Below are 144,179 nucleotides of genomic sequence, written 5' to 3'. Positions count from 1 at the left end.
ATTTTAAGAAGCACCACCCTTGCAATCGTGTTCTATTCCCTTTATTCCATCTTTAGTGTTCTTTGTAGTTCTTATTATTACATGGTAATATACTAAATAGTTTGCTAAAGTCCATTAAGATAGGTATTTTTCTTTTGTTCACAACTACATCCTCACAATCTAGAAGAGTGACTAGCACATATTTTTCAATGAAGGTTGTTGAATTACTAAATATAATGAAAGAAACATAAGACCTTCATGTAGAAAGTCATAAAGCTTTATGTAAAGATGTTAAAAAGAAAGATGAATCCTATTAGTGGACAGAAAGCCCAAATACCATAAAGAGTTAATGATCCCAAAATTAGTCTGAAAATCAGGTGTAAGTCCAATAAAAATCCTGAGTTTTTCGTAACATTTAACAAGATCTTAAAGTTTGTATGGCAATCCAAAGGACTCAGAATAGCCATGACAATATCAGCAGAGGGTGCGTGTGTGCAGGGACGGAGAGGTTGGTCTACCACGTAATGAGTCTAATTAATGAGAAAATAAAACACGCCAGAATGCCTGCAGGCAACTCACACCCTCCTGCCCCTTCTCCGGTCCCCTCTAACTCACAGGGCTAGATGTCCAGGAGCTACATTTCCACAGACCCTGCCAGGAAGTTTCTGGTTAGATTTGAGATGAAAGGCACTCAGATAAAATTTGAGGGCAGAGGAGAAGTCTATCTAGTTTTGCTCCTTCGTCAAGGATGGGCAAATGCATGATGGACTTTAGCAGATGTGAGATTTTGCAGCATCCTTCAGCTGTTTTCTGTAAACCACCAGCCTAAATATTGGTGACATCAGATTATTTCCATAGATTTTCTGTTGTTTCTGCATCTTCCTGACTCCCTGAAAGTTAGTGGCAAACCTGAGAGGTAGAGGTCAGTCACTTTCTCCATCTTTATTCCTCCAGTCCTGCCACTGTTTTTGTAAACACCCAGGGCTCCATAAGATAAACCCATCTTGTTCGAAATACTTAAGGAGGTTTGTTTTCCTGACTGGACTGTGGCTGAATGAAAAGTTATGGTAAGTAAGACAGTGTGGTCATGATTAGCACAGAAACAGACAACCAGATGAATGAAACAGAAAGCTCAGAATTAGACACACACACACATTATGGAAACGATGTTACAGAAGTGATACTGCAGATCAGTTTCATAGGTAGTTCATAGATCAATAATAGTTCCGAGGTCAGAATATGAGCTATTTAATAATACTGCTGGAACCCATTTCATAAGAAACACCCATTTCAAAAGGGAAAAAAGCAGATCCCTACTTCTAACCATATACAAAAATCAATTCCAGGTGAATTAAAGCCTTAAATGTGACAATAACTTTTATAAGCTTTACAGAAGAATATTTTTATAATTTCAAAGAAAAGATTTCTTAAATAACTAACACAAAAAGACATAGACCAGAAAGGAAATTAACTTCTGCATATCTTAAGCTCACTCCCTCATTTTGCCCTCCCAATACACTCAGAACAAAAGCCTGAGCTGGTTCTGAGCAAGGTACATATCCAAAAGGAGAAGGAACGTTGATGGCCCAGGAAGATAACCATCCAGTCAGTGAGGAGGGCACCCTTGAGGGGTAAAGAAGGAAGTGCACGATGTCAGAGCACGGGCTGGGTGAGGAGGGTGTCCGCATGGAAGAGTGGTGACGATGGCCCCAATGTGGGCTGCTGTGGCCTACGTGGGCAAGGGGACTATCCACCCAGGGCAGCGGTGGTAAAGGCAGTTTGAAGATGTGTTATATACAGTGGGATTGAACGAATACGTAAATATATAAAGGATAATGAGAGTCAGGTTGCTCACTGTTGGAAAAGGAGTTACAAATATAAAAAAGTTGAATCAACCCTATATGATGCTGGGCTAGGATTGGAAGTATTGACATAAACTCATAGCTTACATCTATCGATTTATGGATCAATGATTGATAGATATACAGAGATAGTCCCTACCTCTGGCTGGGAGGGCCTGGCAGCAATGACACCCCAACAGGAATGAAACACCTAACACTAAGATCTTGCCTTCTAAATACTATTCTCCATTAAAAGGAACAAAGACTCCTTGGAAAATGGCTGATTCCAAGGGTGGAACACTCTGTGTATCAACAAGTTGAAAGTATGTAGAGGATGTTTGGGATGTGTCAAAACGGCACAGATGACAACTTAAAGGAGCTCCCACTGGCTAGATTAGGTACAATTTGAATATCAAAATAAATAATGCTAGTAACAAATTACAATGCACTGAACAAAATCATGAGTCCATCTTGATATTAAAAAATAGACTGAAAGTTTGATAAGGAACAAGAGAGTTTCCATCTGTAGAAATTATATTTGGGCTATTGTTCTTTGTTTTGTCTTAAAATTGGCTCATGTTTCTATTTGAATTTTTAAAAAGATTTTCCTTATCATGCTCCAGTTCTATCTTCTGGAACACAAGATGTATACTTATAATTGCTGTTTTCATGTCCTTGTTTCTTTAATTCTATCATCCATGCCATCTCTTGTCAATTTTAAAAGAGTTTTCTACTCATTAAAGGTTATATTTTCCTACTTTCCATCCCTGGTAATTATTGATTAGATGCTCGACATTGTAACTTTTACACTGTAGAGTGTTGGATTTGGGGGGGAGGTGTTCCTTTAATTATTTTTGCATTTTGTTTTGGGACATGGTTCCTTGAAAATAACTTGAGCTTTTCAAGGCTGGCTTTTAATTTTAAGCTTTGTTAGGTTAGGAACAGCCTCTAGACCAAGGGTAATTCAGCTCCACCACCGAGGTGACTGCATTCTGAGAATCCACCCAATGCCTTGCATTATTGTGAGGTTTCTCCACTCTGGCTGCTGGGAGCATAACTATTCCCGCCCCTGTGAGCTCCACACATTGTTCTGTCTGTTTACTTATGGAGAGTCTCCCCACAAACATGCTGACGACTTGAGGAGGATTCTGCAGGTTTCCAGAGCTCTATGCTGCTCTCTCCTGATACTCTTTTCTGTGAATTCTAGCCTTCTTGACCTCCCCAAATCCTCATCCTTGACCTCAACTCAAAGAGGCCATTGGGCTTGTATGAGTTCTCCTTCTCTGTGATGCTGTGATGAGGCCAGGAAACTCTCTGTCCAGGCAATAAGTTGGGGAAATCATGGGGCTCACTTCATTTGAGAGATCAATGTCTAGCATTGCCTAGCATCCAATGCCTTGAAACTACCATTTCCCGTATTCTCTTGAAGTTCTGTTATTGTTTAAGACTGTAGGGGAAGTGTGAACACTGTTGATCTATCATGGCTGGAAGTAGATGTGGAGAATGGGATATTTACATTGTTTCAAAGTGCCTCTCTACAAAACTAACCAATTACAAAAAGAGTAACTTAACATAGAGAAACCTGGCAGATATCATTCTAACAAAGTGACCAAAATTAACATCATCAGAAATGGGACAAATTGTAATCATGTGCCACTTTATAATGAAGGTCCTTACTGGGTACACCGAGAAGATCATAGCATTATTTTTGTGATATTCCTGCTAAAGATGTACGATCTGAGTCTAATCATGAGGAAACATCAGACAAACTCAGACTGGAAGGCATTCTACGACACAACTGACCTGTGAACTGTATAAACATTTTGGGAAGTAATTTGATAACAACTATAAAAGATGTTTATACTTTATGGCTCAGCAATTTAACTCATAAGTACATATGCTAGAGAAACTCATACATGTGTACAAGAGACCTCCTGGAATGACCATATGGTATTATGATACCACAACATTTAAATCAACTTAAATATCCTCTAAGAAGAGAATGATGAAATATACAGCAATGAAAAAGAATGAGCTGGAGCTATACATAGCAACGTGGATAAATCCCATCAACAATGATGAGTAAAAATGATCTATTACAGATATGCATGGGAACTGTAACAGCAAATTTATAGGGAGGAGAGGATACAATCTGGAAGGAATATACCAGCAGTTTCAATTGTATCTACAACGTTTTATTTCTTAGGATAGATGGTAGACATGGGGTTTTCATGATGTTATTCTCTTTACCTTTCTTTACCTCTGAAACTTTTTTACTGAAAAACGTTACTAATTCAAGTTTAAAACATTCCATCTAAAGTGGTTAAAATAAAAACATTGCTAAAATAGTTTTATTTTAGCACACCACAGGTTTTCTGAAAAGTGTACTCATAAGGAAGTTCTATGCAGGTAATATCAGATAAACTTTCACTACATTAAGAAATAATTTCCAAAACTTTTGGCTAATTTTGGCAGTGTAGCAAAGGCTATCAATTTCATCTGGAACTTGACCACTTTGCTAATTTGTTCAGATTTGAAAAACTGATAAAGCTTTAATACAGCTTAAAAGACTGAGTGGGATGGATATTATCAACCATCACTGACTAGTAATAACATGTGGACTATTTGCCACGTAGTTGTAGACAGCTATACGTACTCAACTTCATCAAAAAATTTTTAACTTGCCAACCAAAAGTTGTATTTTTAATTGGGAGTCACGAACACTTATCAGATGAGGTACAGGATAAGAGTCTAAAGTTTCCTGTCAGAAGTAACAGGGTTGAGCTGTTTCTTTGTCTTTGGGCAAAAACAACTGTTTGAAAAATAAAAAACTCATTTAGGTTGGCTATGTGGGCCAAAGAGTGCTTACTTTGATTTTAATGAGAAAATGGATACAAACGGAGTCATTTCAAAATAGAGTTGGAGTTGCCATCCCAGAGAAAAGGCCTTGCGAGTCTTGTTCCTTGTTGAGCCTTTGGAATGTCTGAACTGCAAAAAGCCTTTGGATTGGGTCAAATTAACACTGCACTCCAAACAGCTGTTGGCAAAGCTCACGGGAAAGCAAGGCCACCTGACTATGAGGATAAATTTAAGGACATTCTTTAGAATTAGGACCACCCTGTATAGGTAATAACTTAGCTTATTAGCACCTATAGAAATTCCTTCCTTTTAGTCATAAAATTATTTCCCTTCACTTTCTCATAAAAACCCCTTGCCTTCACCCTATAAGTGGGACATAATTTGAGAGTTTCTATCTGAAGCTATGCCCCCAGATTGCAACTCTTTTTGATATCAAATAAATGTTTGTTGCTGCTCATTTTGGCTTTTTAAACTTTTAGCTTCACAATTTTAATCTTTAAAAAAAAAAAACAGTAAAAGTGTTTATGTGTATAGAGTTCTAGAAATGCCAATGACTTTGCATCTGATTCCCAATTCCCAATCCTCTATACCCCATTCCCACCCAGATCCTGATACATAAAGAATCACATATGGCACTTTCCAAACTTTTAGAATTCACAGAAGGATGCTGTGGTTTCTACAGAAGGATGTGTTTTTGATACATCTTTCTGGCCATACAAGAGCATCTGGCATGTGGCAAATTCTTTTTGAAGAATAAGTTGCAAACGGTGGCTTTTTTCCTTTGAAAATCTGTAATCAAAGAATTCTTTTGAAAGAAAACCCACATGCAATAAGATCTGCATAATGCTTTTTCTATATATTGAGAGAAAACTTTTTTAATATGTATATCAATTTGGATATTCTTATTACAATAATGTATGCATAAATATATATACATATACATTCTTCATCTTTAAAAAGGTTTTGAGGTTTTAAATAAATTGACAGAATGAAACCTATCAAAGCAAAAATGAGTCAAGTAATGAAAAGGGCAAAGGAAGAAAATAAATGAGTTGCTTACACTAGAGGATTTTATGAGATTGTGCTCTGTGATCATTGTTTCTGCCATAGGCTTCTCCCAAGGGCTCCTCCAAGCAGGGATGGTATAGATCAGCAGGCATATAGCATAGTGCTCTTCTAAGAAACTCTGAGTCTACATCAGCATCCACTCTCTGTGCTAAGAGACTTGGCCTGGGGCCTACACCCTGCTCTTTCTGGAGGCTTCCAGCAACCACCCCGGGCATCAAGGAATCATCAGGTGAATCTTCCCACACAAAGGGCCAGAGATCACTTACTCTTTGCTCTGTTAATTTTTTTTAACAACTAAAGCCGCTTTGGGATTACTTCGAGAAAACAAATCTGGGGAGTCCCTGAGTCCTTGAGACCACATACTAGTTACTAAACTACTGAGAGGAAGTCTCACCACAGCCAAGTTCTGCTGGCCCCAGAGCTGCACTAAGCATTAGACATTTGACATAAGGTTGAGGATCAAAAGGTCACTGAACATTTCCCACTTATTATTTTCTGGATTTTCTGTTCTGGCTTTTCCTTCTCTCCCTTGCTGTGCTTTGAACTCCAGGCAGAGGATTTTATGTTCATTGTAGAATGAACTGATGAAGGAGAATGGTAGAACTGTGAGGGCTTCCTGTTAATGTGACTCATAAACCTTAATGGTTTATTGCCCTGAAAGATATCCAATTACCACAGCTCTAATATCTTGCTAATCTTGTATTAAAAAGTTTTTTAAAGGGCAAAATGACAATGAGTATCTCCACTTTCTATTTTCTGAAAATCTGGCTGAACGTTAAAATGATATCATAAAAGTAAATTTGTAATTAATCAGGATTAGAATATATTAACAGATAAACAAATAGTTCCTACTTTTATTTTCCAGATAAGCTTAGACTCTCTCAGAGCATAACAGAATAATTTGCCAACAAGCACATTTAGCATGACTTAAGGAAACATTCAGGATATTCTAAATGTGTTAACTTGAGGATCTGTTAACTCTGAATTCACTGACCATCTCCACAGTTCACATAAAAAGAAATATTAAATTGAGAATATTTCCTCAATTGATAAGAGATAACATTGCCCTTTGAATAATCTACTCCTTTTTGTGAATCAAATTATGTTTATAAATGCATATGTAGTAAGATAAAATATAACCAAATCAAAATAACATTACCTTAATCCTATTTTTATTAACTAATTTCATCCAACTCTAATACTGTAATTATGGCTGAAAATTGACAATGAAAACTATTTCATTTTTCTGTAATACTCCTTTAGCACAATCAAGCATCAAGTAGTGGTTCCTGAGGTTGAATTTATCATGACTAAATGACAGAAATTGGCATTTCTCTCAATATTCCCTACAGGTAAAGAATAATAACCTAAATTTGAAATTATTTCTAGGTTACACTTTTAATACAGTAAAATGGCCCATGGACTTGGCACATCTTACTAACACCTAACAAAAAACCGTTTTTCATTTTGAAGATATTTTTAAAGATTCTAGTTTTGAATTACAAATATCCAGACTCGTTAAAAAGGAAAAACAAAAACATTTTAGGGTGGGAAAAGTTTCACAAGCTTCTTCTGTCTTGTCAGGCTACATGTTGCATACGCTCTCTTAGGATTAACTGTGTAAAATTAGGTATATTTTGTATTTGCAAATAAGATATAAAATTACAGTGAAGAAAGGAAAACTCACCCATAATGCCACTATCACTTAGATAAAACTACTTTTAACATTTCCTGAATATCCTTCCAAACACTTTTTTATCATGTAAAATATATCTAATAAAATTTACCATTTTAATAATTTTTAAGTGTATGATTCAGAGGCATTAAGTACATGTACAATATTATACAACCAGCACTACTACACACTTCCAGAATTTTTTCATCATCCCAAAGAGAAACTCTGTATCCATTTGTTATGAGTTAAATTGTATTCCTCAAAAAAAGAGACGGTGAAGTACTAACCCCAGGACCTCGGAAAGTGACCATGTTTGGAAGCAGATCTTTACAGAGGTTAAGTGAGTTAAGATGAGGTCATTGGGGTAGGATCTAACCCAATATGACTGGTGTCCTTAAAAGGGACATTTGGACACAAAGACATGCACAGGGGGAAGGTGACATGAAGAGACACAGGAAAAATGCCATGTGAAGATGGAGGATTGGAGTGATACATCTAAAGGTCAAGGAACACCAAAGACTGCCAGCAAACTGCCAGGAGGAGGAAAGGCGGGTTCTCTACCAGCTTCAGAGGGAGCACAGTCTTGCTGACATCTTGATTTTGGACTTCTAACCTCCAGAACTGGGAGACAGTAATTTTCTGTTTTTGAAGCCACCCAGTTTGTGGTACTTTGTCATCACAACCCTAGGAAATGAATGCACCATTAAACAATAACTCTCCTCTCCCTGCTCCTGCCCCCTGGTAACCTTTATTCTTTTTTTCACTAAAAATTTGCTATTCTAGGTACCTCATGTATGTAGAATCATATAATATTTGTCCTTATGTGCCTGGCTTATTTTACTTAGAATAATGTTTTCAAGTTTCATCTATGTTGTAGCATGTGTCAGAATTTCAGCCCTTTTAATGGATGAATAATACTTCATCACATGTATATAAATCACATTTTGTTTATCCATTCATCTGTTGATGGACACCTGGGTAATTTCTACCTTTTGGCTATTGTGAATAATGCTGCTATGAATATTAGTGTACAAGTATCTGAGTCCTTTCTTTTTTTGGAGGGGGGGGGGAGGTATAATATATACCTAGAAGTGAAATTGCTAAGTATGAAGTTCAATTTATTACCCTAATGAATTGTGCTCTGGGGTCATATATAAGAATCACTGCGTAACAGAAAATCAAAAAGACTTTCTCTTATGATTTCTTCCAGAAGTTTTACAGTTTTAGGTCTTACAATTAGGCCCACAAATGATTCATTTGGAATTAACTGTGGTGTGTGGTGTTAAGCAAGAGTCTAAGTTCTTTATCCTTTTCTTTTTCTTCTTCCTTTTTTTTTTTTGAATATGAATATCCAATTGTTCCATTACCATATGTTGGAAAGACTAGCTTTTCCCCATTGAATTATCTTGTCAGCTTTGTCAAAATACCATATGCTTCTATTCAACATGAAGTAACAGTGGCTACGTTTACCAGCCTACGTGAAACCAGAAAAATTTATGAAACAGTAATTTTCAAGACACTAGACATTAAACAAAAGGTCAGTGCCCTGAAACAAGTGAAGTGAGCACTCCAACTGCCCTAGCTTACTACCTAGATAGAGCTTCTGAGCTTCCAGGACATGGTACGGTAGGGAAACCTAGTGTGGCTTGGTGGACTCCTTGAATTGAAGAGATGTAGCAGAGGGTATGGAAAGAATAAGGTGACTAGTTTGCAGGAAAGAACACCAGAGAAGAGAGCTGCACACAGAGATCTCTGGAGATCTGGGGACGAAACCCTTGAGTATTCGGTTGCCTCATTTTACATTCCCACCAGCAGTATCTGAGGTTTGATTTCTCCACATCCTCACCACAACTTGTTATGATCTGCAGTTTTGATTACAGCCATCCTAGTAGGTGTAAAGTGGTATTAAGATTTTGATTTGCATTTCCCTGATGGCTAATGATATGGAGCATCTTTTCATATGCTTATGGGTCATTTGTACATTCCTTGGAGAAATGTCTATTGAGATTCTTTGCCCATTTTTTATTTGGGCTTTTTATTACTGAATTGTAGGAGTGCTTTATATATGCTAGTTTCAAATACTTTCTCCAACTATGCCAGTTATATTTCACTTTCTTGATCATGTCTTTTGAAGCACAAAAGTTTTAATTTAGATGAAGTTCAATGTATTTGTTTTTTCCTTTGTTGCTTGTGCTTTTGGTATCAAATCTTGATTATTTGTTCTTTTTTTAGTGTATTCTTTAGGATTTTCCATAGTTGAGACCATGACATCTGGAAACAGACAGTTTTACTTCTTCCTTTCAATCTGGATACCTTCTCATCCCCCCCCACCCCACTCCGCAGCCCCCTCCCCCCATTTGTTCTGGCTAAAATCTCCAGTACAATGTTGCATAGAAGTGGCGAAAGTAGACAATTTTGTTTTGCTCATGATCTTAGGGAGAAATCACTCAGTCTCTCACATTAAGCTTGAAGCTAGATGTGGGTTTTTCTTAGATAACCATTACCACACTGAGAAAGATCCTTTCTGTTCCTAGTTTGTTGAGTGATTTTTATCATCAAGGGTATTGAATTCTGTCAAATGTCTTTTCTGCATCTATTGAAATAATTATGTTATTTGTCCTTTATTCTATTAATATAGACTACTACATTAACTGATTTTTGGATGTTAAATCGACTTTGCATTCCTGTAATAAATCTCATTTGGTCTTGGTGTGTAATTTTTTATATATTGCTGGATTTGGTTAGGATTTTGTTGAGGATTTTTATATCTATATTTATGAAATGCTGATCTGTAGTTTTCTTTTTCTATGATATCTGTCTGAATTTTGTATCACGGTAACAATGGCCTCAAAGAATAAGTCATGAAGTAACTCCTTCTATTTTTTTGAAGAACTTGTGAAGAACATTTAAAGAATTAATTCTTTAAATGTTTGGTAGACTACATCAGTAAAGCCATCAGGACTAGGGCTTTATTTTGTTGTAAGGTACTTAAGTATTAATTCAATTTATTAACTTGATTGATGTATATTCAGAGTTGTAATTTCTTTAGTCATTTTTAGTAATTTGTATCTTCCTAAGAATTTGTCTATTTCATCTAAGTCATCTAAATTCTGATATCTAAGTCGTCTAAAATGTACTATGAACTTAAAGAAGTTCATAATAACCCCTTACAATTCTTTCAACTTATTCAGCACTCATGTCCCCTCTTTTAGTCCTAATTTTGGTAATTTGTGTCTTCTTTTTTTCTTGGCTAGTCTAGCAGACAATAGTTAAAAATCTTTTCAAAGAACCAATTTTTTGTTTCACTGATTTCCTTTTGATTATATGCTTTATACTTTATTGACTTCTGTTTTGCATTTTATTACTTCCTTCTTTTTAGTTATATGAGTTTGATTTGCTCCTCTGTTTCTAACTTCAGGTGGAAGCTTAGACTATTTTGGATCTTCTTTTCTAACATGTGTCTGAAGCTATAACTAAGCACTGCTTTTGCTGTATCCTGTTTTTTTATATTGTAATATTCATTTTAGTTCAGTTCAAGATATTTTATAACACCCCATTGTTATCTCTTGACTCATGAATTATTTATAAGTGTATTCTTTAATATTAAGTATTCAGAGATTCCCTAGGTTTCTTCCTATTATTAATTTCTAATTTAATTCTGTAGTGCCTGAAGAATATAATTTGTTGTTTATTTCTAATTAATTCCTTTACACTGGAGTACATAATTTGAGTAATTTAAATCCTTAATAATTCATTAACAATGCTCCATGTGCACTTAGTGTGTATTCCACCACTGTTGGGTGTAGAAATCTATATATTTCAGTTAGATTAAGTTGGCTGTTAATGCTGCTCAAGATTTCTATATGCTTGCTGAATTTCTCTCTAGTTTTTCTATAACAACTAAGAGAAGAGTATTGAAATCTCCAACTATAATTTTTGAACTGTCTCAGTCTGTTTATGTTTCATATATTTTAGGACTCTGTTGTTAGGTGCATTTATAATTTTTAAATCCTTCTGAATTGTTGGCCCTTCTATTATTATGAAATGTTACTCTTTTGTTTCTAGTAGTATTTTTTGAAGTTTATTTTTGTTTAACAATAAAACTCCTCCAGCTCTTTTATGGTTATTGTTTGCATGGTATGTCATTTTCTACCCTTTTATAGTCAATCCACTTGTGATTCTTTGAATTTGAAGTCTCTTGTAGAGGCTGGGGTCCAAGATGGCAGCAAAAGAGGATGCAGAGCTCACTCTCTCCCATGAACACATGGAATGCACACCTATATTTAGAGAAATTTCTCTTGAGAGACGATTGAGGGCCAACTGAATGTCTTCTGCACAACAAAGAAGAGCGAGAGACCACATAGAGAAGATTGGGGAACGGTGGGAGGTCTCTAGAATCTGAGGGAACTCCCCAGGATCAGAGGAGCTGCTGAGTGCCACTGTTTGCATTCTCTCTACATTTGGATAGCACAGGTGGAGGCTCCACACAGGTGCTCTGGCCAACCTGCAAGGCTGCAACAGGGCATCCCTAGCGACCCTTCCAGGAGCTAGTTCCAGTAGGAAAACAAAACGGTGCCACAATGGGTGCACACAGGCCCCCCCATCCAGAGCTTGATCCAGTGGGTCCAAAAGGGCACTGAGGTTTACACACAATGGGCCACTGCTGCATGCATCCTTTAGGTTGCCCCATCCAGAGCAAAAGCACACATTGTAGCATGCACACTCACCAGGCTTTTCAGCCTAAACTAGGCCCTGGTCACAATCAATCAAATAATAGGGCATGAGCAAGCACACACACAGTGGGAAACCCCACTCAGAATAAGGGAACCAGCAGGACACTGCAGTGCATGTGTTCACAGGGCTCCCCAGCCTAGACCAAATTATGCTCAATTGGCTTCCCAGCCCAGACCAGGCTTAGTCAACAGTCAATCAAAACAACAGGGCAGCCTCCCCCGAGTGAGAGAGAACCAGCAGGGTACTACAGTGAAAGTGCTTACTCCACTCCCACACCAGACAATCAAATCAACAGAGGTCACTGCACATGCTCATGAGGCAGCTCCACCTGGATCAAGAGTGGAACCAGCAGGGCTTTGTAGCCATGCCCATAAGGCTGCCCCACCTGGATCATCGGAGCATGGAAGTCCACAAAAACCAGGCTGCCTTGTCCTAATTCCAGTCTGGCCAGAAACAGCTGGAACAACAGGGAACTACCCTATGTGCATGCACACCAGGAGGTCTCACCCTAAGTCCGCTCCTACTAGGCAGGTGACAACTGAGGCACTGCATATCCCTATGCCAGCTCCAACCAACCTGCCAAAACTACGCATACACAGTCTACACAGAGGCCACTTCTACACAAGTCCACTTTTTCAATATTGAGAGAGACAGTTATTTCATCTAAATCATAGGAACAAACAGAGAAAGTCAAAAAATAAAAATGAGGAGACAGAAAAATATTCCCCAAATGAAAGAACAAGTAAAAACTCCAAATGAAACAAAGATAAGTAATTTGCCCGATAAAGTCAGTCATAAAGATGCTCAAGAATCTTGAGAAGAACTCAAAAGAGTTAAAAAATATAATAAACCAATCAGAGATGAAGAACACAATAACTACAATGAAAATGCACTAGAAGGAATCAAAATCAGATTAGTTAAAATGGAAGAACAGATTAGTGACCTGAAGGACAGAATAGTAGAAATTGCCCAATCAGAATAGAAAAAATAAAGAAATAAAGAGAATAGTATAAGGAACCTCAGGGACAACCTCAAGAACACTAACATTTGCATTACAGAGATCCCATAAGGAGAAAAGAAAAAAGGGCAGAAAATATGTTTGAAAAAATAAAGACAAAATACTTTCCTAATTGAGGGAAAGAAACAAACATCCAGGTCCGGGAAGCACAGAGAGTTCCAAATAAGATGAATCCAAAGAAGCCCACAGCAAGATATATTGTAATTAAAATGGCAAAAGTTAAGGATAAAGAAGCCACCTTGAGGGCAGCAAGCACTAAACAATAAGTCACATACAAGGGAACCCCCTCAGAAGGCTATCAACTGATTTCTCAGCAGAAACTTTACAAACCAGAAGGGAGTGGCAGGAAATATTTAAAGTGCTGAAAGAAAGAAACCTACAACCTAGAATATTATACCTGGCAAGGTTATCATTCAGAATTGAAGGAGAGATAAAGAGTTTCCCCAGACAAACATAAACTAAAGGAGTTCATCACCACTATAGCTTTAAAAGATATATTAAAGGGTCTTCATGCAGGAAAAAAAGGCCATAACCAGAAATAAGAAAATACAGGAAAGAAAAAGTCTCACAGGTAAAGGCAAAACATAGAATTAACACAGTGAATCACACTTACAAAGCTGTATAAAGATTAAAAGACAAAAGTAGCAAAATTAACTATACCCAAATAATCAGGGGTCACACAAACCAAAAAGACAGAAACACAAAGGGTGGAGGGGGAGTGAAAATATAGTGCTTTTAGATTGTATTTAAACTTAAACGTCTACCAGTTTAAAATAGACTACTATAGATGTAGATAGATACATATGAACCTCACGGTAATCACAAACCAAAAAACTACAACAAATAAAGAGTAAAAAACCTGAACAAAACACTAAAGAAAACCAGCAAACCAAAGGAAAGGGATCAAAAGAAAGGAACACAGAAAAACTACAAAAAAAAAAAAAAAAAAACAATTAACAAAATGGCAAATACACACCTATCAACAATTATTTTAAATTTAAGTGTATTAAATGTTCCAATCAAAAGATATAGGACAGCTAAATGGATTTAAAAACAAACAAACATAAAACAAGACCCACCTATATGCTGCCTGTAAGAGATTCACTTCGGATCAAAAGACATGCACAGATTAAAAGTGAAGGAATGAAAACTGCTATTCCATGCAAATAGAAAGGAAAAGAAAGTTGGGGTAGCAATATTTATATCACATGAAATAGACTTTTAAAAAAAGGACTATAAAAAGAGAAAAAGGCATTACATAATAATAAAGGAGCCATTCCAAAAAGAACATATGCCAATAGTAAATATCTATGCACCTAACATAGGAGGACCTAAATATATAAAGAAAATATTAATGGACATAACAGGAAAAATTAACAGCAATACAATAGTAGGGGACTTTAATACTCCACTAACATCTTGGAAAAACCATCCAGACAGAAAATTAGTAAGGAAATAATGGCCTTAAATGTCATATTAGAGCATATCGACTTAACAGATATTTATGAACATTTCATCCAAAACCTTAAGAATATACTTTTTTTTAAGTGCACATGTAATAGTCTCCAAGACTGATTGCATATTAGGCCACAAAACAAGTCTCAATATATCCAGGAAGTCCAAAATCGTATCAAGCACTTTTTTTTCTGACCATAATGGTAAGAAATTAGAAATCAAGTATAAGAAGAAAACTGAAAAACACAAACAGGTGGAGACTAAACAACGTACTATTAAACCACCAATGGATTAAAGAGAAAATCAAACAGGGAATCCAAAAATACCCTGAGACAAATGAAAATGAAAACACAATTTCTCAAAATTTATGGGATGCAGCAAAAGCAGTTCTGAGAGAGAAGTTCATAACTATATAGGCCAACCACAAGAAACCAAAAAATCCTAAATAAACAACTTTAAACTTAAAAGAACTAGAAAAAGAATAACAAACAAAACCTGAAGTAAGTAAGAGGCAGGAAATAATAAATATCAGAGCTGAAATAAACAAAATATAGACAAAAAAAATTAGAAAAGATCAAGGAAACTAAGATCTGGTTTTTTGAAAGCATAAACAAAATTGACATAACTTTAGCCAAATTTAAGTAAAAAAGAGAGGAAGCCCAAATCAGAAATGAAGAGGTTACAACCAACATCGCAGAAACACAAAGGATCATTAAAGAGTACTATGGACAATTATATGCCAACAAAGTAAACAACCTCCAAGAAATGGATAAATTTGTAGAAACATACAACCTTCCAAAAATGAACTAGGAAGAAACAAAATATGAACAGACTGATTACTAGCAACAAAATTGAAGCAATAATCAAAAAACTCCCAATAAACAAAAGTCCAGCACCAGATGGCTTCATAGGTGAATTCTACCAAACATTTAAAGAAGAATACCTATCCTTCTCAAATTATTCCAAAAAATTTGAAGAGAAAGGAATGCTTCCAAACTCATTCTATGAGGCCAGCATTACTCTGATACCAAAACCAGACAAAGATACTACAAAACAAGAAAATTAGAGAGGAATATCCCTGATGAATATATACACAAAATCTTTCAACAGAACACTGGCCAACAAAATTCAGTAATATATTAAAAAGATTACACACCACGATCAACTGGGATTTATCGCAGAGATGTAAGGATGGTTCAATATCTGCAAATCAATTGATGTGATACACTGCATCAATAAAACCAAGGATAAAAACCTTATAATCATCTGAATAGATGCAGAAAAAGCATTTGACAAAATTCAACATCTATTTCTAATAAAAACTCTAAATAAAGTGGTTGTAGAGGGAACTTACCTCAACATAATAAAGGCTGTATGTGATAAACCCACAGCTATCATCATACTCAAAGGTGAAAAGCTAAAGGCTTTTTCTCTAATATCAAGAAGATAAGGGATGCCCACTCTCATTACTCTTATTTGATGTAATATTGGAAGTCATAGTCACAGCAATTAGACCAAAAAAAATCCAAATTAGAAAGAAGTAAAACTGTCACTATCTGCAGATGACACAATACTGTATATAAAAACCCTAAAGACTCCACCAAAATTAGAATAAATGACTTCAGTAAAATAGAGGATACAAAATATAGATATCTATCACATTTCTCTCAGGAGAAATTAAGAAAACAATCCCATTTACAATTATATCAAAAAGAATAAACTATCTAGGAAAAAAGCTAAGGACGTAAAAGACCTATACTCTGAAAACCATAAGACACTGAAGAATAAAACTGAAGAGAGTGCAAATAAATGGAAGGACATACCATACTCATGGTTTGAAAGAATTAATATTATTAAAATGTCCATAATACTCAAAGCGATCTATAGATTCAATGCAATCCCTATCAAAAAACCAATAACATTCTTAGGACTAGAAAAAGTAATCCTAAAACTTAAGTGGAACCTCAAAAGACCACTAATAGCCAAAGCATTTTTGAGGAAGAAGAATTAAGTTGGAGGTATCATACTCCTTTGCTGAACATCTTTTTAGTTTGCTACGGTCCTATTTGTTTATTTTTGCTTTTGTTTCCCTTGCTCAAGAGGAAATATCCAAAAAGACATTACTATGACTGATGTCAAAGAGTTTACTACCTAGTTTTATGGTTTCAGTTCTTATATTTATGGCTTTCAACCATTTTGAGTTTATTTTTGTATATAGTATAAGACAGTGGTCGAGTTTCATTTTTTTTGCATGCTTCTGTCCAGTTTTCCTAGAACTACATATTGAAGAAATTGTCATTTCTCTATTGTATATACTTGCCTTTGTTGTAGATTAACTGATGATGTAAGAAAGGGTTTATTTCTGGGCACTCCATTCTGTTCCATTGATCTAGTTATCTGATTTTGTGCCAATACCATACTGTTTTGATTATTACAACTTTGTAATATATGGTAAAGGTGGTATATCACATCACTAGAAATAAATTCAAACTATTTAAAAATAATAAAATAGAATCTATATTGTACACTATATACCATATAAATTGAAGAGTTAAATGTAAAAAATGAAAAAAAAATACTACAAAGACGTTAGAAGTAAACATGGCAAAGTTATTTAATAACTTTAGACTGGAACAGGACTTTTTAACTGACTCAAAATCCACAAACTGATACAAATAAATGGAAAGACAGCTATGTTCAAGGATTGAAAATAACTAATATTGTTATATTGTCCATACCCAAAACCATCTATAGAATCGATTCAATCCCTATTAAGACTCCAATGCCATTTTTTTACAGAAATAGAAAAAACAATTCTAAACTTTATATGGAACCACAATGACCCCGAATAGCCAAAGAAATCCTGAGAAAGAACAAAGCAGGAGGCATCATACTTCTTGATTTCAAGCTATATTATAAAACTATAGTAATAAAAAAGTATAGTACTGGCATAAAAATAGACACACAGACCAATGGAACATAACTGAAAGCCCAACAATAAACTCATGCATATATAGTGAAGAACCAAGAATAGTCAACAGAGAAAAGACAATCTCTTCAATAAATGGTGCTAGGAAAATGAGATATTCACATGTAAAAGAATAAAACTAGACTTTTATCTTATATTGCTCATAAAAATTATATTGAAATGGATTAAAGACTTAAATGTAAGACTTGAAACCATAAAACTACTAGATAAAGACATAAATGGCAAGCTACCTGACAATGATATTTTTTGGATATGACATCTAAAATACAAGAAACAAAATAAAAAATAAACCAGACTATTTCAAATTAAAAAGCTGTGCAGCAAAAGAAATGATCAACAAAAAGGGAACATATGGAATGGGAGAAAACATCTGCAAACCATATATGTCTGATAAGGGGTTAATACCTGAAATATATAAAGAACTCATGTAACTCAAAAACAGAAAAATAATCCAATTAAAAATGGGCAAAGGATATGAATATTTTTCCGAAGATATTCAAATGGCCAACATATACATTAAAAGATTATCAATATCGCTAATCATTAGGGAAACACAAATAAAAATCGCCATGATATATCACTTTGTATCTGTTAGAATGGCTATTATGAAAAAGAAGAGAGGTAACATGCTGTTAAAGATGTGGAGAAAAAGGGAACTTTAGTGCACTCTTGGTGGGATTGGTACAGCCATTACAGAAAGCAGTATGGCAGTTCTTCGAAAAATTAAAAATAGAACTATCATATGATTCAGCGATTCTACTTCTGGGTATATCTGAAAAAAAATGAAATCATGGTGTCAAAGAGATGTATGCACCCCCATGTTCACTGCGGCATTATTTACAATAGCTACGACATGGAAAAACCTGTGTCCATCAACAAATGAATGGAAAGAGAAAATGAGGTACATATACATGATGGAGCACTATGCAGCCATAAAAAAGGAAATCCTGCCTTTTACAACAACATGGATAGACCTTGAGGGCAATATATTAAGTGAAATAAGTCAGGGAAAGACAAATATCATACGATTTCACATGTGGAATTAAAAACAACAACAACAACAAACAAAAAACCAAACTCATAAAAAAAGAGATCAGATTTGTGGTTACCAGAAGTTGGGGGTAGGGTGTGGGGGTATTGATCAAAAGGTACAAACTTCTAGTTATAAGCTAAATAAGTATTGGAATGTAATATACGACATGATGATATAATTAACACCACTATATATTTGAAAGTTGCTGAGAGTATATCCTAAATGTCTCATTACTTTGAAAAAACATTTTTTCTTTTTTGGGGGGGTGGGGGTATCTATATGAGATGATGGATATTAACTAAACTTGTGATAATCACTTTGTAGTATATGTAAGTCATTACACACAGGACACCTTATACAGTACTGTATGTGAACTATCTCTCAATAAAAAGAAAAGAAAAAATATAAATCAAAGAAAACTAGAAATTTAACCATTTCCTATCCTTAAAAAAAAATAGCATGTAGTCTCTTATTTATGATGAAATTTAACATCATAAAATAAAGTTCTTTATAGGAAGAAAAAACACCCACCAAAAACAAACTCAAAACACAATAGACAAAGTTGGAAAAATATTTCTAACTCATATCACAACACACTAATCTCTCTACTATATAAGACCAGCAACTTAAGGGAAAACCAAAGAACAAATTTTAAATAAAATCATTTAGGTAAAAATCCAAAATTTGGTAACATTTCATTGGTAAGGCTGAGGGGAAATAATCATCTTCAAACATCAGTGGTAACAGTGTAAATTGGTATGATTCCTATTGATGGCAGTTTAACTCTCTTCAAAATTAAACATGTACCTTTCATTTTATCCAGCAATTTGAATGCTTAGAATTTATTCTACAGATATATTGCACACATTGCCTCACAGCACTGTTTGGTAATAGCAAAATATAGTAAAATCTCTTAATGTCCATCATAAGGACAGTACCCTTGAATAACAGGTTTGACCTCTGAACAGGTCCACTGATGCACGGATATTTTTCAATAAATACAGTTGGCCCTTCGTATCCATGGATTTTGTATCTGTGGATTTCCTAAACACAGATTCAACTGAAGATCAAAATCAGTATTTTCACATTCCCAACAGTGATTTCCCAACAGTGGGTAGGCATATCAAAAGTACTGTCGAATCCAAGGATGTGAAGGGCCCACTGCAGAGTCAAAAGTTACAGGTGGATTTCCCACTGCGGAGGGCCACATCCCCCAACCCCCGTGTTGTTCAAGGGTCAACTGTAGTTACATTGTAAATTGTGCACCCAATGGAATATACTCTGGAGTTAATTTTTTTTTTAACTTTCCATTTTTTTCTTATTGCAATAGCGAAATTGTATAGTGTAACATTTATAGTAAAATACTTAAAGCTTTTTTTTTTTTTATGGTGACACTGGTTAACAAAATCCAGTAAGTTTCCAGGGTACAATTCAAGCGTAAGTCATATATATTTTGCATTTTACGTTCACTGCCCACAGATTTTCAAATAACTTTTTAAAACTAATAAAGTCCAAAAATCCTACAAAGAGGCTGCTCTTTATGTGTTGATATGTAAAGATCTATGAAAAATCATACATGAAGAAAATAAAGTATTAAAGTATACAGAGGGGCATAAATGTGTAAAGGGGGAAAGGAGAAAAATGTTCATTTCTACTTGCATGTATATGCATTAAACAAAATCTCCATAGCACATACAAGTGTTTTATCTTGTGGGATGAGGCAGGACTCAGGCAGCAGTAGGTTCCTAGAAATACTACTACTAGGTCAATGGATAAATGCATATGTAATTTGGTTAGATATTGCCAAATTTCCCTACATAAGGGTTGTACCATTTTGCACTACGAGTTATGTATGAGTGCTTATTTCTCCAGCTTATTTCTCCAACATCATCCCCAACATTCTTGTAAAACTGTTTAATTTTTTGCTAACCCAGTAAGAAATGTCATAGTATGTTTTTTATTTGATTGTTTTTAAGTTCAAGTTTGTTAAGGTATAATTTACATACAATAAAATTCCCCCTTTGTTGGTGTACAGTCTGATGGTTTTGTCAAACACATTCATGTAATACCACTACGACCAAAGTAGAGAACATTTTTATCACCCCAAATAATTACCTCACATCCAATCCACCACCCTAGCTCCCTGATCACCACTGATCTGATTTCTGTTCCTACCATTTTGCCTTTTCCAGACTGTCATAAAAATAGAATCATAGTATGTAGCCTTTGTGTCTGGCACCTTTCACTCAGAATATTGGTATTGGTATAGGTCATTCTTCTTCGTTGCCGAGTAGTATTTCATTATATCACATCATAGTGTGGTTTTGAGCTTCACCTACTGTGAGTGAGAGTTAGCATCTTTAAATATGTTCAAATGCCATTTGACTTCCTTTCCTGTGAACTGAATGTTCAAGTTTCTGCCCGTTCTTTTATTGAGTTTCTGATCTTTCTTTCAATATTTGACAGCTCCTTATTATTGAGATTAGCCCTTGTGATACAGGTTGTAAATACCATCTCCCAGTTTGCTATTTTTACTTATAATATTTTTGGTACTCAAATACTCTTTTATGTAGTCACAGTTATCAATCTTTTCTTTATTAGGTAGGTCATGTCAGAGTTAGAAAAGCTTTTGACATTACCAGGTTATAAAGGAATTCATTTTTTTCCTTCGTTTTTTATGATTTCATTTTTTACACTATGTCTCTGAATTTGAATTTATTTTTGTGTGCAATGTGAGGTTTAGATCCAATATTATTTTTATCCAAAGTGCTATCTAATGATCTTAACACTACTTATTAAAAAATCCATCCTTTCCTCAGTGATTTGAGATATTATTCATATACCAAATATCTATAAGTGTGTGGGACTATTTTCGGAGTTTCTATTTTGTTCTACTGATTCGTCTACAGTGTTACCACATCACTTTCTTTTAACTGTAGAAGCTTTATAGTATGTTTCAATAATTGGTAGGGCTAGTCACACTCTGCTCATTGCTCCTCTTTTTCAGGAACTTCCTGACTCTTCTTATTTATTTTTCCATGTGAAGTTAATAATTTAATCTGTTTCCCAGAAAAAAACACGTGTTGGTATTTTTATTGGGATTGTGTTTATTTTTTAATATGGGAGAAAATGATATCTTTGTGACATTGAAACATCCTTTTCAAGAACACAGGATATATTTCCATTTGTTCAAGTGTACATTTGTATACTTCAGGAATATCATAAAGTCTTCATATAACTTTTAAATGTTTACATTAACTTCACACCTATTTTTTTATTGCTATTGAAAATGAGAATTTCTTTTCCAGTATATCTTCCAGGTGGTTACTGTATACACATGAATGTTACATATTTTTGTGTTAATTTAAAGAAAACACACTTTCAACTGTATGACTTACAGTAATTTGATTCCAAACTAGATTAGAAAACGTTGGATTCAAAACGATTTTACATATGCATTCAAAGCAAGTTTAGAGTTTTAGTCTTGTTCTCTGTGAAAAATATTCACGCATCACAAAATTCATCCATCACTGCCTATTTTATTAACAATTTTAGAAAGAAGCAAAGGACAAAATAAATCTAAAAGAACTAGACATCTTTTCTTCAAGGATGGTCTTTTGAGGTTAAAATTAATGCAAAGAGAATGCTTCTATCAGTATATGTTTGGTGAAAAAGCTTTAGAAGAGAGCATGTTAATACTGCCACTTTTAAAAAAACATGGACTTAAAATTAGTGAAAAGATCTCAGTGTTTCTCCTACATGACAGCAATACTAATAAATATAACTGAATTAAGATCTGCCTTAAGATAAGCTAGTACAGGATGCTTAAAGGTAATACTAACATTTAATCTAAAAACAACTTCATCTTATACTAGACTCACTATAGACTAGTCACAGATATGAGGACTTAAAATTCCAATGGAAAAAAATCATAACACATAAAACTATTAAGACATGTCTGCCATATAAGAAGTTCACTGTTCAAAGACACAGGAGCAACAATTTTACTATGTATGAATTTTTATAATGTAGACCATGGTTTTACTGGCTGTGTATAGATTACACTGGGGTTTTTTTTCCTTCTTCCTTTTTGTCCTCTTCCCCTAGCCTGTTTTGTTTTGTTTTTAACTTTACAGGCATGCCATCAAGGTACTCTAGTGTTGCAATACCAGAACAAGGTACTAGTGTTGCAATCAGACTCAATGATTACTTATTGATTGCAGCTTAACCACTTTAATGACAAATGTTTTAAAATTTGACAATTTCAAAATAGTATATATTCTGGAATCTCTCTCCTGCCACTTAACCTTAGGAGAAGTAAATCGCAAGAAAAAGTAGAGAAACAGGAAAATGTTATTTATTACGAACGGCAAGAAAAGGAGAATTCAACAGTTACTGCACTACTCCAGTTTAACAGAATGTTCCCTCTAGCATCAAGTCTCATCCCTAATAGAGAATATATGACAAGATTTTAGCAAGTGAAAACAAAATGCAATTACGTTTTATTGCAAGAAATTTGGAAACGTATTTTTTAACAAAGTTAGCTATTCAGAAGTGTTACCTTAGGCTGTCTCTTAATAGCTCCTTTTCACAAGTGTGAAATTTAATGAAGGCAACAGCATTTATAAGCAATACCAAAATGGTATCTTAATTACTAGCTGCATTTTCTTAGGCAACATGAGATTAAATGGAAAGAGAAATTAGTTTTATAAATGGCATCATACATCTTTATGTTACAACCCCCTCCACCAAGTCACAGATGGTTACGTATCTTAAACTTCCTAATATTGTAGGCAATTTTCTTTTCCTTGGGCACACCCAAATCCATCACTACTCTAAATTACATATTATTTTTGAGTCATTTACAAGGATTGAAGCTGTTTATCATAATGACTTAACATTTACTGCCCACATGAAATGGGCTTTCCCCTCACTGGGCCCTACATGAATATAAAACAAAACTTGTTGAAACTATTGTCCCTATAAGTTTGCTGTGTACTCATTACACACAGTTTGGAGGAAAACCTCCACTGATCTAGCCAACTCTATCTAAAATGGCTAAAGCCTGGGGGTAAAGTCATGGTTAATGTTACTTATGCCTGTCATATAACTCATTTCTTAAAATAGGGACTCCTGAGGGCCATGTAGGACTGCTCTCCTCAGATGAGTGTCTAGAAAACTCATGCATTTAAAAGAGCCCAGAGATTATTCTTCTAATCATGGCCAAGTTACTCGTATTAGAATAACAATTCCACATATAATATCTATAAAATCTGGACAAAATATAAAACACACACACACACACACACACACACACACACACACACACACACACTTTCCCCTACCTAAAAGTTCTGGAAAGCAATCAAACCAGTTAGATTCTGTAATGGAGGACTAAACACTGAATGAGTTTTCCATTTTCTCCTCTGGGAAGGACCCAAGCCATACGATGCCAAGAGGCTAAAACTCAGAAAATCTACAGTCTTATTTTACTGTCTCAGAGATGAATATTTCAGGGCAAATGCAGCAGCTGGTGAGGAAGAAAATACTACAGAGAGCAAAGAGTATCTTCAAATTGTGTTTATAAAGCAAACAAGTAAAGAGCAAATTCCAAGTAGCCCAGATAAGGAATATAACGGGAGCCAAAGTCTTTATGATGATATATCATTCACAATGCCTAGGATATAATCCAAATGTACTCCACATAAATAGAAACAAGAAAACGTACACCATACTTAGTGACATTCAATGGAAACTGATCCTGAGACTACAGATCTTAAAGTTTACAAACAAGGAATTTAAAGCAGCTATTACAACTATGTTTAAGGGCATTAAGGAGAATATACTTCTAGGGAATGAAAAGATAAACTCGGCAGAGAAACAGAAACTATATAAAAGATATACTTAGACATTTTTGATTTGAAAATTACAATATCTGAAATTAAAGAAAACTTCACTGAATGGGCTAATTGCAATTTGAAGAGAATAGGCTATATGAAACTTGAAGAGACATAAATAGAAATCTGACAATATTTAGAGAAAAAAATATCTTTTAAAAAGTGAACAGAGCCTCAGGCACTTGAAGGACAACATGAGGTATAACATGTATATAACTGGATTCCTATAAGGAGAGAAAATGCAAAAGAAAAAATATCTGAAGACACGAATGGTAGCCAACAAATGACTCAATATGGCAAAAGACAAACTTGTAAGAAGCTCAGCAAGTCCCAAGAGTAACACAAAGAAAAATATGCTTAGACACAGCCACAATCAAAATGATAAATGCCAAAATTAAGAGAGAAAAATCTCTCTTAAAGCAGCCAGAAGCACCTCCCACCACACCAAAAAAGCCCACATTATGAATGATTCAAAATGTCTGTTAGATTCTCATTAGAAACAACAATGGCCAGAAGATACAATGGAGCAACATATTTAAAGTTCTAATACAATAACAACTAATAAATCCAGAATTTTATAGCCAGTAAAAATGTCCCTTAACAGTTAAGGTAAAACAAACAGGATCTTAGATTTAAAAAAAAAAAACTAAAAAATTCATTTTCGGCAGGTGTACATTACAAGAAAGGCTAAAGGAATATTAGGAAGGAGGCAAAGATACCAGAACAAAAGAGATCTTTACAAATAAACAAACAGGATCATAAATGGTAAATATGGGGTAAACATAAAAGACTATTCTTTTCTATTAATTTCATTAAAATATATGACCATATAAGTAAAAACTATAACATTGTATGATTTAGTTAATAAATGTGTTATGTATAACTACTGTATCATAACAAACAGGGGAATGGAGTAAATAAATCCATATAGCTGAAAGTTTCTTATATTTTATTTGCTGTGGTACATAAGTTTTAAGTCTAAGCAGATTATGAAAAAATAAGTTAATGCATTTTAATTAGAATAACAGCTTTTAAAAACACCAACAGGAACAGCTAAATAGAAGAAACAGAAGAACAAAAAACAAGAGATAAACAACAACCATATCAATAATTACATTAACTGTTAGTGGCCTAAACATTCCAAAAGGCAGGGGTTGTCAAATTGAATTAAAAAGCAAGACTCGTGCTGTCTGGGAGAGATACTCTTTAAAAAAAGAGACACAAATAGGTAGAAGGGAAATGGATGGAAAGATGTGTCGTTAATAAATACAGAAGTATGAATAAGATGAATGGTTATAGTAATATCAAATAATGTAGATTTCAAGAAAAATATATTACCAGAGATAAAGAGAAACATCTTATAACGGGTTCAATTCACCAGGAAGATGTAACAATCATAATGTGTATGTACCCACATATTAACAATTGAAAATAGAAACTTTGATGAGAGCATCCAAAAACATAAAATGCTTAGGGATAATAAAACATGTTTCAGACCTTTACACTGAAAAGTATAAAAAGCTGCCAAGAGATATTAACAAAACCTAAAAAATTGGGACTTTCATGGATTGGAAACCTCAATATTATTAAAATATCAATTCTCCCCAAATTGATTAATTCAATCCAATCCCACACAAAAGCCCAGCAGGCTTGTTTTTTTAGATACTGGCAAGCTATTTCTGAAATTTATATAGAAATTGATGGCCAAAATAATTTTGATAAAGAACAAAGGTAGAGGACTGATTTCAAGACTTACTATAAACTATTAATAATCAAAGCTGTTATTGTAGCATGAATAAACATAGATAAGACTATAACGATTAAATATGCACATACCAAAAAAAGAACCCAAACCCTTACCTCGCATCACAGATAAATATTTACTTGAAAGTAATTGAAGACCAAAACAAAACAGCAAAAAAACCTCAAAACTTCTAAGAAGAAAATGTAGAGAAAAAAAATATTTGCAACTTTGGTTAAAAAAAAAAATAAAAAAAAAGATTTCACAGATAGGACACCAAAAGCATGAACCATAAGACTTAAAAAACTGACAATGAATTTCATCAAAATGCAAAACTTTTGTTCTTTGAAAAAACACCATTAAGCAGATAATATGTTGCTGTATATGTATCAATGAACTCATATCCAGAATATACATTTTAAAATTCATTCAAGACAAAAATAATCCAGTTAAAAATGGATAAATAATAAAGACTTGAACATAAGACCTGAAACCATAAAACTAGAAGAAAATTGATGGTAAACTCTTTGACACTGGTCTTGGTGACATTTTTGGGTTTGACATGAAAAGCAAAGGCATCTAAAGCAAAAATAAACAAGTGGGACTACACCAAACTAAAATGTTTCTGCACAGAAAACCACCGAAATGGAACCTACCAAATAGGAAAAAATATTTGCAAATCACATATCTGATAGAGGATTAATATAAAAAAAAAACATAAAAAACTCACGCAACTCAATAGCAAAATAACAATCCGATTAAAAAATGGGCAGAGGATCTGAATAGACATTTTTTCAGAAGATGACATACAGATGATGAACAGGTACATGGAGGGGTGCTCAATATCCCTAATCATAAGAGACAAATCAAAACCACTATGAGCTATCGCCTATTAGAATGACTATCATCAAATAGACAAGAAATAGCAAGCATTGGTAAGATGTGGAGAAAATGGAACCCTTGTCCACGGCTGGTGGGATTGTAAATTGGTGCAGCCACTAGGGAAAACAGTATGGAGGTTCCTCAAAATTTTAAATATAGAGGTCTACCTCATGACCCAGCAATTTAATTTCTGGGTATTTATGCAAAAAAACAAAAACTCAAAAAGATATATGCACCACCCCCCCATGTTCACTGCAGCATTATTTATAATAGCCAAGACATGGAAGCAACCTAAACGTTCATCAATAAATGAAAGCATAAAGAAAATGTAGTATATATACACAACGGGATATTATTTAGCCATAAGGAGGTAATCTTGCCATCTGCAATGACATGGATGGACCTTGAAGGCATTATGCTAAGTGCACTGAGTCAGACAGAGAGAGACAAATATTATATGATCTCACTTATACATGGAATCTAAAACAAACAAACAAGCCCACAAACCCCCAAGCTCAAAGATACAGAGAACAGACTGGTGGTTGCTGGAGGTGGGGTGGGATGGAGTGTTAAAATAGATGAAGATTAAAAGGTACAAACTTCCGGTTATAAAGTAAATAAGTCATGGGAATGTAATGTAAAGCTTGGTGGTTTTAATTAATAATACTGTATTGCATATTTGAAAGTTGCTAAGAGTAAATCTTAAAAGTTGTCATCACAAGAAAAACATTGTAACTATGGTGATAGATTTTAACTAGACTTATTGTGAAATATATACAAATACCAAACCATTATGTTTTACACTTAAAACTAATATAATGATATATGTCAATTATATCTCAATTTAAAATTGGTAAAAGATTTGAACAGGTACTTAACAAATAAAAATATATGAATGGCCAACAAGCACATTAGTCATCAGAGAAATTCAAGTTAAAGGCCAGAGAGAACATTATCCTTCTATCAGAATGGCTAAAGTTAAAAAGATTGAGACCACCAAAGTTGATGCATTATCGGAGCAACTAGAACTCTCACATATTTCTACTGAGACCATAACATAACAAAACCACTTGTGAAAACTATTTTTAAGTTTCTTACTACAAGCAATTTCACATCTACATAAATATACAATAGAAATTAGTCCAAATGTCACTAAAAGACTAGTGTCACTATTTATAATAGTCAAAAAACTGGAAACAACTCAAATGACTATTAACAGCAAAACAGCTAAATAGTGTATATTCTTATAATGGAATACGCTACAGCAATGAAAATGAATAAACAATTGTGGATGAATACTAGTGCAGAGCAAAAGCGGTCAGACACAAAAGAATGCTTATTTTATTATTTCATTTATGTAAAAGTTCAAAATAAAGAAAAACCAATCTATCATGACATGAGAGAACGATGACCTATGGATGGCAAATACTGGGAGGGGCTACAGGGGGATGCCTGGGGTTCTGGTAAAGTTCTATTTATTTATTTGTGGTTATGTAAGTGTTTTTATTATTGAAAATTCACCAACCAACATACTTACGATTTTTTACTCCATTCTATATGCATGTTATGTTTTAATAAAAACTTTCCTTAAAAAAATAGAGTGAAAAGGCATATCACCTACAAAGAGCCAGGAATTAGATGACTAACTTCCTTACTACAACTAAGAGAGTTAGAGATAGGTCAACAGCATTTTAAACATGCTGAGGAAAAAAAAAAATCTCAGCCTAGAATTCTATATCAAAGTATTTTTTAAGAAAGAAGACAAACTACAGACATTTTGGGTGAAAATAAATCCCGTAATTTACCACTAAATTTACCTTCATTAAGGTAAATTTTAGAAGACAAATTTCAGGCAAAAGTAAAATTATCTAAGGTGGAAGGGCTGAGATGCAAAAGGGAATAATAAACAAATATCTTGAAAATATGTGGGCAAATCTAAATAAATACTGACTGTATAAAACAGGTACAAAAAGGTTTGATTTGTAAGAGAAAAATCACATGGAACCAATATAAAATGCAGCATATTACTCAACTTCTTATCAAAAATAGACCATACTAAGGTCCTTGTAATATTCATGAGTAAAAATATTGCTTAAGACTTTAAAAATATGTTACAAGAATGAGGATAATAATGGAAAGAACAGACGAGAGCATACAAATTCTAAAGAAGTAGATGAGCAAAACCAAATTTTGAAAGGGGGAAAAACTCTTTCAATCCAAAAGATGACAAGGGGTAATAAAAGGAATACAAACAGTGAGATGCACCTAAAATTGTACAAATAAATCCATAATAAAACGGACAAATGCACCAGTTAAGAGACAGTATCGAGGGGATTCAAGATGGTGTAGAAGATAGTGGCTGTGCATGCCTCCTCTAGCGACCACGCCAAAATTATAACAAAACTACAGAGTAACCAGTATGCAGAGTTGCCAGAGATCTGGCTGAACAGAAGCCGTACAACTAGGTCATCTCAAATAACAGGTCACCTCAAAACGGTAGCGGGGGGGCAAAGATGGGAAATGGCCCAGTCCCACAATTGCGTGTGGCAACTGAGAATCGGGAGGGCTAACCTGGCTGCAGAGCCACCTCTCCCACCTGAGTAGCAAGGGGTTCCGGCTGCAACTGGTCAGCCCGGGGTTCCAGTGCTGGAAAGAGAAGTCCCCACAACCTCCTGCTGTGAAAACTAGCAAAGGTTACAAGGTTGTGGCTGAGTGAGACAGAGGATTGCGGGAAGCTGAGACCTTCTTCTTAAAGGGCCCACTCCTGGCCTTACTCGCTAATGGACTCACTTGCTCTGGGCTCTAGCTCTGGGGCAGCTGCTTGAAAATGGCTGGGGATATACAGGGAGGTGCTGAGCTGTCTGGCTTCAGGGTGAGGGCTGAGGGTCGGCTTGTTACCAAACAGAGGTGCAGGCAGAAGTCACTGTTCCTTTGTTGGGCCCTCCATCAATCTGGATAACACAGGTTGCTTCGCCCAGGAGATTCTCTGAGACTCTGCCTCTCCCAATGTGCGGGCCCACCCAAGCCGCTTCCAGGGATTTATTCCAAATAAATGGGTTGTTTTGGCCTTCTGCTGCAAACTTTCATAAACTCTCTCAAAGGCTCACAAAACCCAAAGAAGCAGCATCTGGCCTTGGTGTGCCCTGTACCTCTTGCTGAGCGACCCCAAGCCCCGTACCAGTGGCAGCCAGCCTAGATTTCTGACTTGGCCCCTTGAGGCACCTGTAATTCTGGCATGGGTGGCAGCCATACGTGAGTTGCTTGGTGACTGTAGGTGGCATCGAAAGTGCACAGGCTGCAGTTGAACTTGGTCTGCTGCTGGACCCCTCCCACGTCTGTCACACGGGGCCACACAGCATACCTGTTACATAAAGTCACTCTATTAACTGGGAGACTTAGGAGCCCTACCTAATACATAGAAATAGAGGCAGCCAAAATGGAGAGATAAGCAAGTCTCACATGAAAGAACAAAGCTCCAGAAAAAGAATGCACCAAAATGGATACAAGCAATATATCAGATGCAGAGTTCAAAACACTGGTTATAAGGATGCTCAAAGAACTTAAGGGAAGAGTAGATGAGTCAATGAGAACTTTAACAAAGAGATAAAAAACATAAAAATGGAGATGGAAAACATAATAGGATGCCAGTAAGAAGTGAAAAATACAATATCTGAGTTGAAAAGTACACGAGAGGGAATCAAGAGTGGATGAAATGGAGAATTAAATCACTGACATAGAGGATGACGTAGCAGAGGACACCCAAACAGAACAGCAACAAGAAAAAAGATTCCAAAAAAGTGAAGACCGTATAAGAATCCTCTGGGACAATGTCAAGAGTAACAACATTTTGCATCATAGAGTAACAGAAGAAGAGAGAGAGCAAGGAATTGAAAATCTATTTGAAGAAATAATGATAGAAAACTTCCCTAATCTGGTGAAGGAAAGAGACATATAACCCCAGGAGTCCAGAGTGTCTCAAACAAGATGAACCTAAAAACGCCCACACCCAGACACATCATAATTAAAACGCCAAAGGTTAAATTCAAAGAAAGAATCTTAAAAGCAGCAAGAGAAAAGCAATTAGTTACGTACCAGGAACACTCATAACAATGTCAGCCAATTTCTCAACAGCAACTTTACAAGCCAGAAGGGCTTGACACAAAATATTCAAAGTGATGAAAACCCAGGATCTACAACCAAGACTTTACTCAGCAAAGTTATCATTTAGAAGCGAAGGATGGATAAAAAGAATTTCCCAGGCAAGAAAAAGCTAAAGGAGTTCATCACTACCAAGCCAGTATTACAAGAATTGTTAGAGGAATTTCTTTAAGAAGAAAAAAAGGAATCAAAAATATGAAATAAAGAATAGCAATAACTGCATACCTATCAATGAGTACTTCAACTAAAAAAAAAAATTAAATGCTCCAATCAAAAGATAAGAGTGGCTAAATGGACAAGAAAACAAGACCCTTACATATGCTGCCTTCAAGAGACTCACTTCAGATTAAAAGACACACAGACTAAAAGTTAGGGGATGGAAAAAAATATTTCATGATGGAGTAATTCAGATAGAGGAAAACAAATGCCCTACGATTGCATGTATATGTGGACTCTAAAGAACAAACAAAAAACAGAAACAAATGCATAGAGAACATTTTGATGGCTGCCAGGTGGGAGTGGGGTGTGGGGGGAATGGGTGAAAAAGGGGAAGGGATTAAGACGTACAAACTGTTAGTTACAAAACAGTCATGGAGATAGAAACTATGGAATAAGGAAAATAGCCAATAATATTGTAATAACTACATATGGTGTCAGAGGGGCACTAGATTAATTGGGCTGATCACTTTGTGAGTCATACAGATGTCTAATCACTATGCTGTACACCTGAAACTAATATAGTATTGTATGCCAACTATAACTGAAAAATATTATTACTTAAAAAAAGTGTTATATTCTTTTAAAAAAAAGACAGTATCAATGGATCTATGGGAAACAAAGAAAAGAAACAATATTCACATTATAGGAACTGCAGGAGAAGATATAGAGAAAGGAACGAAAAAAGTATATTTAAAGCAATAATGGCTGAAAATTTCCCAACCCTGGGGAGAGAAATAAATATCCAGATTCATGAGACCCCATAGGATGAACCCAAATAGAGCTACAGTGAAACATAAAACCAGCAAGAGAAAAGAGAGAAGTAAAATATAAGGGAACTCTCATAAGCCGATACGTGGATTTCTCAACAGAAACTTTTCAGGCCAGGAAAGAATGGGAAAATATATTCAAAATATTAAAAGGAAAAAATTGTCAATCAAGAATTCTATAGCCAGGAAAGCTGTCCTTCGGAAATGAAGGAGGGATAAAGACTTTCCTGAACAAACAAAAGTTGAGGGAGTTCATTATCACTGGACTGCCTTACAAGAAATAAGAGTTGACTGGAAGCAATAGGACACCAATTAACATCATAAACACATAAAAAGGTGGCATAAAACTCACTACTGATAAATATTAGATTTTCTGCAATACAATAATGATGGTGTATAATTCATTTACAATTCTAGTTTAAAAGTTAAAAACAAATGTAGAAAATATAACTATAATAATCAGTTATCAGTTTACTCAATATAAAAATATGTAAGTTATAACATCAATAAACCTAAAATGTGAGAAGTAAAAATGTAAAGTTTAGGAATTCTATTGAATTCTATTAGTTTAAAATAGGATGTCATAATTTTAAGATATTTTATGTAAGCCTCATGGTAACCGTAAGAAAAACCTGTAGGTATTTATTACACTAAAGAATATGATAAAGAAGTCAAAGCATACTAATGCCAAAAGACATCAAAACACACAAAAAAGGAGGAGGATAAAAAACCATTTACAAAATAACCAGAAAACAATTGGCAATAGTAAGTTCTTACCTATGGCAATAGTAAGTTCTTACCTATCAATAACTACTTTAAAAGTAAACAGATTAAATATTAAATCAAAAGACATAGAATGGCTTAATGGATAAATTTTAAAAATCCAATGATATGCTGCTTTCAAGAGACTCACTTTAATCTTATAGACACACATAGACTGAGAGTTAAGAAACAGAAAAATATATTTCAAGCAAATACTAACCAAAAAAAAGCAGAGGTAGCTTTATTTATATCAAAATGGACACGCACATTTTAAACTAAAAATGTTAAAAATAGATAAAAGAGGTCACAATATAATGATAAAGGAGTCAAGCCATCGAGATATAACAATTGTAAATATTTATTCACCAAATATCAAAGCACATAAATAAAGCAAAAACAGCTAAAAGGAGAAATAGACAGCAGTACGATAATAGTTAGAGACTTAAATTTGCACTCTCAACAATGGATAGATCATCCAGAGAATCAGTAAGAAAACAGTGGATTTGAACACTATAGACCACTGATTCCCAGCCTTTTTGGCACCAGGGACTGGTTGGTGCTCCTAAGAGAATCTTAATGCCTGATGATCTGAGGTGGAGCTGAGGTGGTGATGCTAATGCTGGGGAGCAGCTGCAAATATAGATGAAGTTTCATTCACTCTCCCACCGTTCACTTCCTGCTATGCGGCCCGGTTCCTAACATAGTACCATGGCCCAGAGGTTGGGGACCCCTGCTATAGACCTAAGACCTAACAAATATATACAGAACATTCTATCTGACAACTGCAGAATACAATTCTTCTCAAGCATACATGGAACATTTTCTAGGATAGATGATATGGTTAGTCCATAAAACAAGTATTAGCAAATTCGAGAAGAATGAAATAACACCAAGCATCTTCTCTGACCACAATATTATGAAACTAGCAATCAACAAGAGGAAAACTAGAAAATTCTGGAATACATGCAAATTAAACAATACTCTCCTGAACAAAGGATCAAAGAAGAAATTAAAAGAGAAGTTAAAAAGTATCTTCAGACAAACAAAAATGGAAACACAATATACTAAAACTTATGAGATGCAGCAAAAGCAGTTCTAAGAAGGAAGTTCACAGGGATATGACAATTAAGAAAGATTCCAAATAAATGACCTAACTCTATGTCTCTAGGAACTAGATAAAGAACAAACTGAGACCAAAGTTAGCAGAAGGAAAGAAATTAATAAAGATTAGAGCAGAAATAAACAGAACAGAGAACAGGAAAAAAATAGAAAAGGTTAACAAAACTAAGAGTTGGTTCTTGCAAAAGATAAAATTGACAAATCTTTTGCTAGATTAGCCAAGGGAAAAAAAAAGAGAAAACCCAAATCAACAAAAGAATAAATGAAAAAGTAGACAATAGCTACTACAGAAATACAAAAGATAATGAGAGGCTACTATTGAACAATTACATGCCAATAAACTGGACAACCAAACAATTCAGAAAGTCTTATAAACATACAACCTACCATGACTAAATCAGGGAGAAACAAAAAATCTGATCATTACTACTAATTAGGAGATTGAGTCAGTAATAAAAAAAAATCTAATCTCCTAGTGAAGAAAAGCCCACCAGATGGCTTCACTGGTGAATTTTCCAAACATTTAAAAAAGAATTAACAACATACTCCTGAAATTCTTCCAAAAATATCAAAGAGGAGAGAATGTTCTAAAACTCATTTTACAAAACTAGCATTACCTTGATACAAAATCCAAAAGAGGACACTACTAGGAAAAAAAGAACTATAGGCCAATAACCTTGATAAATATAGATGTAAAAATTCTCAACAAAATACTAGCAAACTAATTTAAGGAGCACATTAAAATGATCATTTATGATGATCAAGTGGGATTTATCCACAGGATGCAAGGATGGTTTGACATTCACAAATCAATCAATATGATACATCACATTAATAAAATGAGAAAAATCATACAATCTTAATAGTTGCAGAAAAAGCATTTGACAAAATTCAACATCCATTCATAATAAAAAATCACTTCACAAATTAGATATAAAAAGAACTTATCTGCATATAATAGAGATCACCACAGTTAATATCATACTCAATGGACAAAGGCTAAAAGTGTTTCCTCTAAGATCAGGAACAAGACAAGGGTGCCTACTTTAACCATTCCTGTTCGACATGGTATTGGAAGTCCTGTAAACAGAGCAATCAGGCAAAATAATAAATAAATAAATAAAAGAACAAAAGAAAGAGAAAGCACCAGAATTGGAAAGAAATTGTCTCTATTTGCAGATGACATGATTTTCTATATAGAAAATACTAAAAACTTGCCCAAAAAACAGATAGATCTAATCAACAAACTCAGCAAAGTTGCAGAATACAAAATTAACATATAAAAATTGGTAGCTTTTCCATATACTAATAATGAATTATCTGAGAAATTTTTTAAAAATCCCATTTACAACAGCATCAAAAACAACAAAATACTTGGGAAGAAATTCAATCAAGCAGGTGAAATATCTCTATTCCGAAAACTACAAGGCACTGATGGAAGAAATCAAAGACACATAAAAAATAGAAAGATACCTTGTGTCCACTGATTGGAAGAATATTGTTCAAATGTCAATACTAAAAAAGCCATCTATAGATTCAATGTAATCCCTATCTTAATTCCAATGGCACTTTTTAAAGAAGTAGAAAAGAACCACCCTTAAAAGACTCTCAATAGCCAAGGCAATCTTAAGAAAGAAGAGCAAAGCAGGAAGCATCATACTTCCCGATTTCGAGCTAACCTATAAAGCTATAGTAATCAAAACAGTATGGTACTGGCAAAACAAAACAGACAAATATACTGAATAGAATCCAAGACCCTGAAATAACCAAGTATGCAGTCAACTAATATTTGACAAGGGAGCCAAGAATATTCAATGGAGAAAAGACAGTCTCTTCAATCAACTGTGGTGGAAAAATTGTATATTCACATGAAAAAGAGTGAAACTTGACACCTATCTTCCACCGCTCACAAAAATTAACTCAAATGGATTGAAGACTTAAATGTAAGACTTGAAATCATGAAACTCGGAGAAGAAAATATATGGGAAAAGCTCCTTGACATGGGTCTTGGCAATGAATTTTTGGAAATCACACCTAAAGCATAAGTAACAAAGCCAAAAATAAATGGGATTAAATCAAACTAAAAATCTTCTACAGAACAAAAGAAACAATCAACGAAGTAAAAAGACAACCTATAGAATAGGAAAAAATATTTGCAAACTTTGTATCTGATAATGGGTTAATAAGAACTCATACAACTCAAAAGTTAAAAAAAAATACCAAAAACCAGAAAACCAAAAAAAAACCAACAAATAATCCAATTAAAAAATGGGCAAAAGACTTTTTTCCAAAGACATACAAACGGCCAACAGATGCATGAAAAGATGCTCAATATCACTAGTCATTAGGGAAACTGTATCATCTCATACCTTATATGGCCATTATCAAAAAGACAAGAGATAACAAATGTTGGCAAGGATGCACAGAAAAGGAACCCTTGTGAGGTGCTGGTGAGATTGTAAATTGGTACAGCCACTATGGAAAACGGTATGGCAGTTCTCCAAAAAATTAAAAATAGAACTACCATACAATTCAGCAATTCCACTTCTGGGAATATATCTGAAGGAAACAAAAACATTAACTCAGAAAGCTATCTGCACCCTCGTGTTCACAGTAGCATTATTTACAGCAGCTAAGACATAGAAACAATCTAAGTGTCCATCAACAGATGAATGAACGCCATGTGATATATATACAATGGAATATTACTGAGCCATCAAAAGCGAGGAAATCAGGCCATGTGTGACAACATGAATGTATCTCGAAGGCATTACGCCAAGTGAAATTAGAGAAAGACAAACAGTGTATGTTGTCACTTATATGTGGAATCTTAAAAAGAAAAACTCATAAAAAAAGATTTGATTTGCGGTACCAGAGGTGGGGTGTGGGGGGAAAGGGGATTGGAAGAAGGTGGTCAAAGGTACACATTTCCAGTTATAAGATAAATAAGTACTAGGGATGCGATGCACAATACAATGACTCTAATTACCACTGCTGTATAATGTATAGGAAAGTTAAGGGAGTAAATCCTAACAGTTCTCATTACAAGGAAAAAAATTATTTTCTCTTCTCTATTTCTTTTATATCTATATGAGATGACAAACAGATGTTAAAGTTACTGTGGTAATCATTTCACAATATATTAAGTCGAACCTTTATGCTGTACACTTGAAACCCATATAATGATGTATATCAATTACATCTCAATAAAACTGGAAAAAAATATCATAATGTACTTAAAAATAGAAAATGAATGTTAAAACAATCTGGCTATAATCTGTCAACAAGAGCCACACGTAAAACATTAAATAAGGCTGCAAGTCAGGTGGTAAAAAACAATAACACTTATAGGAGAAATTACACAATGCCTTGCATTTGCTTTAAAATATCCCCCCAAATAAATTGTGGAGGGAGAGTAGATGAAACAAAAATGACAAATTGTTCATTGTTGAAGGTATTTGATAGACACATGAGAATTCACTAGACTCTTCAATTTGCATATGATAAAATAGCTTTTGAAATAATAAACGAGTTTAAAAAGACATATCTCAGGGGAATACTAACCCAAAGTAACTTGATATACCTATATAAATATAGATGAAAGGTGAAACCATTGCTAGAGCAGCATCACATATCATAAGAGTATCAATTCGCCTGAAAGATGTAAAAGTTTTTACATCATTTTATGAACCAAATAGTGTAGCCTCGAAAGTATATGGCAAAAAAATAATAATAATTGAAAGAACTACAAGGAGGAAAAAAAATACATCAATCACTATATTGGGAAATTCTAACACAGCTCTTTCAGTAATTGTTGGAATACACACACACAATCACTATGGAGTTAAGAAATTTGAACAACACAATAAACTTGGTCTAATAGTCCAAAAATTGAAGAAAACAGATTTAAAAAAATAGGACTTTAATACTATGACAATAGTTCAACCATAAAATTAAGCATTAGGATAAAATGGATCAGACAGTAGATGTGAAAAAAGAAAGATGTGCAAAAATTAACAAAGAAATTCCTAGTTAGAAGGCAGAGGAATAGGAGTAATTAAGAACACGTCTTTAGATATGGAGCCTAAGAGAATGTGTAGAAAGCTAGTTTTTGTATAGTGCCCACTATATGTTGTATGCTGTAAATAAATCTTCCTCTTAATCTTAGGAAACTCTTTAAATTATATATTACTATACCACAGATAGGAGTCAGATACTATAAACAATCCAGTCAGCGTTTTCCTGGCTCCAAAGCCAATATTCTTTCCATTATAACATGCTGGCGTTAACAGCCAGATGGGAAGCTAGCACACATGCATATGTATAGTTGATCATCAAATATTCCCTAAAAGATATTTGCCCACAACAAAAATTACATGGTCTTTGAGTACAGTAGTAGTAATTGTCTCACTCAGATCTAGTTACAGAACCAGTCTCAACCAACTATTCATAAGATTATGAAGGTTATTGAACACAGCATAGTTCTGCAGAAAAAAATTAAAACACAAGCTACTATTTTAAGTATCATTTGCCCCTTTTTGTAAAGTACTATCTGAATCTCATGTCTTCTGAAGCCACATTCTGCTATAAAGTATGAAATGGGGAAAATTCAACATCCATTTTGACAATAACAAACATTTCCTTCCATAAAATATTGAGCGATCTAAATCCTTTTCCATGGATGTCTGCCTATTTCATTAAGTATCATCAGCATCTAGTACTACAGATGAGGGCCTCATAAATGTTTTTCTGAGAAGAATTAAAAAGCAAATGAATGCATGTATGCAAAACATTATAACTGGTCTTGCTTTCACTAGCTTGCTAAGATTCACCAGGCGATTCTAAGTGGCACTTCTAAGTTGGGAAAACCTGAAGCAGGTCTCTCTAAAGCCCTCTGAAGCTTTAAATTCTATGATTTTTAAGTCAGCATATCTTAAAACATACACTTAAGTAAAATTTATCAACAAAAATCTGATTTCCTCAAATCACAAAAATAATGAAATTGAAAATTTATAGAATTTGGTGAAAAAGAACTGTAAGCAGGATGGGGATGGAGAAATATAAGATAGTAATTTCTTCAGTGTAAACCAGGATTTCAGTGTTGAGGAAAGGAGATAAAAAAACAAAAGAGGTTAAGTAAAAGAGGTTAGTCCTGGACTTGAAGTAGTAAAAATTAGTAAAAATTCATGAGTACTGTACCTTTAACAAAGCTATTTTTGTATTTATATAATTTATAATTTGTATGCTTGGAAATTCTAATATTGGTGCATAATATTTATAACAAAATGTTAAATTTTATATTTAGATGATAAGTAAACTTTACTCACATAGTTATATAAGTGTTTGTGCCATATTTATATGATTTATATATTTATGCACTATTTAAATATACAAAATATTTTTTAGCTGTAGCTTCTAAAAAGGACTTAGAACAATAACCAACCAACCTATTAGCCATGTCATACCTAGCACAAGATTATGTTCTCAATACCATTTGCTGCTAAAAGAAACCAAGGTTTCTTGGCAAAATAAAAGATTCCAGTCTGAGGCAGCACACAATGCACAAGACCAGTATTTTCATGTTCGATCATGTCATATTATTTACCAAGGAAATTATCAAAGATTACTAGGAACACATCAAAAAGACTCAAGATGCAACTTGAAGAGGCTTGACTGGTCAAAGGTAGAACACTTCGAGCAACAACAATAAGAATAGTAAGTAATATATAAATCAGTACCGCAAATGTGTTTAAAACTACACTAAAAAATAGTAATTGACCACCATTAGAGGTTGATAGAAAACCAATTCTCATTTTGAAAACTGGTTTAAAAAAAAAAGGACAAAAATCAAGGGTTTATTCTGCCTTTCCAATATAAATTGTACCACTAGACATATTGAAGTATTCTAGGCAATAAATCAAGAAATTATTGACTAAGAATATCACTATTTTGCAATCTCCCTAAAATTAATGGATTTAAGCATTTAGCAGTAATGGCTGATATCACTTTAAAAAGACAATGTGTGTCTCCTGATGGAAGAACACACTACCACTATGAAGTAGTTTGCCAAAAATACTGCAACTGAACCTGGTCAAGTCTGTAGATCTTAAGAGGAGCAAAATTCAGAGTGTGGAAATTCTACAGATGAGACAACCCAATTTCCTCAATAAACTGCATGGGAAAAAGAGAGAGGATTACATGTAAATTAAAAGAAGCAAATATTAAACTATAGAGTTTGGGGGATGCATAATAGGGTAATCAAAACTATAAAGAAAGGGAAGGAAGTGATTTCTATAAAAGTCATGGAGGTGATTACTTTTAGGGAAGAGGGAATTGGGACTGGAATAGGGTACATGGAGAACTTATGAAGAGACTGGCAAAGTTCTATTTCTTGATAACAAGTGTCATTATCCTTATAATATTAATTTGTTTTATGTAATTTTCTTTGCATCTGTACTACATTTTACAATAAAAAAGTTTAAAAAAAAAAAGTTTGAAAACATGCCAGAATAGTTTGGGAAAATGGGTAGTCTCATACATAGCTTGGTGGGAGCATACTCTTATACAATCTTTGTGGAAAACAAATGGCCAAAATCTGTAAAAATTACAAATGTACATACCCTTTTAATGACTTGCTTCCATTTTCAGAAATTTATCTTACAGCTACACTTATGCATATGTGAGATGTAAAAGGTTATTTATTGCAGGACACCTTTAATAGCAAACTACTGGATACAACCTAACTGGCTACCAACAGGAGATAATCAATTATAATGCACTATACAATGGAATTATCATGCACCTACAAAAAAAATGAAGCAGCTCAAAGTGATCCACAGATTCAAAACAATCCTTATCAAAATCCCAGTGACTTTTTTTTGCATAAATAGAAAACCTATTCTAAAATTCACATGGAATCTCAAAGAATCTGGAATAGCCAAAACTATCTTGAAAAAGAACAAAGCTGGAGGACTCATACTTCTTAATTTCAAAACTTACTACAAAGTTACAGTAAACAAAACAGTGTGGTACCGACATACAGACAGACATATAGGTCAATGAAATAGAATAAAGAGCCCAGAAATAATCCCTTGCACATATGGTCAAATGATTTTTGACAAGGGTGCCAAGACCATTCAGAAAAACGAGTCTTTTCAACAAATGGTGCTGTGACAACTGGATATCCACATGCAGAAGAATGAAGTTGGACCCTAACATCATATACAACAATTAACTCAAAATGGATCAAAGGCTTAAATGCGAGATAAAACTTTTAAAGAAGAAAACATAGGGCAAAATCTTCATGACCTTGGATTTAGCAATGCTATCTTAGATATGACACCAAAGGCATAGGAAATAAAAAATAAATAAACTAGACTTCATGAAAATTAAAAAATTTTGAGCATCAAAAGACATTATCAACAGAGTAAAAATTCAGCCCCATAGAATGGGAGAAAGTATTTGCAAATCATATATCTGATAAAGGATTTACATCCAGAATATATAAAGCTTCTAAAACTCAACAACAAAACAATGTGAAAATGGGCAAAGGACTTGAATATACATTTCTCCGAAGAAGATACATAAATGGCCAGTAAGCACAAGTAAAGATGCTCAACATCGAAATTACAATGAGATAGTATCTCACAGCCATTAGGATGGCTACTATCAAAACACCAGAACATAACAAGTGCTGATGAGGATGTGGAGAAACTGGAAACCTTGTGTCCTATTGGTGGGAATATAAAATGGTACAACAGCTATGTGATTCAGCAATTACAATCAAGATATGTAACAGCAATTCTATTTCTGGGTTTATATCCAAAAGAACTGAAAACAGGGACTTGAACAGATATTTGTACACTCATGTTCACAGCAGTATTATTTACAATAGTCAAAAAGTAAAAGCAACCCAAGTGTCCATCAACGGATGAATAAATAAGCAAAATGTGGTATATACATACAACGTAATATTATTCAGCCTTAAAAGGGAAGGAAATTCTAACACATACTACAGTATCAACCTTGAGTATATTACTCTAAGTAAAATAAGCTGGGTACAAAAAGACAAATATTGAGTGATTCTACTTATATAATACTTAGTAGTCAAAATCATAGAGACTTTTTTTTGCATGTAGAATGGTGATTGCCAGGGCTGAGAAGAGGCAGGAATAGAGTTACTGCTTAATGGGTGTAGAGTTTCAGTTTTACGAGATAAAAAGAGCTATGGAAATGGATGCACAACATTGTGAATGTATTCAATATTACTAAACTGTATACTTAAAAATGGTTAACATGGTAAATTTCATGTGTATTTTATCTCATTTAAAAAAATGAGGAAAGAAAAATATTTGAAATGAATCATTGATCTAAATGTAAAGGTAAAACTTTAAAACTTCTAGAAGAAAACACAATAAAATAAAATCTCTGTGACTTTGGAGCAGGCAAAGATTCCTTAGGACACAAAAAGCAAGAATCATAAAAAACAAAATTGGCAACAGATTACCTCAGAATTTAAAATGTCTGCTATGTGAAATATACCATCAAGAAAATGAAAAGGCAAGGTGCTCGATGACTGGGAGAAAATATCTGCGACAGACTTCTGAGAAAGAACATACCTAGAATATATAAAGAACTGTTGTGACAATAATAAAAGAACCAATTTAAAAATGGGCAAAACATCTGGACTCTTCACAAAAGATGTACAAATGGCCCATAAACACATAAAAAAGTGCTCACATTATTAGTGTTCAGAAGAATGAAAAATTAAATTACAGTGAGATATCACAGCATATCCACTAGAACGTGTTGATGGGGATGTGGAGTAACTGAACTCCCATCTACACATTGTTGGTGGGAATGTAAAACCATACAACCACTTTACAGATCTATTTGGCAGTTTCTCCTAGAGTTAAGCATGTACTTTCTTTATAATCCAAGAGAAATTTTCCCAAGAGAAATGAAAACCTTTCATTTATAATGGCCAAACACTGGGAAGAACTCAAAAATCCACTAACAAGTAAATGAATAAACAAAATCTGATATAGCCACAATAAAGGAACATCACTCAGCAATGAAAGACTGAACTATACACAACAAAACTGATGAATTTCAAAAGCATTATGCTTAATGAAAGAAGCCTGATACAATAAGTACATACTATATGATTCAATGATATGAATCTAGAGAGAATAAGCATGCCTAACTTACAGTTACGGAAAACAGTTCCCTGCATGCCTGGGGCTGGGAGTGTGATGAGACAAATAGGGAAAGCTCACAAAGAAACCTCTTTAAGTGATGAAACTGTCACATATCTTGACTGTGGTAAGGATTACCAAAAGTATATATTTGACAAAATGGTCAAATATAATGGGTGCACTGAATTGTATGTAAATTATAGCTCGGTAATGTTGATTAACATTTTCTGGACATTAGAAGACATAAACAACATTTCTCCTTTATAAAATAGGGATAATAATAGTACCTACTTTATATGTGCTGTGATGAGTAAATGGGTTAGGGTTAGCATTAATTAGGTCATGTGAAACATTTAGCCATATAACAAAAACTCAAAAAATGTTAATGAGATAAAATTTTCTTAAAGATAAATAACTGCATTACAGAGTCACTATAAACTATCATTCTTAAGTGTGTGGGGGGGGTGGGGGCGGAACTTTACCCCCCAGGGGACACTGGGCAATGTCTGGAGACATTTTTGATTGTCAGGACTAGAGGAGTGCTACTGGCATCTAGTGGATAGAGGCCAGGGATGCTGCTAAACATCCTACAATGCACAGAACAGTCTCCTAAACAAAGAATTATCTGACCCAAAATGACAGTACTGCAGAGACCGAGAAACCCTGGTGTAAACAAAGTGACACAACAATCCATAGAGGGAAAGATATAGCGCACATAATCAACATAAAACTCGAATCCAAAAAGGCTATACCATCTACAAAGAAAGAAAAAAAACAATAGGAAAATGAGCAAAGGCCAGCAAATGTGAAAAGATCCTCGCCGTACAGAGAAATGCAAAGTGAGTATGTGCAATAGCATTTTAAAACCAATATAGTGGCAAAAAATGAAAGATTCTGACAATACCAAAATGTTGATGACAATACAGAAAAACAGAATCTGAAAGTGAAAGGGTAAATCATTATAGCCATATACAAATACATACATAAATGTATGTATACATATATTCACGCATTAGGATGAATAGTGATTAATGATACTATTTACCTCCAGGGATAAAGGGAGTAGGATGGGGAGAAACTTCATTATATCTTAATTTACGTAACTGTTCTGCTCTCTGAAAGCTGTAAGCTTTTAAATGATTGCCATTCACTAAACACCTATTACATATCAGGTAACATGCAAGATAGGTGCTTTATATATATTCATATATTATATTCCTCACAACAAATATATGTTGTAGATATTAGTAGTTCCTTTATAGATGAGTAAATTGTGTCTGAGAGATTAACTTACTCAAGGCGCATAACCAACAAGTGGCAGAGCCAGGATTCAGGCCAAGGGCTTTCTATTGCAAATCCCAATCTTGTTTCTCCCAGTTGTACTATATTATAAAATGCACTAATGTTTGACAGAATTAAAGCATTCCTGGGAATATTTCTAGTTTTCATAGAAATAGTTTCATTCAACATAATTTTCTGATAGAGAGAAGATAAATAAGATGGCAAATGCAGAGTAAGCAAGGCAAATGAAAGCTACAGACCTCTCTCCTGAGAAAAATGTACACACACATGAAATTATATATGTAATTTCAGTGGTTCACAAACTCCCTGTGTGGACCAACCAACCAAAAGACCTTTGGATTTCATGTTAAGAATGTCTCTTTAGGAAAAAAGGGAGAGATTCAATTACAATATTTAAAGGATTGTTCAAATTTCTTCAAAGAGTTGTCCTTTATTGACTAGTACATAAAATAAGTGTTTCAAACATTGCTCGTGTTCAGAAATCTTTTTGGTAGGCCTCAGTGAAATCTACCAATATTTACTTTAATGAGCTCTTTGCTCTAGAACTGTATACAAGGGAAGAAATGAGACGGTAGTTAGTTATAAGAAGCTTGTAGAATTAAACTCAATTGGACATGTTGTGTGCAAAGGTAACCTGTGTCGAGGGTTAAAAGTTAGAACAGGGAACAAGAGACTTAAAGAGGTTGGATCTTTTCTACATTCAGAGACAAAGTACTAATAAGTTATAACCCATCTTATGTCCATATTGGTAAAAATGCACAAGATTCAACATCTTTTAAAGCAAGAAGATACCACACAATCGAACTCTGTAATTTTTTTCAAGTGTAATTGTCTTTTTCTTTACATGTCCCTCTTATTTTGGAGTGATGGTTCATGTCTTTCCTACTCTCTAGTCCTCTTCAATATTCCCACATTCTGCCATTTTTCTCTCAAGCAGTTGTAATGTACAATTCAGTTAGAGATATCATGTTTTCTACCAACCTAGACAATTTTGAATTAGTATGTTTTTTTTCCCCTCAATAAATACATCTAAACTGGTTACTTTCTTAATCTATCCTTGTGGTTTTCAATTGAATGTTTTAGTAAGAATCTTTAGATGAGAAAGGGAGACAATGACCATACTGCACACTAGTTCAGAGTTGTGCTCCATCCAGCACACTATCTCTTCATTTTATAAACATTTTAATACTAAGAGCAGTAACTGTGCTATGCAGGCAATGGAATTAGTGAACATTTGTGGAAAGACAAAGTTACAGATATGCTCTACAACACCCTTATTTTTCTCAATATTTGATAAAGCATGCCAACCATAAATTTATCCTTGTTTTTAAAGCTATTTATATTTTTAGCTTGCATAACATTTGCAGAGAACTGTGATGTAAAATGACTACTTATAAGTTTGGCAATTAATATTACCTTCTTGGATCTTAAATAACATTTCCGAACTCTAAGATACAGGGGTATAATATTCAAATATGTAGTTTCTCTATTCTTACATCTAAGTATCTTCTGGATTTTGACCATAATGTCCTTTCCATAACTGAGAACAATTATGTCATAGGTTGTCTGTATGCCTCGACTTTTTATTTTTATGCAGAAGAAGTCAGTGTAAAGATGAGACTTTGAAGTTTTAAAAACCTGGATTTGAAAACTGATTCTGTTAAAAAACTAGCTGAATGATTTTTGCACAAGTCACTTAACTTGGCTTTTTGAACTGCCACCCCACACCCCTTTCTAAAGCATGCTAAAATACCTACCTCATACTTATGTTCTAAGGGAGAAATGAGATAAAGAATCTTTATTACCTAGTACAGTATTTGGCATATAACAGGTGCCCAAATCAATAGAAGTTATTCCCAGTTTCTAAGCTCCCTTAAAGTAAGAGCATAGTGCTTCTTCACACACCACAGAAACTGAATGAATCCCAGATACTACTTTAGGAGGAAGTTTCTAGCTTTTTGGTAAATATTTTACTATTACTTTTGAGGCAGCCCTAATTCCATAAGGTGTATTCCAGTATCAAATATATCATATAAACTTACATGTGTTTTAATGACATTTTAATTCTATCAATAACCTTTCAACAGCTTCCCATGGTTCTTAAAATACAATTCAAATTCTTTACTATGGTCTAGTGTTGTTTAATACCAGTTTATTGCCCTCCCTGCCCCCACTTAAGATGTTCTAGCCACACCTGCCCTTTAAGTGCTCCTCAAATACCCTCAGGGTCTGTTTTCCTCTAGGGAATGCCTCTCCCTATCTTCATTGGCTGTGCTATTTATAACATTAGACTCAAAACTGGCCTCCTGTAAGTCCTTCTCTTTATTACTCTGTTTCCCCCATTACTCTATCTTATTCATAGCACTTAGCACTATGCCAAATTCTCTAGTTTCCAAGAGAAGACTGGGACCGTGTCAAGTGTTTCCAGATGTTTCCTCAGTGCCTAGAACTGTGCCTGGCACAGTGTAAGCAAGTGAACCCTGGGCTACAAATCTTAAGGTTCACCTTTTGGCTTTCAGGCTTGACCCAGGGTATGGGTAGGAGGGCAGTGTGGGGCCCACACTGTGACTGCACTTCCCAGAACAGGTCTGTTTCCTGAGTCTTACTTATGGGAAACTGGGTCGGGAGTGCCGGACGCACCTCCTGTCTGATCACAGCAAGTGTGGGATTCTGGGTTCTCGGGCAGGGGTGAGTTTGGGCGTTGGGAGAACGCGTGTGGCCCTAGCAAGGTGAGTAATGGTCAGACGGCTGCACTCACGAAGCTTCTGGAATATGCACGTCAGCCCCGAGCCAGGTGAATCTCTTACCGCGGAATCTGATGGGCCCACTGAGGGAAACAGAACCGCGGCCTCGGCCCCGAGAACCCGGGAGAAGTCCTTAATGTGGGCTCTGAAAGTGAGGTGTCCGTCAAGAACGCGGGCCTCCTCTCAAATGCAGTGAGAGTGTAGTACTGGTCACAGAAAACGGCTTCCAAGGAACCGACTCTAACACTCACCAGAAAGCGTAGGCTGCACTTGTGCCCCGAGGGAACCTGACTGTAGGGAGGAGCCTTTGGGAGGAGACCGGCAACCGCTCGCTAAGTTTGCGCAGCCGCAGTAGAGGCCGCACGCCCCACGGCCGACTGCGCAGCCGCAGTGGAGGCCTCGTACGCCCAGGGTAGGGCGCGGAACTGGGGCGGAGCTAGCCCCTCGCGCGCGCTGACGCGACGCGTCTCGGCGGAAGGGTGTGGACGCGCAGGCGCTGCGGAGGCTCGGTGGTCAGAGAGGCGGGGCCACGCAGGCGCAGTAAGTGGCGGTAGCGGCGGCGGCGGCGGCGGCGGTGGCAGCGGCGGCGGCGGCAACGGCGGCAGCTGTGAAGGTGTTCCGGGAAGATGGTGTTGATCAAGGAATTGTGAGTGGATCCGTGGGCGCGAACGCGCCCCCAGGACGGCGGGGCTGGGAAGTTCATTGATTGAGAAACGGTAGCATATTCCTGAAGAGTGAGCCTCGGGCCGGCCGCTCCCTGCGCGCGCCCCCTCCCCCCGGCCCGCGCCCCCAGCCCAGTCGAGGTCCCCTCCCCCCGCGCGTCCCCAGACACTCCCCCCACCATGGTCGTTGCAGTAACACTGCTGCCCTCTCCCCCGAGGCAGAGGTGGCTGTGTCCCGGCAGGAGCGCGTGGCTCGGGAAGGCGCGGCCGAGAGTTTCCGCTGAGTCCCGCCTTCTCCCCAACCCCCCACCACCAGTCCCGCGGGTGAGACCAAGGGTGAGGGACGTGGTGGATCTTACTGTGTTTGTGATTTGTCGTCTGGAGTGGAGCCTGCCTGTAACCCGCGGGAGATGGGCTCGTTGGGTGAAGGCAGCCCCGGTGTCTGAACTCGAGGTGGGACGTAGGCGCCCTGAAGTTCATGCAGGAGCCCCAGGAGTCTGGAAAAGCTGCCCTTCACTGTGCAGCTCAGTTGACTTGACCGCAGAACCCATCTCTCTGCTCTGAGCCTTAGTTTCCACATCTTTAAGGTGGGGTGACAGTCTGGGCTCCACCTCTTACGGAGTTGAGATGATGTGTTTACACGTGGTCTGTCAAATAGAAAGGTTTCCAGGTGCATTAGACCGGCGAAGTGATTTTGTTGAAAAGTTACGGTGTTTTCCACCCCGAAAACTGACTATCACAGGAAATCTGGTTGGCAGTGATTGTTCAGCTGTCACAGCTGGTTCAATTTCGTCATCATCCCTTGGGCAACTAGAGATTTCGAGTATGGCCCGTTCTTTCGTTTTTCAAATGCTGTTTTCATTTTAAATTCTTAAATAAAAATTTTGGCTTAATTTAGCCATTTACGGACACCTTATTTTAGTGTTAGTTCTCAAACTTCTTTTAAAAAAGAAGCGGCAGGAGTCACCTTACAATCCTCGAAAGATTCCCTGTCTCGCTGAGAATAAAAGCCAAAGCCTTTACAAGAGCCTGAGAGGTCTTGCACTATTTTCTTTTCGGCTCTGATCTCACTACCCTTCCCTGCCTATTCCAAACTCACACACTTCCTCACTGTTCTTCCCCTACTCCAGGAAAAACTCAGTTCAGTGCCTTTATGCTTGCTGTTCCTTTTGTCTAAATGCTTTTCCCTCATCTCATTAACGCCCTTCTTTCAGGTCTTAAGTATCATCACCTTCTTAGGTAGTCCTTATCTGAAGACTTCATTGCAACCCCCACCTTTTGGTATCTGCCTTCCCTGCTTTATTGTTCTCCATAGCAATTATCACCATCTACCACGCAGTATAACTATTATTTTTTGTATTTTACTGCATGTATTCTACTACATGTAAACTCTGTGAATTTGTCTACTTTACTCACTTCCATATCTTCAGCTCTTAGAATAGTCCCTGGCACATAGTAAGCGTTCAGTAAGTAAATTAATGAAAAATGATAACTTTAGTCAGTGACAGGGATCCTGAGAAAAGACACATTTTCAGTAAAATCTGATTTATAGTATTGAACTTTGGATTTATGTAAAACTTTTTTCCAGTTTTTACAATGTATCATATGAGTTATCTCATTTGTTACTCTTTGTATAAAGTAGGTAGGCGGCAGATATTAAGACAAATGGAGGCTATAAGACAGAAGGAAATTGGCTTGGTGCAGGTCCCATAGGACCTGAGTTACAGAACTGATTTTAGATCACAGATCGTCATTTTTCATTTATTCTTCCCTCCTAAAATGTGAATTGTTTAGTAGAGTCTGTTGGCAGTTATGTGTAACTCATGGAAAGCAATTTTCATTGGGAATTTGCACACTGTGCTTTTTTGGAACCATTTTTATTACAAAAATTTGAGTGCACTGAGTTCACAAATGTCAAAATGTATCCAAAGTATAATATTTTCTCCTAAAGAGTTACAAATTACATTTCTTGATGTTCACTCCTTAAGTATGTCTTCCCTAGAATTTTTCTTACTCCTAGGCTTTTCGAAAGTAGAGACTTTTTATTTTCTGTTTGAGTATTTCCAATATCCAGCCCAGCTTCTAGTCTAACATTGTAAGTACTCAGTGTTTTTGAATGAAAAAAATGATCCTTCCTACTCACAAGTCAGCTTTCTAAAATTGTTTTTGGTCAAGAGCAATGAATAGATCATTCCTATGTGAAGATGTTGGTATACTGTAAAATACTTTGGCTAATATTTGTTCTTTAAAAATACCATCTATTTTTGAAGTGAATTAAAAGGTTAGAAATGATTTTTCAGGGTGGGGTTTCCTTTCAAGTTGTTACTTAAGCAGTAGATGAAGTTGCCATTAGCATAAAGTCTTGGTTTTAAAAAACTAGTTGCTAGTTCCATTTGGAAAATTATTTTCATGAGGATTTTTAGAGAAGTTTGAAAGTTTTCAAATACAGGCATACCTCAGAGATCTTGTAGATTTGGTTCCACACCAACGCAATAAAGTGAATGTCGCAGTAAAGCAAGTCACACAGATTTTTTTTTGTTTCCCAGTGCGTATAAAAGATTTGTTTACACTGCACTGTAGTCTATTAAGTGTGCAATAGCATTAGGTCTTTAAAAATGTACATACCTTAGTTAAAAAATAATGCTAAAAAATGCTAACTATCATCTCAGCAGATTGGAAAAATGACATCAATAGATTTCTTGAACACAGGGCTGCCAAAAACCTTCATTTTATAAAAAATAAAATAAAATAAAATAAGAAAAAAAGAAAGAAAACACAATATCCGTGAATTGTAGTGAAACAAGGTATGCCTGTTCAGGTTTCTCCCACTATCCAAAAGTAGAGTGTTCCATGAAACCTTTCATTAGCTGAAATGGCATAAAGCAGAAGCTGTTAACATTAATTTACAGCTGACCCTTGGAACAACGCAGTGGGAGGTAGTTAGGGGCACCAACCCCACCTCCACAGTCAAAAATCTGAGTATCTTTTGATTCCCCAAAACTTAGTTATTCCTTGGTACCCACAGGGAGAGAATTGGCTCCAGGACCCCAACGGATACCGAAACCTGTGGATGCTCATGTCCTCTATAAAATCGTGTAGATCAATGCATATGGTTGACCTGCATCTTCAGACTCCCAACAGCAGACTGAAAATAGCACAGACATTTAATGGAAAAAAAATCTGTGTATAAGAGAACCTGCACCGTTCAAAGCCGTGTTCAAGCCATATTGTTCAAGGGTCAGCTCTATATGAAAAAAGTTTTGAGAATTCCCAGACCCAAAAAAATGACCTACAAAATCATACCAAATATGCTTGTGTCCAGTTTTACACTAATGCCTTTGTGAGCTCTCAAGTTTTTCTGATATCTTAAGACACATCTTGCTAACAGATGCACAGAATAAATCGAGATAAAGCAGAGATGCCCACAGTTTAAAAGCTCTGGCAGCTTGATGCTGAGAACCTGAGTGTAGCTCTCAGGGAAGAAGCTTGGCAGGGCCACTCTTGCCGCTCGCAGGTGAGAGCTGCCTTTATGACAACTCCTGTGAAACTTGCTGAACATTATTTTCTCTCTCTGTGTGTGTGTGTGTGTGTGTGTGTGTGTGTGAAAGCAAAAATCCTGTGGCGAACTTTGAAAATGCAGGGGATACTTGTACTGCTTTTAACAGAAAATAAAAACCTGTTTCTTCTCTCTTACTTTTTATTAAACAAATCTTGAAATTATTTGACTCATTCATTCAGAGTATTTTAATCAGTCGTTTTCATTTTGTGTAAAGGTTTCCCTAGAAGTGTTATATAAAAATAGGTATCTTCATGCTAATGAGCAGTTGCTAAAATTACTCAACAGAGATTCTTTGGTTTTATGAACCTTTAGGGAAGTCTCTTTCCTCTGTATTCCTTCCTTCCATTTCCTCTGAAGCCCATCATCTTGGTTCAGGCCTTTGTAAGCCCTTGCCCAACCTCCTCAAAGATGACTTTCCCCCACACTCCTGCTTCTCAACATTTTTAAGCACCTAGAGATGACTTCTTCAGGTTAGCTGTGATTATGTCTCTTACTTTTTGGAACAACTTCCCAGGATTCCTTGTTACCTAATAAATTTAATAGATTTTTTTTTTACCGTTATATTGTTGGCTCTGAAAATATTCTCACAACCTATATCTTTTTCTCTATCTTTATCTAAATCTTTCAAAATATGCTCCCAAACTATATCTTACTCTTCCCCCTGACCACTGCACTCCCTCCACCCCAGTATATTTTCTCTTACTGAGGCAGTGAGCAAGTTATTGTGTACCCTGAGGAGACAATTAAAATTTAGACTAGGTATGAAAGGACTTTGTATATCAACTTTATTCTTGATGAGAATAGAAATTAGTAACCATTGTGATTTTGAGAATGTTCGTTGTCTTTAGATGACCATTATTGGAAAGACAAAGAGTGATGAGTGATCCCCAGTAGTCAAGGAGGAGGGAATTACAGGAGACATATTTTATACATGTTGGAGATTAAGGTGATGTGAGTATTCAAGCACAGATGTTTGAGGAGAATAGGGAGAGAGAAGTAGGTAGAAAACGCAGCTGAATAGCAGTTGGAATGAGAAAAAAACTATTGGGAATTTTCTATAAAATGAAAATCAAGGTGACTGCCTTGAGGTTTTTTTTCCCCATTCCTTATAATAGGAAGAGTTAAAATAAGATTTTAAATGGCTCTGGTGTAGTTTGCTTAATAGGAGGGAAAAGTCTGAGAAGGACCAGGCCAAAAAAAAAGAAGAAAAAAGTTGCTATTTTGGACACCAGCTATTATCATGAGACAATTGATATTTAAGGATAGGTTTAAGAGTTTATGGTGGAAAAAGGTACTTCCCTATAAAAATCTGGAGGTAAAATTCAATATTCTGATATAAAATAATTTGCCATAATATATACATACACACATATACATACATTTTTGGAATTCATCTTCAGGAGCAGTAGCCTTCTTATGGGTCCTTGTGTGTCCAATAACAAACTCTGTTGGACAGAGTCAAACATATAATCAACCTTACATTAAATCTATCTAGGCTTATAGTTATAAGGTTCAGGGTATTTTCCATAGTAAAGTTTTTTCTTATAAAGTCTGAAGGACTGTTTACTTGTTTTTTTCTTAATAAAGTTGAGGAATAATTGGGTAATGGGGATCAATTTTGGGTAGAAATCATTCATAACATTGAATGAGAAGGACCATAAAAACAAAATGCATAGTGTATAGTTAGATAATGAAACCATACTAAAAATTTCATCAGGGCAGCCTGACCAGACAGTGTACAAATAATACATTCTGTACCCTGCAGTTTTCAATTATGAGTTTTTTCTCGTTCTTTACTCCTCACAAGCATCTCCGTAATTTTTGGGGTCCCAGTACAATGAGGACGCTAAATGCCAGTGATCATTGAGAGCCCAGAATGGTAGTTTAATTTTCCATTAAAAAACCCCTATTTAGAGCTATAGGCATTGAAAAAATCCTCTTTCATAGATAACATCCTTGTTCCAAGCTATGGATTTAAAGTAGAAGCTTTTTTAAACATAAGAGATCTGTTTTAAAACTGCCTATTTCATATGTAACACGTTCTTTTTCCTTCCATCTTTTTAGTCGTGTGGTTTTGCCCTGTTCTGTTCAGGAGGTAAGTCTTGTTTGATTCTGTATTTTATTCATACAGTCTATTTTGATATGTTAACCTAAAGTCATGTTTTCATTGTATTCATTTTCTTTACGTTTTAGTTTATGGGACAAAATGAATTAAAGTGTATAACAGGTTCTTACGCAGATAATTGTAAATGAATTTCTGTAACACTGCTTTGTTTTGGAAAGATCTAAAGAATGTAGTTTAACCTCCTGTCCAGTGCAGTTATTCTGTCTACTATATCCCAGAAAAAGGAGATTCTTGCCTCAACCTAAGCATTTTAAAGTTAAGTAACTTTCTGCTTAAAGAAGCAGCCTTCTTTACTTGTTCTTGGCTATTTTAAACATTGTATTTATTTTAAGCCAAAATCTGCTTTCCTGTAATGTTTGACTGTTGTTTAAGTTCCTTCCACTTGAGCAGAGGGAAATAGGCCTGTTGTGTCTTGCATACGATAACCTTTCAGATTTCCTTTTGGCAGTTCTCTCTCCTCCCTCAATCCCTCTTGTTCCATCTTCTCTACATGAGGTTACAAGGTTAAAAATTCCCAGCAAGTTCATTTGGTCTAATATAACATGACCTCTAGACTTCCTCACCAGCTGGTCTCACTACTGCATGTGTTGTAGTTGTTAGTCTCAACTGAAAACAATATTCCAGATGTCTGACTAGCACATAACTGTGAGAGATTATTGTCTCCCTTGATCTGTACATGATACAGAAATATATCACCCATTCAGAAGTTGCATGTTCTGCAGTTGTAGCTATCTGTAGTATGGCCAAGAATGAGGATAAAAGCAGAGATGACTTCTGAGAAATCAAGATATGTTGCAAAACGTGTGAAGCCCTCTGGGTCCCCGTGTAACTTACACAGTTTGCACTTGCTCTGTTATCCGGTTTTCTTAGAGCTGAAAAAGGATTAGAAGCAGTGAATTGGAAGTGGGACAAAACAAACTGATAATCTAAGAAGTGACAGCTGACAGAAGACAGAAAAATAAAATGCAGGAACTAAAAACGAGTAGCTCTCTGGTACTGTTTAGTGTAGACTTGAACAAAGCTGTATATATCTCAGTATTGCCTGAGGTTTCATTGTGTTAAAACACTCAATAAAAGCCAGGCATCCCTATTCTTGTATAATTGATTGTTTGAACTGGAATGTGGAAACTGACATTCGTTTTTGTTAATTTTTTTCTTTTGGTTTCAGCTACTTGAAGCAACTTGAAATCTTTATGAGTCTTGGTGTTGTCACCCAAAATAATCTCAGATCTTTGTTATACTCAGACTTAGTAAACACATCTCTTGTCTTCAATGAAAGCCTAGTGGCATACCACAAAATATTAGTCCATTAAGAATATTTTTTAGATACTGTTGTTTAGTTGTTTATATATAAACTTGTGTTACTCTGTTCCTGACCAAGATCACATTTATCTTTGACTTAGAAACATTTTAATTCTAGTTTTAAAATATGACAGTGTTGAAAGTACATTTTGAAGAACTTAAAGGTTGATTGTAGCATTACTGGACCAACACATTGTATCACAAAAACCAAAAGAAGACACATAGTCATCTGTGCCGTCTAAAATCCTACAGAAACTTATTTTTGATTCATTTATGAAATATGTTTGGTTGCACCTTCCTAAACCCTTCTAAATTGGAGTGAGAGGGGAGGGAAGGAGATGTGTTTGTGTGTTAAAATTAATCTGCAGAATAGCATCATATTTCCAGGGGCTTTTTAGATGTGAATATTTATGGAGCTTACAACTACCCCTACTTTTTGTACCACAAATAAAATAATTGGTTTTGAATTATTAGTTTTTAGAGGTAGCTTTTCTTTGAAAATACACTTAGAAAAACATTTCTTCAGGCTGTCTTCATGGAGAGGGGAAGAAATTTAGCCAGATTTGAAGAGATTAGAGATGGTGCCATGGTTGAGTCACTAGGAGCAAATTAAAACCTAAGAACTTTGCTTTTTATCACATGTCGGAATAGTTAGTGACTCCAGATTGGCATAGAACAATGTTGCCCACCCGCAGGTATTGGCACAGACCACTGCAAATTCTGGTTCACTTTAAAATGAAATAGAAACCACTATTAGCAGTTCCTTGCCTTTTATGGTAATACTTGTGTATTTATAATACTTTAAAAACAGTTTGTTTACTGGAGCACTTCACAGTTCACAGTTCTGGTCCAGGATACCCAATACTGTTTCTGTTTAGGCAGACAAAGGCCAAATTGGGTACCTCATATATAAGTCATGGGAAAAAAGACCCCAGAGGTCTACTAAAATTTAGACTGTAATGGTTCTTTGTATTTGCAGGCTTTTATCATTATACTTTATATCTCTCTTTTTTATTATTGAGAATGGTATTCTGGTTGCTCAGTTTTCTTAACTGGCAAAGTGATAATTATATACATGTTATACCTTTCTCAGAATTTTGTAAAATTAATGAGATACAATAGATGTGAAAATGCTTTGGAAAATACAAATGTATACTTATTATTCAAAAAGTTGAAGTTAATGTTAAGACATTTTTTTGATAAGTGGATAGTATATATTAAAGCACCAGAGTGTTTGTAACTAGCAGTTTTTTGAGTAATGGAAATCTTGTAAAATACTAGAGTTTCTTGAGCTCTGTGATTATGTGTCTTCCTAGACATTAACTTCTAATTTGAGTCACATTTTCACGTTGAACATATGTGCTAAATGGTTTGGAAATGCTTTTCTATATCATTTATAGTAAGATTTTAGCGTAAGAGGTTTCCACAGTTACTACTGACTTATTGAAATTCTGTTCTCTGAAATTTCAGTATCAGGTTGGGCAGCTTTACTCTGTTGCAGAAGCTAGTAAGAATGAGACTGGTGGTGGAGAAGGAATTGAAGTCTTAAAGAATGAACCTTATGAGAAGGATGGAGAAAAGGGACAGTATACACACAAAATCTATCACCTAAAGAGGTAAGAAGGGTAGTCACAATTGATGCTTAGTCATTACATTAAATATTTAGCTTACTTATTAAGCGTGTAGCTATCTAACTTACTAGTAGATATACTGAGGTACTTTTAAAAATTTCTATATGACAATGTGTTGCATTTTAATTTTTTGAACTCCTCCCTCCTTTATTGGTTATTTTTAAATTGTAAAAGTCATATATCTGCTTATAAAAAAATTCAGACAACATAGACAATAAAATAAAAACTTCATCCCCATCTCTTGCCATCCTATATCCATAACTCCAAAGAAAAACACTAGAAGCCATTTAGTTTATACTTCTATATCATTTTCTATTCATATTCAAATAAATTTTTTAAAAAACAGACATATCACTTGTATGATTTTTTTGTTCCGTACAATAAATGGAATTATACCATATATATGGTTCTACAGTTTGCTTTATTTTTCATGCAATAATATATTGTGAACCTCCTTCCATGTTATTTAATGTCCATGTCATTCTTTTTAAAGCTGAGAAAAATTTCTTACTATGGACATAATATAGTTTACTTATCCATTCTCTAAATGATAAGTTGGCAGCGGTTTTTTTTTTTGGTGTTTTATAGTTTTTGTTAAAAATGGTATTTCTATGAACATGGTTGTACATAAATGTCTTTATGCCTTAGGTTACTGTTTCTCTAGGAGAAATTTATAAAAGTAGGATTGCTGAAAGGACATGCTCATTTCAAATTTCGATATTGCTGCCAGATTTCCCTCCAGGAGTTTGATAGTGTTCATTTTTCCATATTTTTCTGTTTTTAATTTTTGCCAATTTGATGCGTAGAAAATAGTCTCTGGTTTAAATTTGCATTTCTTTACTAGTGAGTTTGTCTTTTCATGTTAATTGACCATTTGAATTGTGTGACTTGACTGTTCAAATCCTTTGTTTATTGTTTTTATCTGCTTAGTTTGTAGAAGTTCTTTTGCACATTTTCCTGAGTTTGGCAGTGTAATCTCTTATCTTCGGCATAAATATTTTAAAATAGAAAATACATACCAAATTTATCCAAGGACAAAAGACCAGTAATGGTTTCAAGAGGCTGTTTTGGCAATAGTCTCCCAGTCTATTAAAGGTAGGAGGGAGTCTTTGCTTTTATCTTGTCTTTAGTCTCTTTGTAGTGAAATGAATAACTCTGTTTTGTAGAGCTCCTTAAAAGTTATAGATGAGTTGTGATGATCAGTATTCTTCACATTGTCTCAGTTTAAGGCTACTGCTTGATTTATAGAGACGCATGAATATTAAGCAGGTTGTCATTTTATAGAACCTTAAATTTTATTGTTATTTTCTTTTAGAACACAGCATTTCTTTGTTTCTGATGCAGGTTTTAGTGAAGGCAAAAACTGATCAATCAATTATCCATAGAGACTGTCTTATTCATGGTTTCTATTACTTTGTACCCTAAGTCCATCTACTTTTTTTTTTATCTTTTTGACATTTAATATTTTATATTAGTTTCAGGTGTACAGCATAGTGTTAGACATTTATATAATTTATGAAGTGATCCTCCCAATAAATTCAGTACCCACCTGGCACCATACATAGTTATTACAATATTATTGACTATATTTCCCATGTTGTACTTTATATCCACATGAATATATCTTAAAAATGTGTCAATTAAGAGAAAATTTTAGCATTCTACGTGGTAGAATCTGTGTAATATTTATAGTACTGATTAACTTATGTACCCTCAGAATTCTTTTTATTAGCATTTTACATTCACTCATTAATTGAATTTTACCAATACATAAAACTTCCTTTATTATAAACATTCAGCTCGGGGGGTTCTAAAATAAACCAGAAAGTTATCTATATTAAATTTTCTTTTGGTCTGTGATGTCTTTATGTGAATAAACTTAACATAGATTTAAAATTCGTCATTCGAAAACTAAGATTTGGAAGGTTGGGGAAATGTTTGATATATTATTACATGGAAAAGACCAATTGCTAAATATGTAAATATTCATATGTATACATATGTAATATATATGTTTTTTTAAAGTAATCAGAAAAAAAGGCTAGAAAGAGCATCATTAAAATGTTAAGAATGTGGTTTAAAAATTTCTTTACTCTTCTGTATTTTTGTTTAATGAGAAAAAGCGATAAATACTATTTTTGAAACATTTGATTTAGATGACACTCTAACCATAAATAACGAATCTCTTAAGTTGAAGAGGAGTATGTAAATATAGTTAGTGCAAGAGATATTATTGCTCTGGAGAGTGTATTTGGAGATGAGAACAAGAATTCCTCGCATGTTTTTGGTGGATTAAATAAAGGAAAACTTTGGCTCTCTAGATGCTAGCCTCCTTGTGCACTCAGCCTTCTGGAACAGTTTTTTCATTCCTAAGAGTCGAAATTATTCCATAGTACCCTTTTGTTTTACCCTTTTATGCGCTCATTTACACCTCATTGCAGTCTTGAGAAATAGGCAATGTATACATTGTATGTAAGAAGACACTAAGGTAGATACTTACCCAAAGTCACACAACTGAAAAGTGGTAGGGTGGTGACTGATACCTGCAATCTCTGATTCTAATGCCGTGCTCTTTTGGTCACAAGTAGGCAGTCCCAAGTGCCTGACAATGAGCACTCAACCCAGTGAACACAGGTGTTTCATAAGAAGGGAGGGAGGGGGTCTGACTGGATCATGAGGGCTGTTTGATGCCCATAGAAGGCTGGCCTTATCTCACAAAGATGGCAACTGAATGGAGGCATGGAGAAGCATGAGACAGGAAGGGAAAAAAGGAGACAATAATGGCTCTCAAGAAGTGTGACAGATAATAGCCACCCTGACAGTAATGAAAAACAACCAAAAACCTGTTCATTAATGAAGACAAAACAGAGACAAGTTGTTGCTGTAGTCTGGGAGAGGGAATGGTCATGGGGCAAGGGCAATTAGATGTCTGCACTCAAAATCATCAGTGTCATACCGAAGGCAAATAGCAATAGGATAAGAATATTATTGAAGGGCAAAGATTCATTTAGTAAATCCGGAGGCCTTCACTGTGCCATAGGGAAGACCGCAGTGATGACACAGGGCTGTCAGTGTAGCCCTGTCAGACTTCAGTATCTTATAAGAGCATCAGTATGCTGAAGACATACCCTTAGTTCCTAGAGAGTTTTAGAGCTCTCTCCTTAAGGAATTTAAATATGTGTATAATAATATATGTTCTTTTTTCTAGTGTTTACTCCATTGGGTAAACCTGAAGTGCTCTGTGCACTGTCATTGTATAGCATTGATAGAATTGCAGACTTGGCAAACTTGGATGGCTAAAGGTAAGGTTGGCTAAGGCCACCAACACCTTATTTTACGTTTGAGATACTAGAAATTCTGAGTTCCACTTTACCCGCTGTAATCAGGGTCTCTGGATTCCCCGGCCAGTGTGCCTTCCCATTTCAGCAAAACACTTGTTGGTAAGATATACACATTTAATCTCAACCAGAAGATTGAGGAACAGTCTTGGCAAGGTGTTAAAAAATCCAAAATTTAGTGGCCATCTCAAGGGACATTTCAATCATTTCTGTTTTCTTTCAATCTTTTTTATGGGGTAACGAGATTCTTTCCATATCTTTTGATAACTTTCACTAGTGAGGAGTCACCCATGGTAATTCTAAGCATAGGGTCTAGTACTTAGTATATTCTCACAGTGTGCTGGTCACTGTAAGTGCCCTAAGTGGTAGCTCATTTTATTTCCCACAGCAGCCTTTTCTAGTGAGGAAACTAAGGTCCAGAAAGTTTTAAGTATGTAGCCCCTGTGTCCCTGCTAATTGGTAGCAGAGATGGCATGAATCCAACCAGGTGACTCCAGAACTCGCCCTCTTACTCACTTGGCTCTACTGAAGTCCTGTGCGAGAGTTAGAATATTTTCCATTTGTTGAAGTGAGCTGCAAAGGAGTTTACAGAGAAGTTCTTCCAAAACCATGGATTTTACCATATCCTATTTTCTCATAAATCTTTAAAGTCTCAAGTCTTCTCTCAAAATAAAGTTAAACTCAACAAGGTACTCAAAATTATCCACATATCCCCCATTGTAGTAACCTTTGGCTCTAAGTAAGCTAGTCTCTTCATTGTTTTCCAAAGTGACCTGTTCAGCCCCTTACACTCTTCTGATTTTGGGTCCCTCATAACTTGCTCAGCTTCCTCAGCACAGCTCAGATCTGTTCTGTGCAAAGGCATTCCTTGACTACTTACATTCTTTCCTAAACTCCGTCACTTTTGTCACTCTACTCATTTTGCCACCTAGTCATATATGTCCATATGTGTACATATTTGTCTTGTACCCCATTTACCACAAAAGTTTGAGTACATTTCTTTAAGTTGCTTAATATGCCCTTAATGGTGGATGTTGGAGAGGAAGACATAATTTATTGGGTAAAGAATTTGGAACCAAGGCAAGAAAATGTGTTGCAACCTTGAAGGTGGTTATTTCAGAGAAAAACTTGAAGCTCTCCTGAGACCTCATAGGAACACACTCACCAGACCTTTTGTTGTTTTGTTTTCTCTCCTTTCTTAGGGAAATTTAGATTTACTCTTTTTTTTTTTATTTTTTTTATTCATTATAAGCGTTATGCCTTCACCATCTTCAGTCAGTCCTGGATGGTGGAGAATTCATAAAGCTTTGTCAACTGTAGAATAGCCTTGTTGCCCAAAGGTTAAAACAGCAGAGGTTTTATTGAAAATGGTTTTAAAATTTCATGTGGCTCAAGTTAAGAGCTCAATTTTGTAAGCAAAAAGAATGATCTGCCAGGAAATAAAGTTATGTTCACATTTAAAAATGAGAAGTTTAAATCACCTGAGAATATAAAGATTAATTATAAATTATGTACATTCAGAGAGCATCTCTGAATAAGAAATTAATAAACAGCCTAATACAGTAATTTGTTCTTGAGCTGAGAATTAGCCATCAACACATAATTTTTTGTGTGTGTTTATATAGTTCTGAGTCTTAAATTTTGTACAGTTCAAAGTTTTCTAAATCAAGAGCGATCCTATTCTAGAAGAATATCAGAAATATTACTGAAATACATTGTTTCTTCTGTATGGTATACAGTGACCCTTGAAAAACACAGGTTTGCACTGCATGGTTCCACTTATATGCGGGTGTTTTCAATAAATATGCAGTCAGCCCTCTGTATCACCAGAGTTTGCTTTCATGGATTCAACCAACCACAGAAGGAAAATCGTACTTTAGAGTCGTGGTTGGAAATCCACGGATGCAGAGGGCCAATTGTATGTGGTATCATACGCCATTTTATATTAGGGATTTGAGCATTGCAGATTTTGAGGTCCACCAGGTCCTAGAACCAATCTCCTGCAGATACCGAGGGATAACTGTAGTTAAGCTTTTGGGGAGTCAATTTGTACATTAAGTTTTACTGTGTGGGGTGTTGGCACCCCAGCATCCAGGTTGTTGATGGGTCAACTGACTTCATTTCTCATTGCTATTCCCCATTTTGTCATGTGAAAACTACTTTTTTCTCTTTTTTTTTTTACAATTTCCCAAAACTTTTGTATCCTATCTTTCATGTGTTGAACAGTTTGTATCTGGTTATTTTATTTCTTTCCCACGAATCAGGGAGTTTTAAGTTATAATTTTTCCCCCTGTCGCTCCATTTCTTCCTTCATTCTTCTATCTTCATAGCCACTACAGTAAAGCGAGTTACAATTATCTCTTTCTTGAACTTCTCCAATTATCTGCAGATTGTTCTCTTGCCATCCATTCTTGTGACTGTTGTAAAGAATGCCGCTATGAACATTCTTGTACAGTTTCTGAGTGTATGTTTTTATTTCTCTTCATTTTAAATAAATGTAAATACCTACAACCGGAATTGCTGGGTCATATGCTAACTCCTCACTTTTTGAAGAACTGCCAGGCTGTTTTCCAAAGCGACTGTACCATTTTACATTCCCACCAACAGAGTACGAAGGCTCTGTATCCTTGCCAGTGCTTGTTATTTGCAGGTCTTTGGTTTTTGTTTGTTTTATAGTAGCCATCATAGTTGGTGTGAGGTGATATGATATCTTTTGGTTTTGATTTGCATTCCCCTGCTGATTAATGGTGTTGAGCATCTCTTTATGTGCATTGGTCATTTATAGATCTTTAGGGAAATATCTATTCAAATCTTTTACCCAATTGGATTGTTTTTTGTTGTTTTAAGAGTTCTGTGTATGTTCTGGATCTAGTTCCCTAACAGATAAATGATTTACAAACTTTATTGCCCATTCTTTGAGTTGTTGTTGCCCTTTCTTGGTAGTATCCTTTAGAGCTTAAAAAGTTTCTAATTTTGATGAAGTCCAATTTACCTTTTTTTTGTTGTTATTTATGCTTTTTGTGTCATAATTTTATTGGTTAATCCAAGGTCACAAAGATTTAATCTCTGTTCTAAGAATTTTATGGTTTTAGCTCTTACATTTAGATATTTACCCCGTTTTGAGTTAATTTTTGCCACCATCTATTCTAGCCCACTCCCATTCATTTTCCACACAACACTAGAATGATCTTAAAGCTTAAATCAGGTTGTGTCATTCCCCTTCTTAATGCTGTCAGTTGCTTCCTATCTTAATTCCCATCATACAAAGAATAAAATCCAAACTCTAACTTGTAAGATGGGCCCCTGTGATCTCTCTGCTCACTGTCCTCAGCTTGTGTCTCTCTGTTCTTGTTCACTACAGTCAGCTATGCTGCAGGCCTCAGAGTGGCCCAAGCAGGCCAAGTCTTTTGCTCTTTTAGGACCTTTGTCCCATTTCTTCATGTGGTTGGCCCTCCTCACCCTCAGGTCACCACTGTAATGTCACTTCCTCAGGGAAGCCTTCCTGAGCATCCTTGCCCAGGCGGCCTGTTCCTTACTGTCACTGCATTTCAGGGGAGGTAATTCTCTGCCTTTTGTCATTTACCGCTGTTTTCTGCTCTCTTTTCCAGAAGGTGAGCTCTGGGTGGGGATAGTCCCTGTTTGCACACCATTATTTATACATCCCCTGACACATTGGCACACAGTTAAGTACTTGCTTAAGTAAATGAATGAGGTGCCCTGTGGATTTAAGGTATATTTCAGTTGATTATAAAGTGAAAAAAGCAATTCCTTGTTTTATTTTATGGCAAATTAATTTAGTCTTCAAATTCTCTGTTTTCTACATTTTGATGTTTATCCACAGGATAGAGAAGGATGGAAAAGTAGATCTTTGGATAGTTTTACTCATTTTGTTTACAAGTATATATAAAAATTTCATGGGAAAAGTACAGTTTGAGATGATTTCCCAAGGTATCATTTATCTCAGAAACAGCATTTTAAAAAAGAATACTCCTAGGTCAGAAGTTCAGTGTACGTTATGGTCTTTTATTATGTATCTTTTAAACCACATAAGCCCTTTGTTTTCCTTCTACCACTATGACAAAGTGGTGTTACTGCAAAACCGACAGGTTTACAACCATTTAACAATATTGAGGTTAGATGTTAATATTATCTCCTCTCAACACAATTGATAAAACACTTTGGTTGACTTTTACCCTGAAGTTAAATATTCTTAAATAATCTTCAGTTGGAGGAGGGCTCTGTATTGGCAAAGAACCTTTGTGCTCTTAGGCATTATAATGTGGCTAAGTCTTAAACAGCTGAAATCTAGATATGTTTACCTTGAGGCAAGCATTATCAGGAGTGCTGGTTTACTGTGAGAACATTTTGTGAATAGTTTGGGAGAACAAGAGGAGGAATGTCCTTCTTAATTTGTTTTTGAAGGTCTAGCTCCATTTTTTTAATTCAGTTAATATTTGTCCCTTTTCTGAGACTGAAATCTAAGCTTCCAAAACAGAATTTCCTGCATTTTACCAAAGTGACTTCCTACGGGATACTAGGTAGGGGAATGATATATATGCTCTCAGTTGTATATAAGTAGCACACTTGAATTGTTCAGAATATATTAAAGTTGCCATTAATGAAAGTTCCTTTCTTGTAAAACAGAATTGAAATTTAATTTTATTTACTCCAGTTATGCATTTTCTTCATTTTCTCATTGAGGACAGATGTGTTTGTTAGTGTTCTCTTGTTAAATGTAAAAAGCCAGTAAATTGGAAACAAAACTGGCTCAAAGGTTTGGTTGTTCCTAACTAACTCAAAACATAAAATGAGTTGTTGGAATTCATATAGTGGAAAAAAACATCTCGGAAATAAGATAATAGGCAGTTTAAGAGCAAGCTGAAGAAATAGTAAAGCTTTCTTGTAGATTTGGCTTTTGGTGAACTTTAATGACTGACTACCAATTTTCTCCTGTTTTAGAACTTCTGATGAATATTAAGGTTTTTAGACTATTGAGCACCCTAGGAATAAATGAGATAGTGTTAAAATATGTTTCTGAGCTAGTACACAGCTAATTTTCTCCTGCTTTTTTTCTAAGTTCACCAAATGAACCGTTGATATATCTGTTGGTCATACTCTCAGATAGATGATCTTGTAGCTTGTATTTAAAAAATTTACCCACATATATTACATTATACCCTGATGAGACCTCACCCACATTTAAAGGGATTTTGGTTCTAGTTCTTTAGTAATAGAAGAAATAATTTGGACTGCTACATATTGTTTGACTTTCAATGTGATAGTATTTTCAGTTATACTGGCTTAATTTTTCTGAAGTTATACCCCTTTGCATGAATCTTCCCAAGATTTGAAAAGAATAAGTGCTTAAAGAATTAGCCCCCCTTTATTATTTTAACGATGTAGAGGCACAGGTAAATCTCTTGATGCCTTTGGAATCGCACTGGTACTGCCATATATATGTAATAGTAGTACTTGAGCATTTCTTTTCCAGTGATTTAATTAGCCACAATAGTGGAAGCTCCAAATCGTGTACCTGCTCTTATGTTCAGAGGAGACAACAAAAGGGCTATCCACACCACCTCTCCTATAACCACACAGCTCTCTGGCTAGAATGGGGTTCCTTATATCTTGTGTCTGTCTGGTCAACTGCTCAGTCTTATTATGGGCCTGGAAGTCCATTTTGGGTCCCAAGTTTACTTAGTTTTTTTCTTTCTCTTAGCTTAGGAAGTTAAGTTGTGCTTGAAATTTCTCAGAGAAGCAGCTCTGATATGGAAAATATCTATATACATACACACACATATATATGTAATAGGGCTTGTAGTTAGAGGATATAGTTTTGATATAGTTATTTAGCCACTTAAATGCTGTTATATGAAATAATTAATGCTTACCTCACAGTGTTATTAGGAGATTTAAATGAAGAAGACAGGTGAAAGTACCCAGCCCCATGTCAGCTTATAATTAAAAAGGAGTGACTACCATTTATTGAGCACTCATTGTACTGCGCAGTGTGCTGAACACATTACAGATATTATCTGATTGAATCCCCTCAATAACCCTGCAGAGTGGATAATGTGAACTCCATTCAACACATGAGGAAATTCAGAGCCAAATAATATGTCCAAGGTCACACATCTTCCAAGTGGTGATGTTGGAAGTTGAATCCAGTTTGTGTGAAAAGCCTGTGTATGTAAAACTCCTTTTACATAAAAATGATCATTTTTCATTTGCATTTGTTAGAAGACTGACAAGCCTGATTTATCTGCTTGTTCTTTAACCAGTTGTATTCTATTTGTGGATATCCTTTGTCCTTTTTATCTGTTGGGATTTTTCCTGATTATCTTACGAATTTGCACAAGCTCACCATGTATTATATATTTAACTCTTTTCTGACCATACTTGAGGCACCAAGTGACATTCATCTTTTAAAACTACACAATTTTAAACTTGGATATGTTTTAATATCTCATTTCTACTTGAGGTCCTTCATATTGTCATTTTTCTTTAGATTTATTCTGTAAAGTGTATTAAAAGACTTATTTAGGGGATACTCCCGTATTCTGGGGCTTCTTTTTTTTTTTTTTTTTTTTTGCATTAAGAAACAGTATAAATATAAAATAATATTGAATGTCAACTGTAATTGAAAATAAAAATAAAAAAAGAAACAGATTTGGGAAATCTACATGAGAGAAAGTCTGTTGTTATTAATTTTCCCCCTGATTACTTTGGGAATGAAAATAAAACTGTTGATAACAATCTTAAACAAGAGTTCATGAAGCTTAGAACATAATCGCCTTTGATTACAGTGCTCTTTGAAGCAGTCTGATAGATGCCAATAAAGAAGTGATAGTGTTACTGAAAACATATCTAATATTTCTCTCTTCACAGCAAAGTTCCTGCATTCGTGAGGATGATTGCTCCCGAGGGCTCCTTGGTATTTCATGAGAAAGCCTGGAACGCATACCCCTACTGTAGAACAAGTAAGCCTGGTTCTCAGCAGCCATTCCACCCCAGATAAGGAGAGGGATCTGGGTGCTAGCACCTTTGAGAAAGGTGACACCAAGCAAGGCCTTTTGTAGGTTCTCAGGTAGTCACTGCATGAGCTATGGCAGAAAAGAGGGTCCCCGCCCCAGACATTTGTGAGGGTTATTGGTTCACTCTCAGATGACAGCGACATTGAGGTCTTGCTGACCACGGAGGCTCCAGCGGTAGGCAAGTGAAAGGAATACAGGCATATCTTGTTTCGTTGTGCTTTGCTTTATTGCATTTCGCAGATACTGAAATTGAAGGCAAGACCTTCCAGTAACAAGATTACAGCTTGCTTTATGGCCATACTTGTTTTATTAGGATGATGTGGAACTGAACCTGCAATATCTCTGAAGTATACTTGTACAGAAACTTTAAAGAAAGGTCATCCACACTCAGAAGTGTCTTCTGGTGTAGTTATAACAGTATTGGCACATAATACAGTAAGAATATGGCAGACTTCTGAAACTGTTTCCTGTTCTTTGCTAAATTAGTGTTATAAATGATGGTTAGCTTTTGTGATATTATTCCTTTTACCATTGTATAGAATTAAATTAATGACTTCATAATCAAAGTATCCTATAGTGTGACTTGGGTAGAAACTGTTTCGCAGACATAAACTACTATATGTTGTTTTCAGGTAGTTTACTCTTCGTGACATTAAATATTGTGACATATTGTTCTGACTCCAATTAATATTCTGAAATTTTTCCCCTTTTATTGCCTACCTGTTCATTATGCCTCAGTTGTAACGGTGAGTAAAACTGTTTTTGTGTCACATACTCTTTATTTTTAAACTGTGCTTTATGCAGTAATTATTTTAACTATTCCTTGCTTTATTAAAACTGCCCACTGCTGCATGGCTTCTCTGTGCTTCTTCCAACAGCCCTCACGCCACCACATATTCTCAGTGTTAATGGGTGGCTTCCAGCCTTGTCTCAAATCTGTTGACTTTATTTTACTTCTTCTTCCTTTGAATGCTCACCAGACCTCGCAACCTCTTTAATATTAGCCCTGTATACTGCATGACAAGTAGGGTTGTTTAAATTATTTAAAAGCTTGCAGCATTTGGGTTGCCTGACAAGTCTAGAAAAATAGGTAGCTAATGATTCTTTGTCACTTGAGGATCAGGCTTGTTGAGTCAAAGCATGGATGATTATGCTAGGGAAGGCTCTTGCAGACATGAACCCCAAAGAACTGGTGAAAGATCACTGTCATTTTGCTGTTGTGTTTTCTGCAGAATGAATATATGAAAGATGATTTCTTCATTAAAATTGAAACATGGCACAAACCAGACTTGGGAACATTAGAAAATGTAAGTTTCACCTCTGGGCTTTCAGTGCAGAAGCCCCTGGAAATGAGAATACCATAGTCCATTTGGTCATCAGCAAAGCGATGCCACCTGCATTACTAGCATCTGGCCACCCCCAGGTGTGTCAGATTGCAGCGAAGTGAGTGAGCAACCAGAAACGTGGGCTTTCCCGGTCAGTCCCTTGGCCTTGGTGCATGAGTGGACTTGGGTGAGGTTGCTATTTTTATTAGCACCTTTCTTTCTCTGTGGCAGAGAGAGCACAGAAAAACCAGTTTTAGCCATTAAAGTTGAGATTTCTTTCATCTTTTCATCTCTGTATATTTGCCAGAGATGCTCTCCATAGCAAAATTGATTGCCTTAATTTTCACCTTCATTCCACTTTGCTGGGATATGGGTTGATGTCAGAGAAATGGCTAAACGGCAGAATGGAGAAGGTACTTTGAAAGATTTGCAGAAATGTTGACAAGCTCCTGATTTTTACAAGAAAATTAGGACTCAGTATAATCATTAACTTTTGGTAAGGTTGTCAGGGAACTTAGGGAACCGGATATAGGTTGATGTACTTGGCCCAGTGGATCTGAAAAGTATGGTTTTTGGACCAGCAGCATCTGTGAACCTGTTAGGAATGCAAATTCTCAGGCCCTACCCCATACCTACTGAATTAGAATCTCTGGGAAGAGGGCCCAGCTGTCTGTTTTCTGGTGTACACTAAATAACTGTTCCAACTTCATGACAGACACATTGTTAAGTAGGAGAATTAATTAATGGTAATTGCAGTAGATTCTGTTTTTACTGTGCTTTTATGTTGTTGGTGCCAAGTTATAAATTTAGGTTGTAATTTATAGTATTTTAACTTGAGTTTTTCTTCCAGGTGATCATGTTGTTTTTTCATAGTAACTAGAGTTTAGAGTCTAAATGAAATGATTTAGTATGCTTTAGTCTGTGTATGATTTAATTTGCCATTTTCAGCTTTCAAATGGGTATATCTGGCAGTTTTTAAACAATTCTTAATTTGTTCATAGATGGAGTTTCAGAAAGAAATGAACACGAAGTGTAGAGAAGTTGACATCATACTGAAACTCAATAGCTTTAGGATAATAAAGTTCAGTAGAGGTTTTAGACCATACAGTGCAGCTTCCTGAAATCTAATTATGATGTCACTTTGTTTATCTGGAATTAGGAGGTTACAAGGACTTTGCATGTGTCATTTGGATTAAACATAGGTCAGGTACATTTTGTTAAATAAATCATCTCTGAGGACTACCAGAAAATAATGGTGACAGGTTTCTGTTAATTTGGCAGAATCCTCACCCCAACCCTCTCCCTTATTATTTGGGGTATTGGAGTGGGGAGATAACAAAAGATTTCTAGATCCCTCAAGACTTCAGATAGCTAATGAAATAGCAATTTGGGTTTTTTATTCCTCATAATGTACTCTAAGAGACTCAAGATAAAGAATATATATGTAAGTGTAATAGTTTTACTGAGCAAGAATAGTCTACAGTTTGTTTTGTTTCTATTATTTATAGGTACATGGTTTAGATCCAAACACATGGAAAACTGTTGAAATTGTCCACATAGATATTGCAGATCGAAGTCAAGTTGAACCAACAGTAAGTACTGTGTACTATTCAATGACATTTTAACCTGTTGCCTCTTACATCTAAAAATTATTTTTTTCCTTTCTTCTATGGCCTACATTTGTACACTGAAATGAGCCTGGAGCTTGGGTCTGGGTCTGTGCCGCAAAGACCAGAGAGTCGGAGAGGTGATTTGCTCTTTGTGTAGATTTCACCTTTGCATAAGTGATCCCTTTAAGAAATCTCAGTGTACCTGAGATGTATAGAGGTTTATTTTCATGGGAGTGAGGGGAAGCTATAATTTACAAAAGAATTCTCCTTTGAGCTTCTTTAATGTGGGTCCCTTATACTTTTAAAGTGTGATTAAGAAAGCAAAAATTTAATTTGCATATAAATTTTCAATAATTCAAATTGACCTAGAGTTGTCATTTGTGGAAAATGGTTGATGGTAGAACATCTCAATTTAGCAGTTATTTAGCTTTCTATTTGATTCTTATTAGATGTAAATATTAGTATTTTAGGTTTTTAACAATGAAAAGGGTTTTTTTCCAAGAGTAATAAAAACCTTTATTTCACCATCAACCCGCCCCACCCCAGATAAGGCCCTTGTATTTCTTTGCCACAATTTGTTAATATTAACTCAGTTCTTATAGTATGTTGGGTGCTGCGTTGGTTTTTCAGGACACATCTATGGACATTTTACATTTTAAGACAACCAGTGGCTCTCCTCGTTGCTGATCTAGACAGCTAAAGCTTTGGAATTGAGAGTGTCACCCCTTGTTCTGCCCTGGTAAAAACAATGTGTTTAGTTCGCTTTTTATTTCATAGCCTTCCCATTTTATTTTTGGTGCTTCTTCTCTGAACTTGAGCATTGCTGTAAGCTGAACAGAAATAACCCAAACACTAAACATCTTGCTTTGCTTTTGAAATTTAAATGTAAACTTTCTAAAACGAAAGTCCCCTACCTTTTCTTAGAAATCAGTGGGGTTGGGGCTGCCAGCAGTGACCCTCAGAATCCAGAGGCTGGATTCTTTTAGGGCCTCTCCCTGATTAGAAGTGTGAGCACTGATAAGGGAACGTTGTCATAGAAGTTTTTAAATTTTAGCTGGGTTATGATTTGAAGTTACTTCAATTTTAGGAATTTTTCTGCCTTTGAAATTATATAGGACTTCAGAAGTGAAATGAATGTTCTATTTTAAGAACTATTCAGATATCTGTTTTGCCCATTTTTTCTCTTGATATCTATTCCAGCCATGATTACTGTACGTGCAAGAATGATGCTAGGAAGAAAAATCATTGGGAACGAGTTATGAATGAGTCATTTAATGACCAGGTCAGGACAGCTTACATGCCTGGAGCAGCAGGTCACAAAATAATATCAAGCAACAGTATGGCACACTGGAGAAGGCATTCAGATTATATTGTCAGTGTTTGAAAAAGTTGTGCTGGCCCAACAAAATGGTCCAGTCTTGTGTGGCTCATAAGTTTGCATTCCATGTTCTCTAGCAGAGTACAGGGCACCTTTGGTTTTGCTGGGGGCATAAGTGTCGTTCTTTGTTCTTGTTCTGAGGCTAAAATGGGCTCTCAGTCAATGTGTGCAGGCAGCAGTGCAAGTTGTAAGAACAATTAAGGCAGATTGTGAAGAATGCTGGAGGTCCTCAGTCCCATTCTTTCCACCCCAGCATAACCTTCAGAGAGGAGAGAAGGCAGTGCTGGCCTCAGATGAGCAAGACAGCAGCACTTGGGATAGGTGTTCCAGGTGGAAGGCACTACAGGTGCAAAGGCTGAGCGGGTGGTTTCCTGTGTGGAATAATGTTTGGGGTGGATAAATGTTGAAAGAGAGAATGGATTGGGCCCAAATGAGGAGGTCTGCCTTGTGAGTCCATGGAGCTGTGATTGAGAACATACATTCTGAAAAGATAGGCTTCAGATTCAAATTCTGAGGTTCTGCCACCTCCTGGCTCTTCAGTCTTAGGTTACTTATCTTCTCTGTGCCTGTTTTATCTTGTATAAAATGGGGCTAATTACCTTACAGGATTAAATGCCAGTACTTAGAGCAGTGTCTAGTTTAATGAATGTTTACCATCATTGTCATTATTATTAGTTACAGTTGTGCAGGAATTCTGAGAATCTGTTCACACCAGGCATTGTTTAGGTAGTGAATAAGTATTCAAATATGTCTCTGTGGTTTTGTTTTTCAGTGTTTGTAGCTCCTGTTTTCCAAGTTACATTTTAGAGATTAGTGATATATAAATGTTTTTTAAGTTTATTGGATTCGCAGTATCTTTTTTATTGTGATAAAATACACCTAACATAAAATCTACCATTTTAAATGTACAGTTCATTAGCATTTAGTACATTCACAGTGTTTTACAATCATCACCACCATCTAGTTCCAGAACAGTTTCATCATCCCAAACAGACACCCTGGACCCACTAATGGTCTCTCCCTCCTGCTCCCATCCTCCAGCCTTTAGCTACCATTAATCTGTTTTCTGTCTCTGGGTTTACCTATTTTGGATATGTAAATGGAATATGTAAATGGAATCATAACAATATGTAGCCTTCTCTGTCTGGCTGCTTTTACTTTAGCATGATGTTTTCAAAGTTCATCCATGTTGCTGCATGTGTCATTACTTCATTCCTTTTTTTGGCTGAGTAATAGTCCGGTGTATGGATATACCGTGTTTTATTCATCCACTCATCTGTTGAGGAACATTTGGGTTGTTTCCATCTTTTGTGAATAGGGCTGTTTCGAATATTTGTGTCACAGTAGCTTTTTGTTTATTTGTTTTCTAAGTCGTGGATACTAAAAGTACAACCAATGCCATATAGGAATTCATTCCTTTTGTCAGTAAAAAAGGAATCCTGATGTAAACATTTTCTGCTTATAAAAAGGGAGAGGGGAACTCTGTGGTAAGAGGTGATGGTGCCTGTGAAGTTTTTAAGCCTGGGGGTGAGGAGCAGAACATTAAGCTGCCCTGGCGGGGGAGTTGTAGGGCCTGGCACCCGTTCTAGCCGGGAGGTGGGCAGGAAACCTAGTGGGCTGGATCTGCCCTTTTCTTCTGCACATCTTCATCTGTTCACTCTGTTGCCACAGTTACCCCAACACACAAGCTCTTCTGGTTCTACCCTATCTATTTGACCTTGACTAGTTAATATTTGTCTTAGAATTAGCTTCTGTTGCAAGCACCTGGATCACCTGGCCATCCTTACCTTTTAGCAGATCCAGTTTGGTTTTCTGTTAATATGTTCATGTGATCCTGCTCTTTTATGTTCCTTGAAAATTTTTAATCCTAGGGGTTGGGAAAAGAAAGCTTTAAGAATGTATTTGCAATTCTAAAATGGCAGTGTTGTCATAGCAGTCAACAGGTATCTACTGGCTGCTCAGTCTGTGCTGCTGGCCTAGCCCTGCTAGAGCTATCCAAGATTGGTTTAGTATTCTCAAGAGGTTTACAGTCTGGGTGACACAAGCCCAGTACAGTGACAGAGTTAACAAATGGCAGAGGCTTACACATGGTCCAAAGTGCTACAGGATTTTAGAGAAAAGACCTAATGAGGATGAAAATCTGAAAAGACTGAATAGAAGAGTAGTAACATGAGGATGAATAGAATTTTGATGGGTGGAGTAGTTCACTCCCACACTCATTACATTTTTCCCTCTTACCCTCATTCTCTCTCTTCCTTCCAAATAGAAATTGAACCTCAGAGGGAATAATCTTTGTGTAGTTACCCACTATCTCTCTAGCTCCTAGGACAGGGCCTGAGATTTAGTAGGTATTCGTGAATGTGCGTTAAATCAGTGAATGAATTATAGGCAAATGTAATAGAAGCTAAGGTACAAATGCATTATTTAACAGCACTGAGGGAAAAGCTGGAATAATTTTTGGAGTTGAAGGGAACCTTGGCTACTTAGGCCTGGTTGCTTTCAAACTGTGCTTTGCATAATCCTGAGTTTTTTGGAGCCCATTCGTGTTGTCAGGATGGAGCGACTGGAACATGAGGCTGAGAAGTTCCCTCTGTCTCCCTCTCCCAGCACAGTTCTACTCGTCTGACATTAGTCTTCACTGTAAAATTTACTTCGAACACACAGTTCTGCAGCTGCAGAAAGTTTGGTTTCAGGGCTAACCTCTCTGTTTTACAAGTGAGGAAACAAACCCAGATAAATTAGATTTTCTTAAAATCATTTAGCTAATGCCAGAATTAGAAATTCTAACTCTCAATCCACTGTTTTTTCCACTGACTCTTGGTTCCTTCCAAGCTTAAGGCCCTGCTTTGTCACTCTTTTGAGTTGCCGCTTGAGCACTGTCTTCCTGTCCACGAACTGGTCTGCCACTGACCATGTCCTGGACTTTCCTCTCCTGGCACGTTGCTTGTCCTGGCCTTCCTCCCAGGACGCCTTCCCCTGTCCAAAGCCTGTATTCTGCAGGATCTCAGTCAGATTCCACTTCTGCGACCCCTATTGGAAACAGTTTTCCCCTCTGCTGACTTTCTGCTCTTGTTCATGTCATTGATGTGTCTCTTTCTCTGTGTTCAGGAACCCATCCCCTTTTCAGAGAGTGGGTCCTTCATAAATCTTTGTCGAATGATGAGTTTGAGGATACTTATGAAACTAACCTATGTGAGTCAAGAATTCGTGTAAATCGAAAGTGAATTTGATAACATCTAGGTTGGCAAGGGGTGAGGAAACAGGCACTCACGTTGTCTGAGGGAGTATGAATTGGTACAGTCCATGTGGAAGAATGAGAAATGCGCATGCCCTTGGACCCCAGTAAAATTCCACTTCTAAGAATTGATCCTATTCAGTGTGAAGTGACAAATGTATTAACATAAAATTGGAACAGTCTGAAGTCTAAATGTCTCCCTTCATCAATGGGGAACTGATTAAGCGCATGGTTTTACTCATATGATGGAGTTCAGTGCAGTCATTAAAAGAGAGCAAGAACTCTTTCCACTGATACAAAATCCTTCCCAAGATAGTGTGGAGAGAAAAAGATAAAGAAGAATGTGTATACTATGCTTCTATCTATGATATTGTAAAAGGGAGCCAAAATTGTATTAACTTATTAATAGGTGTCCAAGAAGACTTTGTAAGAGTGGTAATAGGGATTCTTTTGTGCACGGGGGAGGTAGATGGTGGGGAATGGGGTGGAAGGTGGAAGAGTCGAGGTGTGGCAGAGATAGGGGGGATGTCCTTTTCTCACTTAGTGTATCAGTTTGCCACATGACAAATCACCACAAATTTAGTGGCCACGTAATGTCACCTAATCAGAGGAATGAGAGCCATCACCTTTGCCATAGTCTGTTGGTTAGAAGCTAGTAGTAAGTTCTACCTGTACTCAGGGAAGGGGTTTATCCAAGATTGTGACGTGATTGGGGGATGGGGGGCTATGTCATACCAACAGTCAATATTTAGTGCCTAAAACTTGTTCTTCAGGGATTAAAGTGACACTAGAATTGTGAGCTTTATAACTACAAATTGGGCCAACAAGGTGGGATTTCAATAGGAAGGCCTTATGAGGTGTGGTGATCTCTCAAAGTTCACACTGGCATCTAAACTCTTGGAGGTTTTAGTTTCACTCTGACGTAATTCATTGATTTTCATTTTATTTTTAATGAACTCTAGTTTTTCTTGAAGGCGATTATTTTTTCTAAAAACCTTTTAAATGGTTGAATTTTTTCCGTCATGTTACTTGCTTTAATTTTGAGAGGATAAGTGGCCAAGTCTCCTGAATCAGGACAAAGTTGAAATAGTTGAGAGTTGAGGAAGCAAGAAGTTGGAAGTAAAGCTTGTAGCTTTTAACTCCACCTGGTGGGGGTTTCTGTTAGTGCAGGTGGATTTAATACAAACAGCCCTAAACATTTTAATTCATAGTGACTGTTGATTACTTTTAGGGTTAAACTCTTTGCCGAGTTGCTTGTGTCAGACAGCTTGCATACCTTTCTTGTCATAGACTTGCTAGTTTTGGTCATGCTTATGAACTGTACCTCACCATGCATAGGAGGGATGTGATAAACCCATAGTGTAACTCAATACATGGGTGAATGCTCTGACATGTTTATATAATTGAAGATAGACATTGTCACAGTAACTCTAGGAACAGGTTTATTGTAAAAATCTGTTCTCATTACCCAAGGTTATAGAGTAATTTGCTAAAGAAATCACATGTATTTAAATATATGGATTATTTTTTTATTGATGACTTATGGAAAGTCTGTTTGAGCTGTAAGTGTACCCACTGTGCTTTGTAATTTTCTAGAAGATAATATCATTACCTAATGAAACAAGCTGAGCAGTCTAGGATTTCTGTATAAAGGTCCGCATCCAGTTTCTTTTGACCACCTTATAAAGCAGATTTTCTGTGTCCAGAGAACGAGGCATTGTAGTGAAGTGTTTAGATGTTATATCCTTTAAGAAGGAAATCTCTTTCTGCTTAGCATTCAAACAGTCACTGAGCACTCTCTGTTCCAGCAGAACACACCCTCTTGCTCCAATCCTCTTCCCCATTTCAAATCTAACCTACTTCTGAAAAGGTATCACTTCTGAAAAGAATTCCTCAGTACATTAAGAACCCCTAGGGGGCCTGACCTCTACTAAATCATCTCTGTGTTGCCAGGATCTAGCAAGACACTCAATATTGAGCCTGACATAGAATGAGCTTTTCAGTAACAGTTTGGTGGATCAAAGAGAAATTGTGGATTTTTTTCCCCTCTGTGGTGTTAAAAGTTTCAAGGAATTAAAGTTTTTATCATTAAATATCAAATGCACAAAATGCTACTTCAGTTCCATCTTTACTAATCCTAGATGGTGAAGTATGTATGATGTGCCTTTAATTCTGAAAATTCCGCCATTTCTAAATGAGCAAATGTATTTTTGTAAGATTAAAAAGTGTTTTAGTTTGATCAAATTGTAATAGGAGTTAAGGTATCCAACATAAAATACCAGAATATAAGTGTTAAAGTTTTTTTAATATCTAAAGTTGTCGTTGATACATAACCACAATAAAAAGTTGAGAATTCTTTAAATGTCCTGATGAAATGCACATGCATGTCTCCAACTCGTTTCCAAAATATACACAAATGAGTCAGTTGACATCTGCTTCTGCTTTTTTTTAAGGTATAAATTTGAATCTGGCCCCTTTTAATCATCTCCAGCACTTTGTCTAAGTAGCTTTCCATGATTTGTATACAAAAGTCACTTCCCAGGAGAGGAAGACTCTTTAAAGTGTAAGCCGAAGTGTACACATGATTAACATCAGAGAGACCCTTCGTTTTTGGAAGTAATTTGAAAGAAAATGAGCAGGTTTTTGGTTTTGTCTTTCTTTTTTTTTTATAGGGAAAAAAGGAAATTGGAAGCACATTTTTAGATATTTATATGTAACCAGAAAGGATTGTATTAGCTTTCCTCTATAGTATATGCTTCATCTGTAATACATGCTATGTGACTTTTTATAATTTCCAAGGATATTTTAGTAGAAGTAATATTTAATTCAAATTTTTAAGGCTCACTGGCCGTAAATTGATATAAATGTCAGTAATGAGCAAATGTAAATGACATGAAAGTATTAAATTGGGGGATTTAGTTTAAAAATATAGACCTATTTCATATTAAAATGTGGCAAGTTTTAGAGGCAGTGAAATTTTTTTTCCTCATCTTTCAGCATATTGGAATATACTAATTTGTGATGAAAAGTTTTTCCCAAATGAGGCATTTCAAAACCAAGAGCTGCTCAGTTTTATAACTGTAGTGGTGTTTCACTGAAGATGGTATTCCTAAAAGGAGGAGACAAGCTCGAAAGTCATGTGCCTTGTTTCTGAGTCACAGAAAGTATGTGCAGAGTGTGCTCTGATTGATAGGGTTCCTCATGAGGACTTCCTGGAGAGCTTGAGGGGCCTTTTTAATGCAGGTGACCCGGTAAGCTTGTGCTCGTAAGATAAGGTTCAAATTTCATTCATACCTCCTCTTTTGACCTTTTTAACCCCTTCTGCCACAATTGTTACTCCCATCTTTCTTCTTGCTTGCCAGTGAGTATAATCGCCATGTCAAATTTACCCCAAGTCACCATTCTTTTTCCTGGTCCCTCTTCTCGTTTGCGCTTGTACACCCCTGGAGAACGGTGGGGAGGGGCCGCCTAACCTGTGAGCTTAGAGCGCTATAGCCACCCTGCAGCCCTGATGCCTGTGCCTCATAGCCAGTCTCCTGTCCCTGGACTATGGTCCTTGGGTCGTGACCACTGCTGGGACTCTGAGCCACCCTGTGCCACTCTTTCTAGCATAACACTTCAGTTGAGCAGCTTTTTCAGAAAGAGCAGAGCAGCTGATGCAAAGTGTGGCTCTACTTATAGTCTCAGTTCTTTTCTTGACACCCCAGGGGACACAGGCACTTCCAGGTGGGAAGATGGGCTGCTGATAAATCTTATCCTCCCTACCATACTTGCAGTCACCTCCATTCAGTATAGCTCACTTAGCCTCTCCCACCTTGTTTGGCCTCCTTTGGAGAACACCTCCACCATGGCCATGAAGTAGGGTCTGCATGGATCCCAGTCGTAGGCTAGATCTGCCCACTGTTCCAGTTTTCTGAACATTTCTTGGAAGCTAAGTGGTTCTTTTTAGGGTCCTTGACAAGGACCCTCTGGGGAGCATTGTAGCCAGGACTTGGGCCTAAAGGCTTGAGCCCCTTTCCATTTTAAGGGAGGTCTGCCCACAGACAGCTTGTTACAAATGCACATTTTTACTTAGCCCTCTCCCTAGGTGGGGCTCAGGGCTCCCCCCAGCTCTCCCAGTGATTTCCTGTGCATGGGCAATGCTTGGGGTGTGCTCTCCTGCACTATTAATGATGAAGATTGTGGAGTGGGCACCCTTCTAGGATTTTGGAAGCAGAAGAATCTCAATTGGAGGCTGGTCTAAAACATTTACACCAGCCTTTCTTTTTACTAAGAAGCTTGAGCCCAGGTTAGTGCTGTAACGTTCCCTGAGCCACATACCTAGTGGAAGGGGAACCAGGACTCAAAAGCAAGGGTTGCTGACTTATTTTTGTCTTTTTAGAATATCTCACTCTATGATGTTCCTTCTTTTGCAATCCTTTGAGAGAATTCTTATTTAAAATGAACAAGCAACCACCTATTCTTCCATCCCTCTTTCCTAGTCCAAATAGCAGTTTTCATCTCAGTGGTCTTGATCACCTCCTCCCATAGCTGCTGAACTCTGGCATTTTTTTTTTTTTTGAAATTTGCATATGTGCATTTAGAATTAAAGGCCTGGAAGCCCTAAGGTGTCTTTTGGTGTGGGCATTGTAGAGAACACCACTCTTATGTTTTCTCATATGTTCATTTAGCAAACATTTGTTGGAACTTGCTGTTTGCTCTGTGGCAGCATGGTAAATATTTTTCCAGATAAAGGAATAATTGTATCTGTCTGAAGAGAGTGAAAGATTCTTAATCAGTGAACACATTAAAGTGTTTCTAAATGACTTTGGAGTTCCTTTGTTCCATCTGTTGCTTGTGTAGTATGCAGTGCTGAGTGCCCCTCCACCAGAGGGCTTTTTTTCTCACAACTGATAAAGACCAGTGCTGGTTTCCAGGCTGCAGCCAAAGTCTGGATTCAGAAGCGGACTAGAGCTGGAAGGTTTGGAGTGTTTTATGTTATTAAATGAAGAGCCCTGCCCATTTAATTGCATATCAAAAGACAATAATGGGGTTGTTGGACACATCTAAGCTGCTCATCTACGCCTCTTGTAGAAGTCCCCTGATCATCTTTGTACGGATTGTGATGTCAGTGAATTGACTTTTAAAGTTTGTGCTCTTTGCTTATTCTTCCTAGCATTGACCACTCGTTCTTTGGTTATGATCCATTTGTTTGGTGTGTATGTTTTGGTAGGCAGCACAGTCTCAATTTAGTTGAGAGCAGAAATATGCTAAGCAGTACCTGATTTTCTGAAATTCAGGTTGCTTTTGCAAATGAACATGTAAGACTTGCTTTACCATCCATTTAACTGTTTTCACTTTGAACTTCCAGTCCATTGTTTGAGTGTTGAGCAATCTCACACTTTTTAAGTATTTTAAATCACGAGTGTATATTGTTTTAAAGTTATTGCCCTTTTTAATGATATTTTTTTTTAATGTTAGCCTTGGAAAGCTGATGAAACTTCATTTAATTTATTTAGGCTTGTAAGTTTTGGTTATACTTTAAGCAGTACTTGTTTTCTGTGCTCTAGGAAGGATTCAGGCATATCTTTTCTTTTGATCAGAGGTTCTACGAGACAGTGCCCAGATGTTATACATTTGAGTAGATAGTCTTGACAACATATGCTTTACTGCACTGCCTTTAGAAAAAAACCTCGTAATTTTAAAGAAATTTGAGAATCATAAAATACACTTTCTAAATCATCTTTATAAGATTAATTTTTTTCCTCTTTAGAATTAAAAACAGTGAAATCTGGCTGGGAAAAGTTATAAATTAGATCAGACCGTGTGAAATTGTTAATATATGGCAGCTTTTGAACTATAAAAATAACCTTTTTTAAATGGGTCAACCTAGGAGATCTTGGAATTAACCTTTGGGAGATGATAACCTTAAATGGGCAGCATCGACCGTGGTTCTAGTTAGTTCTGTCTCACAGCTTTCAAAAAGCTGCTGCATTTTGGATGTTACTTTTGTTCCAACTGCTGCCGCTTACTTCCTAAGAAGGGCTTTCTGCTTCTCAGAGCTGTGTAGTGGCTACCCAGTTCCTTAGCCCTGAGAAGAGCTTTTGTTTATTAGAAGTCTATGGCTGAGACCCAGCAAGTCGGAGGAGAGCCTGTGGTTGCCAAATGCTTCTTCGATTGTTCTCCTTGGTGTGAGCAGGCACTCAGTCTAGCAGAGTACCTCTTCCTTTCACCATTAAAGTGAACCTAGACATTCATCTCTATTTTAAAAGTTTGTAACTTGTCCCTGGTGTATGTGTGAGAGACCTAAAAGCTCTTTATTGATATGTGTGTTAGAAAGAGGTGAGAATTGTGACCCAGCTCCTAACGTGTTATGGTAGCCTCTCTTAACTCAGGAACAAAACACAACTCAAGTTCAGATTTTAAGGTAGCAGTGATTTTTGCTTTTGCTTAAGCAGTTTCCACTCGCCAGATGCTTGGCTTATCTTTGCTATGCTGTGAACAAATCATTATTGAGATCCTTTGTGTGTAAGTTACAGAGGTTTTTTTCCTCTCCATGCTCAAAGAATATATAAATGTTAGCACGGTTCTTATTAAAAAGAAATGTAAAAATGTTTCCCTTTTTCTCCTCTTGCCTTACATGGACACGTGCTTTCATAACACTTATATTTGCATCCGGTAGTGGGTTTAGAGAATGCCCCACGTATTTGAAGACATAATTGGATGGCAGTGCCCTCTTGTGGGAAAATAACATATTGCAGTGCCCTCTTGTGGGAAAATAACATATTGCTAATCTCTTCCATCTTTTAAAAGTATAAAAAGTAGGTAGGGTAGTGGAAGTGGTACAATTCTAAACCGTAGAATTCTCCATTTCCTGGCTGGGAAAAATTCTTTGGTTAAGTGTTAGAAAAAAAGTATTTTTAGCAGCTAATGGCAGGTGTTTTTAAAGAAATTAACCTAAACACTAAACAACTCCAAATAGAGTTTTAGAAGTACATTCCTTATAAAAGCTCCTTTTCAACAATCTTTCTTAGAGACGGTTCTCTAGGCTGAGATCCCGTCAAGTAAGTGAGTCTTATCAATGATCAAGTGTAAATTACATCCTATTTTTGCAATAATGTATTGTGGTTGGCCTGAGTGTCAACAGTACCACATCTGAGTTCAGGTGGAGTTGGGCATTTTCACTCCCCACTCCCAGTGGAATGGCAGTACCTTTGTTCCTACGTAGTAAGGGTTAACAGAGAATGTGCGTGCCTGGCACATAAGTACTCCAAAAATAGTAGCAAGAATGATGCTGCCTATCAGATTTTGCTCTTACTGTTAAAAAAAAATTATAAATTTTTCCCGCAGTTATTTCCTATTTAATGCTTGTTGAATTCATGCTCTGGGTTAAATGAGGTCCTGGGATTTAGGAGCTTCTTTGTCTAAAGGTGAGATCAAGAACCAACCTGGACATTTTACTGGAGAGTAAAAGTCAACCTGTGAATTTTAAATAGGACACCGCCCCCCCCGCCCCGCCCATTTTAGTTTGAGGAATTTGATGTAATATGTTCTACGATCTGTCATTTAAAGAAATAACTGCATTTTGTGTTAAAACTTTCCTAAACATAATTCTTACATTTCAGGCATATGAGACTTAATTTTAAAATATATAATGTTTAACAAGCACTTTTAGCAAAATTGACTTGTTGATATAACTTATTTTAAAATCTTCGTTTTTAAATGCTATAGTAAACATACAGTAATAGTAAATATAATGTTATAGTAATGATTATATTAAATATTTGTGCATGAAACAAAGTAGCCCACCTACCCTGAGGAGTAGCCCAGCATCCCTGGCGTATTCATATCCAGGAACCCCTTTTCCCACCCACCAGGGGCTTTCTCCTTTTCGCTTCACCTGCCCATCTCATTTGGAGCACAATTATTTTGGTTTTCCTGCTGGGTTATAGTATGTGTTGTCTGTCATGTCAGGCTTTTGGTCGTAACCTCTTTTCACAGCTGAAATTCTGATTTCTCTTGCTCTCTATTAATTTGTAACTTTCAAAGACTTTGGGAGTCTGCCTTCATAAACATAACGGTGTTGGTGGTCTCTGGCTCTGAAATGGATGAGATGAGAAAATGAAAGAAACGATTGGCCTACCTGTGCTCTAGCCTGTGCTACCTGAGCTCTAGCAGTACTCTAGGCTGTGGCCACCTTTTAGCACAGAGCTCTGTTGACAGCCTCTGTCTTCCCTTCTCTGTCCACCATTCTCCCATCTAACCAGGCCCTACCCTGCTTAGCTTCTGAGATCAGACAAGATCAGGCACGTTCGGGGTGGTATAGCCATAGACCTCTGTCAACCAGTCTCATGCCATCCACACCCACAAACCCAGGTCTCTATCAGAGTAGAAAGGTTACAAAAAAGCGTTCTGTTCAGGTGCGTAGGCTTGATTTCTTAGTTCTCAATGCTGTTTAAAAATTCACTTTTTAGGAGGAGTCATTGGTGGAAAACCAGTAAGGATTAATGAGAGGGCTGAATTAGAGAATATTTTTTAATGCAGTTTTGTTCCTCTGAGATACATTCAGTAACAGAAACTAGGCCAACAAGTTATTGACAATTAGTGGTCCTTTGGGAATCTGCTTTAATGAATAGATAAGAATGATTTGTAATTAGCATAATAATTATATGCAAATGATGCTTCAGAATTGCTCTAAAACACTTCTGAACTGTTTAAACAGCTCTCCTGAGATCTTGTTACTCTATTAATTTGTGTAGCAAATCCTTTTTTCATAGATCATGCAAAGATAAACTTCAGTCCAGCCCCTGTCCGAATTATTATGAATTCCAAGGTGGTAGAACCTGAATTAATGAGATTTACTTATACTATATTAATGGTACTCTGCGGGAACCTGAAAGGGTGAGGAGTCATTGGGGAGATGTAATTAAAAATAGAAAAAAAAAAAGCTGTTTATTTGAAAATAACTCCTGAAATGTGTTTCTTAAACAAGTTAGTAAATGTTATTTCTCTTTACACCCCTGTTTCTTGCTCTCGACAAATTTTAATGCAGACATATTTTATTAATGGGCTTCCCCTTTGGAGTCTGGCTTGAATTTTGTCAGCTCCAGTTAGTTGTGCACTAGGTCATTGGTGATAGGATCCAGGAACTACTTGTTTTCTAAGTGCCACAATACTGAAACTGCAGGGCAGTGCGAATAAATGATGTCTGATATTTATCTTCATATTTAATTCAGCCCCCCCCCTTATCTTGGTCTTTATTTTTAGGATGTGATTAGAGGAAATAAGCTTTGCTAAGTTGAGCAGCAGTACCTGTGCATTTTAAACTTAGTGATTATCTTTGAGCTGTTTGAAAGACACCTAATTAATCATGTTATGCTAAAGGAAAGCATTTTACAGCGGGCTGCAGGATCCTAATATCACTCTCAAGTTTTTGTGTTTACCCTGTAGAATTATTTCTCTTTTTTGCAGGGGTGCAGGACATGCCCTTTTATAAGCAGATGTCTAGGAGTTGCTAATGCCTGTGTTTAGGTCCACTTTTCCTTAGTTACATTTGGACTCACCTGTGGGAACCCTTGCATAGTTCTTTAAGCAATTTCTGGTGTCTGGAGTTCATCTTGATTTTTCCACAAGCTGTCAAGAAATTCCTATCAGCCTGTCCCCCAACCTCCTTCTCACTTCTCTATTCCTAATCATGAGTTAAATCTGAGCTCAAGGACATTTAGGTTGGCTCAGCACAGATTTTGCACTTTTGTTGTAGGGGACAGGCTCTGTGCTAAAAGATTCATAAAACTAATATTCTTTGTCTTAAAAAGGAATCTAGTTTCTGTTGAGAGCTGTGGTGAGTAACAGATACCCAGAAGGCAGCACAACTTTTGTATTCCATTGACAGAAAATAGGCACTTAAAGAATTGAATGAATGTATTCTGTAGCTCCATCGTGGAGACTCAGTAATCCATTTATTTACCACATTATATTTTATGTGTTCTCCAAAGGGTGTCTTGACTTTCACTTGCCTTCTTTTTTGCTTAAGAGTTTGCAATTAAATATCGTTTTGTTAATATTAATTCAAATCTAGGTTATGCCGATACCATTGTGTTTTTCTGTTGTTCAGGCACTAGTATTGGTGGAGGGAATAGTGTCTAGGGACATTACACCTAACTTGATAATGATGGTTTTACTAAGCCCTTATCCTGGCCGGGCCTCTGGGCATTATACAGATAATTAAAATTTGATCATAAAATTTTTTTAAACACAGTGCACCTTAGCAATAAGATTTTTTACCTTTAAATGTGATTTTTAAAAACTCCTTTTGCAAATGCATTGCCTAGTGAATTTGCTTTCTTTTTTCCCAAGGATTACAGAAAGTGCATAGCAAATTCAGCCTTCAGAATACCCAGGAGCTGAAGACTCAAGTAGGCTACAGCTGTCTTCACCCACAGTATTCTAAAAGAACTAATGAGATGAGAAGTCTGCAGCTGGTGGCAAGCACAATAAACCATGAGCCAAGGGCTTCTCTTCATCAGAGCCTCCCCTTTCCCCATGGGATCCCAAAGGAGACAGAATACTAACAAAGCCAGCAGGCTGTCTCATTCCACACTATTGCTCATTTGCAGCTATAATTGGTAGCTGAGGTTGCATTCTGTATGCCGAAACTGTCATACATGAAGGAATATATTTGTTCATTGTGATAAGGCTATAAATCGGCCAGTTTTCAAATACAGAAAGACCAAACTAGATACCCAACAATAAAATTGTAGCAAAGAAGATACTGTTCAACAAATTAAATGTTTGTTACAGAGATACAGAAGTGAGGTTGTTAAAACTACACCTGCTTCCTGCTTTTTAATATCTTGCTACTTAATTCAGCTGATTAAACATTTACGTATTCGAGCTAACATAAAAAAGCACAAAAATTCCTAGGTTTTGACAAGATGTATTATCCTCATCTGTCAAAGTTAAGGTACTATTGTTAATAATTGGGTTTTGTTACATTTTTGGTATATCTTTAATGATTCTTTGTATTCAGAAGAAAAAAGCAGAGAGGGAAGACTTAGCTTTGGAGATATATGTGTATGTATTTATAATATCTTATATGCACACACTCATTTCTTATAGGAAAATCCACATTGGTATCTGGTACTACTGCTTCTTGGTGTTTTAAAAATGTGTTTTGCTTACCTGGCACTTGTGGACACCCTTCTGTGCCTCTCCTGTGTAGTGTACCAGAATGAGCCCAGGATAGAGGCTAAGAAGCCTTGTGTTGAAGTCCTAGGGGAGCCATACCACCTCTTTGTTGGCTGTGGTCTCCTCATCTGTAAAATGAGGTAGCTTGGATGGTCTTCAAGGTTCAGTTCACCTCTATAGTTCTGTGCATTCATAGTTCAGAAAAGCATCCAACGAGCAACTAGCATTAATAATGAAGGCTCGGAAATACACTTTCTGGAACAATGTATTAGTTAGGTCCAGAGTGGAGAAGTTTCAAAGTGTTATTCCATGTTCTTCAGTTAATTAATCTATGTCAAATAGGTATTGAAAATCTCTGAAGTTGTTGCCTTGATATGGAGCTGGGGTTAGGAAGGAGAAAGGGGTATTGTCAAAAAAGTCTGTGTAATCCATCCCCTCACATTTTCATTTTCACTGGTGCCACAGTTATGCTTAGGCCTATCACCTGGGGCAGGTCAACCTCTTAATTAATTTATCCCTACATGAGTACAATTTATGCTGGTCACAATTTAGACCAAGCTTGCTTTTCTTATATTATTTGTTTCTTAATTTATGTACTACCCTTATATTTCATCAGTGATCAGTGGTTTTTTCCTTTAGCTCTGCTGATATTTGTGTGCATTTCGTTTCATGGATTTTGTTTTTCCTTTCTCTCCGAGAGCAGGCAGGTTCTGCAGTTTTTTCTTTCATTGCTTCCCCCCATATTTTAATATATTCAGATTCAGGATCTGTCTTCCAGTTATAGCATGTTTTGTTGGCTGAATGTTTTCCTTCTTAATGGTCCATAAAATAATGGCGCATCCTCTATCTCTTAGGTTCAGGAAATGTGGTATATATTGTTGAAATCATGCCAGGGTCCATAACATCTCAGATTTTGAAAAAACAAATTTTATTTTTGAGCGCCGTGCCCACAGCGAGGTCACACCCCAGTTGGTAAAAAAGAAAAAAAGTATTTTCCCTCAAATGTAGTGAAACACTGGCCAGACCTCTGGGCATTGTATAGATAATTAAGATCTAATCATAAATAATGTTAACATAATGCACCTTAGTACAAAGATTTTTCTACTTTTAAAAAGGGTGTGAAAACTCATTTAAAAAAATATATTTTCTTGGCTAGTGTTGGTTGGTTTTGATTCTGACTCTAATTCTTCTCTCTGTTCTGTGTTGGCAGTTTACATGTACTCCCTGAGTTTCGGTTCCCTTTTCTTGGTTTGCCTGTGTTTCTCTCAACTGGACTGTGACTTTCTAGGAGCCAGAACCATGTGTTGAGTCTCCTTACCCCTTGGACTACCTCTTAGCATCCTGTGTACTACCTTATATATGATGGCTGTTAAATAAATAGACCTTGATTGAGGGAGATGATGTCAAAGTGATTATTTGATATGATGTTAAATATTTTAAGTTTTGGAGAAAATTGAGCTTATTTGGGGGTTTCAATTTCAAATTTCTGACCTAGAAGGAAATGTTTTATGGAAATCTATGGTTATTGGTGTTAGCATAGTAGCTGTGTTCTCACTGGATCCTGATATTAAGACCACCCTGTGCAGTTGATACTTTTCTCAGTCAACAGTGAAGATGTTAATTTTTAGGGTGTGGTTCAAAACAAGAGTTTCAGAATTCATGACAGTAATTGAACCTTCTGCTTAAGTGCCCAGACACATGAAGTAACTCCAGTTGTCTGATCCTTGCAGTCATCCCAGTTTGTCGTTCCTGGATAATGCTGACCTAATGCCTGTGGTTACACCACATTGCTACTGGCCTGCTAAGTTTGCTTGTGTAATAAGTTTAGCCCATTGTTGGACCTTTTTATAGCTTCTTAGAAGACAGCCTTTAGACAGGCTTCAAGTAGGGTCACGTATTTACCTAATATTTTTAGTTTTGTTGTCTACCTGAACCTCAGATTTTTTATTCCTCACATACTTTATTATAACTTTTTCTTCAGGAATTATCATCATGTCATATGCATTTACTGAATAACTATTAAGTCTTGATTGGCTGCTTCTCAGCATGTTTTCATTGATTTGTGAAAGTTTGTATTATACTTCAGAGTATGTTCAGTACTTACACCGCCCTTAACTCTAGAACAGTGATTTTTCATATTTGACTGGTCTGGGGATTTTCACCAATGGATGTGGTTTCTCCACAAATGGTGTGAAGGACTCCTGGTTCAGAAATCCTGCTCAGGAGAGAAAGGGCTCTCTCCCTATGCAGTATTTTCAATTAACCAACTGACCTCTGTTAATTATTCCTATTACAACTCATTCCTTTTTTTAAACCTGAACTTTAGCTCTTCAAAGATAATTTTTGTTTCTTTCCATAGGTTGCATGTATGTATGTATGTGTAGTAATGACGAAAGAACTTTTGTACAGCAGACAGGTTTAAAAAGATTTACTCCATTCATTTCACTCATTCTATCAGGAAGAGTATGTTAAGGGAAATAGAATTCACACACACTAGAACCTTGCATAAAACCTAAATTTGGGCGCAGTTCCCCTGTGACTTGACATATAACTGAGATATTCCCATAAGGAGTCATAAACTCATCCCTCGCCTCCTTTGACAAGGAGGGGCTGCCATGAGTACAGTCCCTCTTCTGTGAGGAGGCTGGGGTATATGGGCCTCATGTCTCTCTGGACAAGGTTTTGGAAAAGCTGGCTTTCTAGTTGAGTCATCCACCCAAGGCCCAACCGTGAAAGAGATGGTAAGTGCCGAGCATCAATAGTTCTGACCTGTGTTCCCAGTCATAGTAATGACTCTAGCGGACATTAAGAGTCCAATGTCATCATCTTTGGGTATCGTCAAAACCGGCATAGGTAATGTTTTATTTCTTGAATGTGATTATACATATATCAAAATACTGGAACTATTGAAAAATGTTGGAAGATTTATTCTTGGAGATGGCTATCCAGTAACCAGTGTTGGACTGCTAACCAAGGCTTTTATTACTTTTTTATTATGTAGTCATTTTGCCTTAAGGTAAAAATTTAAAGCAAAGAGAACCAAACTGAAAATGTAATGTCACATAGAAGCATTTTCCTGCTTTTATGCAAAAGCACAGTAAACCTAATTGGTTTCTGTCATGTGTTCTAGTAGCTGCAAAGAGCTGTTCTGGCAAGGTTAAAGAATTTTCTCTGGTTTTCTTTGCTGCCTCTGACTTTGTTTTGCTTTGCAGGACTACAAAGCTGATGAAGACCCAGCATTATTCCAGTCAGCCAAGACCAAAAGAGGCCCTTTGGGACCCAACTGGAAGGTACTGGATGCTGACCTTTCTGACAGGCAGAGTCTTGGCAACAGAACACTTGACAGGTCTTGAGCTGGTGACGTTTAAGTGAAAAATAGAAATGGCACAAAAATAGTTTTATTTGCGATAAGGACTTACAGCCAGTTGCAGTTGGCCAACAAGTCTGTGCTGCGTTAACAGACAGAACATAGACAGAATGTCACTTTCAGCATAATGCTATTCCGATAACTCTTAAAGGAGACAAGTAGTTTTCATCTTTGGGGTTTGTAATGTTCTCTTTTGAGACTTGAAGCAGGATAAAATTCCATGTTAAATGAAGGCTTATAGTTTAAATTTAGTCTTAGTAAAAACTGAACAAGTTCCCTTCACCTTAGCTTATGTTCTTGGCCTTTTAATAATTATACTTTGGAAAGCAGGACACCAGAGGACAATTTTGATGCAAGTAGTTGTTTTCTAATAAAGAGTACATCCTTGCTTTGTTGAGGGAAGTAAGAAAAGCAATGTCAAGGTAAACATTTAAATTGCTGTAGAAATGTAATGCATTTTAAAGACATTTGCTAAACTAAATGACAAACCCTTAAAGAAGGCTTAATGTGTTGATGGCAAGTTATTATAACTAATTTGACAGGAGGAGCATAAACCTAAACCTGCCCAGAGCAGATTTTCCACTGGTAGGATTTTGCTTGGTAACCAATCTGTTTATGCTGAAGCCAGTCACAGGTCTTCGATAAATGCTGTGTTAGGTCCTAGTTGTTGCTTGCAGATAGGGGATTACTGTAGCAGCCCCACAAGTAACCCATTGCATGGTTCTTCATGGTTGTCAGACTGTTTTGTGGCCTGTCTTGCACATCAATTAAAATGAAGAAAGGGTCTGACTTCATTAAGACAATGATTCATAATTACCTTATTTTCACATTTGTTCTCTGGATAGAGTTCAGTTCAAGATTCTCCTAGTTTAATAGCCATGACTAGAGACTTTTACCTTAATACCCAGAAAGTGATACATGTCACTTACAAATCAAGGAACAAATTCAGTATGCATGATCTAAATTTACTCTGATGGATTAAAAAAATTCCCCACCCTCATCCAGCTTTTTAGCTGTGGACTTGAGAACTTGGCCCTGAGCCGGGGGAGAAGCCTTTCTCCTTTGAGATTTAACACTGGCCTTCTAAAAGAGAGTGCCATGCTAGGGCAGCAGACAGGTGGCAACTTCTAAGGTCGCCATATCTTCTAAAAGGCCATCCTGCTCCATTAAGTACTAACTCTCTAGCTGACAATACTTTTACAGGGAATAGAGGGGCATGAGATTGAGACTCCGAGGTGAATTAAATACTGAATTTTCTTCAAATTGTCAGTTTTTCAGGTATAAACTTGAGAAGGCAATGCTGCATTTCATGGTGGGCTATTGTGTTTGGGCTCAATTGTTGTCTGTAGCAAAGGTAGTTTGACACTATGAATTTTACCTGATTTCTAACCTTTTAGTAACCTGGAATATGATTTTTATTCCTTTTTTATTTATGCTTTTTACCTTTTTAACTAACATTGCTTTGTCTTTTATTACCCGTTAGTGATTATTTAAAATTCTAGAATAGGTTTAGTTTTTAGAAAAAATGTGAATTTTACATTTGTTCAGGTCGCATATAGCACTCCCCCCCTCCATTATGGGTGCGTGTGTGTGTGACAGAGAGAGAGAGAGAGAAAGAAAGAGAGAGAAGCTTATTATTTCTCTGGGAGAATGCTGGCTGATAGTGATACCTTTTTACCTATTTGCCTGTTGGTGGTTAACATTAGCCAAGTGATAGTGGATGTAGCTACTCTTATAAATTGAGTTGCTGCCTAACTGATTTTCAGTGAATTACCATGCTCTCAGAAATAACTACGGTAATAAAGATTAACTAATTAAACCATGTTTACTGCTGTGAAGGAAAATAAAGAGTAGGAATGATGACTAGCTAATAATACAACATAGAAAAATAGGAACCTATGGTCTGACTTGATCCTGTCAGTATTTGACGATCCCTATTTGTCAATAAATGGCACTGAAGATAACACTGGGAAAGGATGATAGTTGGAGATTTCCATATTTCTGAAATATGAGAGTAGGGAAGAAATATGGTAATTAAAGCAAAGAAGAGAAATCCTGCTCTAGACCTCCTTACCCAGGATTCTGTATAAGAACACTTATGTGTAGGTACTGCCTGGTGGTTCCGCAGCCGTCCTGAAGGCCTCCCGTGCCCCTCAGCAGAAACTTGCCAGTACAGATTCCAAAAGTATATTCACAGCTAAGTGCAAACCTCATCATCTCTTAGAGACTTCTCCTTACTTATTCCACAATGGTGGTTTCCTTCTGAATTATTGCAGTATTTTACTGCTTGTCTGCACTAGACTGGAAAGGGGAAAAGAAACATCCCTGGTGCCAGGCAGTATACAAGGGAGTATTTAATCTTCACAACTTTCCTGCGGGCTAAGTACAACTGCTTCGTTTTATAGTTGACAAATGGCCAGAGAAACACGGATAATAGTTGTAGAAGAAACAGCAGGATGTCTGCCATTCCTATACTACCTGATTCAGTGCTAGTCAGAGATGCGTAAGGCATGGAGATATAACGGATTCTGACTCTTAAGCCAGTGACTCCAAATCACCCACCTGTATCTTTTGTGCTGCGTCACATCATGGCAGTTGTGTAGCTCTCTGTATTCATGGTCTTTGCCAGAATTTGATAATTCCTGTTAATACAAGTCGTTAGGGAATTTGTGAAGTGACAGCATTAAGGGAGATCCATTAAAAACTCCTCATGAATCTGTCACAAGTTGTGACCTAAATAACAGTCCTAACTCTGAGCCTTGATTTCCACATTTCTAAAATGGGAATGATATTAGTAACCGCCTCGAAAGGTGGTTGTGAGGACTAAATGAGGTAGTGAATGAATGTTACATTGCCAGCACAGAGGAAGAACACAATAAGTAGTAGCTCTTACATTATTGCCACGCTTTGGTCTTTGAAAATAAAAAGGCTTCATCATCTCTTTGGGTTGATTATTTCGATATTCCAGTAATGACACAGTTACTCCTTTTTCTCTGTCTGGTATCCAGGAGTTCCCTGGTTCTGGTATCTGGAGGTTATTGGTTTACCTATCCTTACCTCCTATGCTTATGTGTGTTTAATGAGTGCTCGACTTGGGTCGGCCATAAGCCAGAGGCCACACAATTTAAAAAGCCTTTGATAGTGTGGAATCACAGGGTTGCCAGGGAGTAGATTTTTATACTTTCCACATTGGTTAAGAATACAGAACTTTTTTTAGCCTACTGCTATGCATACTTTTTATTTTTAAAAAATTACAAACCCAGAGATGGAGGCCTTAGTTGGGTATTAATTTTTCCTCTGAAAAAGAATTTTATAAATCTTAGTACATGAATTATATATATATTTTAATCTAGGGTTCAATACTTGATTTAAAGTGACTCTGTGTATAGGAATAGGAGGGCGATTTATAACCTGTAAAGATTTTTGCTTCAAGACAGAATTGTGAGTTTCTGTGGATATGAATGTCTTATTTCTCTGTAGCACTGCACATGTGTGTACACATGTACATATTTTGGTTCATTTGTGTTTTGGGGGCTTTGTGTTGTGACATTGGTATGACTACCTATTCTGATGGTTTATGAAAAACAATTTACATGTGAATCCTGGCTTTCCAGTTTGCCTCTGATCTGGTGAAGAGTTGTCTTTTAACAGATCAGAATACTACCTTTGAAGATTATGGTGTCATTTCTATCCTATGGCAAGGCCTCATTTCTTTCTTCATTTAATCCAGACGCCTCATGAAGACTTAAGCTTCTGTGTCTACATATATATCATAGTTAAAAAATTAGGCCTGTAAAGGTCTTTGTAAGAGGCTTTGCATCTGGTCTTTAACAGTGCTTGGCATATCTTAGAAGACTCAGCCAGTATCTGAATATTGGGCTATAAAGGGATCAGGTCAAATAAAGAAGCTGATCCAGAAATTGTGGCAGCGTGTGTGTGTGTGTGTATGTACATGTACATGTATACTTTTTCTAAACATAAAGGCATGCCCCGTTTGTCTTCTGCATTAACTCCAGTCTGAGCAGAAGCTCTGGCATTTGGAGCTGAGCTTTTCAAAACAGACCATTTACCTGCTTGGTCACACTTTTTTAAACTTATTTTAGAATTGCTAGAAAGGCCATTCTGGATCTTCTAAGCCAGTGGAGGGCAGCTGTCTTTGTGGATTATGGAGATGCTAATGTATTTCCTGCTATGCTTCTAAGACTCCTTTTTCTTCTACCTCACATCTGTGAAAAAAAGGTGATAGCCTTGGTTGTCAGTGGTCTAAAGTAAAGATAACCACAAGGTTCTGTTGGCCAGAGATTGGTAGACTGGAAGTGGGGCATGAGGGAGAAGTTGAAACTTAGCCATGGAAATCTCTTTGAGATAGAGACTGGCAGGAAAGTAGCCAAAGAGTCTTCAGGAGGCTAAATAATGAGCACTGCCCTTTACTGATAGCCACCCAGGGAGAAAGACTGTTCTCATGTGTCTCCATCTGGACATGGCTGTGAGTCCCAGGAAGGATGTGAAAAGCTGCTCCCTCCCTGTAATCTCCGTTTGAAACCTCATAGTAGGTGGTATAATGAAGCTTAATAATTAGTTTCTGGTTAGACCACATTGTGGATTATGTAATATATGTAATAAAGCAGACCTTAAAACAGCTGATTTTTTTTTTCTTTTTTTTGAGTACTTGGTTTGGCAACTAGGTTTTTAATTCAGTTTTTAAAAATAATGTGTTTAACACTTGCTATTCCACGTTTTCCAGAATCTCCATGTACTCCTGGAGCAGTACATGTTCAGTTCTAAACTTACCTGGATTCTGTTTGAAGGCCTCTGTTCCAGGCAGAACTAAAGGCCTCAGGCCTAAATGAATGAAGTGTGTTACTCAGGTTCAAGAAGTGATTTGGCAGGATGGGCCTCTTGGAAGCATTTTACTGACACTCAGGGACAAAGAGTTGTCTTCATGAGTTTCTTTTAAAGAGAACTTGTGGTTTCACTTGTACATAGTGTCACTCCTAGAGTAATTGGACACAAGCATCAAGCACACATCATAGTTCTTATTAGTAAAATGAAAATGGGTGTGAACTATAAAAATATTAAGTTTGGAGACATGGAGGTTTGATTCTTTTCATAGGCAGTAAGCTTTCCTATCTTGATTTCATTTTGCTTATTTTTGTGAAATTAGTTTAACCTACAATTAGTTTAATCTTTTGAACTTTATCTCACATTGACTTCTTCCATTTAACATTTCCCATTTGCCCAAGCAGATAGGAATCACTCACCTCTGAACCCTACTGGAGTCCTTTGTTAATGACCTTCTCATGACACTGAGTGTGTCTTGTGTCAGAGTGGTAGTGGATGGTTTCACTCTGCCTTCCTTGACCTATGTCCGTCCCCCATTACTCATTGAATTTTCATCCATAAGCTCTGTGTCTGACTTAGCTTGATATGTGACAGCGCCTAGCACAGATGTTTGCTCATAGTAGGTACTCAGTATTTGCTGGATTCCAGTTAACTGTCTTAAAACAAATAAAAATCAAATGTTGGACTTGCCCATGTACTTAACAGAGAATATACGTCCACTGTAGGTCTATCCACATGGCTGTGAGGGAATGGCTGTGAGTTGAAGAATCAGGTTTTGCTTGAAATTTCAGTACACATATTTCACATATATTCTGTAATCTTGTGTTGATATTTACTGATGTATGTACTGGCAACAGCCCCAGCAGTGCATTTATTTTTAACTTTCTCAGTGAAATTTGGGTTGGAAACTTACACTACAAAATCAACAGCTGAAATTGAGCATTCAGACTGCCTTAAATTAAAAAATTAAAATAAGAGAGTGTGAGCCTTATAGATACTGCTGTGTCCTTGCAAAGTATTACCTTTGGTTGAGTGTAGCATATACCTATTACATCTTCATCCCAATACATTTTAAGTAGGAAGAGGTGTATATAGAGTTGACATGTAGCACAAGACTGTAAGGGAATTGTATTTTTAGAAAACAAGTTTCCAGAATGCCTTTTGGTTTTTTTAAAATTCTCTTCTATTTGTATATATTTGTAATAGATGCAAGAAACTAGTTCTTGCGGATAACCTGGGCTGATTGCTCACCATTCCAGTTAAACATGCTGCGTTTTGTTTAGTTATGTTGTGTGGCGTCAGTATACATTAGCCCCCTTCCCCAGGCCTCATCCACATACCTCAGAGTAACCTAATATGCATCGTTAAATTAAAAACACGATCTGAGTTTGGGGGTTTCATTTATAGTTAGAAACGTGAAATGTAAGGAATTCAGTGAATACACAAACTATTTAAATACAACTTTGAAAACATCCTACAACTAGTGCTAGCTCTATTACAGATGAAATTTAAATTATGTTGAGATGAGTCATAATTTGGGATTCTTCTTTTAGCCCATGAGTTTCATTTTATAGAACTTACAGTTGTTCTTATCTCTTGGTAACCAAGCATGTTTTACCTTTTATTTTCAATTATTCATTTAAATTTTTATGCTTTAATCTATATAAAACTCACGTTCATCAGCAAAATAATTTTATTTACTTGTAGGTCAGGAGCGTTATTTCTCTTTTGCCTTAGGTTAGGAAAGATTAGACTTGGGCTGGATTGGAATTGTGTGCGAATGATCTGAATTAGGTCTTGGCCTTTTTTTGCTTTGGGTTTATTATTTCAACTGATAAAGAGAAAAGAAAATTAGAAAACATTTGTACTGTTTAAGACCGAAGAGGAAGCTTTGCCCTGCCCCAGCAGTGAGCCTTCTGTTGGTGGGGCAGACAAACTGGAAATCCTTTGGGCTCTGTGGCTCCCAGAACATGGCTCTGAATATGAGGTGGAGGGGTATTTCGAAATATTTATCCTATTGAGATTTTTCACATTTTAAAAGTTACATTTTTTTTTCACAAGAATATTTCTATAATTCTGAAGAGCTGATAATATTTTACTCTGTATGTATACCTTGTTGCTTTAGAAATTTAAGATTAGGAAAATTTAAATATGGACTGGACTAAAGTTATATATTAAAGATCTTAGTTCAGCTTTTAGCTTGATTTTGTTAAGTTTTCATTTATTAAACATCAAAAAGAAAAAACGGCAGGAAAACATTTAGATTGTTTATACTCAATGCAGAATGAAGATTTGAAATAGTACCCAGATAATTTAGGGCAAAGTAAACCTTTATACAGAGCTGAAGGCAAAAACTTTTTTAGAGTTTATTTTTTAAACATGTTAGGTTTTTTTCTGTTTACGAAGATATGTATTTACTGTTTTGAAAATAAAGAATTGTGCACAGAGATTAAAAAGCAATTAATTGTAGTCTCACTGTTCAATTACTATTATATTTCCTGATTCAAGTTTATTTTGTTACAGGTGTTTATACCAACATATAGATACCTATTTATATTCATATTTCGATTTTCTTTTTTACAGTGTTAATCATTCTTTGAAAAGATGGTTTTTAATGGCTGTACATAGTAGGTCTACGAGATATTTTACCACTTTCCTTACAACAGGTTTTTGCTATTGTAAATCTATAGTGTTGTTATTTTCTTACCTGATGAGTTGGGATACATTTCTGAAAGAATTACCAAGTTAAAAGGTATATAGTGTACACAAGATATGAACAGCTTTAAGACTTTAATTACAGTGTCAGATTCCACCCCAGAAAGATGGTGCCAAAAGAACTCTTTTAGCCTTTACTTACTGCATCTAGGCAATTTCACTATTTTCTGTTTCATTATTAAAAGTATGGAGACTCTTAAAGCCGTTTCCTTAACATTGGTTTTAAGACCATAGCTCAAACTAAGGGGTCAGTTGCGTCAGTCATTTTTTAGAATTGGATGAGACCTCAAATACCACATATATAGTAATAATAATAATTGAAGGAAAATATATAGCTTCTGTATACTCAGCTTTCTTCTGAGAAATGTTAGAGATTGTGTTTCTGTAAATCACCTTTTGTACCTCACACTGTGTGAAGTATTAATACTGTGGGGAATGAGGCCAAGAGGTAAAGGCAGAAAGCTGTTTATTTGGTTTAATTGGTTTACAAATCCTTCTCTGAACTTTTTTTTTTAAATAATTACTTGTAAGTCGGATGGAAAACATAAAAGCAGATTGAGACTGACTGTTCATTTTAGATCTGAGGAAGATAGCTTAGAGAACTGGTTCTTTTTTGTCCTATCACTTATAGTTTTTAAACTGAATTTTATAGGCCACCGTTACTTTATAAATTACCAGTATTACCATAATTGATTTGAACAACCTGCCAGAGTAACTAGAATGTGAGAAGTAAACTTAGGTAATTGTTGAAGTCTCATGTGTGTGCTCTGTTCTTAGAGTCCAAGTTTGGTATAAGCATACTCGTATTAAATTTAGCTTACTCTTTAATTAGAACCATGCTTCATCCTGTTGTTTTTATAAAATGGGAGAATTCTGAAGAGTCGGTGTTCTACTGGAAACACCCAAGGTTTTCAGTCAGCACGAGGTGTCTAATGATTTGGAGTTCAGAACGAAGCTATCAGCAGCCCATAATTAGGACCATGGAATGTTCCATCTGGAGGTTTCTTAGGGCTAAGTTGCACCAGAGGTTCTCAGCCACAGAGGAAATTCAACCTGAGTGGGTGGGCAGGGTGATATTTTGTTAATAAGCCCAGGAATATTATAGAATACAATGCAAAATTATAGAAAGTTTTAGGACAAGCTGTTGGATGTCAAGGCCATGTGCTTACCACCTGCAGCCCTGGGCCCACCCTAACCCTGGAGGAGCTAAGTTTACTAATCTCTGTCTTTAGTGTAACATAAATAGAGGATGAAAAGCTCTGATGGAGCCCAGCCTTTCCTTTTGCTGACAGAGAAGTGAGGCCCAGAGAAGTTAAGGATCCTTCCCACTTACATAGGAAGTTACTTGGCATAATAGGAACTGTTTTGCAGGTGTATCTCACAATTTTGAGTGCCATATTCTACATATACTGAAATTTGTCTCATATGAAGGTTTTCAGTGACACTCATTGTCTAATACAGTAGCTCAGCACTGGCTCATTGCTTATTGAAAAATGATCTGTGAAAGACCAGTTTTGTCATTTCAATAAGGCTAAGCACTCAGAAGCTAGTGTGTGCTGTAGAAGACTGGTTGACTACTTCCACACACTGGAGCCCAGCTTAGGTTCATGGGGCCTGCAGGTCAGGGAGCAGGGAGGGGCAGTTGCAATTAATGTGATTTTTGCCCAGGGCCACAGTGACCACAACAGAAGGGTGTCCCTTCAGATTATTGGCACCAGTGGCGGTGATTTTATCATTACTTACACGCATAATTAGTCTCCTCTCTGCCAGCCACTTTGGTGTCCTCTTACAACACCTAGCACAGATTGGGTTGTAAATTGCACTCACTTAACAGTTGCTGATTTTAAACTTGTTCATAAAGTATGGGTGTGGGATGGGGAAAGTGGTGTGTGTGTGTGTGTGTGTGTGTGTGTGTACACGTACACATGCATGCAGAATTTTCACATTGGTACACTTTTATGGGAAGGAAATCATGGAAAAATAGAGCTAGGCTAGCCAGGTTCTTCTGTTGACTTAGAACTCACCTACAAAAAGATGATTTGCTGTATGTAATATTTTTATTTAAATGCTTGTGGTGTTACCTCATTGATTTAACCCATCTACCAGGTCATTTATTTAGAAGATGAACTGTTATTACAGAAGAAATTTTTCTGAGAAAAGTTGATCAGTCATTCAGGATTCTACAGAACATTGAGTTCTATAAATAATACCAAAATAGAATTTTTTCATATATCTTATCCTTAGAATTCACTTGAAACTGGAACATTATTGAGAGTTTGTGGGGGAAATGTGGTCTGGTGCTGTGATTCCATAAATGAAGAATAATCTTGAGGTTTTAGAATAAGACCTAGAAATTCATCAGTTTTTGAATTTATGCTTATGTGGCTGAATGGAAAGAATATTTGCTCACACACAACGAACTTATTGAAAGTGGAATGTGTGAGTGAGTTGAAGCTGACAAGAAGTGACAGTGACACACAGTATGACTGATGCTGGCATTGTAATGTCTTGAGCACTGTGTGAAGCCATAAACACGGGTAAAAAAGGGGAGAACCTTGTAAAAGGCTGCTTTATCTTTTCACTCAATAATTTAGTTTTTATGAAAAAGGGTTCCTATAGTGTTGCACATGACTTCTTACTCTTTTGAGAAGCTTTATTTAAATTTTTTTTTTTGGCAAATTCCAAGTGGCAAATATTATAACTATGAAAGAATAAGGATAAGGGAGAACTAATATGTATTAAGCCCTTGAGTTCCACCAACTAAGCTCAGAGCATACACTGCCTTACTTAGTCCTCACTATGGTCCTCAGATACAGCTTTATCAAATGGTCCTTTCTCTAGACATACCTGCAGTCTGCCTCTGCTGTCTCTGATTCTTTGATGAGTACCTGCCTTCTGGGCACGTATTATGCACTCTAGAGGCAAGACCGTGTCTGCATTTGCTCACTGCTGTGAGCCCAACCCAAGTTCTCTCCTGTGTCAGCTTAGGAGTGTTTTGGTCCCCCATACATGCCACCTTGGAAGAACCATGTGCTACAAGCTCCCGGTTAATCCTCCCCACACACACTCACCCCTTCCCCGCAAATAAACATGCTAGTATATTGAATTTACTAAGGGAGAAACCTGCACTAAGTTTCACAGAAATGATCAGTAATACCATGGATTGCAATCCCCCTTGCCCAATTTTTATAATGAACAATTTCAGAACTAACCAAAAAGCTGAAATAAAGCAGTGAACACCTCCACCTAGGTTTAACAGTTGTTAACACTTCGCCATATTTGTTTTCTCCTGTTGCTGCCTTCCTCCTTCCCTTTCTCCCTCTCTCCATGCAAATACATTATTTTATCTCTTCAGGCTCTTTTCATCCCAATAGTCCCCACACCTTTCTTCCTTGTTCTTTTTTTACTATTATTTTTTATTTTTAATTTTCTCTCTCTCTCTCTCTCTCTCCCTCTCTCTCTCTTTTTAACTATAACAACTCTTGATTTGATTCCCTGACTACATCATTTAAGCTATGAGGTATAATCTTGTGGATATTAAAGTCTGGATGTTTGGGATTTACCTTCAAAGACTTGATGTAGATCATGTTTGGTTCTGCATCCTTTTTTATATCCCCCTTCTATTGAAAATAACACAGTTAATAAACAGTGCCACTCGACTTACTAGTGTTTTGAGGACACAGCAGACAACTGACTTCTTCATCGTTTTTCATTTTGCCTCACCACATCCATGGTGGGGGAGCGATAATGGCTTTATGAGAACCCTTATGTATTAAAGGCTCACTATTGATATGATGCGAATAGAATTTGGTATTTAATATGAAATCTGAAGAGTGTAATTCAAGACAGAGTAATGTGCCTATTAAACTATAGAGTTGGGAAGTAACTTCGTCTGTGGAAGGAGAGTTTGCAGCAGGGGAATACTGCTGCTTTTGCTAAAGTGATTTCAAATTTTCAAATACCTGAATTAAACACATATGAGATTGTAATATTCTTCACATATGTCTGTGATGTCGTTACACAGCAGTCAGTTTTGATCAAAACATAAATATTTAAATCATGACTTCTCCTTTTCAATGTTTTTCATCTAGAAGGAGCTGGCAAACAACCCAGACTGTCCTCAGATGTGTGCCTATAAACTGGTGACCATCAAATTCAAGTGGTGGGGACTGCAAAGCAAAGTAGAGAACTTCATTCAAAAGGTAAACTCTGTTCAAAATGCAGGGACTCGACTTAAATTTAGGTTAAGATTTGAGGTAACTGTCCATGAGTTGTTTTCTCTGTTACCACTTCCCTTTTTTCTCATTTTTGAGATAAAAATTACTATCTCTGTGTAAATCCTCTTCAACCTTCTTTTTCCCCCTAGAAACAGCAAAGACAGATCCCAACAGAGGTTTCAAGGGGTTTTCTTTAGGGAAGAGCATAGCAATTTTTTGTTCATAGTGCTTTCCGCATATTTGCCTGGCTCTTTGTAGAAAGCCCTTTTCATATACAGTATGTCCCCAGAGGGGACCTGGTGTCCCAGAATTGTCTAGAGGGAGAGACCAGGCCTTGCCTGCCTGCTGAGGGCCTCCTTTGTTCCATCTCGGCTGGATTCCTTCCACCCCTCCACATAGATTCTCCTGACATACACCTTCTTGTGTGCTTTGCACTTTCTTGTGGCATGTCTTCTGTTAGGAGTCCTTGTTAAGAATAGTTACACTGTGAACCTAGGGTGACATAATCTGAGGATCCAAATTCCAATTACCTCTTTTTTATGTCTTCTTTATTAAAGTGAAAGTAACAGGAGCATTGATCTAGAAGGGGGAGAATTGTAATTATATAAATACACATGGTTATAAACACATAAGGAATATGGAAAGTTTCTTTGGTAATTACTTTTCCTGTAGGGTGAATATTTATTCCATTATCATTATAAAGAAGCCCCCATTGTATCTCTGAACCCACAAGTAGTTGCGTCTGAGTTTCACCATAACTTTTCTACTTTTAAACTGTAACTGCTCTAAACAATTTTTTAAAAGAAGATCTCAAAAGTGCTGGAAACTCTTAGGCCTGCTTGCAGTTGGCTCACAGTAGGCACTATAAATATTGGCTTCCTTTCTTCCTCTTGGATCATAATAATAGATTAACAATCGAGTTCTGATAAATAGAAGTCACACATGTAATTGATGAAGTCCCTTTTGTTCTTGGAAAAAAATGTGAAAGTTGAAGATTGTCCAAAGTACTGAAGTACTCACTGTTCGGCTCGCTATTCTCTCTTTTTGGGAAAGTTTAATAAAACTTAAATAATCTAGCAATTACAATTACTAGTTATATATGTGAATATAGACATATTCAAATATGCCTCTCTCTCTCTCTCTGTATATATATATATATAGGCAGTAACATTAAAATAGAAAAATTAATGGAGATTGTGTAGTAATTCTTAATTTAATAAAACATTTATTCCAAAGAACTCAGGGCTCTTTTTCTTTCAGTACATTATTGTATTCTACCTCATAGTATTTCTTTGAATTGCAAAGAAGTTAATGATAATGTATAGTTTTATAGCAGAATAAATTGAGTTGACCTTTGGTCATTGACATTTAGGAAAAGGTAAAAATCAGGTCCAGCAGGAGTTTATGTAGGATCCGAATGTACACACCACATATTTTTCAGTTTCTACTAAATCATGCTCCCTTTGCAAGGTGATATTGTTTCACATTTCGCAGGGAAATCTTTTTATTTTGTTTTATAAAAAGACAATAATATGCAATTCAGATTTCTACTAACAAACATAGTGGTCTTTTCAAACCAAATCTGTATAGATTTTGTGGGTTAATTGAGAAGAAGAAAGTTAATATGTCATTTATCTTAGAGTTTTAACGTCTTATACTACTTTTCTTCTTTGTTTTAAAAGCAAGAAAAAAGGATATTTACAAACTTTCATCGCCAACTTTTTTGTTGGATTGACAAGTGGATTGATCTGACAATGGAAGACATTAGGCGAATGGAAGATGAAACTCAGAAAGAACTAGAAACAGTAAGACTTCATGTCCTGTGGAAATTCTCTAATTTTCTTTTTCTAGTACTGTGTGTGTGCTTAGTAAGTATAGACTTAGAAAGAGTATTTTTAGAAGCCATTGCTTAATCTGTCTGTGCTTATCAAAATCAAGTTTCTCAGAAACTATTATCTTTTTACATGTTCTGATTTCTTTTTCATGAAAGTAGAGTAGAGCTTTCTTGACTTAGAATTTGTTACCTATAAGATGTCTAGTGGTTTGTATTCTTTTTCATGCATTAGTCCTCTGCGATGATACCTGGTTCACATCCATTTAGACATCCACTTTATCAGGCCAAGTTGCCTTTGGCTCATTTTATTATCACAGTAAGTTATTAATGTTAGCACAGAAAGTTCTAGTTCCCTCTTCTGTGGAAAAGATAAGACGAATGGTATTGTCACTGATTCCAGAAAAGCCTCCTTCCCTCCCACGACTAGCAATGAATCCTATTTCTTCATAAGCTTTAGGCAGAAATTCAGATGATCCTTGGGCTAGAGGTCAGCATGCCATGTTTCAAAATGAGAAACCCCCCCAGGGCCTCCCGCCCCCAGTGAGCAGCGCGTGAGCACGCTATTCCTCCAGGGACAGATTCTTCCTCGACTTCCTCTTGCACGAGTCAGGTTTTGCTTTTGCTTTGGGCTTCACTTCTTTTCAGTTGAAACTAAGGCCCTGTGGGGGAAATGAGGCCAAGGCATGTCCAGGATAGGCTAGTGGTTTCCATGCAGTCATCTCGAGTCCTGCCAGCGGTCTCAGTTCTGGAAGCCCTGCAGGCAAGAGAATGTTTGACAGACGCCTGTGTGTGAGGCAGGAACTCCATTTAATCACAGGAGAGTGGCAGCAAATAAGGTTCTTTGGCACAGAAAGAAATCTATTTGTCTGGCACAGAGCATCGTAAAGAATCTGTGTTTAAAATTGCTTACTTTTGGTGATTATGGCAGATCTGCTTCTAATTAGCTTTATACAAACCTTTTGAGAGGACTAGGACATAGTTTCTTTATAAGGCAATAAAATGTTTTAACCTTATCTTATACCTAAAGTAAACTTTAGGCAGTCTCCAACTTATGACTGGATTTTGTTCCAAAAGTTTTTAAGTTGATTTTATGAAATTTGGAATATGTTTTCCCATAGAGAAAACAATAAATCGGGGTTCAGTTTCTAGATCAGCCAATGGAAGCCTCTTTGATTTCTCATACTATTAGTATTACTTTTGAGTTCTGGATCTTGGGAATGGGGTGCTAGAATGGCAAGCACGGAAGACTCTCCCTCACCCACTTATTTTTATGCTGGCCCCAAACAAAATATTTAAACAGGCAGGAATAAGTCATGGGTACTGCCTACATTTTTTTCCATGCTTCTCCTGCTTCTGTCTTCCTTACTTAAGAGTCAGATGCCCTTCTCTGAGAAGCACCTCCACAACCACCACCACTCCCAGTTGAATCCCTTTTCCCCTGCCTTGCCTGGTTTCACTCCCTCCAGATGCTTCAGGCTCCAGAGATACCTGCTAGCTCTGTCTCCAGCCCTTCTGAGCAGCTGCTGTCAGCTGAATATCAAAAGAAAGCAGCATGATTACACACTCATTCTGACTAAGCTCATATGGTACACTCTTGGCATCTCCAAAAAGGATTTACCCACACCAAGATAAAACAAAACAGACTTATTTTTATTGATTTGAACTCTCAGGAAGGAGGCCTTTTTGGTTTTGATTTTTATGTTGAAGGGCTGTCCATAACACGAGGAAGAATGGTCACGGTCAGAAGGTGATGGACAGAGCCCTCCCTGGTTTGTGCTCTGAACCCTACCTACCTCTGGACCCCTTAGACAGAATTTAGCTGAGACCTCTTCCCCCAGGGGAGTGCTCCTGCTTCCTTCAGAGGTTCTCAGTCTCCTGATACCTGAACAGCTCTAATGTCAACATGATGAGAGCCCTGACGAGGAAGTGGGGACTCTTGCTGCCACCTGTGGCTGTAGGCCTGTGGGCTCAGCTGCTTCTCCATGCAAGTCAGTTATTCATGAGTTGGCACTTGCACTTGACAAGAAGGTGTAAGACAGAAGCCCAGGTTAGAAGAGATCATCATTATTGTACCCACGCGACTCAGACTGACTGACTACCCCCAGGAAATTGGTAGGAATCTGTCATTGGTTCAGGGTTGGGGGTACGTGGTGGTTTCTTTGTTATATATTTCAAAAACATTTTAAGACCAATTTCAGCATTAAGTGCTCATCATCTTAACATAAAATCCCATTTCAGTTATTTTGCTCTAGGTCTTTGAGTAGTGCTTTCTTCCCCATCTCATTGCTGCTGCTCTGAGTCCTAACAATTGGTTTGTGAGCATCTTCAGAATCTGGGCAGCAGTATGCCTGCAGGCCAAAAACCGCCTACCTGAAGAGGCTTAACATTTTTAAGTCCTTCACCATGGAGGAATTTCCTCTTTTCTTGAGGTCCTGTTTCCCTGACACCTAATGATAGAATTTGATACATTGTAATTCTCTTCTTAATTCAAAAATATTTTAAGAATTGAATTTCTTTCAAATGGGTTTTGGCCCTGGAGAGACGGAATAGCATCTTGAGAGGTTAGGCACAAGAGGAATGCCTCTGCCTGTAATCTTGTGGAGAAATGCTGGGTTTAGGCTCAGCAACTGAAGGAATACTTGGAGCAGACCTTTTGCATTTATTCTCAACTAGCACTTTCGTGGGAGTTGGGGGAAAAGGGTCGAGTTTTAGAAATGTTTTTATTGCATTTGTTCCTTTTCTATCCGTTCTTTTCCTTAATTTTCTCATTGAGGTTTGCTTTTTTGTTTTTTTTAATATCTATAGGCTGCCGTTATGAACGCCTGTCCTTTCTGATGCATGCTGTGTCCTTCATTGTTTCTCGTACATTGTTCCTATCCACTTCCCTCTTTTCAATAAACTTCCCTTAAAGAACTCCTCTGAGTGACCCTGGTCTCAGAAGTAACAGAGGTGGCCATCCCTCATGGCTTCCTGTCTGGTCTAGGGACTATAAAAATATGAACTAGATATTGGGGCATTTTCTCACATATTAGTGAACAGTTCATTTACCTTTGGCTATCTTTGATAATTTCACATCATCAGTCTGCAGGCTTTTGTTTCCTAGATTCAAGAATACACATTTTTGATGCTGTGTAAGAATATCCTTTTGCAAGATTTTTAGACCAAGATTACTAGAGGGGCCTCAGAACTTCATTCTCTGTGTGGATGTGGTTATAAACAGGCAACCGTCACTTCACCATCTCTTCTAGATCTTTTTTCTCCCTTTGCTTACTAACTCAATATAGAGTCTGTGATTTCAGCAGCTCATGATTTTATTTTACGTTTAGATGCGTAAGAAGGGTTCCGTCCGAGGCACGTCGGCTGCTGATGTCTAGATGAGTCCCCTGTAGGGTCAGAGACAATATCAAACTGTGTAAGTGAAGACCTGGGTAAAAAGAATGTTTTAAAAAACAATACCTTTTCGGTAATGAGTAATTAACTTGCTGAGGAGAGACTGAGTGTTAAATGTGGTTTAATTTTTAGAATTTAAGAGATATATATTTTAGAAGTTGGCAGTGAATGGTCGAATTATTATTTGTGGAATGGGTTGAATTTAGTGATCCCAAACTAGTTCTTAGTGTTACTGGGTTAGAAACCAGCTGCCAGGTGCACTTATTCATCATGTAGCATTGTCCTAGGAGGCAGCTGATTTTTCATCAATATCCAATTAATTGACCTTTTTCTCAGTAGCACCATTTATGGTTAGTAAGGAATAAGTAAAAGCATTTTAAGTCACATTTCCTTTCTTCTATACCATAAGGGCCCACCTTAGTAATTCATTTTAGTTTTTTTCCACGCACCAGAAAGTCTTTCCTTCGTGTTGGATCTTTAGTTATCTCTACAGATAGCTTTAACATGTCTAAGTGCACTTTGGTTTTCGTTTACAACACAAAAATTTCTGTGATCTTATATCTCTAACACAAATTTATTTGCTCAAATTAGAGCTTTTCCTAGAGGGGATAAAAGAGCCTCAAAATCTACCCCACATAACGAAACCAGTTTGAGTAAATAAAAATTGACAATACACTGTCATTATTCGTTAATATTGAACTACAGCATTTATTGAGGAAAAGCACAAGACAGAACACTCCTCTCACTCCACTGTGGTTCTTTGCTGCCCCTTCCATGCACTACCTGCTCTATAATTCTGGAATGTGGGAGATGTGACTTCTTTTCAGTCGTGAAAAGAAGTAGTTGTACCAGATAAGAACGAATGAACTCTGCCAGGATTCCCCCAGAGTCCGTCCTTTCAATTCAGCATTCATTTTTTTAAGTTTATTATTTTTGTTCAGTTCTTCTAAGTTTCTGTAATTTATATTTGCTTCTAGTTTATTTTCCCTCTGATGATACAAAACGTTGCCATTAGTAAGACCAAAATCTTCAAAAGATTAAATTTTTTAAATGCAGTAGTTGAGGTCCATTTTCTGCCAAAAGTTTTGATAACATTTGAGGAGTTAATGTGTGCAACAAGCTCTTAGCTAACAGTTTTTTGTGTGTTTGTTTGTTTTTACGTCTCTGTATTTTAACGCATTGCACTTCTTTTCCTTCCCTTACAGTTACGTAATCAAGGTCAAGTAAGGGGAACAAGTGCAGCCAGTGATGAGTGAAGAAGAATCTGAACAGTATCTTGCAGTATTGGTGTTTCCCAGATGTGTGCTTGTGACTATCTACTCACATGCACAGGTTCCCAGCCATGTGTGTATATATGTTTGTGTGTGTATATCCGTAGCTGTATATAAAATGCATGTAGAGCTACAGATCAGAATACACACACGTGTATATATATGTACATATAAACATACCGAAGGGATTAGTACAATTTCTCTTAAGTACTGTACCTATCTTCAGCAAGAATGCAAAAGAATATTTTCAATATGTATACCTGGAACAGATTTTAATAATCAGAGTAATATCATGAATGGACAAATTGACTGCAGTGTGATACTAGCTAGTATGTTTCATAAATGTCAAGTTGTGGACCAATATATACATATATAAATATATAGCCTTTTATTACTTTCCTTTTAAATCAGTCTCTTATAAATTTTTATTTCAGTCTCATAAGCAACAGACGCCCACAGAAAATTTATTCAAAATCTTTTTGCTATTCAGCGAACGTAAACTCTGAATGTACATATAACGATTTCTTTCTGGATGGTCATTATCTTACAGCCAAATTGGACAATATCTATTAGTAAGGAGTAAAGTTATAGGCCAGTTTTTACTTGTTTGCTTTGAGGGACAAAATCCTTTTAAAAAAATTACTGGTTTTTATTGGATTTTTGTATTTAAATTTCAAGTATTTTTCTACATCAGACACATAGCAAAAATGAGATGATGGTTTGTGATGTATAATAAACACTATACAATTTTTAGGCTCCTGTGAGTCAAACAAAGAAATTAATGAAAAAATTAATAGCATTGTAGGCTGTTTGGAAAAATTGGAAGTACAAGTGCTTCCACGGAGTCTTGTTTTTGAAATGACTGTTTTCTGAAATTACAGCTTGGAAACTATGCAAATGATTTAGATTCCTCACAGCTTACAAGATAGACTATAGATAGTGATGATGTTTTGCTCTTTTCATGTTGAAACACACTTTAAGGGGGAGATGCTGACTTTGAATTAGGAAGAATTTAAGAGGCAGCTTGAGGCTCGCCTGCACACAGGAGGCCCTGCCCAGGAGCCGGTGCACCTCCACCCATTTGGCTGTGCTCTCAAGGAGGATGTCGTTGGAATATACCCTGAATAAGCATCGTGAAAACGCTGGTTAGAAGCTGCTGCTGCTGCCTTATTTTATTTTATTTTTTAAGAAAGGAACAATAGGTAAGATTTTTATCAGCTTTCTCTGTCCGAGTCCAGTTTTTCTCCTGTCAGTCCTGAAAGCTTGAATAGAATGATATTGTTGAAGCCTTCAGGTCACAAACTGTCGTCTTAACCTCTCGTCCCTCCTACAACACGCCAGCCCCTGTAGTCACATCACATTAGTAATCTGATTTGCTGACAGTCCTCCCCCCCCCCCCCCGCCTTTTCCCACATGTCCTGTGTCCCCAACAAAGTGATCGTAGTGACTGAGACAAGGATGTCTTCTGCATTACGATACCCTGTTATCCTCAGCCACAAACCCCACATTGCATATGTCCTCTGTGTACTCAGGATCAAGACTGATGTTTACTCTCTGGGCGCTATTGTAAGATAGGTTTTGTCAACACATAATCATTGTCTGCAAAGTGATGCAAGGAAGGAAGATTATTGCTAATTTTGTGAAATAAAGAGTCTAGCCCTCTCCTTTTAATGAACTTAACTCTCGCTGGCATCTGTAGCATCATTGGGAGCTTGGGCACACATGGAAATGAGAACCCAGCGCATGGATTTTAATGTTTTTCTAACAACTGTGGAGATTTGAGGGAATGTGTGGTGAATGTAAAATATCTAGTTTACTTGGCAGTCTCTTGTGTAAATTACAGTAAAATAAAGTAAATGAAATTTAAACAAAAAATAAATTTGATCACAAAATGCCACTTGTGTGCTTGAGTGGTTTGTTTCCCTGATGCCACGTCTGCTTCAGAACACTGCAGACTGCTTCTCCGCTATTTTTTCAAGAATTCTCTAATTTGCAGCACTACCACTCAGGGAAAAATAAAGAAAAATTGCTTTTTTGTGTGTTTTTTTAATTGCAAACTCCTGTTCTTGAAATGCGCCTATGCCACATTACATTGTTACATTTGGTTTCTTAAATAATTCTCTGTCTTTAAAAGCTAAGCAGTAAACTAAAGAAGGATTATTTATTATTAGTCTGAGAAGTTTTTTAGATATTATTTTTAAAGGGGAAAAATATGGAAAATCTGTAGTATTTTTAAAAGCACTCAGGATTTTGCCATTAGATTCTGATTGTTTCAAGACCGTGAGTTTTTAGTTCGGGGCTTTGTTTTATCTCTTCTGTTTTAGGACTTTGTCATTTCCAGTTTGCTGTTTTTGGACATGTAACAACTATTTTCTCATGGTTCCAGCTTACATTCTAGAGTCGCTCAACCTTCGGAGAGGTGGCCGGCCATGTGAATGTATTTCATATATATTATATTTCTGGGGTGTTCTTTTGTTTGTTAATTCGTGAGGTAATTTTCTTAGTGTTTTATTTTAGATACAGTGTTTACATTCACACTGGCAGTCCGTCATTCGTGCCTTCAGCAATCTGAGCATTTACATGCCCAGCACTCTGGTCTCACAGAAGGTTCCAGGATGAATACAAGCATAGTCCAGTGTGGGAGACAGACATATGAACAGATAGGTTACAGTTCTGTGTGATAAGGAGTCATTTAACAGAGAACTAGTTGAGAGAGATCTTTGACATCATTTACATTGTACAAATGAGAAAGCAAAAGTCCAGGCCAAAGGCAGCTGGGACCGGAAGAGCCCAGTGTGCTGGCTCTTGGGCAGGTGCCAGAAACAGCCCTCCTGGCCCCTCACTGAATCTTGGACTCCTTGTCTGTCAGTGGAGGCCATAGTGCCCAGCTGTAGAGTGTTCAGGGTCAGTTGAGACACATCCTCCAGCATATGGTGTGCCCTCTTCAGTGTGATTTCTCCCTTCCTCTTTTATTCCTTTACCAAACTGCCTCCTGTTTGATATCTAAAATCACTTTGGACCTAACACCTGGCTTTTTAAAAAGCTCACCTTTCTCGCCTCTAACTTGCTAAGCTGTGAAGTTTCGCAGCCTAACCTCAGATTTTGTCTCTGCGGAAGAGACATTTACTAACAGTTGCTTTGTACATCTCTCAGCAGCAGAGCTGACATGGGGTCTGTATGGAATTCTCTGTCCTAAGCCATTTGAAGGAGAATCTTCTGACTGTTCTTCGACCTTCAGACCTGATACCATTGAATGCCACTGAATGTTGTGAGCTGTATATAAAAATTCAGAGTTCGGGACTTTGTGTGGTTGGAGGGATGGAAAGTGCCAAGGGACAGGTTAAAGATTGGCCCTGCTGGGCTTGGAGCAGCTACTGCCCACAGGGAGTGCGACCTAGGAATCGTGCCATTGTCACTTAGGGTTATGTTTTCTGACTTGGAAATATTAAGTAACAGCGGGTCCCTTGAAAACCAGTTCTTCAACCAGATGGGATTAGGAAAAGTTAGAAACTGCGGATATTCTAACGCTGCCTCTCAAAAGTTCCAAGGCCATGCTTAGCATTTAAAGCAGTACTCAGCGGTTTAGGGCGCCTGACACTTTGATGTTCATCCTTCTGAAAGTACCACGTTGCAAGACATCTCTCATTGTTTAAAAAGAACTGATTGTGTTTGCATCTCCCACTCCCTCAAGGTTGTTTGTAGTCCCCAGAGGTCCCCCATGACTTCCTCAGGCATTTCTCTTTTGTTGAGTTAAAATCATGAATTAAAATTTGTCCCTGGATGAAAAAAAGAATGTCTCCTCCATTCCAGCCAGGCTCTTTGCATTGTCCCCAGTCTGCGTCTCGTGTTTTCCTACCTCATGAGGGTTTGTGTTATGCGAGGTCTACTGATTTGAAAAACTAGCTAGGGTAAAACCAGAGGTTCTCAAACTTAGAAGCATGTGGGGACCCTTTAAAAAAATTGCCCACCAGTTGCCTTTCTATGAGCCCCGCAAGAAAGGACAGGAAAAGAGAGCTAAGAGAATTCCCACTCTCCCAGGAAGATCATTGAGGAGATTGCCTTCTCTTCAAGTAATCGTATTTCTATCCTTTATTCAAAGCCAAGTGCCACTCTCCACACCGCGTGTCTTCACCTGGAGTGACCTCTGCAGCAGTCCGCACCCTCCAACTGGCTCTTACAGACTATGCTGCCTTGGTTAATAGATACTGTCATCTTTTATATGTCTTTGTTTTGCTTCCCAAGTTACCTCAGGAACACCTCATGGGCAGGAGTCACAGTGGTACCCCAAAGTCACCTCCCCTGATGGAAACAAATTGGGCCTTTTGCCCACATCAGATACCTGCCTACCTTGTGCAAGACCCCTTTTGAATCTGGGGTTAGAAGAGAGGGAAATGTAACCAAAAAGTCAGATCTAGTTTCTGCTCATAAAGAGTTAAAGCGTGACAACGAGCTGCAACAAGAGGTAGTAATTTTTAGGCGACTCGACTGTACAAAGCGCGAATGAGAACAGAGGAGGGAGCTCCAGGCCTGCGTTTCCTGCTCACTTTCCACATACCTAAGCCAGAGCTTTGGTAGACCAAACGAAAGGCGTCTAAAACCAAACTTTTGGGCTTTTCCTCTTTCCCCCAAATGTACTAGGCTCCCATCAATCGGCTGTAGCACAATCTGTGTACTACCCAAGCCAGAAATCTTAGTTGTTCACTGAGTCTTAAAAGTACCCCCCAAATGCCCGTGAACTCCTGCTTCTCTTGTGTGTCCTGGTCCAAGCCATGCTGTGATTAGCTGCCCTCTTATCTAAGGCAGGGGTCCACAAACTTGCTGTACAAGGATAGTAAATATTTTAGGCTTTATAGGCCTTGTGGTCTGTCACAGTTCTGCCCTTGTAATGCAGAAACAACCATAGACAATACGTTAATGTGTCTGTCTTGATAAAACTTAATTTACGCAAACAGGTAGCAGGCCAGATTTGGCAGTGCCAGTTGTAGTTTGCCAACCTCTGGTCTAGAGCATGGATAACCTTAATCTAGCCTCCACCAGAGGTGACTTCTTAGAGCACCCCTGTTCATGCTACGCCCCTGTTCGAACACCTGCTCGGCTACCTGAGGCCTGAAAGACCAGTGCAGCTAAAACCTAATGGCTAGTGAGAGCCTCGTTCTGCTGCCTGTGATGTGGAGCCGACGAAGCTCGTCCACAGCGTGGCTGCTGGCGGGTCAGGCATGGGCGAAAGGGACTGAGCTGATATCTCTGCTGCCCGTAGCCCCATAGCCCGGATGTTGTCAATAGAAAGGGCTCTAAGCATAGGAAGACAGTTTTATAATTTGCCATCAGATTTCCAACCAACACCAACCAAAATTTGAAGGGTAGAGCAGTGATGAGCTAACAAAAGCTGTTGCTGTAGGAAACACAATGCAGATAATGCTGGTTAGCTAAACTCTTCTCAACTGTCATATTTACTTCACTGTACGTCTGTTGTCCAGAAAATACCATCTGTGGCTGTTAAACTAAACGCTGGCCTTATGGAAAAGCTGATAGATGTTCTATACATTTTCCATGATTGAAATTTGACTCTCTAGATCCAGTTGCTAACGTGCTGGCCTGAGCTTGAGCTTGGCTTTGTGGCTCCTGATGGGGCATGGTAAAACCAGGCGTTTGCCTAGGAAGTCGGCCCAGAGTTTCCTTGGGTCAGCGACACTCACCCTTGGGTCGAATCTGTTTACTCCTTGAATTCTGGGAAGCGGTAAAGCTCCGTGACGTGCCTCCGCCTCGTTGATCCCTTATATATTCTGACACCACCTGCTAATCAGTCCAAAGCAGAATTGCCTTGCACTCCAGACTGAGGGAGGTTCATGAAGTGGAACGGAGGAGTGGCTTACGGTGTTTATTAATGTATGTGCTAAACAAAAGCTTCGCCTCTGGGCATCCCGTTGCACGCCGGCTCCCTGCAGCCTGGAATACTGATGGCATGTTCTCTCAGAGCCGCCTCCACTTTCCCATGGCCCGGGAAGCCTTGAAACAACTGAGCCTACTGAGAGGTGCTGTGAGTGCCTCGAGTGCTTCCCATCCAGTGTTCTGTACCCATCACTCCAAAAATGTCATTCCCAGGGAGGCACTGTGTAGGACGAGAGACTTCTCCCTAGTAAAGCTGGAGGGGGGGCTCAGAATCAGGCCCAGAACAGCCATGTACAGACATCACACAGGCCATTCGTTTATTTAGTTCAGGAGTCGGCAAACCTTTTCCATAAAGGGCCATATAGTAAACATTTTGGACTTTGTGAGCCATACGGTCTCTGTTGCAACTATTCAGCTCTGCCTTTGTTGCATGAAAGCAGCCATAGACGTTATGTAAATGAGTGGGTATGGTTGTGTTCCAATAAAACTTTATTTACATAAACAGGTGGTGGGCTGAATTCGGCCCAAGGGCCATAGTTTGTCAATCTAAATTCTTCCCGCCCCCCGCAAAAGCCAGCACTTAATAGCACTTAATATGTGTGAGGTACTGTTTTAAGCACAACACATAAATAAGTGGCCTCTAATTTTCACAACCACCCGAAGAAGTAGATGCTGTTATTACCCCGCTTCTAAAGATGAGGAAACTGAGGCCCCGATAAGTGTAGTTTTGCTAGGTCGTATTTCCGAAAGTGGTGGAGCCACGGTTATAGTCCTGCAGACCTGTGCATAACTGCTGCTCCTCCCGCCTCCCCATCTTTCAGACCGCAAAGTTCATGCCTGTGGCGTTTAAAAGGTCCGTGTAAGGAGCAGCCATAATGATAGAAATTCTGTGGCGGATACCCTATGTTCTTAAACATCTGAAGGGGAGCCACCACGGTTGTTTTGTTGGCATGGCGGGATTGTAGGTAGTTTTCTCCACCCCCCCAACCCACCTCCCAGAACTGTCTTCAGTGTTTTGCTGTACAAGAGAATCTTATTTAAATTATTTTTGTAACACACAAGGCCTTGCAAATACTTCCCCATACACGAATGCCCAGCAGTGCCTTCTTTCACTGGGGATAAGATTTTTCTTTTCAGCATCTGGTGGACCGTGAGCTCACTCTTCTTTCTAGGCGTGTGCCAGAAAGCCGTCTGGGATGGGGAGTGGGATTTCAGGAATCCTCCCAGCCCCTTCCAACCCCACAGGCTCAGATTTTCCACTTGTGCTGTTGAGGTCAGCGCCTGCATTCCGGCTGACAAGCTCCCTGCACATGCGAGCACCAGGCCTCAGGCAGGGGCTTCTCCCACTTGCCCTGGAATTCACCCCCCTCTCTGGTCCTCCGGATCCCGAGGCTGTTTGTGCGCTACACAGTACCCAGGATCCTGGGAGGGCTCCATCGGTGACTTAGGATGGCTTGGTCCAGCCCTGGCTATGGGCCACCAGGATGAGATGGTGGCCTCTGTGTTTGCTCAGGCCTTTGTGTGTGAGTAGGGAAGGGTTGTCTGGCTGGGCAAGGAACACTGGGATTATTGTTGCTTGCAAAGAGCTTCATTCCCTCCCTTGTCAGCCTACACAGAGAATGTGGAGCTTGACAGCCATGACTGCTGCCATTGGGTTTTACTAATGGTTGCTGCCTCTATGTCTGAGAGGCCACGTTGAACACAGGGGCTTTGGCATCTGATGCCTGCATGCCAAACCTGCCACGTCCACTTACTGAGCAATGGCCAGCCAGTAAGTCTTGTCCCCTCTGAGTCTTTGTGTCTTCTCTGTGGAAACTGGGTAATAAATACCAACAATACCAACATGGAATGTGGTCATGGGACAAAACATGTATAAATAATGCATAAACATCTCCTTGGTTGTCCTACTAATCAGCTAGGGTGACCAGCCATCCCACTTCTCCCAGGATGGAGGGGTTTCCTAGGAGGCTGGATTTTAGATGCTAACACCAGGACAGTCCTAGGCAAACTGAGACAAGTTGGCCACCCTATTTTTAATCCCCAAATGCCAGCATTCTTTAAGCCAGCAGCTTTTGTTCAAAAACAAGTTTTAGCTCGGCTAACATTGTATGGGAGACAGGTAACCTTGTTTTATAGCCTGAGGTACCCCAAAGCAACTGCCTCTCCCAACCCCCGGCCCTATCAGGACACCCAAGGTTTCAGGATGAGGAGGGCAGGTTGTATAGACGCCAGTCTATGAGTAGGTGCTGGTCAGGAAGGCCTGGCAGGACAAATCATAGGGGAGAACGCGAATCCTCTCTTCACCCAAGCATCCTCTGCTATGGCTCACAGTTCCACTATGACATTGTCTGGGGAGCTGAGAATGATCACATTTTACTATCTTTGAGGAAACTGGAGTGCATATAGGTCAAGAAATTGCCCTCAGCTGAAAAGAGGCAGAGCTTCCTACAGCTGAAAGCCTCTCTCCCAGAGGAAGGTGGATCAGGCCCTGCATGTTGGATTGGCCACCCTCTCCATACTAACTCTTTACCTCCCTGATCCAGTCATGCTCACCTGGTTCAGTTTCTTCGAGACCAAAGCCCATGGTGTCCTCCAGGCCTGGAGTCCTTTTTCCTCCCCTATTCAACCTTCTACCTCAGCCCAGGGACCACGTCCTCGAACACACCTCCTCTGACCTCCTGACTAGGTCAGCATCCTCCCTGGGCACTGTCATAAGGGCAAGTACCAGGAACGCTAGCTCCACTCGACACCGCCGGCTCATGGCTGCCCACTGCCTGCCAAAGAGTAGACCACGCTCCACAAATCTGTTTCAAATGAATGGAGCAGAGAAGCCCAAAACTTAACCCCTCTTCTCCTGCACCTTTCCAACAGAGCCTCCAGGCAGTCTCCCTTAACTACTCACGGCTAATCATTCCCCTGACCCTTTCTGCAGCACAGCTGAGGCCTCATCCCAGTAAAAGCCATGCCACCCCGATCCCCTCCCATCCTTCACAAGGAAATATTTCTGTTTTATGACTAACTCTGCTCCTCATTTCTCTCGCGTTATCTTAATGAATTAACTGGGTCCCCATCGTTCCTCCTGGCCCCCCGCAGTTTATGAGCTGTACAGCCATATCTGCGGTCTTAGTCAACCCCACACAGTTGTTGTGCTGGTTCCTATTACAGTAATTGGCATAAACTTTATTCTTTTGCAAAGAGATTTTTTGGCCCGCTGAGACTGCATAACCATCTGCCATAAATTGAGACTAGTACGGCTTATTTTGGTGAATGCAAAATTGGATCCCATTCTTTACTCCGTGGCTTGATTCAACTTCCAGATGGTTAATCCACATGAAGTAATAGGAATGCACCACAGCTCTGCTTAGCTGAAGATGGAGACGTAATATTTATTTGCTGATGTGGAGGCCTCCGAACGCTGCCCTGTCGGGATGTCAATATATAACGCAGCAGCACAAAAATGTCAGCTTGTTCCACGGGAGCGAGAACGTTCCTCTGAGTTGCCATGGGGGACCCCCGGATGTCATTTTTTTTTTTTGTCTGCCCTTGACCTAATCTCAAGAGGTTCTGTTCTCTCCTGGGCTGTTTCTTATCAGCTATGTCTGCCCGTGTAGCCGGCTTCGCATCTGCTTTGACTTTAGTGCCTGTGACATTTTCATTAATACTTCTCCAAGGTTGAGCCTTTATTCCAAATATCCTGCAGCTCACGGAAGCCGTAGCTCAGCTGTGCCCAGCTGGGGGCTGCCGGGAAATTTGGCCTGGCAATATCGATGAGCTCGGATGTCTCCACCCAGTTGAGCTAATCAATTCGTTTTCCTTTTTACTTTTCCTCACACATGCCCACCATGCTGGGGATGCTCTGAAAGAGACCTAGGTCAGTAGACATGAAGGCTTAGACCCCACTAGTGCTTTTATGCTCAGGAGTCTTGATTACCCCCCTGCCCGGACTACTCACCTCCGGCCAACCTTGCCCTTGCAAACTCCCCACCTCTGCTACCTCTGGACTTCACGGCCTGTCCACGTTTCCTTACCTACCCCAGGGAAGACTGGAACTCAGGGCCTCTTCTTTGCACCCATGCGACCCAGTAGACCACCTGCATTTGAATTACCTGGGGAGCATTTTTAAAATGCAGACTCCTCAACCAAAGGAGACCAATTATCCCACTTTGCTCAGGACTTGCCTAGTTCTAGCACTGGAAGTCCTATGTCCCGGGGAACTCCTCAGGTCTGAATGAGGGGTGAAGGGGCGGCCGCCTTACCTGGGCCCCAGACCAGAATAAGAGCCTCTGAGGACTCATGATTCTGCATTTTGATCCATTTTCATGGTTGATTCTGATGAGCACTTGAACCGAAGCAGGAAGTTGCAAGTGCCAATAGAGCCCACGTTCTCTCACTCATGTGCCTGGCACACAGTGGACGTACAGAACATTTTGCATGGATTTAGCACATAATACCGTCATCATTTACTTACGTAGAATGTTTGCTTTCCGAGTGTGAGGTCCTCAAGGGAAGGGCTCGGCCCAGTTCACTTTTACATTCTCAGTTCCCAGCTCTGTGCCTGGCCTACAGTTGACACTCCAAACAGACCGACTGAAGGAATAATTAGATACAAGCGAATATTCATGGGAGGGAAAGTGACCCAGACCTGTTTCCCACGTACTTTTCCAAAGTTCTGGGGTGGACTCGATTAGAAATTAGATCAAGGAAATTCTAGTAGGGCAGGAACTGGATTTAGGATATTTTTTAAGGAAATGAAAACCTTGAAAGCTCCAAGATGGAACAAATAAGGACTTAGATCTAAGAAATTCTAAAATGGAATAGACTGGAACCATGAGCGCTGTAAGATGGAATTCCTCTTTCTCTCTTAATCGTCACGTCGGCAAGCAGAAAGAACAAGAGGCCGGATGCCTTGTACCTGATTATCAACCACCCCTTAGCTCTCTCAAACGTCTAAAGTCTGCAGCTCCCCAAATAATTACAGCTGTGCATGAAGACAGACTCAAGTATGAGGTGTCTGAGCTGGCTGGTGGGGGCCAGGGAGCCCAGAAAAACAAGCAAAGTCGAGGGGAAAGAAAGGGAACAAGTGTCTGGCCCCAGCAGGATCCCAGAACCATGATCCTTCTTTGCTCTTTAACCTGAGCGGGGCTCAGCCAGGTGATGGCTGTCTCCTGTCACCTGAGTGCAACCCCGGCTTTACTCCAAGTTGCCCTGTTGCCTTGGACAGCAGATCTTGCCACCAACAGGGCAACTTGCCACCTCCGAGTTTAGTTTCCTCATCCATACCATAAAGATGGAAAGACTCTCCTGTTCTCTGGATTGTGGCTTTAAAGTGGGTACAAAGAAAGGATTGTTTGAATGGGCTTTATCTGTCTGAAAACACCACAGTTGACCCAGAGGCCTGATCCCCCCCCCACTGCATGTGATCATCTTATTGGCAAGAGGGAGAGGATGTGAGGAGTAAAGTTTGTAGCTGCAAAAAGGAGCCCAAAGAGCAACTTAACAAGGAATCGAACCCATTGGATGCAGTGGCAGTCATTATGCTTGTCCAAGTGGATAAAGTAAAGCCTCAGCAACAGTCTGCAGCGAAAAGAGACTGGGGCACAAAGGAGCAGGAGACCTGGCTCAAATCTCCTGCTCCCTGACTCGGTCAAGTGCTCCCCTCACTCCCCACATTAGATCCTATCTGCTCTACCTTCAAAATACATCCAGGATTCTACCCTTCTCATCTTGTCTATCACAATGACCCTGAACCAGCCTGGCCACCATCCTCTCCCCTTGGATTCTTACTCAAGACCTTCCTAACTGGCCTTTCCCCTCCTGTAGATGAGCCAGAGTCTTCTTTTAAGTATCAAACAGGTCATATCCCTCTTTTGCTTAAAGACCTCCCATGTAACTCAGTGAAACTGACCCCCTTGCTATACCCGCCCACTCTCAATCCTCTTCTCCTTCAGTCCACTCCAGCCACACTGGCTTCCTGCTGCCCGCTTCTCCAACATACCAGGTATGTCGCCTCAGGACATTTGCAATGGCTGCTTCTGCTGCCTGGAACACTCTTCCACCAGAGCCTCTCATAGCTCCCTCCCTTGCCTCACTTGGATGCCTCCCCCAAATCTGTCATAGCTCTTTATCCTTCACAGCAGTTATCACTACCTGCATTGTGTGTGTGCGCATGTGTGCGTGTGTGCATGCCTGCATGTGTGTGTTGCTCGTCTCTCCTGACTGGACCGGAAGTTCCATGAGAGCCAATTTTGCCCTGCCTTCAGTGCCTGGAACCAGGTGCTCAGTGAGCATTTGCAAATGAGTAACACCGACATTTCTCCCATCTTAGAGTGTAGGCTGGCGACTCTCGGTGAACCACACGGTGGTTGCAAAGATCACGAATAACTGAACGGGGCTGTCCAAATGTAATAACGGCCATTAGCGTCTCCGCACCCCAGAGCGGCGATTCTGGAGCGTTCTGTGTAATTGGAGTACAATTAAGCATATGGCAGTATTTCCACCAGGCCGTAGATCTGATTCTGAGCTTCCTCGATGTGTCTCTGGTTTATTTCTTTTTCTCTGTAGCAACAAACTTGGATCCACTATGGGGCAGGCCCCATGGTCTGGGTCACAGGGGAATACTGGGAAATGAGATTCATACTAACAGGATTGAATCCCAAGACATTGGGCTATATATTCAGTGGTGATTTCTTGGATTTTGCAGCCATCATAAATAACAGTGAGAAGGTTCCCGCTGTGTGACGTGAGGTGAGGGGCGTCCTGTTGGTCTGGGGCAGGAAGCTACCCAGTCTGGGCTGCTATAGGTGGATCAGGCAGGGCTCCCCGATGGAGTCAGCAGAGCTGCACCCTGCTCCCTCCTTCCTCCTCTGTCAGACCACTCACTGGCTTCGCTCACTCTTCTGGAGTGCCAGGCACTGTGCGAAGTGTTCTCAGGGCGAGAAGGGTTTAGAGACCGACAACAGAGACAGGAATTAAGACGCATTTTGGCACTCAATTCATTTGTGTAGTGAAATTCCTTTTCTGTATGTACAAATCATGTCTTTCCAACTGGACTGTGAACTTCCTGGGGGTGAGGTCTGCATTTTAGGCAGCTAGCCGTGGTAACTTGGAGGTCATCAGTGGCACCTCATTTTTACAGAAGGAAAGTGAGGTGTCTAGTAGGGCAGGGTTAGAAATACCTTTCATATCCATCTATGGGGAAATAAATAAAATAATGGATGTTCATAAAACAGAATATTACACAGTAGTTAAAAGGAATGATCTACCTATATATTTACCAGCAAGGACGAATCTCAAAAATTAATGTTGATGGAGAGGAGAAAATTGCAAATGAGCCACAGAGGATGATTTCACTAATGTTCATTTAAAAACCACCTCCTCAAGACAGTGTTATTTGTCGTTCCCAGATACATAAATATGTACATAAAGGGGTGGCAGATGTCCTGGAAGGATGAAACTGCATTTAATACATGACGGCCCATGTTTATGGCAACAGGGAGGAGAATAGACTGGGGATGAGGGTCTGTCTAGACCTATGATGATGAGTCCTTGAGGGGATTGATTCATTCTGTGCACCTGCCAATCAAAAATAAGTAAGTCAGGCTCCCAGGATCTCCCAGCCTGTAGTGACACAGCCTAAGCCTGGGTCCCTTGAGCTGCAATCTGCCTCCTCAGTGGGGCTTCAATTCATGAGACTTCTGTGTTCATAAAACCAATATACTGGGAGTGCTTTCTTGGCGAATAAAGATCCTTTACTGAATCCTGAATATGAAAATCTACCCCCTAGTATATTCTCCCCTCTCCCTGTGAGATTCTGCTGATCCCTTCATTCTCATGGAACATCGTCATGCCTGCTTGTTTTTGCTGTTGTGTCTGTTATTTTTGCATTCTGTCTGCTTGTTCTTGCTATGGGAGTCCGATACAGCTGTAGCAGCCCCTTCCTTGGAGGACTCTTTTTTTATTTCACGATCAAAGTTTTTCTTTGGTTCCTTTTATTTTTCTCTTTATTCGATCCACTTGTCTGGAATAGCTTCTCTGTGCCATGAGCTGGGTGGGATCCAGATGTCAATGCAAGCTAGTTCCTCCCCTCAAGGGACTTTAAATTTAATACTTCCCCTTCCTCATGCAGGTCAACAAGTGTAAAGCAAGACCATGGGTGGAGGAGCAGGGATGCCCAAAGGCAGAGGTCTGTTCTAAGCAAGAACTTTCATAAAGACCATCGACAACCAGGCATGCGAAACCGAGGAGGATGAGCAGAAGAAGAGGGAAGAGGAAACTGGGTTAATGAGAAATAGTAGAAGGGCCTGGAAGTCCACATTCCATTTCAGAGAGAGGGGATCTCTCTGCCTGTCTGCAGCCCTCAAGGATCCAGTCATTCGGGTTTGGGGGAAAGAGGGCCCCAGCTGGGAGTCCACACAGGTTGAGACAATTAGGGGGATAATTTGGGCTGAGTCATCTTGGCGGAGGCCAGGAGGAGGGTGTTTGGTGGGTGGGGGCCCCATCAGCATAATTGCTCCAGATTTCTGCTTCTCTTTGACACAGCAGTAAAAGAAGTTGATCCATAGCTTGAAAAGGGCCGAGTTTCCTCTTACAGTGTGGCATTAACAGCCAAATCTACCCGAACCTGACACCAGGATGACCCGGTGAGGACCCCGTCCCAGGACAAGAAGCAGGGAACATAGGGGAAAAACAGGCGAATTATATCCCTCCCTCAAAGTGGAAAATGGGAATAATGCCATATTCCATCAATTCTAAGAAGTCCTTTTTTTTCTCTTGCATTTTAATATTTCTAAAATTGGAACGTGGTTTACAACTGATGGTGTCTTAGACTTGGTGAAATATGGTGATAAGAGAAAAATAGAAGAGAAAAATATCACTACCGTTTATGGAGTGCTTACTCTATGCCAGGCACTGATGCCAAGAACTTAACAGTTTCACCCTTATGACAACCCTATGAAATGGATACTGATTTCATGCCCATTTTACGGTTGAGGAAACTGAGGTTTCAAGGGTGATTCACATGCCAGTGAGTAGGGGACGCAACACCTGCTAAAGTGGTTTTTGACACTTACACAGGCGCAGGCAATTTGAAAAGATAGCATATTTACATGTTCACCTCGGCGCCTGACACATAGGAGGCACTTGACTGTTCCTATGCTTCCAAGCTGTCTGTTCAGAGTGCCTAGTTCTGCACCTAGGTGTTGCTCAGCCCATGGATCTACCGAGGTTGCAGACAGAGCCACAGTGGCAAAGAGCTAAGGAACCAATCGTGAATCTCTCACCCACTTCTGTTCACAGGGGTGGGCTGGCTCTAGGGTGAGTCCTGTGTCAGCTCTGACAGACACTTAAAAGTTGCTGCAACTCTGATACTGTAGAAACAGCTTGCAGAGCTGAGATCTGAATCCAGGTGCTCCAAGCCCACCTGGATTCAGATCCCAGCTCTGCGGCTTCCCAGCTCTGTGACCTGGTCCCTCTTATAATGTTTGCTGAGAGGACTCATAGAAATAACATGTTTAAAGTGCTTCTCATAGAGCCAGGCACAGAAAAACTCCCCACCCCCGGCCGACTGACAACTTTGGGAACTTCCAACATCTGCGTTTCCATTTTCTTTCAAGTATAAAATGGGGGGAATACCCTCATCTTGGAAGCATTGTAAGGATTTAAAGAGTTATGTATGAGACGCTCCGAGTCCGTGCGCAGCAGCCACATGGCAAATGTTAATTGGCACCACTTGTGTTAGGAGTTAATAAAAATTTATTTTGTTCCCTGGTCACCTTGTATGCTTCTGTCACACTGACCTGTTTGGGTCTCACCACGGGGCCTTTGCACATGCTATTTCTGCTTCCTGGACTACTGTTCCCTCCTTTCTTTGCTTTGTTATCTCCCCAGCTTCAGCTCTTAGCCCGTTTGGCATTTCCTCAGGGAAGCCCTCCGTGACCCCCACATTCTCACGGCATTGTGTACCCCCTCCTTGCTGTGGGCTTGTAGAATGTTGCCTCTTTCTTTATAAGTTCCATGAGGGTAGGGGCTGTGTCTTTTTTGCTCCTAATGCCCTCCCCTTCTCCATGCCCAGATTCTGGCAGTCAACACTCAATAAATGTTCAGTGAAGGTCTGAGGAGGGATCTTGTGTCTAAAGAAAAGACCTGAAGGAGTGACTCAAAGGCAGAAAATTTGGGGCCGGGATGGGTGAGGGAAGTGAGCTGGGTTTGTTTCGGCCATCTAGCCTGGGCTAGAGAAAAGGGGCGTGTTTGGGGCCAGATGAGCCTGCATTCAAAGTCCAGCTCTGGCTCTTACTAGTTTGGTGATGCTGACCACATATTGAGTTTCAGGTTCTTCATCTGTGGAAAAGAAAGAAAAACATGAAACTCAGTGAGTTGTCAGGAAGAGTAAATGAGACAACACAAGTTCATGGCCTCGAAAACCAACCCCGTCCACAGACACAAGTTACTTCTTCCTCTTTTTTTAAAGAAGGGGCCTGACACTCTAGAATTCTCTGCGGAGCCTGGGGATACTCTGTGGTTATGAGGCTGTCGCCTACTGCGAAGTCATAATTGCTGGGTCAGATTTAATTGTGTGCTAAAGAGCAGATGGCCACGCTGGGCAGCTCTGACACATCGCTCTGTTTGCTCGCCTGGCAGCGCAGCCCTGGTGGGCACAGGGGACTTTGTTTCCAGGCTTTGAGCAAAAGTCAGGCTGTGGAAGTGTGGCTATTTTCCAGGCAATTCTTGTCTGTTGTGGAGGCTTCTCCAGCCATTGCTCCATCTTGGTCGGCAATGGGTGACTTGAGACCAAGTCTTAGGGAGGGACAGCGAGGGCATGGGAATGGCCAGTGGGATGAGAAGGCCCCGGAGGCGAGATTTTTGTCATTAGCTCTCAAGAGGACTGTGGACATGACAGGTTCAGGTAGGAGACGGCAAACAGGGTCACATGAGGGCTCGGCGTACCGGCCAACGGCCACCACACGGAAACGGCTTCACCTCCCTGGGCCTCAGCTTCCTCGTCTCTTTAATGGGAATAATAATACCTATAGGATAAGGGGATGATGTTATACAGAATCGTAAAAACAACTCGAGGTGCTGCCACTTTGGCCCCACGGCTATTTCCTTCCTCACGCATTCCCACTCTGTCCTGTCCAGGCACACTTAGCTTACGCAGCTGCGGACATAGCGTGCTTGCTGCTTCACTCAACTTTCAGTTCGAGCACAACTGCTCACTTTGCTACATGCTCCTCGGGGTTCACATTTTTAATGGTTTCTAAATTGTCCATTTTAGTGGTGTTTCAGGAGTAACTCAGGCACGCACACTTACGTAGACACACACAGTCTGGGAGCCTGCGTGCTGCTGCAAGGTAACATCGGATCTGGGTTCCTAGACCTTTGGATGCTTGGCTGCCCACACGTTCCTGGATTGACTTGTTGAAAGCAACCAAACAGGAGCGAAGTTCATTCAAAGACACATGGTTTATGATGGAAGAGAGTACTTGGTCAGTCCTTGGGACTTGGAGAGAAAAGGGAAGCCTCAGCCTCGATCTTGACCTTCAAGTGCCAGGTCTTGCTGAAGGCTTCTCAGATGCTTCAGGATATCTTCAGGGAAATCAACTCAATAAACTGAAAATTTAGCCTCAGGCCCATCAAGGCAGAACAACACCACCACTGGACACAGAACCAGGCAAAGGGACCAGATGGGATGGTGCCATGGCTGATTCCAGGACCAGACACAAAGACCTTATCCCCCTCCAACTGTTCAATCATTAGCACCCAGGACCCTAACTCCCTTAGTTTCCATGACAACTGACTTTTCCCTATATAATCTGTACTCCTGAGATGGGAGCAGGGGAGCGGTCCTGGGCTTTTGAGCCCAGATATACCATCTTTGCCACCTGTGAGGTGTGCAGGTCGCTCCGTGATTTCCACCTTGATAGACAACTCTAGGATGAACATCTCCATATGGATAATTTGTTTTTGCTACTTTTGATTTCTTTCCCGAGGATAAATTCCAAGGTGGGAGATCCCTGGATCTTGCTCTCTAACTTTGCCATTTTGGAGGTGCATTGAGGATGGAATTTCCAGCAGGGCTGTTGCATAAAAGAACATAGCAATGTCTTGCATACCTCCAGACTAAAGGTATGCGAGACAATTGGAGAAGTCATCCACCTATCTGACAACAATTTGTTGAGTCTCACAGTGTGACAGGCCCATGTTAGGTGCTAAGGATCCAGGCAATATCGTCCCCACCTTCTTGGAACTTACAGCCAAGGGTAGAGGACAGAGAGGTAAAGGCAATGACTTCACAGCACATGCTGTGCTGTGTTATGAGAGAGCCACTCAAGGCTGTTTGCTCCCCTGCTCATGCTGCGGGGACCCTACTCCACGCAGCCAGAGCTCTGTACATCAGCCTAAATAGTGCCTGAGTGAAAACTCACCATGGTATCAAGTGTTTCACGGTACCTCAGCTCCATCAACTGGCAGCCCTTTCTTCATGTCACACACACGTAGTGATTTGTTCTGGGGGCTTCCACACCCTGTTCAGTTCTGACTCTAGACCAGAGATTGCCTGAGACTTACTCCTTTTAATATTTACCTGCAGAATTATTGGCTTTTGAGATGGGGCTTGCAAGAGTGCAGCTTCTAGAGTCACTTCTTAAAGTTCTGAGACTCTGTCGGCAGCTTCTCTGGGCTGTTTCCAGGGAGTATGCACAACTGCCACCGTGTATGGACCACATTGTGAAGTGCTGGCCTTAGTGGTTATCTGAAGGAAGTCTGGAGACTTGACTGCCCTTGGGTTGCTGTGTGACTTTTCATGAGTCACTTTAGCTCTCTGTTTCCACTTCAGACAAATGGGGTTATCCAGTGGGCTGCTTCACTCCCTCCCCTTCATGATCAATGATCAAGGCTCCTGGAAACAGAATCTAGATTTTCCTTTGGGGACTAGTCCCCTTTCCATCATAGATTATGGGTTGGGTATGGGGCTGATCCAGCTCCCTATCTCCAGGTGTGGGCCTTGATATAGACTTGGTCAGTGGGATATCACCGTGATTGGCTGAGAGATGGGCCTATCAAACCAGCAAGTGGCAGCACTAAGACTTTGGCTGAAAGTACTCTGTCTGATGTGGTTGCTAAGCCATAGGAGGCAAGCCTTAAGCCTTCTGTAGGCTATCTTACCATCCTACCACACCTTACCTTATCTTATCTCATCCTATCTTATCCTACCCCATCTTACCTCATCTTATCCTATCTCATCTTATCTCATCCCATCTATCTTATCCTATCCTATGTCACCATCCCATCATATCTCATCTCACCTCATCCTATCCTATCTTATCTTATCTTACCTTATCTTATCTTATCTCACCTTGTTATCTGGAAAGGTATCAGAACAGAGCCAAGACATATAGGGAGACTGGTTTCTAAATTGAGCACCTGGATGCAGCCACGCCTGAAGCGAATGTCAATTATGTGAGTCAATGAATTTCTATTTTTTTGAGTCAGCCAGTTTGAGCAGGGGTTTTTCACTTTCCTCCTAATTGTCTTGTTGCCTCCAGTCATACCCCTTCCCAACATAACTTCTACACAAGAGCTGCAGAATCACCTTTCCAAAGTATAAATTTGACTTTGTCACTACTGTTTAAACCTTCGCATGGCTCCCCAGTGCCTTCAGGATAAAGTCTAAATTCTTTAACTTGGTGTTCAAGCCCTCCATTTCCGGGTCTGTCAACAGCAGCCCCCTCCTTCTCTAACCCTCAAGAGCATTCTATTTAGCTACACACTCACCAGTATCCACAACTTTGTGCCCTTCCTCATGCTGTTCCCTCAACTTGAATGCCTTTCTCCATTGACCTTGACTTTCTGTATCATCTCAACAGAGTTTGGTTGGGTTTTCTGCATTAAAGTCTCTTCCTCCTAGAACCACTGGGAAAGTGTGTAATAAATGCAGATTGCCCAGTGACGGACTTGAATTCTCTGGGGCGGGGCCAGAAGTCAGTTTTAATAAGAGCTCCTAAGAATCTTTCCTCCCCGACTGTGTGATGTCCTGCTCTGAGTCTCAGTTGCCTGGTCTGTAAAATGGGCATGATCTACTTGAAAAAAGTCACCAGGGAATGAAGTGTGACAGTATTTATATAAAGCCCTAGCATGGCAAGGGGCACGTAGGAGATGCTCTATAACTTTCTCATAGGGTGCTCAGGACTGAGAGGTTTTCCTTGAATGTGAGGCTTTCAGTTTTAAAACTGGGAAGGTCTTGGGCAAACCAGGATGAGCTGGGTGCCGCACATCTTTTGCTTCCTTGTCTTTGGATCAAAGACCCTGCTTGCCTGCCTTGGCATCACTGGCCAATAGGAATCAGTATATCTGGGGCCCCAACAGAAGGGCTGGAAACTCAGTGAACAAAAGCATAAACAGTTTTGAAAACACTTAGAATTGGTGTTTGCCTTCCAGGAGGGATGGAGTCTGTATGTTGCAGTTTATCCCGCTGAAGAGGTCACATGTGGCATTCCCTGGCCTCTCAGCCTCACCGCTCACATGACCGAGAAAGCCAGGTTGGCCAAACTCTGGCTTGAGTTTTCTGAGTTCTTGACTCTCCAAACTATACATCTAAATATTTCTTCCACGAGAGTCTTGGGGATTTTATTTTTTCCTGCATTGAATTCCTGGATTTATTTTGAGCCAAACAGCTCCTTGCCCAAACTTCTCTGCCTCCTTTTAAAACCCAAGGCCACGTCCAACCTTGCAGGCCCAAACCGCGCTTACATAACCTGCAATGACACTAAGTGTTTGTGAGGCCAGCCGGAGCAGGACCGGGGCCGCCCGCTCTGGAGCACAGGGGACATTTTGTCCTGCAAAATGATGCTGTTTGGGGTGTGTGCGTGCGTGTGTGTGTTTTTCCCCTCTTGAAATTCAAAAACAGCTCCTTTTGCTCAAGCTGTCAAAAAGGAGAATAAGAAAAAAAAAAGAGTCTGCAATAATTTCAGTGCTGGGCTCAGATCAAGAATTGCAAACGCTAAGAGAATATTTTCCAAAGTTATGGGGCGAGTAGGAGTCGCTGAGTTACGGGAAATCAGAGGCTGATCTTGTGTAATTTCCAGGGGCTCTGTCTTCTGGCTGGTTCCTCAATGGTGATGGGGTTTTTCACAATGATCTGGTCTTTACTATGTGCCAGGTGTTTCTATCCCTCCCCTTATTTCTTCCTCGCAAAAGTAAAATCAAGTTCAGAGAAGCTGAAGGGACTTGTCCAAGGTCAGTGTATTGATTACTAGAGAGTAGTGATTTGAATCCAGTTCTATCTGACTCCACAGTCCAGGCTTTCACCACTGCGTGATGCTGGATATAAGTACCTACTGTGTGCAGATGGATGCGTTTTCATCTTTCATATAGCTTTCTTGATGAATATCCAGACAAGACTTAGCTGTCAAGATGAAAGTCCTCCAAAGGTGGCATTTGGTGTTTCCACAGGAAAGAGTTATGTTTAGGAGGGTGGCATCTGTAGCCACATTGTGTTGCTTGGACAATTGGGCCTCAGACAAATGCTCCAATAACATGTTTTGGATGGAGAAATCTGAGGCCTGGGATCAACCCCAAAAGGTTACTTAACTGAGAATCTGCCTCCATGAAACAGGCCAAAGCAAGAAAAAAAGTGCCATTTGGTTGAACACCTACAGTGTGCATTATGGACCTTGTCTGGTTTAATTCTTGTAAGAACATTCAAAGCCAGATGCTGCCATAGATACCCGCTTTAGAGCCAGTGAAACTGGGCTCAGAGAGGGAGAGGGATTGGCTAAGATCACACAGCCAGGACGCCATGGAGCTGGAGTGGAACCCAAGTTCATCCATTTGACTAATGTGTTCTGAGTGTTCACTCTGTACTAGATGAGGACCCTGGTCATATGGAGATGAATGAGATACACTTCTCATCCTTAAGGAATATTTGCAGAGACGGGTCAGTGACTTTACTAGATGACAACATTGGGACGAGGTGGCAGAGGGGCCAGGAGAGCCCAATGAACTCCCCTGGACAGTCAGGGAAGGCTTCTCGGAGGTAAAGACTGTCTACTGTGAGATCTGCCAGTCTGAGATGTTTATGATGACAGAGGCTGAGTTTGTCCTTGTCACTGCTCTGTCTCCAGCGTGGTATCTGGGACATTGTAGACACCCACAATATATGCACGGAATTCCTGAACAAGTGAGGATTCGTCAAAGTAAAAGGAAATGGTGTGGTAGACAGAATAATGCCTCCCCAAAGATGTCCACATCTTAATCCCTTGGACCTGTGAATGTGTTTCCTTGCATGGCAAAAGGATCTTTGCAGATATGATTAAGGTTAGAGATCTTGAAATGGGGCATCGTCCTGGATTATCTGGGACAGGGAGTCATGTAATCATATGAGCCCTTCAAAGCAGAGAACCTTTCCTGACTCGATACAGAGAGAGAGATGACTATGGAAGAATAGTTGGAGAGATGCAAGTGCTGGCTTTGAAGAGGGAAGAAGAAGGCCAGTGAGCCAAGGAGTTTGGCAGCCTCTGGAAGCTGAAAGAGGCAAGAAAACTATACTCTCATAGAGTCTCCAAAAAGAAACACCTTTATTTTAGTCTAGTGAGAACATACCCTCCAGAACTGGGAAGACTTCTAACTTGAAGCACTGTAAAATAATAAATTTGTGCTGTTTTTAGCCATCAAAGTTCGTGGTAATTTATTACAGCAGCAACAGGAAACTAATACAGTAGAAGAGAGTTCCAAGCAGAGGGGACAGCACGTACAAAGACCTGGAGGTGAGCAAGAACATGCAGAGCCGGCAGGCGACCTTGAGGCTGCTGTGCCTGCTGTTACTCCTTGACCCTTCCTAGCAAGACAGATTGCCAAGGAGATATGTGGGCACTTACCAGTGCAGGCAGGCATCTGAAGGCTCCCTCCGCCCTCCACACTTGCACACATGGGGTATGCTCTGGGAAGCCAGCCAGGGCAGATGTGTTGGCAGGTTGAACTCCCTGCCTTCTTTCCAGGGATTTCGTGAGAACAACGTGAGGTAGGGCCTTTTGGAAAAAGGAGGAAAGCTTGACCAAGGAAGGATGTCAGACGTCTGTGTGGAGCTCAAGGGTTCTTATCCTGTCTGCTCTCATTGTCATAATACTATTTCTTTAAACAACATGGTCTCCTGCATAAGCTTCTCCTGAACCCTGTGAGCTCTGCAGGGCCAAGGGCAATAAGCCTGATATATGGAGGGGAACAAAGATGCTCAGAGAGGTACACTGACCTACCCAAGGGTACCCAGCATGTTGGGCAGAGCTCAGCTGGGACCTGTATCATCCGATGTTCTTTCCTGTCCCTCCATGCCTCTTCTTGCCTAATTTTTTTTTTTTTATTGTGGTACAATACACAGAACATAAAATGATCATTTTAATCATTTTAAAGTGAACAATCAGTGGCATTTAATATATTCACAGGGTTGTGCCATCATCACCTCTAACTAGTTCCACCAGGTTATTGGCAATGTGTGTGTGTGCTGTGTGTGTATTATGTGTGTGTGTGTGCGTGCACATACACCAAAAGGAAATCCTATGCCCATTAGCAGTCACTCCCAATGCCCTATTCCCCTAGCTCATCAATCTATTTTCTGTCTCTCTGGATTTGCCTATTCCGGATATTTCATTTAAGTAGAATTATACAATATGTGACCTTTTTGTGCTTGCATTATTTTTACTTAATGTAATGTTTTCAAGGTTCATCCATGTTGTAATATATATCAGTACTTTATTCCTTTTTACGGCTGAATAATATTCCATTGTAGAGATGTACCAAATTTTGTTTATCTGTTCACTCATTGATGGACATCGGGTTGCTTCCATTTTTTGGCTATTGTGAATAGTGCTTCTGTAAACATTTGTGTACAAGTTTTCGTTGGAACACCTGTTTTCAATTCTTTTGGGTGTATACCTAGGAATGGAATTGCTAGATTATATAGGCGACTCTACGTTTAACTTATTAAGGAATGTACAGGTTTAAGTTGTGCCAGCACAGGATCTGGTGCACTGTTGAAAGTCAATAAATGTTTGCAGACATCTAAACTTATGTATTAAATTTTAGGCTTTCCAAGCACTGTTCTTGGGGCCAGGGCTATAGCAGCGACCAAGCCAGACATGTCCTTCACCCTCACGGGCCATCAGAGAAGCACGTGAATGTGATGCATTCCCTGAGGGAGCACTGAGATATGTAATATTGGGGCTTCAACTAGGAGGTGACATTCATATGAGCTGTGACAGGTGAGGAAGAGCCATCAGCAGGGGTGGGGTGGCAAAGGAATTCCAGGCAGAAGGGACAGAATTTCAATGACATGGAAGCCGGAAAGAGCTTTCCATGTCACTCAAACTCAGCCCCTTTTATTAAAGAGGGCAAAACTGAGGTCCCGAGAAAAGAAGGGACTCACTCAAAGCTTACTATGGCTAAAGTCCAAATTACGGCCGGTGTCCACACCAGCTACTGATCATAGTTTGAGAGGATCTTGGCCAGTTTTAGGAGAATGAGAAAGGCTTCAGTGTGTTGTCCGCTGAGTCCACATGGCCAGTGTGTGTATGTGTGTGTGTGTACACATACATGTGTGTATTTGTGTGTGCATGTGCGTGTGTGTGCGTGCATGTGTGTGTGTGTGTGGAGTGCTTGGTGCACACACTTCCTCTGTAGGCTTGTCACCTGTTTCACAGAGTTGATCCCTGGCCTTTGTCCCTGCGAATGGCCTTCTAATAAATTCCTGGTCACATCCCTGCACTCTGAGCTCCTGCTGGGCTTCAACTGATACTGGCTCAGAGTAAGCTCTCAAATAAAGAAACATAGAGAGTCTTTTCAGATGCTCTTGATGCACAGGATCCTGATCTGATGAAAAAAGTCAGAATTCATGACCAGACTGGGCACGCAATCTCAAGTCATGGTTTGATTTTGGGCTAAGAAGATTGTTAGATGGCTAACAGATTCAAGGCTCCCCTGCTGTGTGACATCCAGCAAAGGGTGGGGAGCTGGCAGCAACTTTTAATTTGAACATTCTCTTTTCTGGAGATGTCCTTTCTCTCTAAGATGTAACCGCGACATGAGTGGACACCACGGACGTCCAGACGGAGCCGGCTTTGAGGTCTGCCACAGCCCCTGCCTAATTGTGTGACTGGCCAAGTCATTTCACCTCTGAATCTTGGCAAAGAAGCTAAAGAGTGATTTTGAGGAATAAAATAAAAAGAGCTGCTGCCATTCACGTACTGTCAGGTTCTTTAAATATGACATCTCGTCGGGTTCTCAAAATAGCTGTGTGAAGGTAGGGAAACTGAGGCACAGAGCGATTAAGTTAATTTTTATTGTGATAAAATTCACATAACAAAATTCACCATTTCTAAAAATGTTTTAAATTAAAAAAATTTTCAGCTTGATTGAGGTATAATTGACAAATTAAATCATAAGATATTTAAAGTGTACGATGTGATGATTTGATATACACACACACTGTAAAAGGATTCCTTCCATCTAGTTATAATGTCCATCACCTACCATATATATATATATTTTTTTGATGAGAACATTTAAATTCTATTCTCTTAGCAAATTTCAATTATACAATACAGTGTTATCAACTACAGTCACCATGTTATACATTAGATCCTCAGACCTTATTCATCTCATAGCTGAAAATTGGTACCCTTTTACCAATCTCTCCCTATTTCCCCCGCAATTTAGACTATTTTAAAGGGTATAATTCCGTGGCATTTAGTACATTCACAATGTTGTACAATCACCACCTTTATCTAGTTTTAAGGTGTTTTAATCACCCCAGAAAGAAACCTCATACCCATTAGCAGTCACTCCCGACTCTTGCCTCCTCTGAGCACCTGACAGCCACTACTCTGCTTTCTGTCTCTTCGGCTTTGCCTAGTCTGGACTTTTCGTATAAATGAAATCATACAATATATGGCCTTTTGTATCTGGCTTTTTCACTTAGCATGTTTTCAAGGTTCATTCATATTGCAGTCTGGATCAGCATTTCATTCTTTCTTATTGCCGAATAATATTCCATCATATGAATACACCACATTTTTTTGGTCCATTCATCTGTTGACAGATATTAGATGGTTTCCACCTTTTGGCTCTTATGAATAATACTGCTGTAAACATTCATGTCTACTTTTTTTTTTTTTGGAACACTTGCTTTTAATTCTCTTGGGGATGTATCTTGCTGGGTCCTGTGGTAATTCTAAGTTTAATTTATTGAGGAATCTGAATTAATTTTTAACTTGCCCTTGATCACATAGCCTGTGAAAGTCAAGGTAGAGCTGGTATTTCTGATTCAAGTCCAAGTACTTTGCCACAGTGCTCCTCCGATTCTGAGGAATATGGAAGTGTCTGCATGTTTTATTTAGGCCACTACACAGCCCTGAAGAACTGTCACTGTCATTTATTAAAAACTCAAATGTAGGCATGGTCTGGGACTGATGGAGTTGCTTCAGAGGAGGTGAGACTTGTTGGCAAGAGAGGTTCTGGGGGAGGTGCTTACATGCGAACTTGAAGGAACGGGGTGTGTATGGTGTTGAGTGGCCATCAGACAACCTCCTGGGTGACCAATGGGTAAAGCTCAGAGGTGGAAATGTGACCATCAACAGCATGAGGAGGGTACACAGGAAGCAGTTTAGAAGACCAACAGACCTAGTTCAAGCCTGGCTCTGTCACTTAGACTAATGCTTCCCTCAACCTCAGTTTTCCTATTCATACACTTAGACCACCAATCTAAATCTTTCTAAATGCTGAAGTTGGAAGTACAGAGCACTGGCGGACTGGCACCTGTTAAGGGCTCCGTAAATCACAGCTGGCCTTGTTGTTATGAAGGCTGTTAAGATTATTTCGCTTTAGAGACTACTCAGCCCAGATCCAAGGCCCAAGTCTGCCCTGAGTTAATCTTGTTTCTGATAAGAAAGCATTGGACAGATTTCATTTAAATGATCACCCCCAAATTTGAAACATGTTCCTTAAACAATTTCTGAATGGTTCCACAGTGCAAGATCCCCTGCCCTGCTAATATATTTAGGGATTTAACATATATATTTGCAACAAAGAGGCCTTTGTCTGCTGAGCTGGGGCAGCCTGGCGAGGATATTACTTGAAACCTGATCAGCAAACGCTGGCCACAAACTTGCTGCATTGTGCCCCAGCCGTGGCAGCGGTGACTATGGCTAGGTTAAATTGGGTCTTTTGTTAAGTGGGAAGGGCCAACAGCCATGTGACACAGGAGGGCCTTCACCCTGCAGGGGCCCACAACCCTCTTCCTGGCATGTCCCAACCTTAGTGACACAGCAGCCTGGGGAGAGGCATTGGCTCCATCCCTGCTTTCCAGATGGAGAGCAGGCAAGGGACTCGGTCCAGGTCACTCAACATGTGAATGGCACAGCTGGGATTCAAATTTGGATCCGAACACAAGTCCTGTGCTCCTCTGCAGGACCAAGCCTTGGGTTCAATCATTTGGCAAGTATATGTTGAATATACGAGGCCCCTATTCTAGGCACCGGAGATCCAGTAATGGATAAGACAGAGATATTGTTTTGTTCATTCATTCACTCATTTGTTCATTCATTCATTCAACTAATATTTATTGAGGTCCTACTATGTGCCAGGAGCTGGAGAACCAAAAGAGGAACTGTCCAGCAGGCAATCACTTTATAATTCACACACCTCATCTCATGCTGTGTTGCACAGGGCTCTATAAAACCTGGGGCTCAAGGGAGCTGCCGTGTTTCTAGCTTTTTCCTTATTGCTTTCCCAGGACCCCGCACAATACCTGTAATAGTCTGCTTCAAAAAGAAGCAACTTTATGTACACATATGTTTGCAACAACACCGTTCATGATAACCAATAGGTATAAATCACCCAAGTGTATGTATATCAATGAATGGACGGATACGCAAATGTGGTCTATCCACACGATGAAATATTATTCAGCCGTGAAAAGGAACAATGCATGCTACAATGCGAGTGAACCTCAGATACACTATACTAAGTGAAAGAAGCTTGGCACAAAGGGCATTATATTGTATGATTCCATGTATATGAACTGTCCAGAATAAGCAAACCCAGAGAGAAAGAATGCAGATTGGTGGTGGCCAGAGGCTGCGGGGAGGACTAGGAGGTGACTGCTTAATGGGTACAGGTTTCCTTTTGAGGTGATGAAAATATTTGGGAGTAGATGGAAGTGGTGGTTGTACAACATTGTGAATGTCCTAATTGCTACTGAATTGTTTACTTTAAAATAGTTATATTTAGATTAAATGAACTTTACCTCTATTTTTAAAAAAGTAACTTTCCTAGAGATTCTGTAGGGATAGGATTTTGACTGCTCCATTTCACAGATGAGTAAGTAGAGGCTCTGGGAGGATGTTGAGCTTGCTGGGTGCTCAAGGCTGACTTTTATATACCCTCTGCTGGCCTGGCACGCAGTAGAGCTTATTAAGCCTTTGTGGGATGAGATAGGACTTGATTCCTCTTAAGTCTTGGGTGCTGCAAGTGCATGACTTCCCTCAAGTGATGGGAGGCAGCAAAGAAGCCAGGTTCAGAGTCAGACAGAACTTTCTGGCCTCAGTCTTCTTGTCTGTACAATGGGTGCTGGTAGGATCTGATGAAATAAAAAATTCATAAAGATAACGATCCAGGACTTGCTTGTCCTGCTAACCTTTTATCTCTAAGGCTGCACAGTTAGGTTGCTCATACATTTGTTGAATGAACGAGTCAATGTTTATAAAGGACTTAGCCTGGCCAAAAGCAAGTTCTCAATAAATTACAGTGGTTATTATTGTTACTGTTGTTGTTGTTATTATTATTATTATTAATTATTATTAATGGGAAATGGAGGCCCAGAGAGGTGAAATGACTTGCCTGAGCTCACGTAGCATATAAGCTGGGACTTGAGATCGAGGTGACTCCAAATCTAGGACTACTAGACTCAACTACATCTTGATCATTTCTAAAACATACTGAGTACCTACTATGTGCCAGGTACTGAGCTTGGCATCTTAAAGGCACAGAGAAGAATGAGTCACAGCCTTTGGCTCTGATGAGCTTGTGGTCTAACTCTGGTGATCAACAGATAAACGTGAGGTTAGGCCACAAGGAGAAGGTTGCTGAGTGCTGAGAGTTGGCACAAAGGGGCCTGGGAACAGAGAGGGGGGAGGACGTCACTCCGCCCGAGGTCAGGGCAGGCTTCCGAGGATCTGTGACCCCAGAGTGCAGTGTTTTTCAAAATTAGTTGACCTTGACCCAAAGTCAGAAATATATTTTACACAAACACACTAACAAATACATAAATGAAACAAAAGTTTTACCAGATAAACCAGATAATCCTTACTTGTACATTTACTCGAAGAGCTTAAGGGTTTTTTTTTTTGTTTAATTGTGGTAAAATATACATAACATAAAAGTTACCATTTTAATCATTTTTATGTTTTTAACCATTTTTATATAGTTCAGTGGCATTAAGTGTATTCACAATGTTGGGCAACTATCTCCACTGTCCATTTCCAGAACTTTTTCATCATCCCAAACAGAAATTCTGTACCCATTAAACAGAAACTCCCCATTGCCCCTTCCCACAAGCCCCTGGTGATCTCTATCCTACCTTCTGTCTATGACTTTGCTTATTCTAGGTACCTCACATAAGTAGAATCATATAATATTTGTCCTTTTGTATCTGGCTTATTTTACTTAGCATAATGTTTTCAAGGTGTATCCATGTCATAGCATGTGTCAGAATTTTATTTCTTTTTATGGCTGACTAATATTCCATTGTATGTGTATACCACACTCCTTAAATGGATTTTTAACCTATTAATTGGTCACAACCTGCAGTCTGAGTGGTACCTTGCAAGATGAATAGGAGTTTAGTGATTCCAGAAGGGCAAGTAACAATGAGACCACAGAGGAAGAATAAACAGGGAAGACTGGATGACAAAGGTCCTCGCTGTTTGGCCAAACTGTTGGGCTTGATCTAATAGGACTTAGAAATGCTGCTCTGGACCTCAGCCTTACCATGTCTTCTGGCTGGCACAATGTATTCAATCACTCATTCATTCATTCATTCATTCATTCAACAAATGTATATCAGGTACCTACATGGTGCCAGCAAATAGCAGGGACCCAGAAACGGCAGAGCCCCAGCCCACCTGGTGCTCACGATCAGGTGTGATGGACAGACATTCATGAAAAGATCCTACGAGATAATGCAACTGGATGTGAAACTGACCAGTCCTCAGCATCCTGAAGTTTGCTTATCTGGTTGGAGTGGCTGGGAAGGACTTCCCTAAGGATATGGTAGCTAGGCTGAGAGATGGCTATGCCTGGGCCCAGGAGGCATGGATAGGAAGAGGCCCTCCAGCCATGGGCATGGTGCCTGCCAAGTCCTGTGAAGGGAGAAGGCAGAAAGAGCAGAACAAGGGCCTGTAAGGCTCAGCCGGGGAGACTGGGGTGGACATGGTGAGGTCTCTAGGGCCAGGCACAGAAGGCCTTGTAGACTGTGGTGAGGAATTTGATCTTTATTCTCAAACGATGGAATCCACTGACATGGTTTAAAGATGGGATGAGGCGGGCTGGGTGGAGAAGAGACATGTATAACTTGATTTGATCAGATTTAGATCCTGGCTGCTGTCCAAGAGGGGAGCATGGTGGCCAAGAGCAGGGAGGGGATGGAGCTGGGAAAGATTTTAACAGGACCTAGGGGTGGACAGGATTAGTGTGAGCGCACGTGTGCATGTGAGTATGTGTGTGTGTGTGTGTGTGTGTATGTGTGTGTGCGCACACACATGCATGCACTTCTGGTGAGTGTCCAGGTCAGGCAAGCACCTCCAGGCCTCCCTCCCTCCACCTGGGACTTTCCCAGAAGACGGGTGGCCCTGACAGTGACGGCAGGAAGAAGTCCAGTGCCTGGTGTCGGTCCCTCCCTTATGGCCCTGCCTTTGAAGCGTCATCAGGTCTTTGCACCTCCCACCCCTGCTTTCTCCTGGCTTCCTGTGATTTAAGAGGCATTTTCCTTTTGGGTGATATAGATTCCAAAATGCCACATCCATCTCCTCGGCCTGGTGAAGCCAGCCTGTCTGAGTTATAGCAGATTGCTTTTTGCATGCGGAAGGGGGGTGGAGGGCACCGTTTTGCTCTTTCTGCTCCCTGCGTCTGGAACATTTGAGCAAACATTCCTGGCTGCTTTGGAAGTTACCAAACCCAGATGAGCTCATCAGAGCCAGAGGTGGGGGCAGCTGGCGCCTGGAGCCTGCCCAGGGCTCACCAGGTGGCCCAGTGGCAAATGTCAGAGGTGGCTGGGCCTCAGCTGGGGAGGGGGGGGCCTGCACAGCTGGGGCTTGGCCCAGGGAACCCTGGGTGGGGACCCCCTCCTCAGAGCTGGCAGTGTACTGGCATTGCAAAGGCCTCCGGTTGTAAACTGGGAGCTTCGAACTGCACAGCCAGGGTCTGAGAGGGAACAAACGTGTGATACAGGCACCTCATCAATTCTCAGGGCTGCCCTCTGGGAGCCAAGGCTGCCCTGCAGGGGCCTCAGCTCTATGTAGTAGCACTGGCATTTATTGAGTGTTAACTATGTGCTAAGTACTTTATGCCCTGCTCATCCATGCCCCCCCTGCCCACAACTCTAGGAACTATTATTCTCCCCATTTGGCAGATGAGGAAACTGAGGCCCAGAGAGGTAAAACGACTAGGAGTGGCCACACTTGAGGCTGACCTTATTTGCCATACTGGCCTTCCTCTTCCAACATTCAGAAGGGATGTTCGCACTGTCATGGGCCAGACAGTGATCATTTGTGAACTGTTCGAAGGAGCTGACTCAGATAAGCACATTACCTTTTCTCCGTGGGCTCTATGTCCTTGTAAGGGTAGAAAGGGCATTCAAAACCCACCAGCCTCTGGTTCAGGTTCACTTCACAGCCTGAGTGGCAGGTGGTGTTGGGGCCCCATCGAGCCTTTCCTGGAGAGCTCTGTTTATTTCCTGCCTGGGCCCTTTGGGTGACAGGCAAAGGCTTTTATTTCAGAGGAACTCTCCTCATGCTCCTTCCCAAGGCGGTGTGCCTTTCTGTAAGTTCCCTTCTGTAAAATGGGTACATGCACTGTACAACACATCGTAGGGTTGGCGTGAGAAGTACAGTTAATCTCTGGAAAGGACTCAGCATGGAAGCCAGCACATGACAGGCACTCAAAACTGGAGCCCACTTCCTTCCGATTGTGAGTTGCCAGACCCCCTCCCTCCCCTCCCCACATCCCATCAATTTCACACGTCTAGGAAGCCCTATAGAGAAAGCCTCAGTTTCCTCATAACCCCTTCATTTAGCTCCTAAAGGAGGTGTGATTCTGTGACATGTAACTGACATCGTTTCATTTCATCCTCACAAACGCTCTTTGACCTAAGGACTGCTGGGATCTGCTTTTACACATGAAGAAACTGAGGCACAGAGAGAGGAATGACCTGTTCACAGGGTTGCAGATCTCAGCTCTGTGTGACGCCCTGAGCCACACCAGCCCGAACCTCCGTGGTGGACAGTGAAGAGGGACAGGGCAGCTCGGAGCAAACAGGGACCTATCTGACCACCCCTTACCTATCACTGCTTCTGATACACAGAAGGTGGCTTCAGATTCCAGCTGCGAGTGGAATTTCTTCCTGGGAAACAAATCCTCGGCCCTGGGGCACTGGAGGCCAAGTCTGGGTGACCGACCCCTTGCTTTGGGGGCAGTTCTCCCAGTCCCCCCTCCCAAACCCAATGGGGACACCACCTTGCAGCAGCCTTCCCCAGCAGGGGAGGGGCGGGGAAGGGGGAACAACGGAGGATGGATTTGAAAGGCTTTGGCTAATGATTGGCTTGTCCAGAGTTTTCCCATCACATATGCTTGTTTAGTTCCGTTTATGAGGTTGGTTTTCCAGCTAGACTCTTGGTGGTAATGAGCCTGCATTGCTGATTGCTGCAGGGAGAGAAAAGGAAGAGGTGGAGGGGGGGGCAGGAATCATGCTAAATAAACATTGAATAATTATGAACCCTGCGAACTTTCATTTTCTGACTAATTGTGTGGTCATTGGCGCTTTTATGTGATGCTGGTTTTAAGCCAAATAAGAACTTTTTCAAGGAGAGGCTAGACTGGGCCATGGAGTTGCCGAGGCCTCATTTCCAGCTGCGGGGCTGGTTTGAGTTATTTTGGGACTGGGGCCTGGGTTCAGCGCACTCTGCTTAGAGAATGGAAAATAGAAGCTCATAGCTGGATACTGTCTGGGGAAGAGAAATCCTTGTAGATGGAGAATTTGGCTGAATAGCTTTAGGATTCTACTGATCTGAGTTTCAGACAGGGCCCCACCATGTACAAGCTGTGGCCACCAGCAAGTTCCCAGGAGTAACGGAGGCATTGACCTCCTAAGATAGTTTTCAAGATCAAATGAAGTCTAGGGGGGGTTTCTGTACTCATCAAGGGAGCAGGTCTTATCAATGTCGCTAATCATACTTTCAAGCAGCGGTCACGTATTTTATCCCCCAGGTCGTAGCTAAGCATGTTGGTGCTGGCTCTGAGCAAGACTCCTGAGAAAGGAACATGCCAAAGGGAAGCTCGCCTTGTCAAAGACAACTTGATGCCGGAAGCAGATTTTGGGGCCCTGGCCCCTGTGTGTCTGGGTCCCTGGGAAGCTGAAATGCCTTATGGAGGCCAGAGCCCCTTTCCAGTGCAGGTAGCCCTGCTCGGTCAGGTGAGCTGGGAAATAGCCACTTCTTGTTTCAGATATCATTCAAGGGGAATTCAGTGGCTCCCTCATATTGAGACTCTATGGTCATGCCCTGGAGGCCTCTGGGAAGCAGGGAGGTCAAGGCAGGGGAGGGGGAGTTTCTTAGGTTCTACCCATGCCCCTCCCCAAATCTCCTCCCCCATTAGACGCAGGCCCAAGCTGCATAGATTATGAGCTACTATGTTGGCCCAGGCCTGATGTGAGTCAGTGTCTGCCTCAATTGCTGAATGACCTTGGGCAAATCTTTTAACCTCTCTGTGCCTCAGTTTCCTCCTTTATAGGAGGAAAAATAATAGAACCCACCTCACAGAGTAATACTATGATATATAATATAATAATATAATATAATATAATATAATATAATATAATATAATATATAATACAATATAATATAATATAATATAAATGTTATATATATTATATCATCTGGGCTGGGTGCTGTCCCACATTAATAGCCTTTCTGACACCCTTGGAGACAGGTGTTATAGATCCGGAAATTGGAGCTCCAGTCTAGGTCTTGCACACAGGGGATGGCGGAACTGGGCCTAGAACTTAAGACATCTCTCTCTCTGGTAAATGCCCCTCCTGAGGGATGGGTGAGAAGTCTTACCCAACAGGGAGTAGCATCTGAGGCAGGAGGCGATCCTTGTTTGTGCAAACAGCCCCCAGATGGGAAAGCCAGAGAGTACTACCTTGCTCTGTGCTGGCTGCTTGGGGACAAACTCAGTATTCTTCCTTTTCTAGGCCTTGTTTCCAGAGAAACCAGTGAAGATGGTTTCTGGGGCCACCTTGAAAGGCAAAGAAAGGAGAGACCCTCAGGTCTCCAAGGACTTTTTTAAACTCATCTCTGACTATGTGACTTGGCTTTGCTTAAAATCCTTTCAAGGCTCCCCATGTCCAAACTTGTCCACCTGTCTTGTGGACTTCCTGACCTCTTGAGCTTCAGACCCTGCCCCTCCCTGTCCTATTGCTACCTGCACCTTCCCATAGCTCATCTTATCTGATTTCTTTGCTTGTAAAGTCCTTGGACCCTGTTCTGGTTGTTAAACTCCTATTCTACCTACAAAACCCACCTCTGGGAACCTTTCTCTATTAGTCCTCCCTCTCAGCACCTCTATTTTATCCCTATAGTGTGTAATATAGTCTTTTTTGAATAGAATACTAGGTTTCCCATATTGAAGGTTGGGATCGGATCTTCCACTTTTTTCTGAGTTCCCAGCCTGAGCCCTGGCACACAGTAGGCACTCAGTATGTATTTATTCAGTGGACAGATGGAGGAGAGACCCACAAAGATATCAGGCATGATGCATAGAGAGAGGGAGGGGATGCTGTTGCTTAGCAACTAGATGCCAGTGGCTTCATGAGGGCCTCATCCCTTTCAACCTCTACTATACTCTATCCCAGCCATAGCTGGGCCTTCCCCAGAGGCTTCAGCCTTGGGTGCTCCCTGGATAGAGCCAAACCTGAGTCATCCTTTCTCTCAAAGGTTGGCTGGTGAGCCAAGGCTGATTTGTCAAATAAACTTGATTTCTCTGGGATCATTTTTTTTGCTCCCCACTTCCCTGGATCTAAACACAGAGGAAATAATAATGATAATAATGTTAATAAGAGAGGCAACCATTTAATGAATGCCTGCCATCTGCCACGCTCCGTGCCACTTTTTAAACATCGTCTCCCATCCTTATGCTCCATATGAACTGGCTATGATTCTCCTTTCCAACGGGGGAAACCGAGGCTCAGAGGAGGAAAGGATTTTGTTCAAGGTCATGCCAGATCAGAAGTGGTGAAGACAAGATTTGAACCTGGGTATGTAAACTGAAGTTCATGTCCTTTCTACCACTGATTCGTGAGAGGGAGTCATTCTGTGGACCTTCTATTCCAGACATCAGGGGATGTAAGCTTCCCTCCAGGCCTAAGGGACTCCGTGTGCAACAGAGACTTGATCTGCTGTGATTCTAGTGAGTGTTCAAGCTCTAGAGGGTGTAAAGGGCAGAAGGCTGAGGACATAAGTGTGTGTGCTAGTTTCTCATGTTTGTATGATTGATAGAGGGACACAGAATAATGCTAATCAAAATCACATAAATATTAATAATGATAATAATGGCAGTAGTGATAAAGGTAGCAAACATTTCTTGGTACTTACTATATTCCCTTCACGGTGCTAAGCGCTTTATCTGAACTATCACATTCAGGTAGAGCAGGCAGTGGTTAAGAGCCAGGCCTCAGTGTCAGGTGAATTGGTTCGGAGCCCCAGCATTGCCACGCTTTGACTTTGACAACGTCACTTGATTAGTCTAAGGTTCCATGCCTTCATCTGTAAAATGGGTTCAGAGTCCTGACCTTATGGGGTTGCTGGAAGGATGAAACGGGACTCTGAATATGAAGCACCAAGCCTGACACAGAGGGAGCCTTCGATACCAGGTAGCCAGTGTGTGGATACACCCACTATGGATGTGTGTGTGTGTACCTGTGTTGGCGTTGGGGGCCTGATGTGTCAGCATAAAGGCTGTGCATTTGGCTAAAGGCTGTGAGTATCAGTTGTTTCGTGTTTTTGTTGAATGAAAGCTCACTAGCGGATTGGAGCTCCTGGGTTGGCTCAGGTTTGCCAGGCTCTCAACAACCTGTGGGGAGGTTTCCAGGTAGCTCACTGGAGGCCATTCCAGGCAGCTATCTACTTGTCACCAGCTTGGAACATCCCTCTTCAGCTCCGGGGCCTCAGCCCAGCTGTGTGTCCTCCTTATTCCACTCAGGTGGCCCCATCTGACTTGTGCCAGTGCATTCAGAATCCCTCAAAGGGCTGCTGAAGAAAGGAGAAAAGGAGAAAAGCCTAGGGCTTCTGCTGCTCCCGGCTCTGTGCTGGTAGGCAGGGACTGAATTTGTCTGAGCGCTAGGGGGCAATGTGTCTGTTCCAAAGAAACCGTGGGCCCTTGCAGGCGGAATGCACACACAGGCACACACAGGGGCACCCACACCATGGAGGCGCACAGGGCGGTACATCCAGGGGCACAGATGGGCACGGGTAATGGCACACACTCTCACATTTGCAGAGAAAACAGACACATGTGAGCAGAGTCTCAGGCACAACAAGGT

General features: G+C 38.9%; 1 protein-coding gene across 2 annotated transcripts; it reads left to right on the top strand.

The window, feature by feature from the left end:
• Positions 1-47,951: 47,951 nt before the first annotated feature.
• PITPNB (phosphatidylinositol transfer protein beta) lies at positions 47,952-109,337 on the top strand. Of its 2 annotated transcripts, XM_039861888.1 has the most exons (12): positions 47,954-48,085; positions 53,725-53,755; positions 56,558-56,703; positions 66,945-67,036; positions 67,829-67,836; positions 68,323-68,397; positions 69,924-70,007; positions 89,017-89,094; positions 100,820-100,930; positions 102,628-102,750; positions 106,106-106,191; positions 107,375-109,337. In XM_039861888.1, the coding sequence occupies exons 1-11, from the start codon at positions 48,066-48,068 to the stop codon at positions 106,151-106,153; spliced, it is 816 nt and encodes a 271-aa protein (XP_039717822.1). In that variant the 5' UTR covers positions 47,954-48,065; the 3' UTR covers positions 106,154-106,191; positions 107,375-109,337. The 2 variants fall into 2 exon arrangements, with proteins under 2 accessions (XP_039717821.1, XP_039717822.1); XM_039861887.1 differs by lacking the exon at positions 106,106-106,191 and having other exon boundaries at positions 47,952-48,085.
• The last annotated feature ends 34,842 nt before the right edge of the window (positions 109,338-144,179 follow it).

This window comes from Pteropus medius, unplaced genomic scaffold (assembly GCF_902729225.1).
Source record: "Pteropus medius unplaced genomic scaffold, Ma_sr-lr_union100, whole genome shotgun sequence".
Taxonomy (NCBI): Eukaryota; Metazoa; Chordata; class Mammalia; order Chiroptera; family Pteropodidae; genus Pteropus; species Pteropus medius.
This window is presented reverse-complemented; position numbering and strand designations above follow the sequence as displayed.

Coding starts and splice junctions, on each gene's coding strand:
- PITPNB (XM_039861887.1), top strand. CDS start 48,066: ATGGTGTTGATCAAGGAATT. Junction 48,086..53,724: donor ATGGTGTTGATCAAGGAATT/GTGAGTGGATCC, acceptor CCATCTTTTTAG/TCGTGTGGTTTTGCCCTGTT. Junction 68,398..69,923: donor ACTTGGGAACATTAGAAAAT/GTAAGTTTCACC, acceptor TATTATTTATAG/GTACATGGTTTAGATCCAAA.